We start from the raw sequence: 132,371 nt of genomic DNA, 5'->3' as shown, positions 1-132,371 counted from the left end.
CTTACCCGTCCAAGCATGCAAGGTAGGTAGATCATTTTCATTTTATTGGTGAAGAAATGGGGATTCAGAGACATCAAGTGATTTAAGTAGCTTGCCTGAGGCCACACAACTAGCTAAGTGGCGGAGTGTCCTGTCTGCAAGGATTGTAGACACTGGGCTCTCTGGATTTCCTGTTTTTAGAGCTGTAGGAACCCTCAGAGAACACGGTGAAAGCTACAGACACTCTTCCCATCCGCCTGCAAAGTTTGCACATACGTGAGTTTTTATATCATTTTAGAGGATTCACTGACCCCGTGCCTTGCAGTACAGCACCCTGCCACTTCCTGCCTCTGGGGAATGCCTTGACGGTTAAATGAAATGTTTGGGAAGCAATACTATAAATATATTATAATGTGTTCCTGTGGGTATGGCAGGGATATCTTCAGGGACACCCAGGTCACCTCCACTGCTCAAGGATACATATAATCCTGTTGGATGAACTCCTTTGGCTTAAGTCTGACATGGTCATCTCAGAGGCAGAGTGAGGCAATAGGCAGCTGGGAGTGCAGCCAAGGGCCTTGGCTCTTCGGAAGGGGTAGCCGGTTAGCGCTAGCTGACTGTGGTTCTGTGGGAGTTAGAGCTCTGGGTTGCTGTATCCCTCATTTTCCAAGAGAAGTCTGAAATTCAAAAGTTAATATCCGGGGCCGGCCCGATGGGACAGTGGTTAAATGCGCACATTCGCTTCTGAGGCCCGGGGTTTGCGGGTTCGGATCCTGGGTGCGGACATGGCACCGCTGGCAAGCCATGCTGTGGTAGGCGTCCCACATATAAAGTAGAGGAAGATAGGCATGGATGTTAGATCAGGGCCAGTCTTCCTAAGCAAAAACAGGAGGATTGGCAGCAGATGTTAGCTCAGGGCTAATCTTCCTCCAAAAAAAAAAGTTAGCATGCAATATTCTTTCTTTTTCCCTATCCTGTCCTACCCACTTTGCTGTGTAGATATATAGATGTTTTGTGTATGGATCAACATTTATTAACACTTAATTTTAAATTTTACCCATTTGTTTGTTCACCACTATTGTTTGCTTTCTTGATTTTTTTTTTCTTTTAGTGGTATGGCTGGAATATATTTTCAATTCGTTTTTTCAGAATAGATCTCTGGTCTGGGTGATATATACTGAGTACTTTGTGTTCTGAAGATATCTTTGTTTTTCTTTTAGATTTGAATGCTGGTTTTATTGTATAGAATTCTTAGTTCAAATTAATACTTTTTGAAGTAAAGTCTCATTCTTTAAAGAATAAACTGGGGTTTTTTTCTTTCTCTTTGGAAAATGTTTGGATTTTCTCTTTCTTGTCTTGAAATACTAATATGTTTAGGATTTTTTTTTTTTTTAAGATTTTATTTTTCCTTTTTCTCCCCAAAGCCCCTCTGGTACATAACTGTATATTTTTAGTTGTGGGTCCTTCTAATTGTGGCATATGGGATGCTGCCTCAGCATGGCCTGATGACCGTGCCATGTCTGGGCCCAGGATCCAAACCGGGGAAGCCCTAGGCCACTGAAGCCTAGTGCGCGAACCTACCCACTGGGCTATGGGGTCGGCCTTAGGATTAATTTTTAAGTTAATCCTATTCTACAGTTGGTGGATCCTTTCAACCAATAGCGATATATTTCTCTGGAAAGTTTTCTCCACTGTTTCTTTGATTGGTTCTTCCACTTCGTTCCTTTGTTTTCTTCATCTGGAACCTGTGTTGGATTGATATTGAACCACTGAATCCATCATCCATATGGGTTAACTTTTTAAAGAAACTTTCTGACTCCTTGTTCTTTGTGCTAAGTTCTGGGCATATCCTTTGGCTTAATATTCCAGCTCACTGATTTGATTTCCAACTGTCTTCCTTCTTTCCTTCACCCAAATTGTTTAATTTTTCCTTGGTGTTATTTTAAATTTCCAAGCTTTCTTTTCATAGTACCATCACCCCTTTTAAAAAATGGATCCTGGGGCCGGCCGGTGACATAATGGTTAAGTTCACATGCTCCGTTTCCCCCGCCCAGGGTTTGCTGGTTCAGAACCCAGGCATGAGCCTACACACTGCTTATCAAGCTATGCTGTGGCAGCATCTCACGTACAAAATAGAGGAAGATGGGCACCGATGTTAGCTCAGCAACAGTCTTCTCAAGCAAAAACAGGAGGATTGGCAGCAGGTGTTAGCTCAGGGCCAATCTTCCTCACCAAAAAATAAAAATAAGAAATTGATGCCATATCTTCTCAAAACAAAGTTTTCATTTGTTTCCTCCATTAAGTTTGGTTCCTTAAGCGTTAGTTCTTGGTTGTTGCTTTTAAGTTTTTCCCTTCACAGTGCTGGTTATCTTCACATTAGTGTTCATATGTCTGTTCATATTTCTGCTCCTGTTTATTGTTGAGAATCACATTTTGTCTTTCTGTGAAGTCAGATCTTGAAAACCTGTATCTGGTGATTGTGGAGGAGGGGGTGGGACATGTGGCTGCTCCGGTACTGACGTAGTTTTTCTTCCAGGTGGGTGGCTTGCGTCCCTTCTGAGCTTTCATTTTAGAGTGATGTTCAGAGCGGGATCCTAGGGAGAAACGTCAGAATAAACTGCTCCATTTTCTGTTTTCCTTGTGGTGATCAGGATTCACTTTAGGAGCTGCTGTGCTTTCATCACCAGCCCCCAGATTCCTTCTTGGGATCTCCCAACGCAAACTGTGAACTTTGTCTGGAAAATTGTTAGTACTGTTATCAGCTTATTATACAGGGACAGGCCGTTCCAAATGCTGCCCTTAATTAATGACCCTAAAAGAATTGCTGTAATTAATATCCCTGTTACTTCTAGGAAAAATAAAGTAACATGGACGGGATTTATACTCCCATCTTATACAGCTGGAAAACCAGCTAAAACATTTGGAAGAAAGGACTTCAGACTCTGGACCACAGGGAGAGGACAGTGATCTTGGCAAGAAGAGAAACAGACAAAGCGCCCTACAGTTGCTGCAGCTTACTGTCTGGAGGCTGTTTGTAGGCTACAGTGCAAAGGGGGGACCCAAACAGAGACCAGCAGTCTTGCTGAGTTGAGGAGAAAAATATTAGTGTTTGTGTTTATATTAGAGGAGGCCAATGTGGCTATAATTTGAGAGGCAGAGAACAGAAGGATCCCTTCTAGTCTTTGGCTGAGTACTGAGATGCATATGAATGCAAGGAAATGACTCAAGTTTGAGAAAAAGCCACCAGAAAGGAATAGGCAAAAAATTATGGGCACTAGCGTGGGGTTTGGAACAGTACCTGTTCCTGCCTGCCAGAGAGAAAAGATTTGGTAATATATAGAGCACGGGGTGGAGTCCTCAGGAAAGTATTGCCTTATTAGTGGAGATAAATTCTCCTAAGACTAAAGATTGTTTTGGACCTAACAGAGCTTGAATACAGACCTTGGGAGGATTCAACTGATTCCAAGTAAACGGTAGACAAAATAATACATGGAGGTTGCATGGGGCTTGGAATAGTTCCTGTCCCCACCAGCCAGAGTAGGAAGTGTGGATGAAATCAAAATTCAACATTATTTAAAAGAATGCAAAAAAAAAAAATCCCAGCAATTCTAACCTGTAATTTACGGTGTTTAACATCCAATCAAAATTATCAGGCATATATAAAAGCAGAAACATAACCCATAAACAGGAGAAAGGCCAGTTAATAGAAACAGACCCCACACTGCTAACATCCAGATAAGGACCTTCAAGAGAATAAAATTTAAGCATAATGAAGAGAGGTATGAAAGATATGAAAGGTATGAAAAAAAGAAAAAATGAAAGCTAGAATTTCTTTTTTTTTAGCTTCTGCTTTTTATTTATTCATTTTATTTTTCTTCTTCTTCTGCCCAAAGCCCCCCAGTACATAGTTGTATATTCTAGCTGTAGGTCCTTCTAGTTGTGGCATGTGGGCTGCCGCCTCAGCATGGCCTGATGAGCAGTGTCATGTCTGCCCCCAGGATCTGAAGCAGCAAAACCCTGGGCCGCTGAAGTGGAGCGCACAAACTTAACCACTTGGCCATGGGGCCAGCCACAAAAGCTAGAATTTCTGAGATAAAAAATATATACTCTATGGGATTAAAAGCAGAATAGACGCTACAAAGGAAAAGATTAGTGAATATGAAGACAGAGCAAAAGAAACTACCCAAAATGAAGCACAGAGAAGGATTAAACAGAAAAAGAAAAGAACAGAGCATCAGTGACCTGTGAGGCAATATTAATGGCCTAATACACCTGCAATTGGAGTTCCAGAAGTGAATGGGAAAAACAAGTTGAAAAATAATGGCCCCAAATTTTCCAGCTCTGTTGAAACTATAAACCCATTGAATCCAGAAACTCAAAGAACCCCAAGTAGAATAACCTTTAAGAAAGCCAAACAAAGGCATGTGATAAATTGCTGAAAACCAAGAATAAAGAGACTATTTTAAATGTTCAGGAAAAAAAGACCTTTTACATATAAAGGAACAAAGTTGAGGACAACAGAAAACTTTTTGTCAGGAATAATGCGAGTTAGAAGAGAGCAAGAGACTTCTGTAAAGTACTGCAGAAAAAAACTTGTCAACCTAGAATTCTTAACTGAGCTAAAACATATTTCAAAAAAGAAGTCAGGTAGAAACTTTTTAAATGCAGTGCTATCAGATCTGTGCAACAAGAAATATTAAAGGAAGCTCTTCAAGGAGAAGGAAAATGATACCAGGTGGAAATTTGGATCTACCCAAAGGAATATTACCAAAGATAAAGGGAGACAATAATAATAAAGGGATCAATTTATCATGAGACACAACAATCCTAGATGTATGTGCATCTAATAAGAGCCTCACAATAGACAAGACAAAAAAAGATAGAACTAAAAGGAAAAATAGAAAAATCTATGGTTATAGTTGAGGATTCCAACATTCCTCTCTCAGTAATTGATAGAAAAAGTAGACAGAAAAGCAATAAGAATGTAGAAGATTAGGCAATACTATCAATTCACCTGACAAAATTGACGTTTATAGAACACTCCAGCCAACAAAAGCAGGATGCATATTATTTTCAAATAGTCATAGAACATTCATCAAGGTAGTATATTCTGGGCCATAAAACAGAATTTTAATATAGTTAATACATTTATGATTAAAATTACACAAAGTATGTCCTCTGACCAAAACAGAAATAAACTATAATTAGTAAGAAAAGGTTATCTGGAAAATCCACAACTATTTAACAATTAAACAGCACAAAGATTAAATAACTTGTGGATCAAAAAAGAACTCAGAAGGGAAATTAGAAAATATTTTGAACTGAATTATGATCAGAAACGACATATGAAAATATGTGGGATACAGTTAAAGCAGTATTTAAAGGGAAATTTATTGCATTAAATGCTCATATTAGTAAAGAAGAAAAGTCACAAATCAATGATCTAAGCTTCTATCTTAAAAAAACTAGAAAAGAAGAGTAAATATACCCCAAAATAATACAGCAAATAAAATCCAGAAGGATTGAATTAGTACAGATAAGATAAAAAAAAAAAATCAGGGGCTGGCCCTGTGGCTGAACGGTTAAAGTTCTGTATGCTCTGCTTTGGCAGCCTGGGTTCACAGGTTCGAATCCTGGGTGCAGACCTGCTTCATTCGTCAGCCATGTGGTGGAGGCATCCCATATACAGAGCAGAGGAAGATTAGCCTCGATGTTGGCTCGATGTTGGCTAGGGGCTAATCTTCCTCAAGTGGAAAACATAAAGAGGAGGATTGGCAATGGATGTTAGCTCAGGGCAAATCCTCCTTGCACACACAAAAATTAAAAAAAAGAAAAATCAGTGAAATAGAACACATGCATGCGCATGTGCACACACACACACACACAAATAGAGCAAATCAACAAAACCAAAAGCTAGTTCTTTGATAAAATTGCTAAAATTGATAAACCGCTAGCCAGACTAATGAGAAAAAAGGAGAGAAGACACAAACACTATGGATGGGAATGTAAATTGGTGCAGCCACTGTGGAAAACAGTATGAGGTTCCCCAAAAAACTAAAAGTAAAACTCCCATATGATCCAGGAATTCCACTTCTGGGTATTTATCTGAAGAAAGTGAAAACACTAACTCAAAAAGATACATGCACTTCTATGTTCATTGCAGCATTATTTACGATAGAAAAGATATGGAAACAAGCTAAGTATCCACTGACAGATGAATGGATAAAGAAAATGTGGCGTGTATATATATTATTCAGCCGTAATATTATTACTCAGCCATAATGAAGGAAATCTTGCCATTTGCAACAACATGGATGGACCTTGAGGGCATTATGCTAAGTGAAATAAGTCAGACAGAGAAAGACAATTACTACATGATTTCATTTATATGTGGAATCTAAGAAAACGGAGCTCATTGATAAAGAGAACAGATTGGTGGTTGCCAGGGCCAGGGGGTGGGTGAAACGTGTGAAGGAGGTCAAAAGGTACAAACTTCCTGTTACAAAATAAACAAATCATGGATGTAATGTACAGCATAGTGACTATAGTTAATAATACTGTATTGCATATTTGAAAGTTGCTGAGAGAGTAAATCTTAAAAGTTCTCATCACAAGAAAAATTCTGTAACTATGTATGGTGACAGATGTTAACTAGACTAATTGTGGTTATTATTTTGCAATATATATAAATATCGAATAGTTGTATTGTACACCTGAAATATATGTCAATTATATCTCAATAAAGAAAGAGTAGAGGGGCTGGCCTGGTGGCGCAGCGGTTAAGTTTGCACGTTCTGCTTCAGCGGCCTGAGGTTTGCCGGTTCGGATCCTGGGTGCAGACATGGCACTGCTTGGCAAGCCATGCTGTGGTAGGCGTCCCACATATAAAGTAGAGGAAGATGGGCATGGATGTTAGCTCAGGGCCAGTCTTCCTCAGCAAAAAGAGGAGGATTGGCAGCAGTTCACTCAGGGCTAATCTTCCTCAAAAAAACCAAAAACCAAAAAAAGAATGGATAACTTAAATAGTCCTCTATCTATTAAGAAATTTAACAATTTAAAGTGAAAAACCTTCCCTCAAAGAAAATTCCAGGCCATCTCAGCTTCACTGCTTACCAAACATTTAAGAAACCATAGCAATTCTATGTAAATTCCTCCAGGAAATATAAGATGAGGGGCCATTTCTCAGCTTTTTAAAAAAGAGGTTGGCATTACCCTGATACTAAAGCAAAGATATTGAAGAAAACTGCAGACCAATATCCCTCATGAACATAGACACAAAAATCCTTTTAAAAAGTAGCAAATCTGACACCAGCAGTGTATATGAAGGACAATACATCATGACTGAGTGGAATTTATCCCAATATTACAAGGTTGGTTGTGGGAAGCATTCCCCCAATCTAGCTGCCATTGTATTGTGACAAGGTCTGGCAATGGAAGGAGAATCGTGCAAGGCACTTCTCCAGGGAACATAATCTTTAAGCAGAATCCTTTGTCCTCCTTTCTAAAGCCTATTACTGATTAACGTCTTCCCTCTGTCCTGGAAGCCTTGTAAAAACAGGCAGAACTAGCAATAAACATATCTCAAAGAACAAACAGCAGCCCCCAAGGATGAGGGGGTCTATATTCCGTTAATTTATATACTCGCTGTCCTCCTAACTTCTTTGAAGACCCTGAAACTATGTAACCTCTTCCTAAACAATTGATATGTATGCTGCACATCTGGTATGTAGATAACCACCTTTGATTATTACCTTTAGTCACGCACTGCCACTCATCTATTGTTCCCATGATGACAATAGTTAGACCACCTTGTGTAATTTTTCCCTATATAAGTGTACCCTGTCCCCGAAATAAATTGGACTTGCTTGCAACTGCATCGAGTCTCACGTCTAGCACTTACACTTTCGCCGATGCCGTCTCTCCCGCGGGAACCTGGATTCTGCCGAGGCTGGACCCCAGCAGTTGGTTTAACATTAAAAAAAACAAAAATCAATCAATGCAATTCTTCCTAATAATGGATTAAAAAAGAGAAACTATATGATCATTTTTATAGAGGCTGAAAAGGCATTTGACAAAATTCAACACTGATTCGTGATTTAAAAAAAAAAAACTCTTAGCAAAGTAGCAATAGAAAACACTCCCTCGGGAGAGAGGTGTCAAGATGGCAGCGTAGGCAGACTCTGAACTCACCTCCTCCCACGGACACAACAAATGTTCAACTACTCTGGGAACACTTACCCCTGAGAGAGAACTGACAACTGGATAAAAAGAACCTCTGGAACAAGGGACAGTCCTGACTGAGGTGGGAGAGGCAGAAATTCCTTTCTGGAGAGAAAAAGTCACCTTACCAAGATGCAGCACATCACAGCTGGCCAGGAGCAATCCTAAGGTACGCAGCCTTCCCTGGAGGAGTGAGGAACCTGAGTTGCGGTGTGTTACTGCTATAAGTATCCTTTGAACTCAGCACAACTGGTTTTGCTGGCTATTAACTATGGGGAATACCCCAGAAAAGACATTGGACATAAAGGGAAAAAAAGCCAGCTCTTAAAGGGCCTACCCACAAATTCACCCGTTTTGGAAAGCAACCTGAAATCACCAGAAAAAAAGGTGCATAGTCCTTTGGTGAAAAGAAAATCATCTGATAGGCTCCAGGTGCATCTCAGTGAGAGGTGAGACCTCTCCAGGGACTGAGACATTGATGGCAGCCATTATTGTGACCTAGTACATGCATGCTGACACAGATGCCAGAAGATGCCATTGGAGTTCTTACCCTGACCTGTTAGCCCAGGGTCTGCCTCATCCACTAGAGCACCCATTTAATCCAGCTCAGCAAGGGCAGGCAGCCCACCCTAGGAACTGGTCCCACCCAAAGCAAGCCCTCAGGCAACTTGTGGGCCTGCATAGGCTGGGTGCCTGGATCCTCTGCAGCCAGGCAAGTGGGCCGCCTTTGTGGGGAAGGGCATGCATAAGGAGCTGGTGGAGTGTGTGGGGCACTGGTGGAATGTGTGGGGCCTCTGCAGTGGAGCAACTGAGTCCACTTCAGGGGGTCAGGGTGCACACATGGGGCAGGACTGTGTTGACAGTGTGTGTGGCCCTGTGGGTGGCAGGGCTTTTCAGCTGCAGAAGACTTATGTTTCTCAAACAGCCACATAGGGCATTGGCCCCACCTTCCAAAGCCTGAAAGAATTGGGTGCTCCTGTGTCTGGGGCCAGCCCCACTCAGCTGCAATCCTGAGGGAGCTGAAAAGAACCTTGCAGGCTGGAGCCCTACAGCAATTGTAAGCCCCTGAGCCTGGCAACCAGCCACGCTAGAGGCCTACTCACTTGACAGAAAAACTGAAACAGGAATGTGCTATTAGACCTTGCAGCCAACTATGCTGGGGCTTCCCACACCTGATAAAGTGACTGACTGAAGGGTCCATTGCAGACACACACAACTGAGCATTACAACCAGCCAGTCAGTGGGACAACCTAGCCTCCCTCGCACCAGCAGCAAGAGCAACCCTGCCACAACAGAAGGACACATGTAGCCCATACAGGGGACACTCTTGCAATGTTTGGAACTGGTGACAAGGGAAGCACACTGCTGGGCTTCATAAGGTATCTCTCACATAAGGCCACCTCTCCAAGATCAGGAGACATAGCTGACCCACCTAATACATAGATTAAGGACAGAGAAAGAGGCAAAATGAGGAGGCAAAAGAATAGGTTCCAAGTAAGGGAACAGGGCAAAACTCCAGAAAAAGAAGTAAATGAAACAGAAAGAAACAATCTACCTGACAAAGAGTTCAAACAAGAAGTCATAAGGATGCTCACTGATATTGGGAGAAGAATGGATGAACTCAGTGAGAACTTCAACAAAGAGTTGGAAAATATAACAAAGAACCAATTGGAAATGAAAAATACAATACTGAAAATGAAAATTCACTAGAGGGACTCAATAGCAGAGTAGATGATATTGAATAATGGGTCAACGAGTTGGACAAAAGACTCGGGGAAATCACCCAAGCTGAACAGAAAAAAGAAAAATGCATTAAAAAGAATGAGAACAGTCTAAGGGACCTCTGGGACAACAACATCAAGCATACTAACACTTGTATTATAGGTGTCCCAGACGGAGAAGAGAAAGACAAGGGGGAAGAAAATCTATTTGAAGAAATAATAGCTGAAAACTTTCCTAACCTAAGGAAGGAAACAGACATCCAGCTACAGGAAGCACAGAGAACACCAAACAAGATAAACCCAATGAGGCCTACACCAAGATACATAATAATTAAAATGTCAAGAATTAAAGAGAGAATCCTAAAAGCCACAAGAGAAAGGCAACAAGTGACATACAAAGGAAACCCCATAAGGCTATCAGCTGACTTCTGAGCAGAAACTTTACAGGCTAGAAGGGAGTGGCATGATAAATTTAAAATGCTGAAAGGAAAAAAACCTACAGCCAAGAATATCTACCCAGCATGCGTATCATTCAGAATGGAAGGAGAGGTAAAGAGTTTCCCAGACAAGCAAAAATTAAAGGAGTTTATCACCAAGAAACCAGTTTTACAAGAAATGCTAAAGGGACTTACTTATTACAAACAAAAAACAACAAAATCACTGGCAAAGGCAAAAATACAGTAAAGGTAGCAGATCAACCACCTATGAAGATAATATGAAGGTCAAAGACAAAAGTACTAAAATTAACTATTTCCATGATAAGAGGGTAACAGATACACTCACACAAAGAGGTTAGATATGATATCAAAAATATAAAATGTAGGAGGAAGGGAGTGAAACAGTAGAGCTTTTAGAGAGAAGTCAAACTAAAGACACCATTGACTCAATATAGATTTCTATTACATAGGTTTTTATAAATGAACCTCGGGGTAATCACAAACCAGAAACCTACAATAAATACATAAAAAAATTAAGAGAAAGGAAGCCAAACATAATACTAAAGAAAGCCATCAAATCAAAAAGGAAGAGAGCAAGAGAAGAAGAAACAAACAGAGGCAAACTACTAAAACACCCAGAAAAAAAGTAACAAAATGGTAATAATTACATACTTATCAATAGCTACTTTAAATGTCAATGGACTAAATGCTCCAATCAAAAGGCATAGGGTGGCCAACTGGATAAAAAAACAAGACCCATATATATGCTGCATACAAGAGACACACTTCAAACCTAAAGACACTCACAGACTGAAAGTGAAGGGATGGAAAAAGATACTCCATGTAAATCTCAATGAAAAGAAAGCTGGGTAGCTATACTAATATCGACAAAACGGACTTTAAAACAAAAACTGTAACAAGAGACAAAGAAGGGCATGACATAATGATAAAGGGAACAGTCCAACAAGAGGATATAACACTTGTAAATATCTACGCGCCCAATATAGGAGCACCTAAATATATAAAGCAATTATTAACAGACATAAAAGGAGAAATACGCAGTAACACAATTAATAGTAGAGGACTTGAACACTCCACTTACACCAATGGATAGATCATCCAAACAGAAGATCAATAAGGAAACACTGACCTTAAATGACACATTAGATCAGATGGACTTAGTAGATATATACAGAACATTCCATACAAAAACCGCACATGGAACATTCTCCAGGATTGATCACATATTAGGCCACAAAACAAGTCTCACTAAATTTACAATATAATACCAAGCATTTTTTCTGACCACAAATGTATGAAAATAGAAATAACTACAGGAAGAAAATCAGAAAAGCCACAGATCTGTGGAGGTTAAACAAAAAGCTACTGAACAATGATTGGATCAATGGAGAAATCAAAAAATACCTGGAGACAAATGAAAATGAAAATATAACATGCCAAAATTGATGGGATACAGCAAAAGTGGTTCTAAGAGGGAAGTTTATAGCAATACAGGCCTACCTCAATAAATAAGAAAATCTGAAGTAAACAATTGAACAGTGCACCTAAAGGAACTGGAAAAAGAGGAACAAATAAAGCCCAAAATCAGTGGAAGGAAGGAAATAACAAAAATCAGAGCAGAAATAAATGAAATAGAGACTCAAAAACAATAGGAAAACAATCGGTGAAGCCAAGAGCTGGTTCTTTGAAAAGGTAAACAAAATTGACAAACCTTTAGCTAGACTCACCAAGAAAAATAGAAGGCTCAAATAAAATCACAAATCAAAGAGGAGAAATTACAATGGATGCCTCAGAAATACAAAAGATTATAAGAGAATACTATGAAAAGCTATATGCCAAAAATTGGATAATCTGGAAGAAATGGATAAATTCTTAGAATCATACAACCTTCCAAAACTGAATCAAGAAGAAATAGAGAATATGAATAGACCAATCACTAGGAAGGAGATGGAAACAGTAATCAAATACCTCCCAAAAAGTAAAAGTCAGGACCAATTGGCTTCCCTGGTAAGTTCTACCAAACATTCAAAGAAGACTTAACATCTATCCTTCTCAAACTCTTCCAAAAAATTGAAGAGGAGGGGAAGTTTCCTAACTCATTCTACAAAGCCAACATTATCCTGATACCAAAACCAGACAAGGACAACACAAAAAAAGAAAATTACATGCCAATACCACTGATGAACATTGAACCAACAATCCTCAAAAAAATACTAGCAAATCAAATACAATACATTAAAAAGATTATACACTTGATTAAGTGGGATCTATTTATTCCAGGGATGCAGGGATGGTTCAACATCTGATTTTAAGACTTTCTATAAAACTACACTCATCCGGTCAATGTGATATTGGCATAAAGATAGACATGTAGATCACTGACACAGAAGAGTCTTGAAATAGACCCACACATATATAGTCAACTGATTTTTGAAAAAGGTGCCAAGAAAATTCAATGGATAAAAGTCTTTTCAACAAATGGTGCTGGTACCATTGGATATTCATATGAAGAAACAAGCAAAACCACCACTCTTGGCCCTTACCTTATATCATACACAAAACCCATCTTGAAGTGGAACATAGAACTAAAAGTTAAGAGCTAAAATTCTAAAACTTCTAGAGAAAACATTGAAGAGAATCTTTGTGAACTTGGATAAGGAAAATTTTCTTAGAAACAAAAAGCATGAATCATAAAAGGAAAAAAAATGACAAATTAATCTTCATCAAGATTAGAAATGTTTTCAATAGACACCATTAAGGAAACAAAAAAGCAAGCTACAGGTTGGGAGAAAAATATTTGCAAAACATACATCTGATAAAGTACTTGCATCCAGCATACTGAATTACAATTCAATAAGAAGACAACTTGATACGAAAAAGTGAGTAAAAGATTTTAATAGACAGTCCACCAGAGAAGATATATGAATTTGAAATAAGCTTATGAGAAGACTTTTAACATTAGGGAAATGCACAGTAAAACCTCAGTGAGATACTACCACCACCACCAGAATAGCTACAATTAAAGTAACTGACAATACCAAGTCTTGGCAAGGATGTGAAGCAGCTGGAGCTCTCAGATATTGCAGGTGGAAGTATAAAATGGTACAGCTTCTTTGGAAAATAGGTTGACAGTTTCTTAGAAAGTTAAATATACTTGGACCATAGAACTCAGTACTCCTACTCCTAGGTAATCTTCCAAGAGAATTTAAAGCCTGTGTTCACACTAAAAACTTGTACTTGAATGTTCATAGCAGCTTTATTCTTGATAGCCCCAAACTGGAAACTCAAACGTCCATCAACTGATAAATGGACAAAACCAAATTGTGGTACACCCATACAATAGAATATTTATGAGCCATAAAAAGATGACTCTCAAAAGCATTGTGCTAAGTGAAGGACACTACATACAAGTGACTACGTACTGTATGATTCCGTTTATATGAAATTCTAGAAATGTAAAACTGTAGTGACAGAAAGCACTCAGTGGTTCCCAGAGTCAGGAGTGAATGGAGGGAACTTTTTGGAATGATGGGAAAAGTACCACATCATGATTTTGGTAGTGGTTTCATGACTGCATACATTTGTCAAAACTCATCTAATGGTACCCTTAAAATGGTGAATTTTATGGTATGTAAATTATACCTCAATAAAACAAAAAATGTTGCTTTGAGGCTCCCTTCTCCTCTTTATATTTGTTGATTTTGAGTTTGAATTCTCTGGAATTGCACTTAAAACTCTCAAGAATTGCACTTAAAACTCTCAAGAATTGCACTTAAAACTCTTCTATTTGCTTTGGACTGGGTTTCTTGTGGTTCCAGGAGTTCCTCAAAATTTCTGCTGGACTTATGCCACCCTTTCTAATTTTCTAGCGGTGGTAAGGATTATAGAAACAAACAACCCAGATCTTTGATCCCTTCAGGGGGCTTGGGATAGGAGACATGGAAGCATGCATTTAGTTTGCTAATTCCAAGGAATATCCTCTCAGTGTTTTAGGGGACCAAAGCTTTCCTTGAATATATTGCAATTATAAGTCAGTAAAAGGAATTTGATAGCCTTTAAAGGACACACCGCAATAATTGAATTTTCTATTAGGATCACTGTCACTCCTTTTGGCCAATTGCAAAGTTTTGCTTTTTGTCTCATCCCTATTTCCACTTAGGCTGGAGGCAATGTTTTTTACTTTGGACTCTCAAAGTCCTCCAGCTTGCTCATGTGAATATGACCTTTAAGATGTAAGTGAAGCTGAAATGAATCTCTGCTCCCTCTATGTGGGAAATCTAACATTCGTCCCAGTATCTCTGAAAGAACATAGTGGACTTATTTTTCTTCCACTCACCCGATTCAGTTTCTGTGTTTGAATTCTTTTATTTCCTCACTGCATTTAAACTCTTAGGTGTCAAATCCACCCCTCCCCATTTTTGTACCTTGTCAACAACCCTTCTGGACATTATCCTAATCCCTTTACTTCCCTAAATGCCATGAACACAATGCTGTTACCAGATTTGAAGGAAGGTTTGTAGTTAACAGGAGAGCTGAGCAAGCATCTTACAACCGAATATTGACTTTTTGTTTTTGAGGAAGATTAGCCCTGAACTAACTGCTGCCAATCCTCCTCTTTTTGCCGAGGAAGACCGGCCCTGAGCTAACATCCATGCCCATCTTCCTCTACTTTATATGTGGGACACCTACCACAGCATGGCTTGCCAAGCGGTGCCATGTCCGCACCTGGGATCCAAACCGGTGAACCCTGGGCCACCAAAGCGGAACGTGTAAACTTAACCCCTGTGCCACTGGGCCGACCCCTGACATCTGTTTCTCAAAGGTCTTCGGGCCATTCCTGCTAGGGGAATTTTCAAACATTGTTTAACTTAGTTTCCATTGTTTTACAAATTTTCTGGATACCTCCTTTTCCTTCCATTTCCTCTTTTTCTTAGGTCAGCACTCCCACCCCCTCATTCCTATTTTTTAATTCATGAATTGATGCATGTCTGTGAATTGGGGTGTTACAACTAGTGATTCTGTTTAATGGAGTTTTATCACATGGTTTACTAATTTTTGAAAAATAAAATTCCAGTTTTGAAACTGGAGTTTTGAATATTCTAAGATTTGATATGTTCTGATATGAAAACAACATAAGTGTCCATCAGCAAATGAATGGATAAAGAAAATGTAGTATATGTGCAGTGGAATATTACTCAACCATAAAAAGCAGCAAACTTTACCATTTGTGATAATATGGATGGCCCTTGAGGGCAGTATGCTGAGTGAAATAAGGCAGAGAAAGACAAATATAGTATGATCTCACTTATATGTGAAATAAAAAAAAAAAACACCAACCAAGCTCATAGATACAGAGAAAGAACAGATTGGTGTTTGCCAGAGGTGTGTGTGTATGGGGGTAAATGGGTAGTCAAAAGGTACAAATTTCCAGTTATAAAATAAACAAATCATGGGGATGTAATGTACAGCATAGTGACTATAGTTAATAACACTTTATTGTTTATTTGCAAGTTGCTGAGAGAATAGATCTTAAAAGTTGTCATCACAAGAAAAAAAATTCTGTAACTGTATGGTGATGGATATTAACTAGACTTACTGTTGTGGTCATTTTGCAATACATACAAATACCAAATCATTATACTGTACACCTGAAACTAACATAATGTTGTATGTCAATTATACCTCAATTAAAAAAGAATTTGGTATCTCTCCACAGTTAATAAGGTCTTACGGTAATTTTACATTTGATACAATATTATATGTTGCTACCATACCAAAAATGTTACTGTTTTTATATAAACTGTCACTCTGATGTAATAATGTAAGAGTTTCCTATTTTCTACTGATACAGCTATCAATAGTATGACGAGTATCGGTGAGGGTCCTAACTGGAAACAGATGGCATACTCAAATTAAGATAAATCAAGAATATTTACAAAGGAGCGGGCAGGATAGGGGAACCACAGTAACCAAAGTTATAAGCACCCCCATGACCGAAAAGATAAGGGATGGGAACTGTTATCAATCCCCAAAAGGAGAGAGGAGTCCATATTGAAAGGAGCTTTTGGTTGAAGGACATAGCCAGCCCAACCTCACAGGGAGGGTAGCAGGGAAATAAATACCTTGACCTTTCTTTCAGGTTTCCTCCAGTCTTCTGCTAGAGCTCCTCATTGGCTTAACTCAACAGGAATCCAGAGAGCGAGGGAACAGTGACGAGTACCAGTTGGCCTTCTAGCAGAGTGTGGATATGGAGGGGCAAAAGGATGATACTGGGCATGTGTTGCTTATTTTAATCAGAAGTATTCCTTTCTGTATCGACAATTTGAATGTTAATTAATTAGGACTCTGGCTGCTGGTGACAAAAACTCAACTTGATGTCATTTAAACAAAAAAAGGAGAAACTGGAAGGGCAGGGATTTTAGGGAAATTTAGCTGATTTTAGGGAAATAAATGCTGTTGGGGCACACACAGTCTTCCTCATCTCTGCATGTTGGTTTCTTTTGTAACAAAGTGGGGACCTGGTCTCCAGGAGCACTGGGGTGGCATCTTTAGTACAGTATAATTAGACAAGAGATGACAGTCATCTTCCAACTCCATAAAGAAAAGTCTTGGAGAAGAACTTTACTAAGAGATGTAAATGAATATTTGAATAAATGGAATGGGAATACTGATTTGAAAGATGTTAATTCTTACCAAATTAACTTATAAGCATAATGTAATCCTAACCAAAATCTCACTTGAACTTTTGGGAATATGAAAAATAAAGTCTAAACTTCATCAAGAATTTGCCAGAATACTAAGATTAAAAGAAGGGGAGAGGGAATAGCAAAAGCAACTTGCTTCTTAATTATTAAAATGCATCAAGTGATTAATAATTACAAGTTTTATGTTGATAGAAGAATGGCAAGTTAATTGGGACAAAACAGATGTGTGGATATGTGCATAATAAAGGAAAGAACCCAAACCAATGGGGTGGGAATGGATTAACCAATGAATGGTTCTGGGAAAATTAACTATAGAGGAAAAAAATCATGCTAGACTCTTAAGTCACATTTTATACCCAAATAACTCCAAATGACTTAAAGAGAAATACAAAAAAGAAAAGCATAAAATATAACAGATGAGATGAATATTTAATCTTGGGATGCAAATGACTTTTTAAGCATAAAAAAGATTGAGAACATACAAATATACAACTTAAATGTCAAAAACTTACAGGCAAAATTAAAAGACAAACAGCAAACTAGTGAAACATTCTTAAACTGAGGAACTATTACCATATTGTATAGAAATATTTAATAAATGTTTACTAAATAATGTTTGATTAAATGTTACTTTTCTGAAATCATTGGGAAAAAACAAAGCTAATAATTTTAGATAATATAATAGTAAAAGGTAATACTATTACCTTATTGAAAATAATAAATGCTTTTGATTGGCCATTCATAATTTAGTATAACTTTATTTTCATTATACTTATAATAGAAGTGTAAAACACACACAGAAATAAAGCTCACATATTTTTCATTTTTAGAAAATTAAATCCCTTATGGAAAGTGGTCATTTCATTTGATATCCTCCACACAGATTCTCTGTGAATAGCTTCACTCAAATCACTTAGGTTTCTCTGTACAATACATTAACTTGTAGTTGCTGGTATAATTTAAAAAAACCCAAAACTGTAAAAATGTCACTCACCTGACATGGAAAATTAACCACATAGACTGAGTTCATTAATGTTCTGAATTTAATAAAGAATTGATTTAACTCTGCTCAAGAGGTATAACTGAACACCTTTTTCCAATGGAAGAACAAATTCAGAACTTTGCTTTAAATACCAATTTTTTTAAAACCGATGAGAAAATATGAATAGTAGCTAAAAAGATAAATGGGTGCATTCAATGAGAATTTTTATTTCAATCCACAAAACAATATTATAGTACTTTATAAAAATATTAAATTTTAGGCTACCATTATTCATTAAAAAAGTATTTGTGCTAGAAGGTTGTTTTTGCAACTTTCTTTTTTGGTAAGGGTTAAGTTCCACATTACAATATTGAAGATGAAAAGCTGTTGGAAAAAATCTTGAAATGTACAAAGTTGTTTATTTTTCTTGGCAATTTAAAAAACATAACCATTTAATCTCAATAGCTATTAAGTTAGTCTTCCTTAGTATACAATTGATATTATAAGGAACTGCTCCATTCAGTTAAAACCTAATGAATAGCATAAACTTTTCCTGGCTTATTTTTCTGAACAGGATTAGTACATGAACATATAATTTTGTTATTCTTTTTTAAATGCTTAGAAAAATTCTAATGTCGCAGTTCACATGAAACCCTTTAACTCTGCTGTCTCAGGCTGTGCGTGAGGGTGAATGGCGACGCGGGCAGAGGCAGGCCCTCTGGAAGAGGGACTCAGCACTGAGCAGGCTACGCCAACACGAGGAGCCACCGCAGCTTTCAGTACCAGAGCTGCTGCCAACTTGCAGGACGTTCATCTGTCACATTTTAAAATGGTTTGAATTTCAACATAGATACCATGGCACAGAATTTTAAACTTAATGATTAAATTAAGTAAGTGATGGTAGTTAAAAATTATGATTCTAAAATATGGGGACCTGGAATATTGCTTTATTTAAAGTGTGACTATAACGAGAAAATTTTAAAACATAACTACTAGACTTTTATTTTGTCCGATTCAGTTCTTTTGCTAGATACTTACACCAGTAATGTTGTTATTCAAATGCATATTTTGGGATTTCTTTTTGAGTTAGTCATAAAAATTAGTCTTATTTTGTATGTTTCACTTCTGTACTTAAAATGGGCAAGAACTGCCCCCCCCTTCACACTGTTGTTATCCTGAATGTTTTCCTCCCCAAATCAGCTAAATTCTAAAAGGGAAAAAATGGTCACCATTAAGTATTATTTAAAAAGTGAATGTAGATTTAAATACAGATTCGAAAACTGGAGTTCTAAAAATGTTTTGCATAAAAGTTGTATCACTGGAATTAGTGGGAAGCCTTAACTTAGCTATTTTGAGACTATAACACTCACTTAGTGTTTATGTTAAGAAAGACTAGTTTTATAGTCATACCTTATAACTCTTAAAATCTCAGAAAATAGATAAGTGAGGAGCTTTGAGTGCCAGCAAAGCCATTTTGTCACTCCATAACAGCAACGTTAAACATAACACTCCATCCCTCTATCTGTAAAACTTTCACATTTTTTCTCATATTTCTTTTAAATACATTTTTCTCTCTGTTAGTCTATTTTCAGTAAGCAAAAGTGCATTCAAGTCCCTGATCTAGTGATATTTTATATTTGTGGCACCCATCACCATAAGTACATATTAGCAATATCTCACAGTACCAGTCTATTTTTAAAAAGGACTGTTTAAATGCTGTGTCTTATTTTTTCATGCTGTCTAAACATTAAAAGATTTCCCCTTGGATTGGATAGCACAATTTTAATTATATACTGTGTTTAAAAAAAAAATCAATGCAACCTTAAAAAAGATTAACTCACTTTCTAGTCACCTTCATTATTCTAAACTGAGCTTTTCAGAAAATGATTAAAGTGAAAAATTTCTTCTTCTACTTTCTAGTTCCATGAGTGTGAGTATTAACACAGAGATTATACTTTCAAATTCCACTGCTATCGTCCAACATTTAGTCAAGTTTTACATGCTGTTTATATTCCTTTTTTGCTGCTAAGAACCTGGCCCATTTCCATGCAATAGGAGGCATACATATTAACTGGTCAACATAGAAAAAACTTGAGAATAATGAATGCAAGAAATTTTTAAAAACTGGAATGGAATTGTTTGGTCCCATGAAGTTCCTTGATTTTAGATTTTATTATGGTATATCTGTTTTTATCTCCCAAGTTTTGTCTTTGATAAAGAATTTTCTCTTAATTCTGAGTTTGGGGAATAAAGGAAAGGAAGTGACTTATAAACAGTAGCCTTGTTGCTCTTCATTGTCATGCTATCTCTCACACTGTCATCAATATCTTGGCTATACTTTCTTTGGACCCTGAAATAAGCTGGAAAATTCATCATTGGTACATTAGAGTTTAACACTTGGAAAAAAAAAAAAAGTGGTTTTGTGCAACCATATCTGGAATTCCAGTTTACCATTAAAAAACATGCAGAGTGAAGATTTTCTTCTTTTGATTCCTGGATGTAAATGAGGAAGTCTACACAAGTTCTTTACATTTTGGCAGATTTGTGCATATAAAATAGGCTATTTGGATTATAAATTTTCTCCTGGCTGGTACTGTGGCTCTGTAGCAGTGAAGTAGTCTTCCAAGAAGGACTGGATATATTCAAATGTTGGTCTTTCATCAGGGTCCTTCTTCCAACAAAGATTCATCAAATCATGTAGGGATTCTGGACAGCCCTGAGGGCAAGGCATCCTATACCCTCGTTCCACCTGTTCCAGCACCTCACGGTTTACCATACCTAACACGCAGGATTCAAACAATAAAAAACAATGATGCCAAATACCATTAGCAAAACAGAACAAATCTCCTAGGCACTAACTGATTCAAAGTAGACTAAGTTTATTTAGTGATTCTTTCAACAAAGAAATAAATTTTAAATGTCAAAGTATACCAACAAGAGCTTAGAAAATGCTAACCTGTTTCAACATGTCTAATTTTTTTCATTCCACCTAAAATCTTGCTTTTAACACTAATACCTTCAAAAGCCAACCTCGTTTGATTAATGAGAATTTAGGGTGCTACTTTGAGGTACTGATACTTCCGATGTTAACAGTTAATAATGACGAAAGTTGGGCTAATGAGGAATAGTGGGAAGATAGTTTCTGAAAGAACTTTTAAATAGGAATTCAGAAGAAAGAGTCTAGTCCTGATTTTGCCAAATGTACTACGTATGTAACTTTGTATCAAATCACTTCTGTGAAATAGTGACCTTTTCTAATGTCACCTGTTTGACTTTCTTCAAGTTATTACACACTTCCTGTCTTGCATTCCTTTGTAATCCTCCCCACCCCCATCAGCAGCTCACTTGTGTTATCACAGGGCAGCATACACCCTCAATTACTTGGGGGCAGGAGTGCAGGTAGGAGGGGTGTGAGGAAGATGACCCAGGATATGTAAGTGTGCTTATTCTCTGAGAGAATAATAGAGATAAAAGGCCCCTTTGGAAAATGCCCTAAGGGAGAACAGGGAGGTGAATGTGGGGCACATTTCATGTGCTTGCCTATCCATCCACTGTCAAAATAAAGAGAGGGAGGGAGAGAGAGAAAGAGATAGGGAGGGGGGAGAGAGAGAGAGAGAAGGGAGAGAGGGAAGAAAAGAGAGACAAGAAAAAAAGGCCACCTTCCCCTCTTATGTTTTTGCTCCTAATAAACTCTAAAGTCACTGATGGGATAACCAAGAGCTCATGAAATGCAAGCTTACCTGGATATGGCACTCTGCCTTTTGTTACCAATTCTGTCTGTAGAATTCCAAATGACCATACATCAGACTTTATTGTAAATCGACCATATAGTGCAGCCTCAGGGGCTGTCCATTTGATTGGAAATTTTGCACCTAAAACAGTATTGACAATCTTGCTTGAGTAAATTTTTAAAAATCTATTTGTCTACACACAGAAATCAAAATATGATGTACACCTGTAACTTATATAATGTTATAAACCAGTGTTACCTCAATTTAAAAAAAAGGTACTTAAATATGCACGAGGCACACTGCAAACAGGACACTAAATCATTAGCTAGTATCATGAGTCACGTCTGCAGAAGGCCAGCCAAACCGACCCCAATAAGCACATTTAATTAGCCAATTCAGAACCTAGCCACAAAAATAAACTATTACAAGCAAATCTAATATTTTTTCTTTAATATTTATGGTATAATTTGCTTGTAATAAAAACTTCCTACATTTTTATTTTCATGAGTTTTGAAATTGTGTATACCTATCTACCACATCCAGAATCAGATATAGAACAGGTCCATCATCATGGAAAGTTCATAAATGTTTCTTTCCAGTTTCCAATCCTTCTCTGCAGCACCACCCCCTGAGGAAACCACTTTCTAATTTATATTACCATGGATTATTCTCCTTATTTTGGGGTTTCATACAAATAAAATGATAGATTATGAGTAAATACAGTTTGAATCTGATTTCTTTTACTCAATCTAATGCCTTTTTATGTGTGTGTGTGAGGAAGACTGTCACTGAGCTAACATCAGTGCCAGTGTTTTTCTATTTTATGTGGGATGCCATCACAGCGTGGCTTGACAAGCAGTGCTAGGTCCACACCCAGCATCCGAACCAGCGAACCCAGGCCTGCTGGAGCAGTGTGTGTGAACTTAACCACTATGCCACCAGGCCAGCCCCTCTAATGCTTTTTTATTTGCTGGTATTATGAATTTCTTTTTAAAGATTCCCTTTGTCAGACTGAGGAAGTATGCTCTTATTCCTAAATTAATGTTTTTCTTATAAACACATGTTGAATATTATCAAATGTTTTCTTTTTACTGAGATGATCATATACTTTTCTCCTCTATATTGTTAATGCAGCAAATTAATTTTCAAATGTAAAATCAGTTTTTCATTATTGAGAACTCTCATTTGATCATGAGGTATTATATTTTTTGTGTATCACTGGATACAATTTGCTAAAATTTTGTTAAGAAATTTTGCATGTATGGTGATGAGAAATTATTCTGTTATTTTACTTTTTATAATATTCTCATCTGCTTTCCATGTCAGATTATATTGGCCTTTAAAATTAGTTGGAAATTATTCCAATCAGTTGAATTTTCTAAGAGTCTGTATGAAATGTTTATTTTTTTATAAAGGCTTAATAAAATTCACCAGTGAAGCAAAAAATCCCCAAAATCTATTTGTGTAAATACGGCATGAGCAGGGCTAATCTTTTGTCACTATCATCAGTATCAAATTCTTCAAAAGTACAAGATACATGGGAAAATTTTCTTTAAAATTTAAAATCTGTATTAAAATAAATCACATTTCTTCCTGATAACATATTCAATAACATAAGAAAGATAAATGTTGGTGGAGACATAAACCATTCAAGAAAATAGAGGTAGAAACTCTAATAAGAATCAACCAAAAATGTGGATTACAGGACCTATAACTTGTAAGTCAGTCTAGCACCTAGTAGGTATAGCTAACTTGGTTGACGAGGGCATATTCTGTTGGGTTCTAATGTCTACTGGTTTTTGACCATAATCTCTTTGCTATTTTATCATATCTTTCTGGAAAATTTTACTGTACTATCATTTTTAGAAGCCTATATTAATGTACTCAAATATTTAATGTATGCGTTTTATGTACAAGGTATTATGCTAATCGTTATGGGGGACATAAAAACATAGCCTTTGTGAAGCTTATATACTTATAGTGGAAATAAGATTATAGGTGTCTTATATACTTGAAGTTATTTATATATGTATGTATATAGTGTCATAAAATAGTTCTTTAGATGTTCAAACAGAAGATCAGTTTTCACTAGCACAATCACAAAAAGTTTCATTAATAAAGTGCCAGCTAAGTTAAGCCTTAAAGAATGGTTAGAATTTTTATAAAGATTATAGAATAGGAAGATATTCTACCTGGAGAGAACTGCACACAGGTATGGAAGTTGAAAAGAAAGCACTGTGTTGAGGGCAGTTTCTCAACCTGGCACTACTGGCATTTTGGGCTGGAGAATTCTTTATTTCGTGCAGGGGCTAGTGTATGTTGTAGGATGTTTAGCAGTATGCCTGGCCTCTACCCACTAGAGGCCAGTAGCAGCCTCCTAGCCCTAACAACCAAAAATGTCTCAAGACATTGCAAATGAGCCCTGGGAGTACGCTATCAGCCCTGGTTGAGAACCTGTGGTTTAAGGCAACAGTTCCCAGTGGTTTGTGTACCAATGTGGTCACTGACAAAAAGAAGTCATACTCTAATGAAAAAAAGATCACATATCAATTCACAAAGCTAAAATTATTAATTTATAGTTATGTCTTCTGAGATTATGTCCTTCCGACTTGTGTAGTGTTTAAATGCTCTTTCTTTTATGAAATGATGGTAATAGTATATAGCTGAAAAAAATTTCTTTTTGGTTATCTACTCAATAAACCTTCACTAACCTTCACATTGGATTTACTAGATTGTATTGAAATACCTTGTCTACAGTTCAGTCTCAGACATTAGTTAGTGAGCTCCTTGACAGCAGAGATCATGCCCTCTTACAGCTGTGCCCTCGCACCTCGCACACAGAGGGACTCAAATGTCTGTTAAAGGTAAGCTGGGGCTAGAGAGTTGTAGAAGACGCTGAATGCCAAGGAATCTATTTTGTAGGTGTGGAGGGTCACTGAAGGTTCCATGCAGGATGGACAACCTATGTGGTGATTTCTATGGGACCTTACTCAATCTGCTTGTCAGAGTTACACTTTTTCTTCAAGGTCCTGCTCACAAGTCATCGCCTCTGTAAAGTCTTTCCTGTTCTTTTTGCTTTCCTATAGTATCTTCCATATATTCTTTTGACATTAATTACACAATAGCTTGCTTTATAGTTGTTTATATGTCATCTACCTTGCCCATTAAAATATAAGCTCTAATATTTACTGAGCATCTACTATGTTAATGTCAGGCACTATACATCTATTACTTCATTAAAGTTTCATAACAATCTTGAAAAGTATATAACACCATCTAGTCTTTTTTTTTTCTTTTAAAGATTTTATTTTTCCTTTTTCTCCCAAAGCCCCTCTGGTACATAGTTGTGTATTTTTAGTTGTGGGTCCTTCTACTTGTGGCATGTGGGACGCTGCCTCAGCATGGCTTGATGAGTGGTGCCATGTCTGTGCCTAGAATTTGAACAGGCGAAACCCTGGGCTGCTGAAGCAGAGTGCGCAAACTTAACCACTTGGCCACGGGGCTGGCCCACCATCTGGTCTTTATAAGTGAGGAGACTGAGGCTTAGTTAAAAAGGTTAGATAACCTGGTTGAAATTTCTCACCTAATAAGAGATGAAAATGAGATTCAAACACCCATACTCCTTCCACATGCATACATTATATATGTGTTCATGAAGTGTGTATTGAATGAGAGTTTAAAGAGAAAGATGCCAAAGAGAAGAATCAACCTGTTAAGTTCTGCATGCTCCCTTCTCTTACTCTTTATAGTGTCAATCTTCCAAATGTTTTTACCATAATTTTATATATTATAAAGAATTACTGTAAATCTGGTGTAGAAATGATTTCCAAAGCCTTTATAAAATTGTACGCTATTTCTTAATATATTAGCTTTGAATATACCTTTTCTGATCCTTAGTGTAGTTAAAATCTGGATGGTTCTGAAGTTTCTTACAAAAGGAATTTTAAAATGTTTATTTGTTGGCATGCCAAAAGAAGTATAAAGAGGAGTATACTGCTTGCTATATTTATAATGCAAAGAACACCCAGTTAAGTTCTTCCTTGGGAGAAATAATTATCAGAAAGCCATAGTATCATGTAATGTATGTAATTTTATGAATAAAATCAGTGTTTCTATGACTTCTGAGCAAAACCTAGAGGTATTATTATTCTGTAAAACCCTGTATATTCAAAAGAATGGTGAGAAAATCCATTGAACATTAGGTTACAAGCATTTATTAAAAAGTCATTTTACCTTGTCTTGCCGTATATTCATTGTCTTCAATTAACCTTGCTAAACCAAAATCTGCTATTTTGCACACAAGATTTTCTCCTACAAGAATATTAGCAGCCCGAAGATCTCGGTGAATATAGTTCATCCTTTCAATATATGCCATACCATCAGCAATCTTGGAAAGACAAAGGGAAGGAGGGAGAGGACAATTTTGGTTAATGCTAAGTAAGATGACTGAAAAATCATCTCTCGAAAGGAGATGATGGTAACGGCAAAATCTAGCAGATAATAGGAAAAATAGAAAATAATGTAATGGAGGAGGAGGAGAGGCAGGGAGGGAGAGAGGCAAGGAAGGAGAAAGAGGGGAGGGGGAGGGGATGAGGGGGGGAGAAGGAAAAGAAGGAGAAAAAACAACAGAGATGTATGTGGTCCATAAAGCCTAAAACATTTATCTGGCTTTTTACAAAAACAGTTTTCTGACCCCTACCATAGAGTATCTAAGAGCCTTGAACTCAAGAGCATGGACTAGGCTTGGCACATGCTAAGAGCATGGACTTGGTTTGGCATATGCTAAAGTCTCACATGTACAGTTTGTTGGTATAAAATTTCTCTAAACTGCCAGATTCCATGGACATCTGGAAGCTCACTGAGAGAGGAGTCTTAAAACCATCATGTCAACCAAAGCCAATTAAAGGCCCCTTGAACACCTACCACATATCTGAATAGAAACTTTTAATAGTTTTCACTTGTACTTAAAAACAAAAATCAGAAGAGCAAAAATGTCCCATTATAAACTGTATATTGCCATCTTAATTCTTGTTTTGAACTACATTACACACAAAATTCAGCATATACTTTAGATTTCCAATATTTTCTTTGGAATAGCAATCATTCATTGTCTTAAAATTTATCTGTTGAAATATAAATACATATAGATTGTATATTTGTGGATGCATATGCTTCTGAAAGGCCACATGATACAGGACAGCACTGTAGGGGGCATCGCATGCGTGGTTCTAATACTAATAAGTGATATGAATTTTAGATACCTCTGGTCCTCAGATACTACATTATCTGTAACATAAGATACAGACTGAATTATCACTAATGTTCCTTCCAGCTCTAAAATTCCATGACTTTACCACATAAACAAGAGGATTCTACTAAGATTATTTTACATTTTTAATGTACACTTTCAATTCAAATTGATACATGTATAGATACACAAGTACCTGAGCAGCCATATCAACCAGTTGTGGGAGCTTCAAATACTTTCCATCTCCCTCCTTCAGGAAATCTAATAAGCTCCCTATAAGAGACAGCAAGACATTCATGGAAAGTAAGCACATCTTAAATCAGGACTGAAACAAACATTCCCCCACCTCTAAACAAATCACCACATCACAATACAAAACTTCAGCTTTTCATTCTTTAATATTTTTTGCAGTTTTGGGATTTCTGAATAATTATTTTTAAGATTCTAGAAGAGGGTCCTAAACTGAAATTTTATCAACTTCTCCTAATAACGTATGAAAAAAGACAAAATGCAATATCTCACCAGATTATAGTCATTCCTTCCTTGGTTTGATACAGAGCAGCAGTCTCAATTTTGATTCAAAAAGGAGTACCAGATACTTATATATATATTTTTAAGTCAATCAGAATCAAGAGCTCAGACAACTGGGACTATACTGGGGGTACTTAAAACTAAATCTAGGTGGCTGAGTTGATGTGGAAATGTTAGTCCAACCAACTTCTCTCAATTTTAGCAGAAGATGCCATGGAACAGCAAAGTACTATGAAAATAACAGCAGAGAGAAAGGCTAGAAGGAAAAGTCTAGGTGCTATTCTTCTATTACTGGTTATAAGCTTACCATATACCTGAATTTAATCAAGACAAAATATCACACAAACCCAAATTAAGGGATATTTTATAAAACAACTGTACCATTCTCTTCAAAAATAACAATGTTATGAACGAAAAGAAAAGCTGAGGGGCTGCTCCAGATTAAAGGAGACCAAAGAGAAATGCAACTAACAGTTGCATTTTAGATAGTGGATTAGGGGGAAAACTACTATAATTAAGGACACATCATTGGGACAACTGGTGAAATGTAAATATGGACTGATATTAACTAACAGAATTGTATCCATATTACATTTCCTAATTTGATCATTGTAGTGTGGTTATGTAAGACACTGTTCTTGAGACAAACACTGAAGTATTTAGAAGTAAAAGGAACATATCTGAAATATACTCTCAAATGGTTCAGAGAAAACCCCTTATAGTTTATATATTGATAGCTACATCTAGTTAACAGTTGGCAAATCTGGCTGAAACATATTCAGGAATTCTTTATATTATTTTTGCAACTTTTCTATAAGTTTAAAAATATTTCAAAACAGAGTGACGTCAGCAACATGGCAGAGTGAGCAGTTTTCTTTGTGTCTCCCTCTTCGAAACTACAACTAACTGGACATTCATCAGTCAACAAAAGATATCCACACAGCATCTCAGGATGCCTGAGAGACCTGTGCTGCTATACATCGAAAGGTGGACGGACTTCTCCCTGGGAGGAGGTGAAGATAGGTGAAAACTCTCTGACCCCCGGAGAGCCTTGTACCTGCAATCAACTTTCTTCCAGTGGACACACTCATAGCATCGCCACGCACCAAGGGTGGGCGTGTGTGCACAGTGGCAGAGCGATGGTGGAAACAGGTGACTACAGCCCTATCTAAGCCCAGTGGGAAAATCCAAGGTCCCACAGCAGGCGAAGGGAAAGCCTCTACTTGGCACTAGCATAGAGGCCCCACCAAGCACTGAGAACAGGACAGGAGGATCCCGGGTGCAGTGGCAGCCCGCCAGCCACCTCTGACTCACAGACATTGGCAGTGTCCCAGAGGGGGCAAGGGTCACACAGTGAGTCCGTGTGAGTGTGTGGGGGCAGGGTGGAGCCCCAGTGGCCCTGCTCCATGGTCCAGGGGGAAATCCATGGTCCCACAGCAGCCACAGGGAAAGCGTCTGCACAGCGTTAGTGGAGATGCCCTGCCTGGCAATCACAAAGCTGGAAGGCCCTGAGGCAGAAGTAACGCAGCTGGGTGAGCTAACCCCAGACTGCAGTAGATACCCATAGCTCTGCTGTGGCCCATAGTGGACAAGTGAGATCTTGCAGGCCCTGATGGTGACACAGCTGCAAATCTAGGTGAACCTGCTCCGAGCCGCTGTGAAAGTGCATAACACCACTGCAGACCCTAAGGAGGGAGTGTGTCTAGGTGGTCTGCAACAGTAGGCACCAGCAACCTGAGGCCCCCTTGCAATTGTCCCCACAGCTGGCGAGAGACCCCACAGGACCACTGTGACTACAAGGAGGGGCCCAGGTCTGGTCAGCAACAGCTGACAGGGATCCTGGTCGGTGCAGTCTAAACAGCTGCTCCCCCCTACAAACACCAGTAGAAACAAGTGGAAGCAGTGACTAAACTCTCTCTCTATGTGGAGGCACAAATCCACGCCATCAAGCAGTATGAAAAAATATATTAAATCTCCAGAACAGAAGGAAAATGACAAGTACCCCTAAACAATCCCAAAGACAATGAAATCTATAACCTAAATGACAATGAATTCAAAACAGCCATCATTAAAAAACTCAATGAGTTAAAAGAGAATACAGATAGACAACTCAACGAGTTCAGGAACTATATCACAAAAGAGCTTGATACTATAAAGAAGAACCAATCAGAAATATTGGAGATGAAGAACACAATGGAGGAGATTAACAAAAATCTGGACTCTCTGAAGAGTAGGGTCGATAATATGGAGGACAGAATTGCAATTTGGAGGACAGGAATATAGAAATGCTGCGGACAGAGGAGGAGAGAGAACTAAGACTAAAAAGAAATGATGAAACTCCGAGAATTATCCGACTCAATTAGGAAATGCAACATAAAGATTATAGGTATCCCAGAGGGAGAAAAGAAGAAGAAGGGGGCAGAAAGGCTGTTCAAAGAAATAATGGCTAAGAACTGGGGAGAGAGATGGAACTCCATGTGACAGAAGCCAATAGATCTCCAAACTTTATCAATGTAAAAACACCAACCCCAAGGCATATAGTAGTGAAGCTTGCAAAAGCCAATGACAAGGAGAAAATACTAAGGGCAGAAAGGCAGAAGGAAATAACCTACAAAGGAACCCCAATAAGGCTGTCAGCAGATTTCTCAGCAGATACCTTACAGGCTAGAAGAGAGTGGAATGATATCTTCAAAACTCTGAAGGACAAAAACTTGCAGCCAGGAATACTCTATCCAGCAAAAATGTCCTTCAAATATGATGGAGAAACAAAAACTTTCCCAGATAAACAAAAGTTAAGGGAGTTCATTGCCACAAGACCTCCCCTACAAGAAATGTTCAGGAGGACCCTCATACCTGAAAAATCAAAAAAAGGAAAGGGGTTACAAAACCCAGAGCAAAGGAGATAAATAGAAAGACAAAATCAGAAAGTTGCAGCCCTCCATCATAACAAGCTAGCAAAAGTTAAGTATAACATTAAAGATAAAAGGAAGGAAACACCAAGAATAAATATAAACTTCTCATTTTAACCACAAACTCACAACACAAGAAGGAAGAGAAAAAAAAAAAAATCTGACAATAACAACCTAGAAGGGGAAGAGGAAAGGGATGGAACGTCTTAATCTAAGGAAATAAAAGGCTATCAGAAAATGGACTATCTCATCTATGAGATGTTTTATACAAACCACATGGTAACCACTAAACAAATAACAAAAATAAAGACACAAATTACAAATAAGAAGAAAGCCAATATGGAAATCTATCTACCTGAATTAGTAGTCCAAAAATCACTGGACGAGAAACAAAGGAAATGCAAGAGAACCAGAAAACAAGTGACAAAATGTCAGTGGTAGGCCCCCACATTTCAATAATCACTCTAAATGTAAATGGATTGAACTCTCCAATCAAAAGACACAGAGTAGCAGGATGGATTAAAGAACAAGACCCAACAATATGCTGCCTCCAGGAAACACACTTCAGCCCCAAAGACAAACATAGACTCAGAGTGAAGGGATGGAAGATGTTACTCTAAACTAATTTTGAACATAAGAAGGCCATACTTATATCAGACAAAGTAGACTTCAAAGCAAAACAGATAAAGAAAGACAAACAGGGGCAGTTTATAATGATAAAAGGGACACTCCACCAAGATGACATAACATAAATATATACACACTCAACACAGGAGCACCAAATTTGTAAAGCAACTATTAACAAAACTAAAAGGAGACATCAACAACAATACAATAATAGTAGGGGACCTCAACACCCCATTAACACCAATAGATAGATCATCCAGACAGAAAGTCAACAAGGAAATTATAGAATTAAATGAAAAATTAGACCAGACGGACTTAATAGATATATATATATATAGAACACTCCATCCAAAAATAGCAGGTTACACATTCTTCTCAAGCACGCATGGAACATTCTCAAGGACAGACCATATCTTGGGAAACAAAGCAAACCTCAATAAATTCAAGAGGGTTGAAATAATATCAAGCATCTTTTCTGATCATAATGCTATGAAACTAGAAATCAACTACAAGAATAAAGCTGGGAAAGGGGCAAAAATGTGGAGACTAAACAACATGCTACTGAACAAACAATGGATTATTGAAGAAATTAAATAGGAAATCAAATATTATCTGGAGACAAATGAAAATGAAAACACGCCATACAAACTCATTTGGGACGCAGCAAAAGCGGTCCTAAGAGGGAAATTCATTGCAATACAGGCTCACCTCAATAAACAAGAAAAATCTCAGATAAGCAATCTCAAATGACACCTAACAGAATTAGAAAAAGAAGAACAAACAAAGCCCAAAGTCAGTAGAAGGAGGGAAATAATAAAAGTGAGAGCAGAAATAAACGCTATTGAAACAAAAAAGACAGTAGAAAGGATCAAGGAAACAAAGAGTTGGTTCTTCGAAAAAATAAACAAAATTGACAAACCCTTAGCCAGACTCATTAAGAAAAAAGGGAGAAGACTCAAGTAAATAAAATTAGAAATGACAGAGGAGAAATCACAATGGATACCACAGAAATACAAAGGCTCATAAGAGAATACTATGAAAAACTATATGCCAACAAATTGGACAACCTAGAAGAAATGGACAAATTCTTAGACTCTTACAACCTCCTAAAACTGAAGCAGGAAGAAATAGAGAATCTGAATAGACCAATCACAAGTAAATAAATCGAAACAGTAATCAAAAACCTCCCCCAAAATAAAAGTCCAGGACCAGATGGCTTCTCTGGAGAATTCTACCATACATTCAAAGAAGATTCAATACCTATTCTTCTCAAACTACTCCAGAAAATTGAGGAAGAGGGAGGACTCCCTAAAACATTCTATGAAGCCAACATCACCCTGATCCCAAAACCTGACAAGGACAACACAAAGAAGGAAAACTACAGGCCAATATCACTGATCCTAAAGAAAATTTTGGCAAACCGAATACAGCAATACGTTAAAAAGATTATACACCATGATCAAGTGGGATTTACACCAGGGACACAGGGATGGTTCAACATCTGCAAGTCAATCAACGTGATACAGTACATTAACAAAATGAGAAACAAAAACCACATGATCATCTCAATAGATGCAGAGAAAGCATTCGACAAGATCCAACATCCATTTATGATAAAAACTCTCAATAAAATGGGTATAGAAGGAAAGACCTCAACATAATAAAAGCCATATATGACAAACCCACAGCCAACATCATACACTGAAAGCCATCCCTCTGAGAACAGGAACAACACAAAGGTGCCCACTCTCACCACTCTTATTCAATGTAGTACTGGAGGTTTTGGCCAGAGCAATTTGGCAGGAAAAAGAAATAAAAGGAATCCAAATAGGCAATGAAGAAGTGAAACTCTTGTTGTTTGCAGACGACATGATCTTATATATAGAAAACCCCAAAGAATCCACTGGAAAACTATTAGAAATAATCAACAGCTACAGCAAAGTTGCAGGGTATAAAATCAACATACATAAATGAGTAGCATTTCTATACTCTAACAATGAACTAACAGAAAAAGAACTCAAGAACTCAATCCCATTCACAATCGCAACAAAAAGAATAAAATACCTTGGGGTAAATTTAACCAAGGAAGTGAAAGACCTATACAACGAAAACTACAAGACTTTCCTGAAAGAAATTGATGATGACATAAAGAGATGGAAAGACATTCCATGCACATGGATTGGAAGAATAAACATGGTTAAAATGTCCATACTACCTAAAGCAATCTACGGATTCAATGCTATCCCCATGACATTCTTTACAGAAACAGAACAAAGAATCCTAAAACTCATGTGGGGCAACAAAAGACCCCGAATTGCTAAAGCAATCCTGAGAAAGAAGAACAAAGCTGGAAGGATCACAATCCCTGACTTCAAAGCATACTACAAAGCTACAATAATCAAAACAGCATGGTACTGGCACAAAAACAGGTGCACAGATCAATGGAACAGAATTGAAATCCCAGAAATAAAACCACACATCTATGGACAACTAATCTTCAACAAAGGAGCTGAGTGCCTACAATGGAGAAAAGAAAGTCTCTTCAACAAATGGTGCTGGGAAAACTGGAAAGCCACATGTAAAAGAATGAAAATGGACCATTCTTTTTCACCATTCACAAAAATAAACTCAAAATGGATCAAAGACCTAAAGATTAGACTTGAAACAATAAGTCTTCTAGAAGAGAATATAGGCAGCACACTCTTTGACATCACTATCAAAAGGATCTTTTTGGACTCTATAACTCCTCAGTTGAGGGAAACAACAGAAAGAATAAACAAATGGGACTTCATCAGACTAAAGAGTTTCTTCAAGGCAAGGGAAAACAGGATTGAAACAAAAAAACAACCCACTAGTTGGGAAAAAATATTCACAAGTTATTTATCCGACAAAGGGTTAATCTCCATAATATATAAAGAACTCACACAGCTCAACAACAAAAAATCAAACCACCTGATCAAAAAATGGGCACGGGACATGAATAGACATTTCTCCAAAGAAGATATACGGATGGCCAATAGACACATGAAAAGATGCTCATCATCACTAATCATCAGGGAAATGCAAATCAAAACTACTCTAAGATATCACCTTACACCTGTTAGAATGGCAAAAATATCCAAAACCAAGAGTGACAAATGTTGGAGAGGCTGTGGAGAAAAGGGAACCCTCTCATACACTGTTGGTGGGAATGCAAACTGGTGCAGCCACTATGGAAAACAGTACAGAGATTCCTCAAAAAGTTAAGAATACAAATACCTTATTGACCCAGCCATCCCACTACTGGGTATCTATCCTAAGAACCTGAAATCAGCAATTCCCAAAGATCCATGCACCCCTATGTTCATCGCAGCATTATTTACAATAGCCAAGATGTGGAAGCAACCTAAGTGCCCATCAACTGATGACTGGTTTAAGAAGATATGGTATATATATGCGATGGAATACTACTCAGCCATAAAAAAGGATAAAATCGTCCCATTCACAACAACATGGATGGATCTTGAGAGTATTATGCTAAGTGAAATAAACCAGATAGAGAAAGATGAACTCTGTTATGACTGCACTCATAGGTGGAAGTTAAACATAGAGACAAAGAGAATTGATTGGTGGTTACCAGGGGAAAGGGGATGTGGGGGGAGGGCACAAAGGATGAAGGGGTGCACCTACAACATGACTAACAATAATGTACAACTGAAATTTCACAAGGTTGTAAACTATCATAATCTTAATAAAAAGCTTAAAAATAAATAAATAAATAAAACTTGAGTTCCTCAGTCTCACTAAAAAAAGAAAAAAAGAAGTCATAGCATGTCAGAGAAGGGCCATGAGCAGCACAGGCTGCTCAGGAAGGGCAGCTGTAGCTTGGGGTCCCCTCACCTCACAGCCAGCTCCCCGCACCAGACCCTGTCCCTGTGTGAGGAAAGCTTTCCTCCACAGACTGCTCGCCAGAGCGGGCTGGGGCACTGTGACCTTCAGTCCCATGCACGACAAGCTGTAGTCTCCAAGCCTGAGGGTTTCTTTGTGTTGCCAGACTTCATCTTTGGTGACTGACTTCTTGTTTATATGAAGAAAAACAAGCCTTGGGCCTTCTGGTTAGGCAAATTGTAAAGACATATCCAACGTCAAATAAAAAGGTTTAAAACAGTAAAAAAAAAAAAAAAGAAAAAGAAAAAAAATTCAAAATAAAAGTAAAATCAAAACAAACAAAGCCCTTTCCATGTTGACAGGATTGTGAAGCAAGGGAGAGCTGCGACTTAGTCTCATTCATAGAGATTCAAAGTCAGAGAACATCTATACTTCTTTTGATCAGTCTATTCCAGGGGGAACATGTTACTGTGTGTGTCCATTTATCTGCCCATTCATTCCTATATTTGCTGAGCATCTACTACATGTGAACATTGTAAAACGTATAGAAGATACAAAGATATATAAGTCATGGCCCCTGGCCATGAAAAGATCTTGATCTAGTATAAAAGTATAGTATACAGATCTAGAAATTACAGAAGTAATACTTGCAAACAAATAAATATTGTACAATACATGTTATAAAAGTTATTGTAAAAACTACAGTGGAGGCACAATGGATATGGTTGACTCTATGGAGAAGTCAGAAAAGTCTTCACAGAGGAGATGCATCTTAAAGGAAGAAATGGAGGCAGACAGGGAATTCCAGGAAGATGGAGTAACAAGTACAAAGGCAGGAATGCATGAAACAGCACAGTAAGTTCAGGGAACTGAAAACAGTCCTTCCTCTGCAAGAACACAGGGCTCAAAGATGGGAACTGATGAGTGTTGAGGCTGAAGAAGGAAAGAGAGCATAGAAGACAATGCATGAACGGACTTCATATGAAGTTTTATGATGAGAAGCAATATGATCAGATTTATGTTGAAAAAGCAATTATTCCAATAGTAGTATGAAGAATAAAACTGGGCCAAAACTATACCAAAGGAATAAGTTTAAATTTCCTGCAACAGTCTAGGAAAGAGAAACTATTACATTAAAATCTAGCAACGACAGTGGGAATGGTGAGAAGGCAAAAATTTCCAGAGGGATTTGGTAAATGGGATCAACAGTACTCAATGGACTATTATTACATAAGGGGGTAGGGAAGTGAAGACTGCTGAGCCCCAACCCCAAGGTTTGCCTTTCTAAGGAGTTTCCAGGTAATGCTAATGCTGCTGCCATCCAAAGCCCTAGAGACTTGCACATGAGCAAAAGAAGGCAGGCACGAAAATATTCTCTGTGGCACGGTCTGTAACAGTGACAAACTAAAAGGTCACTGGGAAAGGAATGAATAAACGATGGTACATTCACATAGTATCTCATTCAACAGTTACAAGCATATGAATTAGATCTTCCCTTATTCCCTTATGAATAAATCTCAAGAACGTAATGCTGAATGAAAATAAAGCTAGTTAGATTTATGTATATTAAAAACATACAAATACTCTTAATAGGTAAATATATTAGCAAAAGTATACCAACATGAAAAACACAGATGGGAAAGTTAAGCACCAACTTCAAAACTGAGGTTACCTCTGAAGGGAAGTGGGCCCAAAAGAGCATGAAAGGAGGGCTGAAAGGAGAATGGGCTCAAGGAGGGGTAAAAACAAGAATTCAATTAGATCTTTAACGTTTTGTTTCCTTAGCAGAAAGATCTGCAGTAAATATGGCAAAATGTAAACATAAGTTAAATTCAGATGGCAGAGACGGGTGTTGTGGTACTCTTCATATGTTTAAAATATTACATAATTTTAAAAATACTCTATGAAAACTGTTGACATTAAATACATTTCAATAGCTTTAAGAAAAGAGCAAATGGCTGGTTAAGGAAGTGGAGACAGGGAGTATTACCTGTTCTTAAAAAATCTTGGCTGTGAAGGTAAGGAAAAAGGTAGAGCAGTAGGTGAAAAGCAGATGATGGGACCAAGGGAGGGTTTTCTTTTTAAATGCAAGGAAGGATCAAGAATGCAGTAAAGGAACTGTCCTTAAACAGAGGAAGGGACACTTCTTTTTCTTAGCCTGCAAGACAGACTGATGTCATATAAATACTCTACATGACAACGCAGCATATACAGAAAGGAGCAGAAGATAGTTCTTTGTTTCAGGATTGAGAAGCTAGATAAGGTGCCATGATCATTACACTAAGTAGAACATCATTCAGGGAAACAACAGATAATTGGTAAAACGGTGCAAAAGCTTCAGAGCATAGAAATCCAGGATTGGAATTTGTGTCATTTTGACAATTCCTTTTCTCTGATCTTTAACCAATCACAACAAATTTCACCCCCCTCTCCCACCAATGTTTCTTATATCCATCTATCACAGAACATTTTGGACCATATCAGCAGTCCTTAACCTTGCCTGGTTCAGGATTGAGAATCTGATAAAAACCATTCACTCTCGTCCTGGAAAAACATGGATAAGTATGCAAAAATTTACACATAACTTCAGAGGAAGTTCATGGACTCTCTGAAGCTCATTATGACCCTGGCAGAGAGTAGCCAGGTAAATATAGCCTATTTACCTTCCATACTTTCTACTACCCATGACTTTGTTCCCCATTTCCTCTGCAGAAATACCCATAGACTTCTCTTCACCCATCCATATCCTTCCTAATCTTAAAAGGCAGTTCAAGATTTGCCTTTTCTACTAATTTTTCTCAATTTATTCCAGTCTGTGTGATCTCTTCCTCAATTTCTATTATACTTCCTGAATGTATCAAACACCTAAAAATTCATTACGCTTTGGCCTATAGCTGTTTGTTTCTTTGTTTATAGTGAGCTGTTGTTTAATTTTATACTGAAAATTAACTCTTCAGAAGGTTAGGTCTTTTCTCCCTAAATTCAATCTAAGTTATTTGGGTGGGTTTATTTCTTGATAGATAGATAGATAGACAGATAGATAGATAGATAGAATAACTAGCAGAGTGCTTTGTCTATTAGAAGCATTCAATACATTTTGGTTGTTAATAATTTCTAGAGATGTCTGATTATACACATTTCAGAGAAGATAATGATGACTGGGATATTAATGGAAGGCTTCTAACACTTCACTTAAGTATAAAATGAAGGAGGTATAGTTGATGGACTGGTTAAGACATAGGGAAACCAAATTCTAGGTGAAGGAAATAACATGAACAAGATCATAGAAATAAGGGGCAACAAGAAGACCCATCTAGCCAGAAAAGTGTGTTTATGGAAGCACATGAAGCAAGGAGTTTGGACAGATTATAGAAGGCCAACTGCTGAGTAGCCGAATAGCAAGATGGGGGATTAAGAGTTTTAAAACTAGACAGGACTTCTGTGATTTTTTATTCTAAATCTCCCATCTAGAAATAATCCTAATCCAGCAATCTGACATCATCGACTTCTACCACGTTCCCTCAATTAATTCTTGAAATCAACATACAAAGCTAAATGGACAATTAACTTTACCTCCATTATATTCTTATGCTATCAGTATCTTGACTTAAACTTCCTTCCCATTGTCCGTCTTCTCCCTCCCCCTTCTAGTTCATCCAGTGTACTCTGAAATGGGATATCTGGCAGCTGTTTGTAGCAGAGATTCCTTCCAAAAAGTGCCACCTGCTTTGGGGCTTTAGGTATGTTTTGGCTATCAACTAATAGGCTATATAACTTCTTAGCTTTTGTTTTCTCAGTTCCTTTGGTGGCGGGGGAGGGAATTTCTTATAGCAAATGTATAGCTTGTAGTTGGCCCTGTCACCACTAGATGGAACTATATTGTTTGGCCAAGATGGACTACTGAAGAGGGATGACATCATCAGCGGCTTTAACCATGGATTAACGATTAGTGAGAAGTAAAAAAAAAAAAAAAAAAAAAAAGTAGATAAAATTCAAGATGGGTAAACAGCAGGCCTGTCAGCATATTTGGCAACTTACTGGTTCCTCTTCTAAAGCATCATTAGCAAAGGGAAAGAGTGAAGAGCAACAACCTTCCCTTCTCTTTATCCTGGCCTTAACCAACTGTGCTACTGAAGATTCCACTTGGGGTCTGGGATTTGGGAGAATGGAAAAACTTCAGTTGACAGTAGTAGAAAAAGAAGTTTCTAGAAGTCCTGACTATGGAGATTATGTTTATATTAAAATGAGGTAACATTAATTTCCTTAACTTTACCTGATTTCTTTGCTTTAGTACTAAAGATGTAGCTTTCTGATTGTATCATTTTACTTCAATTTGTATAAATACTTTTTTTCTTTTTCATGTTCCTAGTTATTCTATTTCCTTTAGTCACACCTACTTTCAAAGTAAATTCAGCCTGCCTAATATTTCTTTTAAACTTTGTAATATCCTTTGGAATAACTGCAGCTAATCATATTCCATTAAACACAGTGTCAGATTTTCTCTTTTCAAATGACTACATAAAAATCTTAAATTAGAAAACACTATATAATAAAAATCTATATGCATAAAAACAGATATTGTTAAAACAGAAGACTTGTTTAAATTTATCAACATGAATACCCTAAGAGATATTAATATACACATACCTTTTGACATAAATTCAGTGACAATGTAAATTGGCTCTTCAGAAACAACAGCATATAGTGGAACAAGTTTATCATGTCTCAATTTTTTCATTATCTGAGCCTCTTGAAGAAAAGCTTCTGGCATCATTGTACCTGGTTTTAGTGTTTTGATTGCTACTTTTGTGGTTCCATTCCATGTTCCTAGAGAAACAACACATTTAACTATTTTAATCTATATTTTAAGGGAATTTAGATCAAACTTCAATGAATAGCAATTACTTTAAATATTTAAACATATTTTATCATAAATTGTGGCATTTTAATCTATGGCTGAACAAGGACAAATAACAAAACTTCAGGCTTCTTACCCATCCATACTTCACCAAAACATCCTTGTCCCAGTTTAACCTCTAGTCGCAAAGATTCTCGAGGGATTTCCCAAGCATCTTTTGCTAGACCTTGAGTCTGGGGTTTCACAGTTGGACACACAGTTGTTAACTTATGGCATAAACCATCAGCATGTTCTAGATAAATGAATAAATTATACTGTAAAATTAATTATTTACAAAAACTAAGGTACAAATAGTGTTATCAATGTTTTTAAAAGTTTAAATTGTAGAAAAAAACAAAACAACGTTCTATCTCTGAGCACAAACACAAAAAGAGGGTTGTATATAAGAAGCAAAACATATTAGAAGTGAAACATTTTGTTAAATATATTTTAAAAGTTGTTATTTATTCAATACTTATGTCCCAGCTATTGTGCTAGTTCAGTACTTTATAAATATTTCATATAAATGAGGCTTGGAAAACTTAAGCAACTTTCTCAAGGTCACTCAGTAAGTGATGGAGATGGGATTCAAACCCTAGGTCTGGCTGCCTCCACAGTTTTGCTTTTGATCACTGTGCTTTAATTCTTCCCAAACAGAATGCTATCATTGTTAATTCTAATAAGCACTAATGTAAGAGGTACACTAAAAATCAAGGAAAAATTTCTACATTTAGGGGATGGATTTTAAATAAGGGGGACACAAAAACAAGGAAACCCAAATTCATAATGGCTTGACTTGTGAATTCTGCTTATCCAATTTTTCCCATTGTAAGTAAGACAAGTTCCCTCCCATCCTCAGTAAGTAACCACACAAACCAACATTCTAACAAGGGCAGTTACAACTGACGCCACTGCTTGGTAAGATGTTTGATCAATGTCAAGATTGGTGGTTGCCTTGAGGAAACTCAGCTAGCTGTCTTTGAAGAAGAAATTGCCAAGGAAACTTGCCCTCTCCTGGTATTAATCATTTAAAGATTTTCAGATGCACTCATGTATCAAATTGGCAATGAAAAATTTTGACACAGAAGACTCTAGTACTGAATACCTTTCAAAGGTCGTTGAAAGACAAGAATACCTATAGCTGCTATAGGTTAATTTTCCAGGAAAAGAAAAACGCATCTTCACAACAAATTTCATTGATTTATACTTTAAGAAGTCTTATGTGGTCCAGCCCATGCAGAGGAAGGTAATCCAAAAGGACATCTGATACAGCTTTTTATTTTAAGCGTTTAGTTATATCTATCTAATAAGTATCCCTAAATAAAATATTTGCTTTTATGCTTTTTAAAATTTATTTTCACAATCTATCTTGGTATTTGGCTGTTATAAAATGGAACTCTGATGTAAACACTATGCCAGTAAGATATAGACTCAAATGATGATAGTCTTATTTTAGCACATTATCCAAGAACCCAATTCAGGTAATAAGTATTACCTGTTCCTCTTTTTAAAACTAGAATTCAACAGACATCTACTGAGCACATACTGTGCTAATGTATTAGTAGCATGCTAATCCTTAAGAGACATAAAGACATGGATTCTTTCCTCATAAAATAGAACATGAGGAAATATGTGAAACATTCACATACCTGTGTAGTGTTTTACCAGTTTCTGCAGAGTATCAAATTGTGCTCTAGTTGTGATATAGTATCCACCGTTGTCAAGTTTCCTAATTTTGTAATGTTTCACATTGTCTCCCCTTACCTCATCCCAATCACGAATAGAGAGGGAGTAAGCACCTGGGGGGAAAATGAATACTTTTACTGTATCTTTCTCAAAATACTGCCCGAGGAAATTTTTATACTTATATTAACATAACAATATTCATACCTTTAGTAGTTTCACTCTCTCTTACTAAGAAAATACCTCGTTGATTCCCAGGATTCAGCAGTAATCTTTCAGCATCTTTTCTCCCCATTTTGCCAAAATACCATCTGGAAAAAAATGAACAGTGTTCTGAGTTAGAAAGGTGTAAGGGTCAGAAAAATTACACATAAGTATTAATAAGAATGGAGTGGGATAGGGAGGATGACAAAGAATAGCTATAGAATATAGCTTAAAAATATAGTAAAACACAATGAAAGATCTTTATTAAATACAAATATTACTGTCAGAATATACTGTCATAGTATTTCCATGGAGTGACTACTCCACATGTTTCTTAAACTCCACCCAGCATTCACAGGAACAGTAAATGGAGAAGGAAAGGCAACAATGACAGACAGAGCCTTTCAGTCAGTGACAGATAGGAATATTAAGACTATAGTAGGAGGAACAAAAGTGGTTCTCCAGCAAATGAAATCATCTGTATTCAGTAACAAGCAAGTAAACCATATGCAAATTATCAGGAACTCTAAATTAGTGTCGGCTTGATTTAATAGAGTTTTGTGAATAAAAATTACAGTTCTACTGTGAAGGAGTTCACAGAATAGTGGAGAAAAAAGACAAAAGAACAAAACAGAAAGTAATGAGGTGCCAAAGCAGAACAGAGCGTTATGGAGACGAATTCATCATTCACAAAAGCAAACAAACATTAACAGAGCACCTACTATGTGCAAGGCACTGTGTTAAGTGTTGTGATAGGAAAACGAAGTAGCACTTACAGATCCCAGATAGACTTGGATTGACCTAAAAATAGTATGTCACTGAAGGTGAATTTTAACTTTTTAAAAGTTGCAAGAATTGTAAGAAGTCCCACAGACCCTCCACCCAGGTTTCCCAACTGCTAACATTTTGCTGTCATATTTGCTCTCTTTCCCTCTCTCTGTGAGTTTTTCTGAACTGATTAAGAGTAAGTTGCAAACATGCTGAATCATTACCCCTAAATACTTCAGGGTGTCTTCCTAAAAGACAAGGATACTCTCCTACATAAACTCAGAGCAAGCACGTAAGTCAAAAAATTAACCCTGATATACTACTACTGACTGAGGGTAAATTTTTGAAGTGAGAGTCTTCAGATTATAAGAGTTAATATAATTTTTTTAAGTGAAAAAATAAAGGATAGAGACTAGATATAATGCAGTATTAACACAGATTCATTTATAATCCTACTCTAAGTGAATACTATGGCATTAATTATTAATTTTTAAGTAACATCTCCTATTAATATGATACATTAGCTGTATTAAGACTGGTATGTAATTGTGTGTGTGTAAAGTTGTGGCTAAATAGAATGTACATTAAAACATTTTTAAAATCAAAATAATTAATAAAATATGAAGTAGTGCCATACTCTTCTGCTTGAATGGAGTCTGCAGGGGCTACATAATTGCTAGGGATATAGCCATTCTTTCCTGTAGCAATTGATCTTGCTTCCCACCAGTCTCCTTCCCTGTAACACAGAAAACAGCAATTATCACAAGGTAGGCCATTGCTCAAGACGCCATCTACTGCAGTGCTGTCTTCTAGCTAAGGTAGACAAGAAGTATTACTGCCATTTTTAATTTCTGCATTCATCTGATCAAGAATTAAATTTAAAGAATAATATTAAAAAACAGGTTACATGAATTAAGGGAATAAAGCTAACACAAAAGCACAATTGCCTATTGCTGCTCCAAACCAAAAAAACCAATCACTTTAATTTTAGTTCTAAGATCTCTTTTTTACATAACTTTTTCAACCTAAGACAATAAACTATACTGAATAAAACAATTCAGAGGTAAATCTTTTAATTTACTCAGTTTCAACTGAATGTTTTCTTTTTTAAAAGCTTTACTGAGATATAATTTGCATACCATAAAATTCCCCCATTTAAGATGTACAATTTAGTGGGTTTTAATATATTCACAGAGTTGTGCAACCATTACCGCAATCAACTGTATAAGATTTTCAGCATCCCGAAAAGAAAGCCGGTACCCATTAATAGTCACTCCCCACTCCCCCTCCTCTCCCACCCTATCACTGTAAACCACTAAGCTACTTTGCTTCTATGGATATGCCTATTGTGGGCATTTCATAAAAATGGAATCATACGATACGTGGTCTTTTTGACTGGCTTCTTTCACTTAGCATAATTTTTGCAAGGTTCATTTATGTCATAGCATGTGTTAGTAGTTCATTCTTTGTTTTATTGCCAAACACTTTTCTTTTTAACAGTGCATAAAATTATAACATTCCTTTTTAGTCATTTTAGGAAAAAAAATCAGAATGCCCTAGAACTCCTGTAGCCAAAATATTAGCAACAGGCAATAACAATAAAAAATTTAATTCCTGGAATAAAGTATATTTATAAAAATGTTATCCATAAATATCGAAGTAAGATTAAAATCAATTCAAAATACGAGAACTATATGTAGTTTGGAATACATAAGCCTTGACTTTTCCAGAATTAATGCGAAAGGAGAGAATATTATCAATCTCTAATGAGGAAGATATATATAGATTCCACTAAAGATTAAATGCATGTTTTGCTTTATCAGAAATAAATATGGAAAATATTTTGTCTCAAGTGAAATTTTATAAATGCTTGAGGTGAATTTGCTGTCTAGAAAATGAAATGGAAAATCCTCTGGTAATTCAAATATTTACAAACTCATATACTTGTAGTTTCCTAGTATATATTAAGTACTTTCATATCCACAAATTGAAAACTTTGCATTTGATCCTGCTAGCCATTCATTGAGTCATTCAAACATTTACTGAATATCTTTTAAGTGACAGACTTTACAATAGGGTGTGCTGGAAACAGAGGTAAAAAGACAGTCCTTACCCTCAAGGAACTCAGACTAGGGCAGGATTTCTCAACCTCAGCACTACTGACACTTTGGGCTGGATAATTCTTTGTTATAGGGGGCTTCCTGTGCTTTGTAGGATGTTCAGCAATATCCCTGGCCTCTAGCCACTAGAAGACAGTAGCAGCCTGACTGTAACAACCACAAATGTCTCCAGACAAAGGTCCCCTGGGTGACTGTGCCCTAGATTGAGAGCCACTGGTCTAAAAGAATAAGTGATAAATTACAATTCAAAATTGCGTTGGCAGCTATGGTTGAGGTTTGCACAGAGTGCTATGTGAGCATGTAACAGAGATACCTAATCCAGCAGGAGGTAGGAACCGGGCCGGGTGGAAGAGGAAGAATGTCAGGAAAGTATTTCTTGAGAAAGGACTTAGTAATATACATTTTGAAGGATGAGTAGGGTTGGCCAGATAAAGGAAAAAACTTGCCACACTCCAGAAAAAAGAAATCATATGTGTGAAGGCATGGAGAGGGTGAGAAATCCCAGTGTAGTCAGAAAATTGCAAGTAATTCACTATGGCTAGGCAGTGGAGAGAGAAGGGGAAGAAGCTCAATGAATGACAACTACTACTACTGCTGTTTTCTTTTATGTTGACGGCTATTGAAGGATTTTAAAGCAGACACGATCATATTTTACGTTATGGAATAATAACCAGTAGCAAATGGGAACAGGAAGGAAGAAAATATGACTGGAAGCAAACAGACTATAAATACATATTGTGAGAAGTTATAAAGTGGTTGCTATGCCTGCTAATGGAATTATGGGAGCTATTTTCCATAACAAGCATTGAATTTTCTATTTCTATGGTGGGCCGCTAAATGACAAAAAGTCTAAGAGTCATATACGGAAAAAAACAACTTAATTTGGTCAGCTTGGAACTGCAGAGGTTCTTTACCTAGTCTTTTTCCTTTAAGAGAAAGAGATAAGATGTTTAAATCATCTGATTCTCTTTATAAAGATTTTTTCGTAAGTAATATACTTTCTTGAAAATACTCCCTCAATCTTCATTCTTACATCTCTACTGTTTATGGCAGAGCCACAGCGGCACAATTTGTAGAAGTAATAACTTCTGGCTACAGCAGTAGTATTATGCCAAGTGTCTAAGGAAACCAAATGCCTTGTCCAACCCAGTGGGCAGAGACCCATGCCCGCTCCCCTCATCTCTGAATCCTCAACTAGCTCAGTGGTTTCAGTGTAAAGACTAGGTTTCTGTTGGTATTTCTCCCTCACAAAATATTCACAACACTTACGTATTGTTGATTATTTGAAATCTTTCACCCTTCTTAAATGAAAGGTCTTCTGTAGTTCTAGCTTCATAATCATATAAGGCCACAAATATAGTAACGCCACCTGGAGGAAAAAAAGACCAAGGTAAATTACATGGGTAAATTAACAAAAGAGAAATAAAAAATATTGCCAGCAAACAAGCTTAAGCATAGTGTTTTCCCTAGTCTCCAGAATCTACTTTTAAAAGTTGGAGATTTGGGCAGCTGGAGTTTTCAAGTTAAGAGGATGCTCTCAAGACCTTCCATGAAACTACTGTACTCTACCAAATCTAAAATTCTATAGATTAATTTTGATTCATAGTAGCAATATCTCTGGCTCGAAAAGACGGTCAAAGTTCACATCAATTCTTTGGCAGAAAAAGCATAAATGAGTACTATAAACTACTGGCACTGATCGTTTCAATTTCTTATAAACAATGGGTGAACATTTCCATCCTTAAAATTAATTATTAAGAGTAATAACTAGTGTTTTAGTAGATTATTATATTTATATATTATATTTAACACAAAGATTAAAACGGCACATTTTTCTTAGAAATTAAATTTTATGGCTGATATGAATTATAAATTCGAAAGATAACTATGTCATATATAGCATTGTGTGCAAATGCTTAAGAGATTAGCACACTTAAACAAATTATTATCTGCAAACAAAAGAAAAAACAGAACAGATTATCTCATTTATCTGGCTTCTTCCCTGAGTTCCAGTCATATACTACCTACCTGCTTTTCATCTCTACTTCTGCTTTAGCTAACTAAAGTGTGTCTTTAAGTATCAACATTTACTTTAATCATTTTGGATTACCATCTTTCCCAAAGATATAATCCTGAAAATAATTTAAACCTTTGCTGATGACTGAGAAATTCCATCATGGTCATCTATTGCTGAAGTATTTAGAGTTAGGGGGTTGGAATTAAGATTGTAATTGATTTTTTTTTTTTTTAAGGAAGATTAGCCCTGAGCTAACATCTGCTGCCAATCCTCCTCTTTTTGCTGAGGAAGACTGGCCCTGAGCTAACATCTGTGCCCTTCTTCCTCTACTTTATATGTGGGACCCCTACCACAGCATGGCTTGCCAAGCAGTGCCATGTCCGCATCCGGGATCCAAACTGGTGAACCCTGGGCCACCGAAGTGGAATGTGCACATTTAACCACTGCGCCACCAGGCCGGCCCCATGTAATTGACTCTTTGATGTCCATAACTGCCCAAAAGAACAGTTGAATAGAATTAGCGTATGATTTCTCTGGCCACTATCATTGGTCTGGAGGGAAGCAGACTGGAGGACAAATTTACAGTCCATGCTAGTAGAAGAGATTCCTCTTTTCCTCCACTGGTTGTTAGCACAGATACACGTTGCTCAATTTGATGCTGGCAGCTGTTTTGCTAAGCCTAAGGATAAACTGGACACTCCAAGAGCTGCAGGAGAGAGATCAAAGAAACATGAGCCCTTGATGACATCAAGGAACTGCAGTAGCAAGGAATCCTGGAGCTCACCCTACCTCTTTAAGCCAGCTGTGTTTTGTTACCCAAGGGAAAAGCATCCTGATATGGGACCATTCACAAAAGAATCCTCTTTTTTAAAGTTTCTGACTACTTTTTGAGAGCACTTCTGGCTCCCTGACAGGTTGTCAGCTGTCACTTCTTGTTGCTCTCTGAAGGCATATCATAATGTAATAAATGGAGTTCTGGAACAGGACATTAAATCTGGGCTCTCTTGCTTTATTAGCTGCGACTCTGAAAGAAAAAGTCATTTAAACTCTGAGCCTCAGGATTTTTCTTTTGCTATGGATCTAAGAGAAAAACTGCATCATCATCATGACATTGTCATTTAATCAACATTTATTAAGCAACTACTGTAATACTTTAATAGTGGATACTACTTTACAATCCCAAGAAGTTGTAACATTCTGGAGGAAGGGAGGAGTATATGTTTTTAGTCTTTATATCCCCAGTGCCTGCCACACAGTATGTATTCAATAATTATTTGAAAACTGAATTAATGAAATAATTAATGGTGTAACTCAGTACATAATCACCATGTTAACACCAGATTTCTCAGAACAATATGCATGCATACAATAAGACTTTAATTTTCATGTTCGAGACTTTAATTTTCACATAAACTTATTTTAAAAGTCCCCTAGTAAGTTGTTTTTCTTACAGCAAGCAAACGTTATGTATGTAATGCACAAGGTCACATTCTCACATCGACAACAGAATTGTCCATTCAAATCTCACCTGTTAAACCAGCAGGATATGAACTTGGCACCACTGAGAATGAGGAAGACGCTCCCCCAAAAGGTGTCACCCCTGAGGATCCTCCAAATGGCGTCACGGAAAGATTGCTAAAATTAACAGATGTTCCCTTTGCTGAAGATGATGGTGCCACTGCAGTGTGTTCTGCTCCATAATGGCTGACACTTGTACTGACAGGTTCTGGAGTGTTTTCCGGTCGGTATTTAATGGCTGGACTTTTGTTCTCTTTACTTTTAATGCAGCCCATTATCAAATCTACAAAGGTGATAAGGCAAATATTTTGAGAAGCAGTTAACAAAAAGGATACTTCAAAAAGATTCAATTGAAAAGTTGACTTTAAATAAGGTATTTTTCTCCACCAAAAAAGTAACATTAACAACACCAAAAAAACCTAGACAGTTAAAAATGAAGTCTCTTCCTGGCTTCTTTCTTACTAGTGGAGTGATTTCACGTATGTTACTTAACTTCTCTGCACCTCAGTTACTTGAAAATGGAGAATGATAATATCACCTACTTCATAAGGTTTTCTATGAGGATCAATTTAAGTTTATTACAAGTTCTAGACAATATCTGGCACATTGTAGGTACTAGTAAATACTGGTTATATTCTTTCTATCTACACCAGTACTGTGTAATAGAAATATAACCTGAGCCACATAGATAATGTTAAATTTTCTAGTAGCCACATGAAAAAATAAAAATAAACAGGTAAAATTAATTTTAATAATATATTTTGGGGCCGGCCCCATGGCCACGTAAAGTTCACATCCTCTGCTTCGGCGGCCCAGGGTTTCACTGGTTCGGAACCTCTGCGGGGACATGGTACCGCTCATCAAGCCATGCTGAGGCAGCATCCCACATGCCACAACTAGAAGGACCCACAACGAAAAATACACAGCTATGTACTGGGGGGCTTTGGGGAGAAAAAGGAAAAATAAAATCTTTAAAAATATATATATATTTTTTATTTAACTCAATACATCTAAAATGTAATTATTTCAACACATCATCAATATAAAAATTTTTAATGAGTTGTTTTATTTATTTTTTTTGTACTAAGCCTTAGAAATGTGATGTGTACGTTAAACTTCCCGTACATCTCAATTTGGACCAGGCACAGTCCAAGTGCACAATAACTGCATGTGCTAGTGGCTATCATATAGGACAGTGTGGCTCTTTATCTTTTCCCTTCCTCATCAACACACACCCTTCAATGCTTGCCAAATTTGACCCCAATTTATCTTTCCAACTTTATCTCCTACTATTTCCTCATACTTATGCACACAAGAAAAATAAATGCCTGTTCTCCCAATACATATGCCCTCTGCCTTCTCATTTTTGTGGAGATTTTTCCTCCTAAAAGGGTCTCTGTTCATAATACTTTCCTCACAGCCCTACCAGGTAAAGTTTATCCATTCACTGATGGTCATCCCAGATGTTACTTTTCCATTCAGGCTTTCCCCATAGTTGGTAAAATACCTTTTACCTTAAAACCTCCAATGCACTTTTGGGGAGATTTCTGTGTGAGACTCTCACCTTCTTCCATTTTCTATCTTGTTTTTCTGCTTACTGGCCTAATTCCCACCCTACCCCCAAAGTACTGGTAATACATTTCTTAAGAGCAAGAGGTACTCATCTCTTACACACTTTACAGCCTGCCAACACGACTTACATAGAGTAGGTTTACCAATATTACAAAATCTGCATTATTTTATTTACTTTCTGTAGAAGCACTAATGGAGGTTTCATTAATTCACTTACTTTTAAAAGGTCATTCTCATTTTACAGTTTTTTCCTTTTTATATGGCATTTAAAAGGAAGTAAGTGAGTGATGAGTGCCTCATAAATTTGAAAGACTGAACATTTACAACCTCAGCTTTATATAAACTTTAAATGTAGCTATAAATATTAAAATAGAAACAGAGTCAGAAATCTCAGAGTTGGGAGGTTTTCACATCACTGTCTTAAATGGGTATATTCTAACAAAATGACAATTAAATACAAACCTCAAAACATGACTGGGATTGGAAATTTAAATATCTACTGAAAACACCATGAGAGAATTATAAGCTAAGTAAAGGCAATTGCTTCTAAAAGTGTTAGAAGTACATAAAGGTAAGTCATTTTTAAAGAATAATGTAGGGGCCGGCCCGGTGGCACAGCAGTTAAGTGCGCACGTTCTGCTTCGGTGGCCTGGGGTTCGCCAGTTGGATCCTGGGTGCGGACATAGCACCGCTTGACAAAAGCCATGCTGTGGTAGGCGGCCCACATATAAAGTAGAGGAAGATAGGCACGGATGTTAGCTCAGGGCCAGTCTTCCTCAGCAAAAAGAGGAGGACTGGCAGCAGATGTTAGCTCAGGGCTGAGCTTCCTCAAAAAAAAAAAGAATGTAAAAGTAGAAAACTTAAAGGAAAAGACTAATAGATATATGATTATTTAACTTCCATATAGGGGGCAGAGGTGGAGACAAAAAGTCATAAATGAAGCTAAAGATATGCAAAATAGGGAAAATATCCTTGTACTTGCCCATGCTTTTACTCACTTTCTCAACACACACATAAATGTACACATATAAAAACTGGTTCACATTCTTTGTTTTTTTTTTTTGGAGGAAGATTAGCCCTCAGCTAACTACTGCCAGTCCTCCTCTTTTTGCTGAGGAAGCCTGGCTCTGAGCTAACATCCATGCCCATCTTCCTCTAGTTTATACGTGGGACGCCTACCACAGCATGGCTGCCAAGCAGTGCCATGTCCGCACCCGGGATCCGAACCAGCGAACCCCGGGCCTCCGAGAAGCGGAACGTGTGAACTTAACCGCTGCGCCACCGGGCCGGCCCCTGGTTCACATTCTTAATATAGACAACACTTACACAAGGAAAAAAAAAGCCCCTCAGAAAAATAGGAAAGCCTAACAAGAGGCAATTCACAAATGAAACATGAAAGGCCAATTAGCATATGAAGATATGACCAACCTTCCCAGTCTTCTAATAAATGCAAATTTTAAAAGGTACCTTTTTGCTTATCAGATTGGCAAATGTTGACTCAATACTCAAGTTGAAGGGTGAATTTTAACCAACAATCAATATATATCTACCAGAAATATTAAATTGCAAAACTATTTAAAAATCCATACAAAGAATTTTTTAAATCACCTATACCAAAGTCTAAATATACATATAGTATTTTTGTGAGGAAGACTGGCCCTGAGCTAACATCTGTTGCCAATCTTCCTCTATTTTGTATGTGGGACACTGCCACACCATGGCTTGATGCGCAGTGTGTAGGTCCGCACCCAGGATCTGAACCCGTGAACCACAGGCCACCAAGTTGGAGTGTGCGAACTTAACCACTACACCACCACACCAGCCCCTCAAAGTCTAAATATTAAGAAAACATTATTAACAATTATATAAATTAGACCTTGAAAGAACAGCAGTTATATGATAGAGACAAAAATTATAGACGCCAGTAACTTTGCTAATTTATTTTAAATTTGATAACAGGCCAGTAGAAATATGTGAATTCATAACAGAGGTTACTATAACTACTCACCCACCCCCATTTCCATCCTCAGCTTCCTTAATTCCTCATTTTGACCTTTTTCTTCACCCAAGATCCTTGCTTAGATCTTTTCTCCCTGCAAGACATCACTTCTAATTTAATTCTTCTTCCTTCAAAAGCCACACCTTTTTCCCCCTCACCCTACCAGTTTTCCATTACTACTGTCTTCCAGCTTCTTTTTCTTAATCCAGAGTCTTTGTCCAACAAATCACATCCACCCACTGACCCTTTCCCATGGCTCCAGGAGAGAGCAACATTTCAGTCCAGCTCCCCTAGCGCCCCAGTATCAACACACAGGAGCCATCATTGCTGCCCATCTCCTTCAGAGACATCATTATAAATGTAGGATGAGATTTAAGTTTTTAAGTAAACTTCAGATGCAATATTAGTTAAACAGATTGTTATGGGTTGTCTGAGAAACATAACATCATCTAAAACATTTACTATATGGGAAAGCCTCTTTCAAGTTCCAAGCTACTAACTTACAGATATATATTTATTAACAACACATATTTTTTAGACACAATAAAGGGAGCTGGGGATGGCAAGAAATGGTCCCCTTTCTTTAAAAAAGGCCACAAGTAAGTGTAGGAAACACAGCATTGTAAAATATGAAAAATGCTACAGTGAAAAAAATGCCAGAGTGGAGGTATGTACAAAGCACCATGGGAACACAACAGAAGTTATGAGCTCTGCCTTGAGCGCTTGGGAAAGAAAATTTTGCAAAATTGGTGGCATCTAAGCTAGGTCTTGAAGAGTTGGAGATTTAGGGAAGAGGAAATTGGATATTCCAAGAAGAACGAAAAGTGTGCAGAATGGCTCAGATGCTTGAAAAAGCATGGTGTATTTGGGGCAAGAAAACTTCTCTGTGGCAGGAGTATAAGGGGGTGTTTTTGAGAATGGTAGGATAGATGGCCAGAGGTAAAGGAGAATTTATACAGAAACAGGATTATTTGGTATGTAATAACTTTTAGACTTTATCCAGGGGGTACTGGGGAGTTAAGATTTTTTAAAAGTTAAATAGCAGAAGATATGTGTTTTAGAATAATTATAGGATATGTATGAATTACAGACAGGAAAGAAAGAAATAATAGCGGCAATTAGTCAAGTTATAAAACTACTGCAATGACCCCATGTGAGAAAGGACAAAACCAGGAACACTGTGGGGCCAAAGATGAGGGAAAAAATGAGAGGTATATACTAAGTAGAGTAATCAAGTTTAGACGATCAGTTGGATGTGGGTAGAGGAGATATGAAGAAAAAGGAGTCATTTATTCACTCCCCAGTATTTACTGAACATTTTAAAAGTAGTTACTATATTCGAGTTAAGGGCTGGATGACTCCAAAGTTTCTAGTTTGAACTGAGTGGAAAGTAATGCCATAAGTGGGGCAGAGAAGAGAAACAGGTTTTTCTGGACCCATGTGTTCAGTTTCAGATGTTAGTTCTAGGTGCCTGTGGGGCATCATGTTGAGAAGTCTAACAGGGATTAATAATAAGTCCGCTCAGAAAAGGCAGAAACCAGAGAAAGATTACACAAAAATATTTTCACAGTTTAACCACACCTTTTAGAGATAATACTCACGCAAGGTACAGATTTGGAGGGCTGTGAAGAATTAATACAATGTTGCAGGACAGCTACACATAAGGGATAGACAGGTAAAGAAATTAGGAAGCAGCAACTAGAGTTGAGAGCACTTCCATAACTAAATACTTATTTTTATATATAATTTAAAATATAAAAATAAATATTTGTTCTATAAATAAAAACATGGTTGGAAAAGACAATCATCGACTTCAGGATGGTGGAATGGGCTGGGGAAGAGTTTCAACTATATCTGTGACTTTTTTTTTTCTTAAAAGAAATATGACACAAACAGAAAAATGTTAATATGTTAAATATGGGCACTAGATATAATTCTTTTTGCTTATTTGAAGTATTTTATAATTTAATACATTTTTAATAAGAAGTAGAATAGTATAGTGGGAATAACGAGACGGACTTTCAGGAAGAAAATGGCTAACAATGCTCAAGACCAAAATGAAGTCAAGTGACATTTAAACTGATTTTAAAAGGCTAGCTGATTAGTAATCAGGAGCTCAATGATGACTTTAGCAAGAGCATTTCTCAGCATCACAAAAATAAAAGCTAGATTGCAGAAAAGGGAATAATAAATTAATGACTAGGCCATGAAAATATGGAGAATTTTTGGAATACAACATTTTCATAAATTGGGAACATACACTTTTTATCAAGACATTTTCTATCATTTCTTTGACTGGTTCACTGATTCTCTCCTTCAGTCTTAGTGTAATCTAATACAGCAGACACTCAGTTACTCAAAAGCCATTCTCCCTTGCTTTGATAAAAGAACTGGAAATGGCACTGCTTGGCAAGCCATGCTGTGGTAGGCATCCCACATATAACGTGGAGGAAGATGGGCACGGATGTTAGCTCAGGGCCAGTCTTCCTCAGCAAAAAAAGGAAAATTGGCAGCAGTTAGCTCAGGGCTAATCTTCCTCAAAAAAAAAAAAAAAAGAACCCTAATTTTGTTTACCCTCCTCCCATTTGCCAAGTCTTTATCTGTCCAGCCTGAGGTAGTAAATAATGACTGATAATAAGCCATTCATATGGTCTTATTCCTTTTGTCAATTAACTGTGTGTAAGCCAAGAGCATGGGCTTCTAGGAAGTTTCCTCACTTATAAAAAAGGAATATAAGACAAAAATATTCCATTTTCCTTCTCTACATGCTATCCATCTCTGTTGCCTAAAGCCAGACTATAAAGCACTCATCTGAAGGGACACCAACATACTGAGAAAGGTAGGGCAGAAAGATGAAAGGAACCTGGGTCTTTGACGATGTTGCTCTGGTATTAATTATATAATCCTGTAACAACTCTAAAACACACTTTAGCTCCAGAAATCTTATATATAAAGCAACAAATATCTACTGTATAAGCCAGTTTTAGTTCAGGTCTCTGTTATTTGCAGCTGAAAGGATTTTAAATAATAAACTACTCAAATCACACAACAATGTTTAATATATTAAACCCATTTTCAGCATATCAGGATTCAATAGCTTAACAAAAATAGATCCAAAATTTCCCCCAAAGTCTTTACGGAAATCTGAGAAATCCTTAAAATCGTAAAACTCATAGCCTATAAAGGTAAAATCAAAATTTTAAGCAAACTATTTCATACTGATATTTGGTTGAGCATAATGTACATGAATATCTGTTGAAAAGCAAGGCTTTAACTCTTAACTTGAATATTACTGCTACTTTAACACTTTATGAGAAATATGAACTTATTTAAAGTTAAAATTATGGAATCTTCTTCTCTTAGACATTGTCAGAAATTCTTTCCTAAAACATTCTTTTTAAAAAAATCAACTTGGAAGGTATAATTTACATAAAATAAAATGCACCCATTTAAAGTCTACATTCTATGAGTTTTGGCAAATGTCTATAACTGCACAATCAATACTACAGTCACAATACAGAACATTTCCATCACCCCCAATGGGTTCTGTTGTACCCTTTTCCCACCAATCCCCAACCCCAGCACTAGGCAACCAGTGATCTGTTTTCTCTAACTAAAGATTTATCTTTTCTAGTGTTTCACATAAACAGAATCATACTACATGTAGTTCTTTTGTGTCTGGCTTTTTTTTTTGCTAAGTATTGTGTATCTGAGAAATTTCCATGTTATTGCATACATAGGTAGTTCATTAATTTTTATTGCTAAGTAGAATTCCATCTACAGATATATAATAGGTTGTTCATCTATTCACTTGTTGATGGGTATTTGAGTTATTCAATTTGGAGCTATTATAAATAAAGCAGCTATAAACATTCCTGTACAAGTTGTTGGGTGGGTAGATGTGTCTCCCCTTGTCATAAATATCTAGGAATGGAGGAAATGCTTGGTTATATAGAGTTAAGTATGCCTTTAGATAAGAAGCTGCTAAAGTGTTTTCATAGTGACTATACCACTTTGCATCCCCATTATCAATGAATGTGCATTCCAGTTGCTCCGCCCCCTCTTGACAACACCTCTAAGTCTTTCTTTGCCCTCTCAGAAACTTACCATATGTTTACTTAGGTTTGGATATGATCCAAATATTCTGTACAGCTCTTTTTCATTTTATTCTATCTAAATAGCTTTAACAATTAAAATGTATTGACGTCAAAAGGTAGCTGACAATATAAAATGTATATGGCTGAGTCAATGTCACACACATTTAAAACATGAGTATTATCAAAATCACTAGAACTGCAAATTAGCCATTGATTTCTAGTTCACTGATAGAAAAATAATGGTCAGGACCTAAGGTAACTGCCAAACATTTTTACTATCATTTAATTTGCCAAAAGCTAACAAGAGCACTTCAACCTAAGCCTGTCCTCTAAAGTCCAACGTTATTTCTATATTTAGATTAGATTCAATGGCAATCTAGGTAAGACTGCATAGTTACTAAAATACCATGATGATTCTCTCATATCTACAATGCTTCAATGTCAGCTTCTTACTCTTTTAAAATCCCATTAAAAAAGTTAAGGTTGGGCTGGCCCAGTGGCAAAGTTCGAATGTTCTGCTTCTCAGCGGCCTGGGGTTCGCCAGTTCAGATCCCGGGTGTGGATATGGCACTGCTTGGCAAATGCCATGCTGTAGTAGGCATCCCATGTATAAACTAGAGGAAGATGAGCATGGATGTTAGCTCAGGGCCAGTCTTCCTCAGCAAAAAGAGGAGGATTGGCAGTAGTTAGCTCAGGGCTAACCTTCCTCAAAAAAATAGTTAAGGCATAAATATATAAAATTCACCCTTATTAGTATACAGGTCTGCGAGTTTTGACAAATGCATAGTTGTGTAACCACCACCTCACGGAAGATAAAGAACAATTCCATCACCCCCTAAGATGCCTCCATGCACTTTTGTAGTCAACCTCTCTCCACAGCCCCAGGCAACTACTGATCTGTTTTCTGTTCTTATAGTTGCAACTTTTTCAGATACCATATAGTATATAGCTTTTTGATTCTGGTTTTTTTCACCTAGGATAATGCATCTGAGATCCACCCATGTTTCTGTAGGAATCAGTTCATTCCTTTTTATTGCTGAGCAATATTCCACTGTATGCATATACTGTATTTTGCTTATTCATTCCCTAGCTAAGGGATATTTGGGTTGTTTCAGTTTTTGAAAATCACAAATAGAGTCACAATGAACACAAACACATGTGACATAGGTTTGTTGGGGAACATAAGTTTTCAATTCACTTGAGTAAATACTTGGGAGTGGAACTGCTGGGTTGTATGGGAAGCATAACTTCCTAAGAAACTAAGACTTTTCCAAAGTGGCTTTAACATTTTGCATTCTCACCACCAAAATGAGTGTTCCAGTTTTTTCACATCTTTATCAACACTTATTATCAGGGGTTTTTTTAGGTGTGTAGTGCTATTGTTGTGGTTTTGATTTACATTTCCCTAATGACTAAGCACCTGATATTAAGCATCTTTTTACATGGTGACTTGCTACCCATATCTACTTTGGAGAAGTATCTGTTCAAATCAATTTTTTAATTGGGTTGACTTCTATTATATTCTGGAAACAAGAATATTTACTATAGTACTATTCTTTATATATTCTGGAATCAAGTTGTCAGATACACGTATTGTAATATTTTTGCCTAGTCTACAGGTCGCCTTTGCATTTTTATAATAGTAACCCTGGACATGATGTTTAATTTTGATGAAGTTCAATTAAGAACTTTAAATTTTATGGTTTGTGCTCTATGTATCCTATTTGAGAATTCTTCACCAGAGGAGTTTCTCCAATGTTTTCATCTATAAGTTTTAGCTCCTTACATCAGGCCTACTGAGCCATATGAAGCGAATTTTTGCACGTGCTGTGAAGTCAAGCCTGAGGTTCAATATTTTAAAACTGGATATACAGTTCTTCAACTACCATTTGTTGAAAAGACTATCCATTTCCCATTATGTTGGTACGTTTGTCAAAAACCAATTAATAATATATGTGTGGGCCTATTTCTATCCTCTCTATTAGTTCCATTATTTATGTCTATGTTTACGTCAATTATCACACCGTCTTCATTACTACAGCTTTACAGTAAGTCTTGAAATTAGATAGGCTAAGTCCTCCAGTTTTTTCATCTTTTTCAGAATTGCTCTGGATACTCTACAGCAGGGGTCAACAATTTTTTTCTGTAAAGGGCCAGAGAGTAAACATTTTAAGCTTGAGGACCAGTGGTCTCTGTCACAACTACTTGACTCTGCCATTTTAGTGCAAAAGCAGCCATAGACAATACACAAATACATAAGTGTGGCAGTGTTGCAATTAAACCATTTCCAAAAACAGGCACTGGGCCAGATTTGGCTTGCAAATTTCAGTTTGCCAAACCTCACAAATTTTAGAACCAAATTTACAAAATTGGTTCTACAAAAACGCCTGCTGGGATTTTGATGGGATGATAATGAATCTACGGATCAAACTGCAGAGCATTAACATCTTAAAAATATTGATCTCCTGATCCATGGATGTAGTGCTCCATTTATTTTGGACTTAAAAAATTTCCCTCAGTAATGTTTTGTAGTTTTCAGTGTATAGGTCTTATCTAATTTTTAATTTATCTCAGCATTTTTTTCCATGGTTCACCACCACAGCATGACTGACAAGTGGTACAGGTCCACACCTGGGATCCAAACTCTGTGAACCCAGGCCACCGAAGTTGAGTGTGCCAAACTTAACCACTATGCCATGGGGCCAGCCCCTTTATGTTTTTTCTTTTTTGATAGTACTATATGGTACTGCTTTATTTCTACTTCTAATTGTTCATTACTTATATAAATAATATATATTGATAATTATATATATATATTACTATACACACAGACACACTTGGTACTTATATATTGACCTTGTATCTTGTGACTTCGCTAAATTCACCTTAGTTCTAGTAGCTTTTTGGGTAGGTTCTGTAGGATTTTCTACATTTCAGATCATGTGTACAAATAAAGTTTTACTCTTTTCTTTCCAAGGTGTATGCCTTTTTCCCCCTTGCCTTACTGCACTGGCTAGCACCTCTAGTACAGTGCTGAACAGACTATTTGAGAGAACATCTCTACCTCATTCCTGATCTTAAGGGGAAAAGCATTCAGTCTACTGCCATTAAATGTATTAGCTACAAGACTTTTTGTAGCTGATCTTCATCAGGCTGAGGAATGTTCTACTTTAATTCTTTGTTAGCTGAGAGTTTTTATTGTAAATGAGTGTTAAATTTTGTCAAATACTTTTCCATATCTACTTTGATGATTGCACAGGTTTTCCCCTTTATTCAAGTGATATGGTGAAACACACTAAGTGATTTGTGAATGTTAACCCCACTTTGGCACCTCTGCATCTTGGAATAAAACTCATTTGGTCATGGTGTACTATCCTTTTTATATATTCCTGAAAACTAATATTTTGTTCAATATTTTTATGTCTATGGTCAAGAGGCATATTGCTCTTTAGTTTTCTTCTAACTTCTCTGTCTGCTTTTGGTATCAGGGTAATGCTGGCCTCATGAAATGAGTTGGGAAATGTTCCTTTCCTCTATTATTTTAAAGAGTTTAAAATTCGTATTACTTCTTCCTTAACGTTTGAAAGAATTCACCAGTGAAGCTTTCTGGGCCTGGAGTTTTCAATTACAAATTTAATATCTTTAACATACAAAGCTACTCATATTCTCAATTTTTCTTGTGTTACTTTGGTAACTTATATCTTTCAAGATTTGCCAAATTCATCCAAGTTGTTAAGTTTATATTAGCATAAAGTTGTTCATAATATTCCTTTCTTAATCTAGGGCAGCACCACGGCCCTTTGGGGGTTACTAATAAAAGTCCTGAGTGATCAACGACTTTTCCCTCTAGCTAATAAAAGCTCAAATGTCTCGCTAGTTTCACTCTATGTGTGTACATTCCAGAATTCAGCAGAAAAAAATCAGAGAGACTCCTATGCAGACTTTTAGCATTATTTTTCTACACAGCGCCCTTCTGCTGGAACTTTGCCCTGAAATTCCAGTTGCCTCAGCCTCCAAGAATTCTGATCTCTGTCTCCTCAACTTGTTGAGACTCCTGTCCTTTGCCCAATATCCCTGTCCCTGCTCTGCAATTCAGACTGTGCCTCCAGGCAGAAGCTGGGATGATTAGGTGACTGTACAGCTCACCTTGTTTGTTTCCCATCTTTCAGGGATCACAGCCCTGCACTGTTGTCCAATGTCTGAAGCCAGTTGTTACATATATTTTGTCCAGATTTTCAGTTTTTCATTTTCTGGGGGGTAGTGGGGATGGTAAATCCATCATGGCATCTTAAAAATTAATCCCTAGAAAAACATTTCATTCCTTGGTTTTAATATCATTAAAGTGCAGAGAGCATTAATTTCTAAATAAATTTATATTTCAGTTTATATAATAAAGGATTTATTCCTTAATAATAATCACTTTCAAATACATTAACATTTTAAGTGTTTTACTGTGATCGGTTAAAGTACTCTGTGGCATTTTTCTTTAATTTCAAAGAAGAAAAATAATTTTTTTCTAAGAAAAATAATTTTTAAAGTATCATTTCCTTATGTACCCTTTTGGTAAGGCTAAAATTTAGACTCAGCTTAATGTTAGTTAGGCCCTTTAAGACACAAGAAAGGGTTTTATTCTAAAGCTAAAAATGGTAATAGAGAAGAGGCAAGAATATCATAAAAATCAGAAACTACAGAACAATCTGATCATACAGATTAATCCCCAAAGGCTGGTGTTTAAGTTTGAATGCAGGTGTTGATACTAGGTAATTACTGCTTTATTGTTATGAGCTTACTGCTCCCCCATCATCATGTGTATTCAGCATCTTTATTTCCATACTCCTGATGCTTTAACCAACTACTTCACTCTCTACTGGAACAGCTGTTCCCTACGTCATAACTTCTACTTACTTGTAATTTTGACTCATTTGTGGTCTATTCCAGGTTCCCTCAATCTCCCATGGCCACTGCCTGGTTTGCCTATTTCTGAGTTTGCATTGGCATGAACAAGAAAGAGTAAAAAGCAAAAGAATATAAATTGCTATCTAATTGCCCTCACCTGATGACCAGTTACAGTTTGGCCATCGACTATAGGCCTAGAAGGTATCATGACTGTCTGTTTAGCACAGGCTTTTGCTTTAATAGCTAGTGTGATAGACATTTTTGCAAAATGTACTAAAAGTGAAAACCTTTCAAAATGAAACAAATTTCTGTGTTAGATTTTTCTTTAATGGAGATAAAGTCAGAGATCTAGATGATTAATGTTTAATGCTAATCTAACCCAATAAGTCATCTGTCATTACCAGAGGGTAGAGTCTAGTTAATACATGCGAAGTTTTAGCTTGATTCCACATCACACTTGAACTATTTTCTCATCTTCCCTGGATAATGGGCAAGAGCAGGTAGCATGGAACTAAAAAACATCAATAGATTTTGCTGATGGGGCAAGTTCTCAGGAGCAGAGAAGTAAAATGGCCCCCTTCCTATTTCTTATAAGGTTATCTTGTCATCCCCCAAAAGAATGTAACTCATTATACTTGAAAACCAGGGCCATTACATTTGCCTTTTATTTCAAAATTTTGTAGGAAATAAAGGACTAAAAAAGTAGTGACAACAACAAGAAATGCTACCAGGTATATAAGACGGTCAGGCATTCTCCTCTTTTCAAATCTCTGCCCTTACATAATCCCGTCCGTTTCAACTTTGCTGCCTCTTTTCTTTCCACATATCCGACTTATTTTAGCGAAATTTATTCCAACTTTCCTATGCTTCTCATACTCACTTAAAATATAATCTGAATTTTCTTGATTTCTGACCATGCTTATTACTTCCACTACATTAAAACTGCCCATTAAGGTTCCAATTAACTCCACACTGCTAAATCCAATAGTCAATTTTCAGTCCTCATCTTACTTGACCCGTCAGCCATATTCAACTCAAGGGATCACTCCCTTTCCTTACAATGCTTTTTCCACTTGGTTTCTAGGACACACGCTCTTAGTGTGTTTGCCCTCTCTCCACTTCTTTTTGGCTACTCCTTCTCAGTCTCCTCTGCTGGTTCCTCCTCATCTCTCTCACATCTAAACACAGAGTGCTGCAAGAACTCCTTCTCTACCTACACTCATTCTGCTGGTGATAGCACCCAGGTGTATAGCCTATCGTTAAATACCAGGTATACATTGATGATTACCAGATCTCTATCTTTACGGACTTCTGGTGGTCTCACTTGAACTCCAGATTAGTTTTTTAAATATCTACTCAACATCCCCACTTGGATATCTAAAAGCATCTCAAATTGAACATTTCTAAGACTCCTAGGCTTCCTGCACAAACCAGCTCCTGCAATCTTCCCTATCTCAGTAAATGTTAATGCCATTCTTCCAGTTGTTCAGGCCAAAAACTTTGAAGTTTTCCTTATCATCTCTTTATTTCACATCTTACATCCAATTCCTCAACAAATCCCTTGGTTCTATTTTCAAAATAAATCCAAAATCTGAAAACTTCTCTCCACCTCCACTGCTGCCCGAGTCCAAGTCAAACCATCTCTAATTCAACAATATTGAATTATTACAACATCCTAAATGGTCTCCCTGTACTTGCTTTTGCACCCATTACAGTCTTTTCTCAAAGTATCAGAGTTATCCTCTTAAAACACAAATCATTTCACATCACTCCTCTGCCATAATTCATCCAAGACTTCCCACTGCACTTATAGTAAAAGCCAAAGTTCTGACAATAGCCTTCAAGATCCTACTACATACCTCCATTACTTTTCTAACTTCACTTCCTACTACTGTAACCTTATTTGCCCCGGTTCTGCCACATGGCCTTCTTGCTTTCCTTCAGACAGACCAAGCACACTCCCATCTCAGGCCAGTGCACTTTCTTCTCTCTGCCTGGAAAGCTCTTCTGCCAGATACCTACACATGGCTCATCCCCTCAGCTTCTTGAGGTCTCTGTGCTATTATCACCTTCTCAATGAGACCATGTTTGACCACCCTCTATAAAGCAGCAATATAACATTCCCTAGAGCACTGCGTATTCCCTTTTAACTTGCTTTTCTTCTCTTGACAGCATTTAGCACAGCATAAAGAAGCATAAGGTTTGAGAGTGCAGACTTTTGTTTATTGGTTGTACAGCTTAGTGTTTAAGGGCACAGACTTTAGAGACAGAGTATCTGTGTTTAAAGTCTGAGTCCTGGGCTGCCCCAATGGCATAGTGGTTAAGTTTACATGCTCTGTTTTGGCAGCATGCGCTTCACAGGTTCAGATCCTGGGCACGGACCTACACTACTCGTCAAGCTATGCTGTGGTGGCGACCCACATACAAAATAGAGGAAGACTGGCAACAGATATTAGCTCAGGGCCAGTTTTCCTCACCTAAATAAATAAAGTCTGAGTCCTCCACTTTAGCTGTGTGAGCTTCAGTCAGTTTCCTCATCTGTAAAATGGGGATTATATAAGATTTATAGAGTAAGGGTTAAATGAGTTAATATATTTAGTGCACCCAAAACAGTGCCCAGCATATATTAATCACTAATATTTACTACCACAGTGATGATTTTGATGATGATAGCTCTCCTTTACAGAACGTTAAGAATGAGCACATTTTTTAAAAAATTTTTATTGAAGTATAACACATATGCAGAAAAGGAAACAAACATATCTCTCAATGAATTAGCACAAACCAGACACCAACGTAACTCATCACCCAGATCAAGAAACATCTACTGTCAGCAACCAATCTAGTGGAAATACACCTTGCAGTAGATTGCCAGGTCAGAGTACACACTGCTAAACAGTTTTCCAGGTGGCTGTACCAGTTTATACTCCAATCAGCAGAGTATGAGAGTTACCACTGCTTCCCATCTTTACCAGTACTTGGCATTTTCCATCTTTTAAAAGTTCTTTCTTCTGCTGGATGTGTATTTCATTGTGTATGCACATGTGTATCTCATGGTGATTTTAATTTTATGTTCCTAATTACTAATGAAGAGAGCACTTATATATACTTTTATTGGCCATTCTCTTTTGTGAATTTTGTTCAAGACACTTGTGTTCACTTCTCTATAGGGTTGCCTGTCTATTTCTTACTGATCTATAAGGCATTCTCTATATTTTCTAAATATCAGAGGAGTGGAATATTTATCCCTTTCACTCCTATATTCCTAGAAAAGAGCCTGGAATATAATAAGCGTCAATAAATATTTTGTAAAGGAATGAAGGCCTGCTTTGTTTTTCTTCAGATCCTAATCATCTCCATTTCTACAACTTTGCTTCACAATCTGGCAATTCATGGTGATTCTCAACCTCTAATTCATCCCAAGGAGGTGCTAACATGTTGACTGCCTAATCTTTGTAAAGTAGAACTGTCTATAACAGTCTCCAGTGTTATAGAAATCTTTCAAGGGCTTCCTTCTACCTACAGAATAAAATCCCAACTCCTTAACCTGGTATTCCAGGTTAACTTCCCAATTTACTTTCCCAATCACCTATTAACCTTCCAAAACACAGACCTGGGGTTGAGGAAGACAAAAAAAGCCAATTACCTGTTAACTACACGAATCAGGGGGCAGAAACTGTTTTTAGGCAGAGATAGCAGGATGTTCAAAAGCCCACAGATGAGAGAACAAAGTGGACTTTTAAAACCATAAATAGTTTGATGTTGAAGTACAATATAAAAGAATAAGCAGGTGAAGATGAGGCCAGAACAGACAGCAACAGGAACAGTGCCTGTGCCACAAAGATCTTACATTTTCTTTTACTTAACACAAATTGCTTTAGATATATGGGCAATCATTTAATTTTTGTTCAAAGAATAAATCACTGAATTGCAACTTGATTCTGACTAATTCTGTCCAACAACCTGCCTAACATTTGTTTCCTCACAAAGGGCCAAGCACAGCAAGAGTTTAGAAATACTTGTGGGAGTTTCAACTATTTCCTAACTTATCAATTCCATAAGTCAGATAAAAGTTTTTCAACTTTCTATCAGGTGATCATATATCAGAATTACCTATAGTGTATTAGAACCTGCTTTGTAACAGTTTGTTCAGCAAAGCTGGAATAAATCTGAAATAACTTTTTAATGCAGCTGGCTCAATCACTAGCAGTAACACTTTACGTTGTACAGTGTGTTAAAGTATTTTGTTTTAATAATATTTTACACTTTGACAGTGCTTTGTTTCTAAAGTACTCTTTTATTACTTAATTTGATCCCATAATAATCCTAACATGTTACCAGGAAAGAGTAGGGATAATGTCCACATCTTATGTTTAAAGAATCTGAAGGCTGGGGAGGTTAAGTCAGTTGCTCAAGGAGATGGGCTAAAAGTGAGCACAACTAGGGAACTGGGTCTTCTGCTTTCTGTGCTGTATTCTTTCTACTACCCACACAGCCTCTCAGGAAGCCTTGTGTATACCATTTTCTGTTCTTTGATAAATTATTAAATATTAGCCCTTTAGAAAATACCGCAAACATGCTAACATTATTGGCAGTTGGTTTCACTCCTCCACCTACAACACAAATCTAACTAAAAACAGCATCCTGCCCCTCTCTACCATGACCGAGTTGCCCTGTTATTAGTAATAGTGACTAAAATTCTCAGATGATTTAACATACTTTTGAACACTTAAAAAAACATTTAAATGAACATTATTTCTATAAACGAACTCTAGTAAGCTAACCAACTGTGACATTATTTACTGTGTCCAGCAGGGGGTTAAAAGCTCTAGTTTGGCATTTTGCCCAGATGGCTCCAATCTACAACTAAGTTTTAAATCTTCAAGAAATTCTAGAGAAATAAATTTATAGACTTAAATTCATAATATATGAAATGTTCTAGTTCCACAGGTAACAACACTCTACAGTCCATAAACATAGCCAATGATCTTTCTCTGACTTTCATTTTTAAATCCCCTTCCTTTAGTTTACAGCACAAAAGATAGGCAGGACCATAAAAGAATAGAAAACATAGACAGAGAGGAGGAAACAGCAGACTACAAAGGGCGTGCACTCTGTCTTGTAAAAGCAAACAAAGAACTTAATTTTCCAAGAGTCAAAGGAGAATAGAAAATGTGAGCAATGGAAAACTGAGCCTGCAGTGCTCGCTGATAGCAATTTTCTACCATCCTTTTTTTTTTTTTTGCATTTTAGATATACGAACAATAGACCTTAAAGAAAAAGTACGCCAACTCATTCTGAATTCCTGGTGGTTCCTCATGGTTTTTTCAACGAAATCTGGCATAGGATAAGCTGTGAGAAGGACCTAATGTAAGGCACACATAAAGAGTTGTAAAGAATACCTAAAATATACTGTTAGGAATTAAGTAATAAAAATCACTTACAAATTAATGTAAAGCCCCAAGATTTTACAAAGCTTATTAAATTCAACATAGAACAGATCTGAATTATAAAGATCCTAGGCAAAAGTTAACTATCTTTGGCCCCTTTAGGCAATTATTAGAAACAGTTTGCTAGTAGAAAGGCGCTTCTAAAATATTTGTTTAGGCATCATTCCCTCTGCAAATTCAGTCAACTCTTGAAAAAATAAGTTGATTTTATACCTATCTCAAGAGTTTTCATCCTCTCAAATTTTCACACCTTATCTACTGTTCTTTGTCAAGATTTTGACCTGCAAATTACAGTAAACAGATACTACTTTCAAGTCCTTATGTCATTTAAATGCTCCTCAGACACCATATGGATTCTTCTTTAGTTGGAGTTTTAAACCTTAAAAACACAATATGCAACTATGTCTATAATAATGTATATATAGCTTATCTGGTTTTTTTTAATCTCTTTAAAACTAAAGAGCATAAGATATTAGATATACAAACATTTTTTGAACATCAGTTTATAAAATTAACCCGAGCTCTTTCATTTTCCCCAAATTCTTGTGCTACTTACTTTATTTCCACCATGTTTTTGCTGTAACAATATTTAGAGTTTCAACGTACGTTTTAGTCAACAGATTCAAAACTTCAAAGTTTAACTGGTATATAAATCATATACACAACTGTAAACATAAATTAATGCAGCAGATCTGGGGAGAGAGAGCTTTTGGCAATAGAAGCGACAACCAAGGAATGGTCAGGTGTGTTTCAAAAACAAAATAAGTCACATGATGGGGAGGCAGGGTCGGAGACGCGTTTAGAGAATCAAGGAAAGAAGTAAATCAGTTCACTGTTACAGCTCTCAGAAACTAGAAACCTTTCTGACTTTGGATACCTTTGGTGCTGGTCTTGTATTTTGTTAAACTACCAGCCTTTTCTCAGGAACTAGCAGACGCAGTATGCTCGCCTCTCATATTCAAGCTAGTATTTCTAGTAACAGGCGTAAGAAAGAAGTTTTAAAAAATAAGTTTTGGGGGCCGGCCTTGTGGTCGAGTGGTTAAGTTTGCACACTCTGCTTCAGCAGCCCAGGGTTTGGATCATGGATGCAGACCTACACACAGCTCATCAAGCCATGCTGTGGCGGCATCCCACATAGAGGAACTAGAATGACTTACAACTAGGACATACAACTATGTACTGGGGCTTCTGGGAGAAAAAAAAGAGAAGATTTGCAACAGATGTTAGTTCAGGGCCAATCTTCCTCGCCAAAGAAAAGCATACCTTAAGGAGAAAAAGAAAAAGTTTTGGGGGCTGGCCCTGTGGCACAGTGGTTAAGTTCCACACATTCCACTTTGACAGCCAGGGTTCAGATCCTGGGCACAGACCTATACTACTTGTCAGCTATGCTGTGGCTGCAACCCACATACAAAATAGAGGAAGACTGGCACATACGTTAGATCAAGGCAAATCTTCCTCAGCAAAAAAATAAATAATAAGTTTTCACTGGTATCCAAGAATTTAATTGTAATTTGTGCAGATTATGTATGTTTAAAACCACTTTCTTTTTTCCAGTTATAAAAAACTTTATTTTGAAATAATTTTAGATGTACAGAAGTTATAATCACTTTCTTTTAAAACACTGACCTTTTTAGCTTATTCTGCTACCTACTATCCCTTCTCAAGCAAGACTTTATATACTTTTTTCAACAAGGACTATTCAGAAAGCAATTTTTCAATTTATCTTTTTTATTGAGCAAGATGTTATATTACTACATGAAGTAAATAGTTTATTTTGGTTTTGTTAGAGTTTAATACAAAGTTTTAAAATGTTTGGTTCAAAATTTTAATTGCCCAATATGTTAAAAGATATTTTAATTTTAATTTTTAACTTTCATTAAGAAAATTCTGTCCTGTCAGCAATAAATAAAAAAGTTATGGCTTGGGCATACACTGGGTCCTTAATAAATGTTTATTATTCAGTTTTCTTAGCTTTTGTTTCATTCAAAATCAATGCCAATATAATTCCCTAGATATTTACATGGTAAAAGCATGTGTGAAGTACCTTTAAATTGCCTTTAAATAGGCCTGTTTTTCCTTCTAAAAATAAAAGTCCACAGAATAATGGTAATTACACAGTAGAATGGCAAAGACAAGCAATGAATTTCTAGTACTTTGTTGGAAGAGAACATGATTTTACTTTTTAAATTACTGGAAAAAGTCTCTCAGATCTTCTAAAATATCAAAACTTATTAGACACCTACAAGCATTTTCTTCCAGAAATATAAAGGGTGAAGATAAAAGATTAGTTTTCGATTTGTCGAAATATCCCCTCTCCATAGGAGGCTCGCTTAGCTGGTGTAGCTGTCTACTGAGCATCCACCAAAACATCTTCCAGGACTCTCAAATTTACCACGTGCAAAATGAGACCTGTCATCTTTCCCATCAAAGTCCACTTTTCCTTCTCCATCACCCCTGTCTCAGTGAATGGTAACACACCCATCTATTCTCCTGCTTTACTCAAAAACCCGAGGGTCATTCTTAACTCATACTCCTCCCATGCACCATATATCCAGTCACCAAGACCTGGCTGTAACTAGCCTGTAATCTCCAAAATTCTTCCACTTCTCCCCCAACTAATTACTACTTCTGTTGGCTACTAATCATTTACTGTCGGGATTATTGCAAAACCTCCCTTAATTGATCTCCATGACTCCAGTGTTAACAGTTTCTCCAGTCTTTTCTGGCTAAAGTGTGAAGAATGTATTTTCTAAAAAGTAAATCTGATTAGGAGGCTTCATTGGCACAGCCCCCTCTTGCTTTCTATATAAAGTCCAAACTTCTTAGTATGAAATAGAAGGCAGTGCAAGATTTGCTTTATTTACCTCTTGGCTCATCTCTTTCCATTCATCACTTTGCATTCTATGTTTCCCGCATACTGAATTTCTTTTAAATCATCAAATGCACCATGCTCTTTTCATAAACGTTTGGCACATCCTACCTCCTCCCTTATGCTTGGTTTATGACTACTCAACCTTCAGGTCTGACCCTAAACCTTCAAGGAATCTTCCCCAACCTCTCATGCGCTCTTATAGTACATTTTATCCCCCCTCCCAATCTCCCCACGCCCAACACAGCATTTACCACACTGAATTGTCACTGCCTGTTTGTTTCTATCCTCCTCTGAACTGTAACCTTTGGGAGAGCAAAGTTTTTGTCTATGTTGTAGCCTGGCCTACTGTCTAACCCACAGCTAATGTCCAATAAATATTTTTAGAGTGAATGGAATAAGAAGTGACTGGCATTAGACCTACATTTCAACCCTGGTTCTGTCACTTATTAGCTACTGTGATGTGATCAAATTACTTAATAGCTCTTAACCACAAGTTTCCTCTTTTTTTGGGAGGGGGAAGGGGAATAATAATACCTATCTTGCAAGGTTATGAGAATTAACTGATATTGTATATAGAGTAGGCAGCACATACCCTAACAAGCGCAAGTATTTGCTTTGGTTAAGACTTCTGGCTGGACCGGCTCCGTGGCCAAGTGGTTAAGTTCGCGTATTCCACTGTGGCAGCCCAGGGTTTGGATCCTGGGTGCAGACATGGCACCGCTCATAAGGCCACGTTGAGGCGGCATCCCACATCCCACAACTAGAAGGACCTGCAACTAGGATATACAACTATGTATGGTGGGGTTTGGGGAGATAAAGCAGAAAAAAAAAAAAAAAAAAAAGACTCTTCTGACTAAGGAGAGAATCTGACTAGAGAGTATCTTAAGCAAAAAGGGGAATTTGTATAAAGGTTACAGGAGCGTGTCATGGAAGTCAACATCATTAGAAAAAACTAGAACTAGGAACCCAAGTCACAGAAAGTTAGTTTGTTCATTTTCTCTCTTTTTCCTGGTCTTTCTCTCTGTGCCCCCCTCCCCTTCTTCCCCATCTCCTCCTCCCCTCATGACCTCTTTATCCATACCTCTCTCCTCCATCCCCTTCACATGTTTGTCTCAGTCTCTCTCCATCTTTCACCTCTGCTACTCTGTTCATCTGATTTATTCTTCTCTCCTTTGGCAGAACGGCTTCTTCAGCTCTTTACTTCACATGGTATAACATGGCTGCCAATAATTCCAGAACCATTATCTTCATTTTAGAGGCAGATAGAGGGATTCTAAGTATCCACTCCATATTCCTAAAGGACTCTCATCAGCTGCCTGTCTCTAAGTCAGTCCTCTCCAGCGAAGAGGTGGGATCACTGCTGGAACACAGCAGATAGCACTTTAACTAGGAAATGGTGAGGACAGCCTTAGGCAATGAGGGAGCCTGGGCAATCAAAACACTTGGGGCTTACTACTCCATCCATTAAATAAAAGCTATTAATGTTTTAAGAGAATTATTTGACTTAAGTGAATTAGCTATAATAAGGATATATTAGTAATTTGTCAAGTGTTAAGTTACACTTTGATTTTAAATTTTATATGAACGGAAAACATGATATCGACATAAAACATGTAAAAAGGATCTCTATTTTTTACTTTCTGAGCTTCTGATCTCAATAGCTAATGATGCAAAAGAGACTACAAAGGTAATCTTTTTTTTTTAATAAAGGAAAAAGATTTAAGGATACTCCAGGAAAGTTTTAAATTACACAGCATACTTTAGCTAGAGACCCAAAGAGAAAGCTGGGAAAAGATCTCAAAAACACTTTACAAAACTTACACTAGCACACTCTAAATGCCTTCCTCATACCTTTTCCAAACTGAACAGAAAAAGAAACCCTAAGTGGAGAAAACACGTGGGAAAAACCATCACAACCTTTTACACCTCTCTAGCAATAAACATGGATGTAATGCTATAACAAAATTGAATCTGAAAGTTCAATTTAGTGGAATTGGAAAACTGAGGATAAAATAGTGAGAAGTGAGTGAGTTAATGTATCTGCTCTCCAGCCTCCACACAGATTTTTCTAAGCTTCTATATGTATCAACTGAAATTAATATTTATAATATACAATTAAAGCAAGTGATAAAATGGCAGTGTTAAGCCCTCAGATATCAATAATCACTCTAAATGTAAATGGATTGAATTCTCCAATCAAAAGACACGGAGTGGCTGGACAGATTAAAAAACAAGACCCAACAATATGCTGCCTCCAGGAAACCGATCACAGCTCTAAAGACAAAGACAGGCTCAGAGTGAAAGGATGGAAGACAATACTCCAAGCTAATGGGAAACAAAAGAAAGCAGATGTTGCCATACTTCAGTCAAACAAAGTAGACTTCAAGATAAAAAAGGCAATGAGAGATAAAGGGGGGCAGTATATTAATAAACAGGACACTCCACTAAGAGGACATAACACTTATAAATACACAGGCACTTAACACAGGAGCACCAAAGTACATAAAGCAACTATTAACAGACCTAATGGGAGAAGTTAACAGCAACACAATAATAATAGGGAACCTCAACACCCCACTTACATGAATGGATAAATCATCCAGACAGAAAGTCAACATGGAAACAGAGGAATTAAATGAAAATCTAGACCACATGGACTTGAGAGAGAGAGAGATACAGAAAACTCTATCCAAAACCAGCAGAATACAGAGTCTTCAAGTGCACATGGAACATTCTCAAAGATAGACCACATGTTGGGAAACAAAGCAAGCCTCAATAAATTTAAGAAGATTGAAATCATATCAAGCATCTTTTCCAACCATAATGCTACAAAACTAGAAATCTACTACAAGAAAAAAGCTGGGAAATTAACAAATATGTGGAGACTAAACAACACGCTACTGAACACCTTAATAAACAAGAAAAATCTCAAATAAGCCATCAAACTACACCTAACAGAATGACAAAAAGAAGAACAAAGCCCTAAGTCAGCAGAAGGAGGGAAATAATAAAAATTAGAGCAGAAATAAATGAAATAGAAACCAAGAAACAGTAGAAAGGATCAATGAAACTAAGAGCTGGATCTTTGAGAAGATAAACAAAATCGACAAACCCTTAGCTAGACTAAGAAAAGAGAGAGAAGGCTCACATAAATTAAATTATAAATGAAAGATGAGCAATTACAACAGATAGCACAGAAATACAAAGGATTATAAGAGAATACTATGAAAAACTACATGCTAACAAATTGGATAACCTAGAAGAAATGGATAAATTCTCCAAAACTGAATCAAGAAGAAATATCGAATTTGAATAGACCACTCACAAGTAAAGATATCAAAACAGTAACCAAAAACCTCCCAGGGGCTGGCCTCGTGGTGCAGCAGTTAGTTTGTGCACTCCACTTCAGCGGCCTGGAGTTTGCCGGTTCAGATCCTGGGTGCGGACCTATGCACCACTTATCAAGCCATGCAGTGGCAGGTGTCCTACATATAAAACAGGAGAAAATGGGCACAGATGTTAGCTCAGGGCCAATCTTCCTTAGCAAACAGAGGAAGACAAGTGGCAGATGTTAGCTCAGGGCTAATCTTCCTCAAAAAAAAAAAAAACCTCCCCAAAAATAAAAGTCCAGGACCAGATGGCTTCTCTGGAGAATTCTACCAAACAGTCAAGGAATATTTAATAGCTATCCTTCTCAAACTATTCAAAAAAATTGAAGAAGATGGAACACTTCCCAACTCATTCTACGAGGCCAACATCACCCTGATCCCAAAGCCAGGCAAGGACAACACAAAGAAGGAAAATTACAGGTCAATATCGCTGATGAACATAGATGCAAAAATCCTCAACAAGATATTGGCAAACCGAATACAGCAATACATTAAAAGGATCATACATCATGATCAAGTGGGATTTATATCAGTGAAGCAGGGATGGTTCAACATCCACAAATCAATCAATGTGATACACCACATTAACAAAATGAGGAATAAAAACCACAGGATTATCTCAATAGATACAGAGAAAGCATTTGACAAGATCCAACATCTATTTATGATAAAAACTCTCAATAAAATGGGTATTGAAGGAAAGCACCTCAACATAATAAAGGCCATATATGACAAACCCACAGCCAACATCCTACTCAGCGGGGAAAAACTGACAGTCATCCCGAGAACAGGAACAAGACAAGGGTGCCCACTCTCACCACTCTTATTCAACATAGTACTGGAGGTTTTGGCGAGAAAAATTAGGCAAGAAAAAGAAACAAAAGGCATCCAAATTGGCAAGGAAGAAGTGAAACTCTCGCTGTTTGCAGATGACATGATTCTATATATAGAAAACCCTAAAGAATCCACTGGAAAACTAACAGAAATAATCAACTGCAGCAAAGTTGCAGGGCACAAAATCAACTTACAAAAATCAGCTGCATTTCTATACTCTAATAACAAACCAATAGAGAACTCAAGAAAACAATCCCCTTTACAATTGCAACAAAAAGAATAAAATATCTAGGAATAAATATAACCAAGGAGGTGAAAGACCTATACAATGAAAACTGTAAGACATTATTGAAAGAAATCGATGATGACATAAAGAAATGGAATGATATTCCATGCACATGGAAGGGAAGAATAAACATAGTTAAAATGTCCATACTACCTAAAGCAATCTACAGATTCAATGCAATCCTAAGCAGAATCCCAATGACATTCTTCACAGAAACAGAACAAAGAATCCTAAAATTCATATGGAGCAACAACAGACCCCGAATAACTAAAGTAATCCTGAGGAAAAAGAACAAAGTTGGAGGCATCACAATCCCTGACTTCAAAATATACTACAAAGCTACAGTAATCCAAACAGCATGGTACTGGTACAAAAATAGACACATGGATCAGTGGAACAGAATTGAAAGCCCAGAAATAAAACCATACATCTGTGGACAGCTAATCTTCGACCAAGGAGCCAAGAACATGCAATGGAGAAAGGAAACTCTCTTCAATACAGGGGGGTGGGGGCCGGTCCCCTGGCTGAGTGCTTAAGTTCACGCAGTCCACTTGCGCAGTCCTGGGTGCAGACCTACACACCACTCATCAAGCTATGCTGTGCTGGTGTCCCACAGAGAGGAGCCAGAATGACCTACAACTAGGATATACAACTATGTACTGGGGTTTGGGGAGGGGAAAAAAGAAAAAAAAGAGGAAGATTTGCAACAGATGTTAGCTCATGGCCAATCTTCCTCACCAAAAAGCATACTTTAAATAAATAAATAAATAAATAAATAAACGGTGGTGGTGAGAAAACTGGACAGCCATATGCAAAAGAATGAAAGTAGACCATTATCTTTCACCATATACAAAAATTAACTCAAAACAGATTAAAGACTTGAAGGTAACATCCAAAACCATAAAAATCCTAGAAGAAAAAATAAGCAGTACATTCTCTGAATTGGTCTTAGAAGCATCTTTTTGAAGACCATATCTACTCAGGCAAGGGAAACAAAAGAAAAAAATAAACAAATAGAACTTCATCAGACTAAAGAACTTCTGCAAGGCAAAGTAAACCAGGAACAAAATGAAAAAAAAAAAACCCAATCAACTGGGAGAAAATATTCGCAAATCATATATCCAACAAGGGCTAATCTCCAAAATATATAAAGAACTCATTCAACTCAACATCAAAAAATCAAAACCTGATCAAAAAATGGGCAGAGGATATGAACAGACTTTTTTCCAAAGAAGATATACAGATTGCCAATAGGCACATGAAAAGAAGTTTGATATCACTAATTATTAGGGAAATGAAAATCAAAATTACAAAGAGATATCAGATATCACCTCACACCCATCAGAATGGCTATAATTACCAAGACAAAAAATAACAAATGTTGGAGAGGATGTGGAGAAAAGGGTACCCTTATACACTGCTGGTAGGAATGCAAACTCGTGCATCCACTATGGAAAACAGTATGGAGATTTCTCAGTAAATTAAAAACAGAAATACCATATGACCCAGCTATTCCACCACTGGGTACTTATCCAAAGAACTTGAAATCAACAATTCAAATAGACTTATGCATCTCTTTGTTCACTGCAGCATTATTCACAATAGGCAAGACGTGGAAGCAACCCAAGTGTCCATCGACAGATGAATGGATAAAGATGATGTGGTGTATATACATGTACAATGGACTACTACTCAGACATAAAAAAAGGACAAAATCGGCCCATTTGCAACAATATAGATGGACCTTGAGGGTATTATGTTAAGCAAAATAAGCCAGACAAAGACAAACGCTGTATGATTTCACTCTTATGTGGAAGATAAACACATGGACAAAGAGAACAGATTAGTGGCTACCAGAGGGGAACAGGGTTGGGGGGTGGGCATAAGGGGTAAAGGGGCACGTATATATGGTGACTGACAAATAATATTGTACAAGTGAAATTTCACAATGTTATAAACTATTACGACCTCAGTAGAATTTTAGAAAGTCATCATTAATAAATCCTCATTATCATGAATTATGTATTTGTGAATTAGCCTGCTTGCTAAGATTTAGCTGTAACCCCCAAATCAATGCTCGTGACGCTTCCGTGGTATTTGCAGACACGTGCCGAGCTGTGCCAGATCCACACATTCCCAATTTTGGTCAAACAAAGCTCTTATACTGTAAACAAGTGTCCTTTCCACAGTCTATTAGTGCCTTTTTTTTCATTTTTATGCTTTTCGTTGGTGATGTCACTGTTTAAAATGGTCTCCAGGTGTTAGTGATGAAATGTTGTCTAGTGTTCCCAAGCCAAGAAGGCTGTGGCGTGCCTTACAGAGAAAATGTATGTTAGATAAGCTTCATTTAGGCATGAGATATAGTGCTGTTTGTGAGTTCAATGTTAATGAATCAACAATATAGTAATGGTGTCTTTAAACAGAAGCACACACAGAACAAGATTATGTATTGATCAGTTGATGAAAATGTTGTAACCAGAGGATCACAAGAACCTAACCTTGTATTTCCCCTAGGAGCGATGGTTTAGTATCCACTAATTCAAGATTCATGGTGGCTTTCTAGACTATAACTACTGCAAATAATGAGAAATGACTGTATATGAATATCTCAATGGGAAAGATTTCGAGTCAAAAGTTCTGCTTTTTGAAAGCTGGGATACTCTCAAATTTCCCTCTAATAATGGATTTTAAAAGAAAAAATCTAAAATGCTGTACTTTTTTTTTTTTAAGATTTTTTAATTTTTTCCTTTTTCTCCCCAAAGCCCCCCCCCGCCCCCCGCCCCGGTACATGGTTGTATATTCTTCGTTGTGGGTCATTCTAGTTGTGGCATGTGGGACGCTGCCTCAGCGTGGTTTGATGAGCAGTGCCACGTCCGCGCCCAGGATTCGAACCAACGAAACACTGGGCCGCCTGCAGCGGAGCGTGTGAACTTAACCACTCGGCCACGGGGCCAGCCCCTAAAATGCTGTACTTTTAAAAATGTTTTTAAAAGTATAGCTTTTTGTTCCATTTTAAAATTCTATCTTTAAATTAATTAAAGCCCCCTGACAATTCTATACCACTTTTGCATTTTTAAGTGAATTAAAAGTCTAATGAATTGTTACTTTATATTGTTTTGCCCCAAAGTGGAAAGTACTGAATTTGCTAACCATGTATTTAGATATCAATCACTAAAACAAAAGTCAATAATGTGAGCAAATTGAGAACAGGCAGTTACGACAGTTATTTTTTGTATGTCTAATATTGCGCACATTCACTACATTTCAAAACGTTTTGATGAATAAATGAATGAGTAAAGGAAGCAAGTAAACACAAGGTAATACACCAAGAAGTAGTCTGATTAAGCATGTAGGATAAATTAATGAATTTAATTATAATCTAGTAAAAAATACATTTCTTTTAATTAGATGACAACAATAACTACAAAAACAACAGCTAACACTTACAGAACAGTTACTGTTATAGCCACTGTGCTTAGCACTTGAAATGGATCTCATTTAATTCTCAAAACACCCTAAGAAAATAAATACTGTTACTCTTCTTATTTACAAATGCAGAACCTGATAACAGAGGGAGGTAACTTGTCCAAGGTCATAGAGCAAGACCTCAGAGCTCCAGTGGTTTACCACTGTGTCAAACTGAACATCTTTAAAAGCTCCAAGTTGTATAAATGTGTCTCTATTTTCAATTTTTCCACAGTATCTGCATTATATTAGCCTGAGGTATTTATTAAAAATGAAGATTCCTGGCTCTCAGTCCAGGTTTATTGAATTAGAATTTCTGGAGGCAGAACTGAGGAGCCTACATTTTAAGAGATCCCAGGTGATGAGTACTCACTGTGATGTTGAAAGCCATCACTTTTAAGTATATGATCAATACTTATTCATTTATTCCCATGCTTGAAGTACACCTATTTACTACAACCCAGAAACTATCTTGCCTTCTCTGTCTTCTCTATGTCTCTGTTCAAGTTATCAGCTCCCTCTGAAATGTCCATTTTATTTATCCTTCAAAACCTACTCAAATCCCACCCGGACCAGGCCTTTCCTGAATGTGCGTTTCTATCTTCTCTTGATCTGCCATTGAACTTTAAACCTCCAATACAATATTTCTCTCAAGTTGTCTAAAGAAGTTGTATACTTAATTGATAAACAGGAGAGGGCAGACTTTCCTTTCTGGCTCCTAAAAAGCTTAATTAACATGGGGCAAGTTACATGTTACCTGCTTGGAGTAGCTGTAAATCTTTTTTTTAAAGTTTGTTGGAATTGAATTAAAGATCCTGTTTGCCATCAATGTTTAAGACTTGACTCAAAAGATAAATATTACTCAACAAATTAATATTTGAATCTGGCTTCTTTAACGGAAGGGAGTGGAGATATAAAGACTGTAAAATATAATAAAAAATTACCAGAGTAAAAATAAACCTAATCCATAGTAACATATATCAGATTAATTTACTAGTTATCTACATCTCCTTTAAGCTGTGAAGACTTGGTAATTGCTTATGACTTCAACAACTGCTCTAGCCTCAAAATGTCAGTACGGTGGGTGACAAGAAAACAGCAGCTACATGAGAAATGCAAAATGCATGCTGACCATTTCCAGACATTTCTGACACCATCTTAACAATTCAGGGGGGCAACAACAATTGCTAATGTTTTCTGCATTACTTATTTAGTAATTGCTATTACTCCCACTTAGAAATACATAGGAACCTTAGAGAACTTGAATAAGTGAAAATTTATGGGAAGACAGGATTTGGTACATATCAAATTTTTATACAGTTGAGCTCCAAGGAGTGTTATCTATGTCATAAAATCAAACATATCTACATACTGTATTTTCTGAAGAACTTCATCCATTTACATTTTGAATCTCCAAAGAGTATGAATTTGCCTGCTTTGGCTTTTGGAGTAAAAGATTAATGTGTAAATAGTGTGAACAGCTTCATTCTAGTCCAATGAAGCAGTCACATTAAAAGGAGATGAAGTTTTTCAGGTTCTCTTGGGTATTTTTGCTGAGGAAGATTGGCCCTGAGCTAACATCCGTGCCCATCTTTCTCTATTTTATATGTGGGATGCCCCCACAGCATGGCTTGGTAAGTGGTGCATAGATCTGCCTGGGATCTGAACTGACAAACTCCAGGCTGCCGAAGTGGAGTGCCCAAACTTAACCACTGCACCACAGGGCTGGCCCCACGAAGTTTTTAATTGGAAAAAAAAAAAAAAATGGAAGTTTTCTTTCTTTCTACCTTCATATTACAAGAGGAGCCTTTGACTCTGGGCTATAAATGATCACTTATACTCAGTCTCTAGTTCCTTAGCATGATGTAAGAATTAAAGCCAGAACCTCGGTACAATATTTCTGAATTGTTCCTTACTTCTGTGTTATACTATTTCAATTCTGAAATCATTTTTTAAAACATGTTATATTGTGTATATATGTCCACATTTAAAAAGTCATTTAAAAATTAAAAGAACACATTTTATTTTTAAGGTTTATCATATAAAGGAGTGGAAGTTTCCAACTAGAGCCACAAATATTCTGTGGAAAACTGTATTAGAATTCAACAGTTGAAGAATTTTTATAATCCCGATACTATTTTGTGCTCTTAGCAGAATATAACAGCAGTACTGGCAGTATTTGTTTGCTCAGAGCAATTACACAAAAAAGTTTGTTGAACTGAATTGTATCAACATTTGTTGCATTACTATGGCCCACACTTTATAATATTATTTGTTTGGGAAATAGATATTTAAAACTCCATGAAGCAATTTATCTATACATGCAGAAATTACTTGTGACTGGAAACAATTTTCTTAGGTTGTTTTATTGAGTACTGACAACAGAATATATGATACAAAACCTAAAGAAATGGTACACAAGAGTGTTTTTTCAAGTTTCCCGAAATAAGATAAACATGTAAAGCTTTTCATTATCCAATACTCTTGTGTCAACAAGGAAACACAAACTGAAATTATAAAATAAAAATAACTTTCTAACTTATCTACGTATCTCTCATATATATCTAACATATCTACATATCTTTCTAACATAGCTACAGCTATTCAGAGCTATACAGAGCTACTGTATTCAGAGCAAAATTCACAGCCTACAAACCTATTACTAAAAAGGAATACAAACAAATGAATTAAATATGCAGAACCAAACTAAAATGGACCACTTATGTCAAAAGAGGTGCATAAAGGAAACTTAACCTAACCTTACAGGAATCTACAGCTTTTCTCAGAAATCAGTAGAGGACACCAGCCAATCCCCAAATGTCAAATCTGTTCAAGCCATATCTGAATTTCCTTGTTCCCCTAACACAGCTACCCTGATCCAGATAGGGAAGAAGACCACTGGGCAACCAATCAGCTGAAAACGCCAAATAACTCCCAAATTTACCCATAAAAATCCCTCAGGCTGTGAGCAACTCATTGCTCCCGTGGCTTTGCATTTCCCGGCTTGCAGGTCAAAAGCCTTGCAATAAACTCATCTTTCTGCTTTGTTTTATTCAACATGCAGATTGCTTTTTGACAAGTATTTAAAATTTAGGAAAAAACAAAAACCAAAGAAACCCAAAAAGAGGATTTTTAGTTGTAAATCATACTGAGATTTTTTCTGTTGTTTCTAATTCATTAATTTTTCTTTTAATTTTTCTTTCATTATAATTGAAGAAATTCCCATATGATTTACAAATAAAAAATCAATGAAACAGATAAATCACTAGATTTAATCTTAAGAAATGAAAAGGGAGAGTACACAGTATTAGGTGTGAGAAGAGTGCTTGAGTCACAGAGGATTTAAGAAAACTATATATGGGAGCTGTGTATAACTCTCTGCTAACAAAGTTTTAACAACTAGATGAAAAGGATGAGTATACTTTGGCGAATGGAAATTACTAAAGTTAACTCAGTTAAAAGACAGAAGACCTAAATAAATCAATAAGCATGAAAATAGTTTAAACATTGTCAAAAGAATTCATCAAAAAAGCATAAGTATTATATATTTCACAGTAAATTATATGACACTTGTCAAGAATAAATTAGTCCTATGCTCTTCAATCTCTTCCAAAGCATACAGGAAAATCTTTCCTTCTTACTTTTTGCCGTCAGCCAAATCCCGACTGAGTTGCTTCGGGGTCTCTATGGAGTCAAGAAGTTGTGGAAACAAGGGAAAGATCTAGTGAAGAAGTTCTGAGTCAGGTAAATCTCTCTTCTGACCCTCAAGAAGCCTCTCTTGGATACTAGCAAATACCAGCATTATCCAGTCACTAGCAAATTACAGAGTTTTTCTGGGGAAGTAACTGCACTAAAAATCCCTAATACAGGGGCTGGCCCCGAGGCTGAGTGGTTACGGCCGTGCGCTCCGCTTGGGCGGCTCAGGGTTTCGCTGGTTCAGATCCTGGGCATGGACATGGCACCACTCATCAAGCCATGCTGAGGTAGCATCCCACATGCCACAAGTAGAAGGACCTACAACTAAAAAAATATACAACTATGTACCAGGGGGTTTGGGGGAGAAACAAGGAAAAAATAAATCTTGAAAAAAATTAAAAAATCCCTAATATATGATGATCACCAAGGATCACCAGCAGCATCCTCTCCTTGCCCACCACCAGATATCTGATCACTGACTATAATATTGCAGGGGTTTTTTTAGATTTAGAGAATTTTTATTGAGAGTCTAGGATAGTCTTAAAAATGCAGTGCAAATAATAAAATAATGAGAAACTTTCAGCTTTTTAATCTCAAAATATATCTAATTTGTCTTATCCTAAGAGAGCAGTCCAGGCCACTTGCCTTTTAGGAATTGCAATTTTCCTGGTTGTAATATTGTTTCTATAGACATTCTGGGCTATCAAGAGACCTCTTTTCCAACCATTACCTAGTTTACTCAAAAATTCTATATTCATTCACTCAAAAAATATTTGAGGGGCCAGCCCAGTGGCAAAGCAGTTAAGTGTGCATGGTCCGCTTTTGGCGGCCCAGGGTTCGCTGGTTCGAATCCTGGGTGCGGACATGGCACCGCTTAACAAGCCATGCTGTGGCAGGCATCCCACATACAAAGTAGAGGAAGAAGGGCATGGATGTTAGCTCAGGGCCAGCCTTCCTCAGCAAAATGAGGAGGATTGGCAGCAGATGTTAGTTCAGGGTTAATCCTCAAAAAAAAAATTTTTTGAGAGCCTAACAAATGGAAATAGAGCAGTAAACAAAACAAAGTCCCAGACCTTGTGCAGTCTGCACTCTTACTGGGAATAGTAAGATAATGTGAGGCACTTACCATATGCCAAGCACTATTCTAAGTACTCTCACACATATTAATCCATTTAATCCTTACAACAACCTTATGAGGTAAGGGCTACTTTTACTCTTCCTTTACAGATGAGGAAACTGAGGCATAGAGATTATATAACTTGTCCAAGATCACAAACACCCCCAGGCAGCCTGGCTCTAGAGCAGCGCTATGCAACAGATATGTAATATGAGCCACATATCTAACTTTAAATTTTCTAGTAGCCACATTTAAAAAAGGTAAAAAATAAACAAGTGACATTAATTTCAATAATATCTTATTTAAGCTAATAAATCCAAAATATTATCATTTCAATATGTGATCAATATAAAAAGTTGAATTATTTTACATTTTTTAAATCATACTTAGTCTTCAAAGTCTAGTGTATATTTTACACTTACAGTACATCTCAATTTAGACTAGCCACATTTTAAGTACTCAACTGCCTTATGTGGCCAGGAGCTACTGTGACACTGTGGTTAAAAATACATATTTGGTCTTTGTCCCTATTCCTAGCACAGAGCTCCTAAAACCCTTGCAATTATAAAATATAGAGAGAAATAAGTAGTTTTTTAATATACTAAAAACAGCCAGTTGTAAAATATAATTCAAAAACAAATCATTCAAAACCATACACATTTGATAAAAGGAACCAGAACTCCTTAAATAAGTGGCAGATTCCAAAGCTAGAGGCAAGGTAAATACAAGATCAGCCTGTGACATGTTACACCAAAAAAATAAAGTAGTACTCAAAAAATGATGGGGATATATCAAAAGTACACAGGAACCATCTTGAAGAGACTCTTGCTGGCCAAAAATAGTATAAATTCGAGCGCCAATATTAAGAGTGACATAAATGGATTATAACCTGTTGACAAAAAAAGAATCCAAGGTCATTCTGATAATAAATGAGGGAGAAAGGAAGGTTTTCTCTTACAGAATCTCAACTAATAAACATAGAAGGAATTATAGAGTTGGAAAAGTATTATTTTACAACCATCATTGCAATAATCAATTCAGGCAAGACTCATTGATGGAGGCTAAAACTATTTCCCACATATTACTTATTAATTAAAAAGAGAAAAATGCTAACTTTACAGCGGAGAAACCTGACAGATATCACTTTACCTAAGCAGAGTTAATACTGCCAATAATGGGACAGACTAACGCAGTGTGCCTCCTAACGGGCTGTACCAGGAAGGACACAACATCCCTCATGTACTATTCTTGCCGTAAATTGATAATCTGAATTTAATCATGAGGAAACATCAGACAAATCCTCATTGAGGTATGCCATACAAAAGAAGCAGTCTGATTTTTCAAAAATATTAACATCATGAAAGACAAAGGCAGAAGAACTGTTCATATTAAAGGAGACTAAACAGACAAGACAACTAAATGCAGTAGATTGGATTCTGGATTTTTGTTACAAAGGACACCATTAGGACAATTGGGAAAAAATCGATTATGGACTGCTGCATTAGTTTCTTAAGAACTCCTGTTTAAAAAAAAAAAAAAAACGGTTTAACACAACAGAAATTTATTCTCTCACAGTTCTGGAGGCTAGAAGTCCAAAACCAAGGTGTCAGCAGGGCCATGCTCACTCTCAATCTCTGAAGAGAATCCTTCTTTGCCTCCTCCTAGCTTCTGATTGTGGCTGGCAATCCTTGGGGTTCCTTGGCTCGCAACTGCATCACTTCCATCTCTGCCTCTGTTGTCACACGGCATTCTCCTTGGGTGTTTCTATCTGCAAGTGGCATGTTCCTCTTCCTCTAAGGATACCAGTCACATTTGATTAGGTGAGTTAAGGCCCACCTTAACTCGGTATGACTTCATCTTAACTTGATTACATCTGCAAAGAACCTATTTCCAAATAACATCACATTCACAGGCACTGGGGTTAGGACTTAAAACAGCTTCTGGGGGAAAACAATCCAACCCACGAGAACTACATATTAGATAACTGCATTACAGTGATGTTAAATTTCCTGAATTCGATAATTGTACTATGGTTATGTGAGAAAATGTCTTTGGTTTTAAGAAATACACACTGAAGTATTTAAGGGTAATGAGACATGATGTTTGCAGCTAACTTTCAAGTGGTGGTGGAAGGGGGAATACCCACATACATATACACAAGGAGGGACTAATAAGAGCAAATGTGGTTAAATGTGAACTGGTAAATGTGAGTAAGGGGGATCTAGGAGCTTTTTGCACTCTTGTAATTCTTTCTATTCTTGCAACTTTTCTGTAACTCTGAAATTATTTCCAAATAAGTTTTTTTAAAACCACGGATGAAATAATACCTACGAGAAACAAGAAAAAATGTTCAGAGTCTCTATTAAGAAGAAAAGCTCTGTGGGCTATAAAGAACCTCAATAAACAGAAACATATCACTTATTTTTAAATGGTAAGATCCATTATTATAAAGATGTCCATTCTTCCTAAATAAAGTAATTAACATTTTCTAAATCATAATCACAATGAAGTTCTTATGGAAAAATAAATACATAACAACAGCCAAGAAATTTTCAAAAAAGAAAAATGAAGAGATTTGTCCTTTTAGTAATCACAACCTCACAGTTAAGAGTATAGTCTCTGGAGTTAGAGTTGGTTACAGTCCTAGCTTGTAACTCGAATAAATTAATTTCTCAAAGCCTACTTTTTCATCTGTAAAAATAAAGATATTAACAATACCTAACTCAGCGCTCATTCTGGCAGTATACTAAAATTGGGACAATACAGAGAAGTTTTAGCATGGTCAAGGATGCAAGGATGACAAATTCATGACGCGTTCCATATATTACCAAAAAAAAGAAAATGTTTTCATTAAATAAAATGACTACATGTCAGAACATTGAAGCCAGATTTTCAAAAGAAAAAGAACACCTAACTCATAGGGTTTTGTGAGAAATGAATTAGTTAAAATATATTAAAGCATTTATTGCTGTGACTGGCACGCAGGCAATACTCAATACACACTAGCGGCTGCTCTTGCTCCTGTTATCATGGTCATGATTATCATCACCAAGCTATGCGGTTTTGGCATAGGAATAAACAATCCAGAAGAGAAAGGGCACCCAGAAACAGGCCTGAGAGTAAAAGAATTTCTAAATGCTAAAGGTAGCATTTTGTATCAGAAGAAAAAGGATAGATTTAATAAATAGCACTAATGAGCTTTATCATCTGAAAAAAAAAGAACTGAATTCTTATGTCGCAACATCTATAAATATAAATTCCAGGGTAAAAAGCTAAATTATTTGCGATATAAAACAAAACAAAAACGTATAAATAGAATTTTAAAAATGATTGTCAGCTGTGGAAAGTATTCTTAAAACACAAAATCCAGAGGTTATAAAAGGAAAAATTTTTCAGATAAAAGGAAAATATTAGACGGGATAAAGACAAGCAGATATGGAAAAAATGTTTGCAACATAAAGACAAAGGATTAACACCCATACTATATGAAGAATCCCTAAAAATCTATAAGGAAAAGACAACCCAATAGTACAACTGGCAAAGGTTATGAGCAAGTAGTTCACCACACGGAAAAATGCACGATAGACTTCAATTGAAAAAGCAAATTAAAATAACTTTAAGGTATCTTTAGTCACATAATAACTAAAAATAAAACAATGTTCCTAGATGTTATGGGATAAATAAGCATGCTTCTATATTCCAGTTCAATCTTCCTCAAATAAAAAAAAAAAATGTGGAAATACATAAAAAGAGCTTTGAACTTGCTAATATCCCTAGCTCCGAATACCATCAAAAAGAAAAAGCAATGTCTACTGTGCCATTAGAAGACTTTATCAGGACCTGGCCTGGTGGCGCAGCAGTTAAGTTTGCACATTCTGCTTCAGTGGCCTGGGTGTGGACATGGCATCGTAAGTCATGCTGTGGTAGGCGTCCCACATTAAAAAAAAAAAAAAAGCAGAGGAAGATGGGCACAGATGTTAGCTCAGGGCCAGTCTTCCTCAGCAAAAAGAGGACGATTGGCAGCAGATGTTAGCTCAGGGCTAATCTTCCTCAAAAAAAATAAATAAATAAAGACAATCGCAAAAAGGAAAAATAAAACAGACAAAAAATGAAAAAGTAGAAAAGGAATCAGATTCTTACTGTCAGAAGGAAACTAAGCTTATTGGGTCCAACCACTCACCCACAGGAAAAACATCACTGACAGACTATCCAGCTTTCGCATTTAATCAAACTCCAAAGATAGGTGGTTCAGGGATTCAACAGAGCACTGCTGGACAACCGTTAAAAATTACTTCTTCATAACCTTCCAATTGTTATAAATGGCAACTGTTTAATAAGCTGTTAGAGAATGTTGTCAGGACACAAGGCCACGTTCAGCATCTGTATTTATTAAAATTCAGCTTTGAAGGCATCATTTATTCAATTCTCTTTTTTTGAGATGTCTGTCCCCTGATTTTTCTACAACTAGTGGGGTCCTGGGAATATCAGAAATGTCTTTCAGAATCTTCAGACACAATTCTTCTGGACCTAGAAGCCTGAAATCAGGCGAAACTAGAGGCCCTTTTACTATCTATCATCTACTTTCTTACTCTTTTTTTCTAGCTTTTCTAACTTAAAGAGCATCCTGTTGTTACAGAAGTTAGGAGATTAAAAAGAGGATATGCTAGGTGTTCCCTGTTACCTATTATTTCAACTTTCCTAAGTTGTGGATCTGTGGCTTCCTTCTTACATCTGGCTGTGAATTTAGCTCTAAGAATCGTCTGTGTTATCATTGGTTTTTCTTTCTTCTAAGCACTGATCATTCTAAAAATCCTATTCATCCTCTGACAATATCCTAAGAGATTCCTGACTCTCTCTTTTACTTGGCCTTTTTAATGAGTTCCTCCTTCTGACTTAGTAAGTTCTATTCATCAAAAAAAAAAAAAAAGAAAATTCAAAAACAAAAACTAAGCCCCAGTAAGAGTGGCTATGGGGGTGTAGTGGGGAAGGGGAGGTGTGAGGTGAGATGTGGGGAAGGGGGAAGGCTTTAGCTCCACCATAATTTCCACCCGCCATATCCCCACCATATCCTTGATATGGCTAATTACTGTCTTTCCTCAATCATTAAAAGTGCTATGCAAATGCAGATACAATCCTTATTCTACTCCGACCCCCTCCCCTACTAGAGCACTTCCCAAGCTTTTCATATAAAAAAGTTTGGGCCATTTTTAGACTTTTCATTCCTTTAGGTGATATATTGCCCCTAGAATCTTAAAACCATAGACTCTTAGTTTTCTAACATTTCTTAAAGTCTAGGGCATACATTTCCTTAAAGTCCAGAATTACCTTTCTTATTACTTTTAATATATGGTCCCTATCTCCAAAGGCTCTTTCTAGAATTTGCACATCACTAACTTTTTTCTGTTGGTCCTAATTAAGTTCAAAATAGCAAACACCTTTACAGCTTCCTGTACCACCTAAAGCATGAAATTAAATTTTTCCAGATGCTTTGCTTATAAAAAACAAATTTCCAAAAGGTGTTGGGATATTTACATTTTCCATCACAACTTGTTTGCTTCTATATTAACTGCTGCCTGAATTAAGAAGATACCATCTATACTACAACTAGAAAGACCCACAACTACAATATACAACTATATACTGGGTGGATTGGGGGAGAAAAAGCAGAAAGAAAGAAAAAAAAAAGACTGGCAACAGTTGTTAGCTCAGGTGCCAATCTTTAAAAAAAAAAATAAGAAGAAGATACCATCTATGTCCACACCTTTCAAATAAATATTCTAACCATGTTTATACAACCAAATAGTGTATTTCCATATAGGTGTCTAACTTGTTTAACTACTAGACTACTTCCTGCCCCTTTGTGTGTCAGAGACAGCTACCTTTCCACCAAAAATTCACTCTCCCTTTCTATGGTGTGAAATTCTCACCGAAGGGTAGCTGCCCTGACAAGGACTATTTTTCCCAGCTCTACTCAAAACCAGATACATGCATATGACTCACTTACATCAATGTAATGTACGGGTAACCGACTGTGCCAGAGTTTTTAAGAAGCATGGTTGCTAGAAATATATTCAGAGACTAAGATATATAGAAAAGGAACCCCCTTATTGTAAATGGGTAACTACCCTTACGGATAGTTAAGCACCTTTCCTATTACTGTTTAACATTCACAAGTCACTGCCAAATCAAACCTCAGTTTCTCCATAAGACTCAAGTAGAATGTTTATTTGAATTCATCCCAAGCATTAATGCCAGTAATTTAGCACCAGGCCTGCCACTCCAAGAAGTCTTGAGTAAAAAACATCTGTGGTTACTGTATGAGTTTTAGTGAGGAGCTAGCTATTTGCTGACATTTCTTTCTCCCAAGCTCATGGCAGGCAAACATTGCCAGCTATTGCTGCACTTCCCTACATTTAAAAATATCCAGGGGCCGGCCCGGTGGCATAGTGGTTAAGTTTGCACCCTCCACCTCGGCAGCCCAGTGTTCACAGACCCAGATCCCAGGTATGGACCTAGCACCACTTATCAAGCCAAGCTTTGGAGGCATCCCACATAAAATAGAGGAATAGTGGCAGAGATGTTAGCTCAACGACAACCTTCCTCAAGCACAAAGAGGAAGACTGGAAACACATGTTAGCTCAGGACAAATCTTCCTCATCAAAAAAATAAATAAATAAAAATTTTTTAAACATTTAATAAGTGCCTACTACGTGTTACTGTTCCAGATGCTTGGGATAAGTTCTATAACCAAAACAAAGATCCCTACCCTCATGGAGCTTACATTCTAGCGGCAGCCATTCCAATCATTCAAAATTGGCACAACAGTTTAAAACCTATCTGCCAACACTTATGTAGACTTAATAAACACGGGCAACGATGGAACTGGTGGAGCAATGTGTGAAGGAGCTGCACTGTAGATACTGTATGTGGGATAATAATGCTACAAAATGAAACTAGTATTTCCACTAGAAGACAACGCTCCGGCTTATTAGAGAGGATAAAGGGTACATTCTTAGATACAAAAGAAATAAAAGGAAGCCAAAGAAGAAAAGGCCTGCAAGGTGGTGAAGGAAATCACTGTCAATGGAACTTGACACAGTGGCAAAAGAGTAGCAAACAAAATTTCCATTTGGAGCTTTAGATGAGACTTCATCCAGAGAGTGAGGAACTCATGTAACAATAAGATTTACAGGAATAAGCCAGTATGGAAGAATCCCACTGTTTCCTCCAGAAGGAAGTGAAGCTTTGAATGGTTGGTGAGTCTGTATGAAAGTGTAGGAAATTGCCATCCCACTGAGAGGCAAATGCTGCTCTCTTTCTTCAGCACGTGTCTGAAATGTCATGGAAGACCATCTAGACAATGCAGACCTTCCATCTGTTTCTACTAACTCATCTAGGAATAAGTGATAGAATTAGTAGAAATGAAGGCAATATTGTACAGTAGAAGTTTGATCTAGCTTTTGAGTCAGAAGACAGATTTGAGCACAAACTATACACACACACACACACACAAAGAGACAGAGAGGGCCTGATTATACATATAGACTATATACACACTTTACAAACCCAAACTTACAAAAGGACAGCATTTGCTACAGTTTAGTTAGTGTAATAACCCATCTTTTTCAGCTCATATAATACCTGACCTTGACACCTATTATGAAATATGCACCACAAAGTACTTCCATTAGAAAGAAAAGAGAGTGGTTGGGAATTCTCAGCCCCAAGACAAATGTAGTTTAAGGGAGAAGGAAAAAGATAAGAAAATCCCCCTTTCCATCATTGCTCCTTATCCCTAAGGAAGTTGTCTTATAGGGAACAGGACTGCTGTCAGTTAGCCTTATATTCAAATTTAGTTCCACCCAATCACTAGTCATGCGACCTTAGCAAATTACATATACTTTCTGATCCTCAGTTTCTTTATATGTAATAAATACCTACCACATTCACGATTTTTCTGGGTATTTTGGAAAGGTATTTCAAAGATTTAAGTTAAATGTGATAATGCACATGGATGTAAAGCATAGCATCTGTTACAGAACAAGATTCCTTCCTTCCTTCCTCAACGCCCAAGAAGAGTAAATGAGTAGGAAACAGAAAAAAAGGATGCAAATGGAAAAATTATGAACTCCACATTACATCCACTCTTCCTTTCCCCAAGCCCTCTTTTACTTTCCTCATTTTTGCTCATCATCCCCAATCTTTTAAAGTTTTCCCATTCCTCACACTCTCTTGTGGGGTTAGAGTAGGAGGTACACTTCACAGTGCCTAGCAAGCAGGTGGGAGAACCTCGGGAAGCTTCTGTACTTAAATTCAGCTTAACACCAAGGCCTCACTGGGAGAGTCCTGGCGTCCGAATATGGAACTCAGAGTGGTTTTTAAATAGTGAGGACCTGGGAAGGTGGAGAGGGAGGGCGACTGGCAAGGCAATGGGTTCATCTACTGTGTAATCAGAACATTTACTCAGCCAAATATTTCATTTGTTCAAAGAGTTCAGCAGGTTAAAACAAAAACAAAACCCACGAAACTTAATTTAGAACACATTTACCACTGAAACATTGTTATACCTGTTTGTTAGGTTTTTACAGGTAAACTCTAACCAGAAAGGCTGACCTCACAGAAAAGACTTTTTCTGGGAAAAGATTCTGATTTTCAAAGAACTTACAAACTTTGGGAACACAATCTGCTTATAATCTTAGTTTCTTTCTTTTTTCCCCCAAAATCTATTTTGCAAACCTTAAAAAGCTAACCATTTTCAATTTTCCATGCTTCATTTTGATCTGAATATTAAAGAAAAATATCCAAAACAATTACTCTGACCTTTTGTCAATTAAAAAAATTAAATATGTTTTAATGTTGGTGAGTATTTTCCTGATACAATGTGGCAAAGCTGTCATCCCAATAGTCATGATTACCTGTAAACTGACATCACAACTATCTGCTTCAATGAATAAGTCATTATTTTTCTGCATTACATTACTGTAAAATAAATCTGAAATGCTTTTTTAAACTTTGCTTTCAAATGTGTCTTCTTATAGTAAAATTTCTACACAGGTGTTGCAGAGCCTGTGAACGTGAGTCACAAATATCTATAATGAACTAACATATAGAAAAACAGTAAATCAAGTTTTCCTGCCTAGAGAAGTGAATCAGTTTACTTGAGGCTAAATCTATCTAGTGCAAAGGGATTTATTAGAGTTTCAAAGGTATCACACAATAATACCATCAAAAACATAGAAGTATTGTAATGGATTATCATACTAAAAACATCTCAAATTCATAAGAGCTTCATATTCATAGCCAGGTCCACCCAACTGTGAATTCCTAGATGGCAGCAGTCATGCTGCAATCATTTTTATAACATCAAAACTTGCACAGTGTTTGTCATACGGCAGGTTTAATCAATGTCCACTAATGAATGGAGTAACACTGCATTTGCTTGAGAAAGTCCAGGACCAAGCCCACAGGTCAGTTTTCTACTATAAGCTTTACTCACCTGGTATCTAATTTTATTTCAAATTCTAGACTCTGAAACATTTCCTTAAAACTTTATCAGTGTAAAAATTTCAACTGTGGTAAAACTACACATTTATATAAGGCTGAAAGGATATGAGAAGCCATCTAGTCTAACTACCTCCTGCTTCAAATAGTGAAACTGAGGCCTAGGGAGTTGACTGAGTTGACCAAAGCCACACAGCTCTTCACTGTCAGGAGTGGAATTCATATCCAGATGGTCTTCTCTCTTTTAGTCCTCTCCTTATTACAACATATTGCCTTCTCTGCTCCTTTTCAAATGCCTGACTGCTATTACTTCAAAAGTGTTCTTATCTGGAACATACTAACTGCATCAGAACAAAAGTTAGAAATCAATAAACTTGCCGCAGAACAATTATAAGTATTAACTTATGCAGCAAAGGCCACCAACTTTCTCCACCTCACCCCAATTTCTACTTAATGCTAAGAAACTGAAAGTTACATTTAAAAATTAAAGAAGTAACTAACATTCATAATTAATTTACGAAAACCTAGTCTACATATTGCTAGGAATAGAGGCTGAAACCGACAATCTTTAAGTTCCAGTGGTCAGTTCTTTCCTCCTAGTACTTCGTATCTCCACCCCGACCTCCAATAACCCAGCAGAAATATCCCAAAGAACTGTGCATTTTTTAACTCACATTATGTCCTTGGAGGATAAGAACATTAAGTCATAATTTTAATATTGATGGTCACTACTAAGGTGATAGGATACCTAATGTCCTGCTAAGTAGGTGCCACTGTGACAATGTGTACTGATTAACGTTCAAGCACATAATCTTCTGAACCTCTTCCTTCCTTCTGGTTATACAAGTTTGAGTGCTGCTTCTCTCAATACTCTCTATCCCCTATCCCAAATTACCCAAACCCTGAACCACCAAGTTCCAAAGCCAGGATTAGCAAAAGGAATTGTCTCTGTAGATTTTCCGACAGTAGTGGTAAAGGAGAAGACAAGATGCTGCTGCTCTTTGCTTGGCATGTTTATAAACTGAGTAACACTTCAAGAAGCAGCAAAATTTACCTATGGCATCTTCCAGTCTGGGGCTTGCCATATACAGCTGACGTCGCATCTGCGTTTGTTGATGTCCATCTTCTCAAACTCCAATAAGAAAGAACAACAGGAAAAAGAATCTAGGGTTCTTACTTGCAAAACTCAGGGAGCCACAGAGACATGTCATGTCTAGCTAGATCTAGAGATAATCTCTCTTGAAGGTGTTCCACTTCCTGGGAGAAAGTAGGAAGCCCAAAGAACCTGCAAATAAACTCTCCTGCCACCCCGCAAACAACAGGAACAGCAGCAGCACTTCTGAGAGACACAGCTCACAGCAGCACGTAGTATACGGCACATGCTTCCGGGAACCTGCAGTCATATATATATAATTAAACAAGGGAAACTGAAAGACACTGCTATCCCAGGCTGAGGGAGGGAATTGAGGCACACAGAGGCTTATATACTCAGTCGGGTACATTATCCTGTAGTCTGAAATTACCAGATCCTCTCTCTCTTTCCTGGAGAGAACTTCAAGATCTTAAAAGAGTAACACAAAGTAAACCCAATCCAGACCAGGATCTGTTACCATCAAGTCTGCTAGTTCCAAGACAACAGTAGTGCTGCTGCAGCCAACGATTCCTTGGCATACAGACACGTTAAAATGGTACTGGCAGCAGCACCAGCTCTTCTCTTTCACCCTCCGCTGTTACTATAGCTCCTATTGCTAAATCTGCCTCTGAGTTTAGACAGGAGCTGGATGGTTCATAATCACCCAGCAGCTGCAGCTGAGCAATACTCAGCCTAATTGTGGCGCTGGAGCAGCTGAGAGGAAGAAAAGAGATAATATATACCCTACCGTAGCCACACACAAACTGCCGCACACACTACCAACAAGATACCAAGATACTTGAATAGGAACAGATGATTTCCTTTAAAGAAATGCAGTTGCACCTCGCTGGAGGAACTTGTATTTGTATCACAGACGTGTTTAAATGTGAACTGAAGGTGACCTAAGCCATGAGGAGTTCTGAACAATGGAAGATCTTAACTAAAACTTCCTGTAAATATTCACACAACAAAGCCAGAGCCACAAACCTCACCTTATAACATGACTGAAAGTTCCTGTGATGTGAGAATTTGGCAGAGATGCGATCTCTTCTTCAACCCTACATTACAACAATGCGGAGCGACATCAACAACTGAAACAGCAAGCCATTATATAAAGCAAGTAAAGTAGCACAGTGCAATGAGTCTCAGCATTTTTGAAACTCCAACACCATGCTGTCATTTGCTTTCTTTTGAAACAAAACATACTCTTCCTTTAGGTGCCATATGGCACATCTTCATAAGGCTTAAGCAAAGGAAAACTTATTGTATGGTAAGAATTTCATGACATCCTTAAGAATATCAAGACTAAGGCTGAAATTACTGATCTAAAGAATTACTGTTCCAGAATGTAAAACTGGATTAAAGACTTATTACCTTGATGCCATAGTTAAGTTTTGAGTTTTAACTGTTATGTTACATAATTTTCTGAAAAATAGGGTATATTTTATACTTGATGAGAGAACAGTATCCATTAGTTTAACATATTTTACTTACCTATTTGTCACAAAATACAAGTCTAAAAGGATTTTTAAAGTTATTGAAACCTGAAGTCTTCCCTCAAAATATCAACATAATTAACATATATTATTCATATGTTAAAGTAGTTATATACACTAGCTGGTATGACAATTATGATTTAATAAGTCTAATCCTGTTTGCAAAGGACAGCCCTGGCAGTGTTCTAAAGTCAGTTACCACATGTTAAGTTCTTTATCTAAAACACTTTATAAAGTACATTATAAACAGGCCTCTTTAAAAAAAGAGAAAAAAAGTTTTATGTAAACTAAAACACAGATACAGAAAAGCACACAGAACAAATACACGACAACGAATTATACTAAGGCCAACACCCTTCCAACCACCACCAGGTTAAAAGAACTTTGCCACAACTTCAGAAGCAGGGTCTCAATCACAACTTCCTCCCTCCTCCCATATCTTTACTTTTATATAAATTATTTCCTTGCAGGATTTTTTTTTAAATATAATTTTATCATCCAAGTTTGCATTCCTAGACACCAGAGCTTAGTACTGCTCTTTTAAAATTTTTGATATTAGGCTTTCTTTTTTTTTTTTTTTTTACTATAATGACAACAGGAACTAATAAATGATCCCTACACTCACTAGATTAAGAACTAAATACATTTACAAAGAAAAATTACTCACATTAATAAATTATTTACAGCCTAACAAGATGCAAATTTGAACTTTGTATAAACAAGTCTTACACCACCCACTGGTAATATTTCACTTATACTGGGTCATTGCTATTTTTTTAGAATATTTATTCTTTTAACATTACATGGAGATTTATTTGCATAGACATTGATATTTCAGCTTAAGAAATTCCTGAATTAAAAAAAGAAAACTTAAACCATGTATTAATATTACACTTTAGCCATAAGTCAAATTCCACCTATCCCAGGAAGATAGGTCAAAGCTGTAATTTCACTTTCGGTTGAACAGAAAGGAGTCAATTTTGTGGTTTATGAAGTCAGCAAAAACATACTGCAAAACTAAAGCTATTATAACATTATGGTGGTTACAGCCGACTACATATTTTAAGAGTCCTTTTATGTTTTCTCCTGGAAATATGGCTTTGAACAGTCTTGTATTCAGATTCAGATCAAAGGCAGTTGTTTTTTTCAAATTTAGGACCCTATGAATTGTCAACCAGCATTCAAAATCTCCACTAAGGTTTAGCTAACGTCCAAAAATCAAAATACAATTCCCTTTTCTTAAATCTAACTATGACAGGAGTCTCATATATTAGCAAAAACAAAACAAAATACCTATATGGCTTAGTGAAATAAAACTTTCTTACAAAATAATATGTGAAAATCATATATGATGCATACAAGATCCTTGACTTCTAATACAAGACACTTCTTCCTTACCTGCCCATTCAAAATGCTTCCTGTCCACTGTGTGCCAAACATTGCGCTAGTTAAGGTATCAGATTTTGCCTTAAATGCATACAGTCACATGTACACATTTAGTGATATTTTCCTTAGTGTGTAGTTTAACTAGACATTTAACAGGATGGTTTAAACACACTTAGAATTATCAGGATACCTTTGGCACTGTAATCCTATAGTTACAATGCACGAGTATACCACAATCATATGCGTGTATATGTGAAATCATCTATGTGAAAACACACACCAGAGGAACATATATGTACGTAATAAAGGGAATGAACGTAAAGCTGTGATTCCACTAGACTTCTCACTCCTTCACTTTAATAATTTATAAATTGTTAGACCGTATGTTATTCCGTATCTGTTTCAATTAATTACAGAGAAAATAATTCAACCAAATCCGAACTAGGTTGTGTCCCGCTCACAAGAAAACAAAAATTAAAGCAGTCCCTACATCGGACTCGATTTTCGAAGAGCTTCTTAAACGTTGCCCCATGCCCAGTAAAGCCGAAGCTGGAAGCAATTATCAAGAAGAAAAACACACTTTAAAACAAAATTTTCTGTAACACATGCGGACAGAGAACCGAACCAAATGGGAGGCGGGGTGAAATAATACTGTAAAAGTGGATGCTGAATGGCATTTTTCCCAACCCCCAACCCAAAACAAAGGAAAACTTTAACATGTTGCGGTTTTCAATCAAACCAAGCGAAGCGAGAGGCTCCCCCACTCGCCCCCACACCCCCGCGCGCGCTCTCCCGGCACAGTTGCCGCTCGGCGTCAACCAGGACACAGACCCCCCCAAACTCGGGGCCAGCGAGGGGCCGCAGCCCTCGCCCCTAACTTCGGCCGGGCCAGCCAAAATGAACCTCGCCTCCACCTCGCCGGGTGGCCCACACGACCTTAAAGAAGCGGGTGGGGGTGTCCCAAAGCTCCCACGACCTTAGGTCGGACCCGGGCGGGACCGGGCAGGACTGGACGGGGCGGAGACCGAGTCAGGGGGCGAGCAGGTAGCGCCGGGAAGGAGACACGCCCGCCGGGCGAGCCGGGCGCGGGGGGAGAAGTTTCTTCCCAACTTCCCGACTCCGAGCCGCCGGGGCCGGGAGTGGCGGCGCCTCCGAGCGCGGGAGGGCGGGCGGGCGCCGGGGCCTAGTGCAGCCCGGGCCGGGGTCGGCCGCGTCCGCGCGCGAGGCCCCGCCGGGTCCTTACCTGCCCTCCAGCCGCGCTCGCACGAGCCCCTCGGGCGGCGGCGGGGAGGGGTGGCGGGGAGGGGGCGGCGGGCGGAGGCGAGGCCCGCGGGCCCTCTCCCTCCTCCACCTCCACGTCCCGGGCGCCTGGCAGCAGCGACGACGGCACGGCCGGCCCCGAACTCGCTACTTCAGGAGGAGGGAATTCCCGGGCTCCCCCACCCCTCGGCCTCGCTCTCCACCTCTCTCCGCGCGGCGCCCGCCCCTTCGCCCGGCTCCGCCCCTCCGCTCCCCGGCGGGGGCGGGCGCGGGGGCGGAGCGGGGGCTGCGGCTACCTGCGCGCCGCCCGCCCGCTCACCGGAACTCGCGCCGCGCCCGCCCCCGGCTCGAGCGCCCCCGCCTTCCGGCGCCGACGCGCGCCTCCGAGGGTTGCGGGCCGTCCCGCCGCGAGCTCCGTCGGCTCCGAGTCCGAGTCACTTATCCCGGCCCAACATGGCGGCGGGGTCTGGGGCGGCTTCCCGAGGCGGCGCCGGCTGAGGGGGCGTGAGGAGGAGGCGCTTCTCCCCGCGGAGAGCAGGCCCGCGGCGCCCCTCCGCACGCGCGGACCCTGGGCCGCTGACTCGGCTGCCGCGGAGGTGGAGTCGGGGTCGCGGATGTCGCCCTCGCTCTGTCCCGCCGAGGGCTCGGGGCTTTGTCTTTGGGGGGAGAGGACAGGGTTGAGTGTTTTGGGTTGGCTGAGTGCGTCTCAGGACCATGCTGGCGCACCCTTTGTCGTCGATGGTGAAATCTTAGGCCAGCCGCGAGAGCCGGGGGGCGTCCCTAACGCCCTCCTCACCGTCCGGATCGCCGTCCCCACTCTCGCGTCTGGCCTCCTTCCGAGTCAGGGATCCTGTCCCAGCCCGAGGAGCTTCCTGTTGACTGTAGGTCGAACCAGCCTTGCCGGGAGGGGGATCCGAAGCCGAGTGCTATTGGCGACTCTCCCAGTCCTGGTGGCTTTGGCTGCTCTTGGGACAGCGTATTCTGATATGATCCTGGCCCCGTCCCAGGGAGGGAACTGGGATGGGTGTTATCCTGTTTGACAGCTGTGGAAACTGAGGCTGCGACCCTCTAGCAAGTGGAGCAGCCACAACTAGAGTCCCTGCCTATCTGAATCCAAGCACCTTTCCTGTTCGCCTTGTGGCCAGTCGCTGGAGGAGGGAGAGGATCCCCAAGGAACTGGGATGGAGATGAGGGTTGGGCTCGGAATGGGCTGAACGTTGAGGCTGTTTGCTGAAATCACTTCTGCCCTGTCAGACTCTTAGATTAACTTCCTCTCTGTGTTTCCTCTTTGGTGGGGTTATCAGAACTTAATGTGGAACTGTTGGTTTCCTTTGTCTGTGGTTTCTAATTCAATCATCTTCGACAAATATGAAATAGCACAATCATGTGTCAGTATTCTGGTATTCTAGGAACTCAGGATAAGTTTGAATTTTGAAACATGATTTTCTTCAGCTCACTAAGTGAACCAAAGGTAGGCATAGGCATTCACGTGAACAGAAGGTACACATAGCATGGAACGGTGCTTTCTTGGATTTACTCAAACTTCATTTGCCATTGATTGTCTTGGGCATTAAAATCTTAATGTAGATTTATATTCAGCTTTTTTTTTAAAACTAGAAAACAAAGTCCTTGAGCTGCTTCTTTTCTAAACTTCTAAATAAAATGGAGATGGTATTTTTGTTGTCCTAAGGCTCAAAAAAAATCAGTTCTAAAATACTAGTTTACCCCAGTTCAAGGGGTGAAGTGGCTTTGAAGATGTTCTGTATGAACCTCTAAAGGTGGGAGAGGGTGTCAAAAAGCTCTCCTACATGTTATAGGTTATGTTGTTGTTGAATTTTCTTCTCTTCACCCTCATTTTGGTTCTTTTTATTACCTCAGTCCGTGTTTTCTTTTTTGAAATATTCGTTGTACAATGCCGAGTTTCCATCTTTAAATAACCTGGAGACTTTTAATCTTAGACTCACTTATTTCCAGGGATATTTAAAACATCGAAAAGCAGAACAAAAAACCAAAAAACAAAAGGAAGACAGACTCTCTGAAGTGTCCTTGAGTTTGGCATAATAGAAGTTGCTTTTAAGTGAAAACCTGTTCATTTTCAAAATGGACAAAGGAAGCAGCTGCCCCCCTGTCCTTCCACACAGCATAGAGTTCTGTCGTATGTGTTAGGGAGTGATAAGTGGCCTAAGTCTTGGAATGCCTGGGAGAGTCTGCTGGACGAAAAAGCTAAGAGAAAGCTTGAAACAAACAAAACGAATGAAATATGTTAAGTCCCTACAAAAGCGAAATGAAGTTTACTAAGGCTGACAATTATTTGACTGACTGAAAATTAAGAGATTTGGGGTTTAGCTGGGGCATGCTCTCTCTCACCCTGGAATGTGTGATTTTGCCAGGAAATGTTTGTGTTTAAGGTAAACCTCTCCTACCTGCTGTCAGTAATCGGCTGCTGCAGCTGCCTCGGTCACTGAGGCTGTGATGGTGGTTTTCTCTTCCTGGTGACTAGAAAGCCTACAGTCCTCCACAGGGTGCGTCTTCTGGTCTCTCCTCTCTAATAATCGTCCCCGCTTACCACACCCTCAAAATGCCTTCCACTGGACTTGTGCTAACCACTCAAAGCCTGGATCTCCTCACATCCACCCAGTACCTGAAGTTCTCCTCACCACCTTAGCCTTGCCTCCTCACCTGCCCCTCCTCCTAGGACCAATTAGGACCCCTCTCAGCAAAGATTTGGAAAATCAGGCAAAAGGAAAATATTCACCCTCAAATGTTAGGCTCATTGTGCCAAGCTTAGTGGAGAGGTGCGATAATGCATCAATTTCACAGTGCTCCTGCTTCCTTCATTGCCTCAAGGACTGGTGCTTGTATATTACAATTTTTATTTCCCCTCAATCGGGCAACATCTGTGTGAGAGAACCAATTCATCGGATGTGTAAGGACACATCCTACAATGAATAGGTGTAACAAATGGCATTCTTACATGAGCATCAGCAAATCCAGCCCGTTATTTTGCTCTGTTTTGTTGCTCTCTCCAGCTTCTAACTTCTTGGCTACCTGGTCCACAATCTTAGAATTCCACCCTGTGCCTGGTGTGCCTCTCCAGCTCCAAGACTATTTTTTGGAAGTCTAGTCTTTGCTGTTGGAATCTGCTTTGAGGTCATCTCTTGGTTTATTTCTCTGACTTCAGTTCTTTCTACTTCTCCCACAGTTTTGTCCCAGGCCTGTTGCATCTTGCAGAGTCTCTAGTTTCAGCTCTGGCTCCTCCTGGTACCCATTCTGCCAGTGCCTAGTTAGGGACCTTACCTATAACTTCAAACTTTCATACTCTCAACTTGGTTTCTTGCTCTGTCCTGCGACAGCACTTTCTAAGCTGGATGGCGCTTGGCATCTTCTTACTTGCCACCCACCTGGCAGAATATAGCATGCAGTGGACACCATTTGAGGATGTCTGTTTAACCCAAGTTCCTCTTCTCTGAGAACCAGTCCTCTACCAATAGCTAGAGTGTAGCCCTGTGATCTGAGTACCGCTACTCCCAGGCTCCAGCTTGGAATTTTGAGGGAGTGACACAAAGGTGACTCAGAGATTATTCATGGTGGCTGTGGTGGAGTTGAGAGTCCAGTGGCAGAAGATGAGTGTCCAGGAGTAGCAGAGTGCAGTAGCAGTAGGCAACAAGTGTCCCGTGCTGATGGTGCCTGCATCCTAAGCAGACCGTCCCTATGGCATGACCTGGACTCTGCCCTGCCTTCCTTAGTTCCTACCTGAGCCTGCTCCACCTTCTTGTCCATTCTCTGTACTTTCAAAATTAAATTCTCTTTCTGCTTAAGTAGAGACCTTCTCTGTTCTTTGCAAATAAGAAACACTGCTTAGTCTCTGCTGCTTACTTGTACTGCTGATGGTAAACTCAAGTGCTATGAGGGCAGCATCTCCTGCCTCGTGTACATGGTGGGGGTTGGCATCGGGTGAGAGAGCTGGTTTTCAGAGAAAGGATAAAGCAGATACACAGTGAGAAGCAGGGATGAGATTCTAGGACCCCAACACTGACTCTAGTTGCCCTGAGCCACATGGAAGACCCCAGTCCTAGAATAGAGCCGGAAGTTAGTCCCTCCTCCTGCCTGCCCAGCGCAGTCATGCTTTTAGATCACAACGTAGCACACACTCTTTTTCCCAGCGTGCTAACTCCATCCTCAAAATCCTTCTCAACACAATGATTCAGGCAGCAAACACCTGAACCTGGTGTTAGATGTTGAAACCCGTTTGATATATCTCTCCCCTACAGGCTTGTAATTTCCTCCCAAGATCGATATTTGTAATTCCTGTGGCCATTACCAAGTGTTGGCCTTTACTTTTCTGATACATTAGTCTGATGTGTGCTTATAATATGTCAATGTCTCTGACATTGAGTTTAAACATGACTAAAATTGCTACCAGATTGCTACTTCCTGGAAATCTTTACAAATGGGTTATGAAAAGTAGAACATAACTTTGCTTGAAGGCAAGAAGTTAAACTTAGAATGTTTACCTACATCCGACTTTAGAAAAGAAACTATAAATCAGGCATGCTCTTATCTCTTAAGTTACCTGACACCAGATCATGAAATATAAAGGGTTGGTATTAGGGAACTTTATATTATTAGATATTTTGCAAGCTAACATTGTGGTTGGGGTTTTAAAGAATGTTTTTAGAATAAATCTATGGTTTTGAAACCCTGTTTTAAGATCCTTTTCAAAGCTAAACTTTCTTTTTCTATTTTCGGTAGTATAGATCATTATTTTTCACTCTTGTGTCTGAGCAAATTAAAATATGACCCGATCTTATTATGTGATATAAACCATAATTTGTGAACTTTAGCAAAGTGTATTTATGCCTCTTTGACTTAGATGAATGGGGCTTTTGAGTACTTGAAATAGCTACTTAATTTTTCTTCTTTCTAAGGGAATAATACCCAACAAATATTTAACATAAGATCTATGCTTTGACAAAATGCTTTAGGTCATGTGAGTGAATTAATGAGCCTGGCAATACAGATACTAGAACTGATAACAACAACAATGGCTATCTTTTCTTGAGCCCTCACCATAAGCCAGGTGCTTTACCTGCTTCATCCACTGAATCCCCATAATCCCCCTGGAGGTTGGTAGTATTATCCTTGTTTACAGCTTGGATTCCTCAGGCTTGGAAAGGTTATGTAACACACAACTAATAAGACTAAATGTTCCAAAACCTTTTCTGCTGAAAGTCATTGTGATTACAGAAAAGAAATTATTTTTAAATGTTATTTCTTTTTTGTAGTTATTGCTGAGGAAGATTCGCCCTGAGCTAATATCCATGCCAGTCTTCCTCTATTTTTTACTATGTGGGCCATCAGCACAGCATGGCTGCTAACAGAGGAGTGTAGGTCCATGCTCAGGAACCAAACCCAGGCTGCCAAAGCAGAGTGTGCTTAACTTAACCGCTAGGCCAGCAGAGCTAGCCCTAAATGTTATTTCAATGGCCATTTAAAACAGCATTTATTTCTCCTAGTTCTGGAATAATTAAAATTGGCAAATTGTCTTTATAATTAAGAGTGTATAAAAAAGAAATGTGGAATGCTAAGAATTCATAGAAAATTTTTCTTTCTTTTTACCTTTCTTTCTTCCTTCCTTCCTTTCTTTTTTTTCTTTCTTTCTTTTTTCAGGAAGATTAGCCCTGAGCTAACATCTGCCGCCAAACCTCCTCTTTTTGCTGAGGAAGACTGGCCCTGAGCTAACATCCATGCCCATCTTCCTCTACTTTATATGTGGGACATGTAACACAGCATGGCTTGCCAAATGGTGCCATGTCTGCACCCGGGATCCAAACTGGCAAACCTGGGCTGCCGAAGTGGAACATGCAAACTTAACCACTGCGCCACTGGGCCAGCCCCTAGAAAATTTTTTATTTTATAGTTTTAGATGCATAAGAAAGGGTTGGGAGCAAACCTAAAAAGATATATAAGACTAGCCTAAAAACAAGGAATTCAATTTAGAAAAACAGCACGCATTAAATATAACTTTCTGGTGCTTAGCATTTGGCATCTATTAAGTCTATCTTCAAATGACACCTCCTCCAAACATGGTCTCAGACAAGGAACCAGATATCTGAGAAACGACTCTATGTATAGCATAAATAATTACCTCACCAAATACTAAATATCTAAGTTAAGTCAATGTTAAGGTTTAAATTTTAATCTGCCAAGGCTAGATAATTGAAGGTAAGCCTTCCATGGTAACCATAACTCAGTGGTTAGATTCAGTAAACAGTTAATAATAACCCAACACTAGGTAAGGTTTAATATTTTAAAAATCAGCTTATTCCTTCATAAAACATTTATAGAATATCTCCTGATAAGTTCTGTATATTTTAGTTTATATTAAAAGAAATCTTAAGACTTAATTAACTTGGAGAAATGGAAATTAATGGCAGGAGACTTTCTTTGTATTGAAATCCAAGGAACATAAATATCAATAGGTTTTCAAAGATTTTATTGGGAGTTTTTTTTTAGAGAAAAAGGAATTAATAGCCCACCAAATTTAGTGTTAAAATACATAGTTTTCTTTTGGAAAACTTCATTAGAGACTTAAAAAAATCCAATTTGTCTTTTAAAAAATTTTTTGTTTTAACTAAAAGAAATATCCACTATTTTTTGAAAAAAATATATCTTTTAGGGGTCAGCCGGGTGGCACAGTGGTTAAGTTGTTGAGTTCGCACGTTCTGCTTCCGTAGCCTGGGGTTTGCCGGTTCGGATCCCGGATGCAGACATACAAACTGCTTATCAAGGCATGCCATGGCAGGCATCCCACAAGTAAAACAGAGGAAGATGGGCACGGATGTTAGCTCAGGGCCAATCTTCCTCAGCAAAAAGAGGAGGATTGGTGGCAGATGTTAGCTCAGGGCTAATCTTTCTCAAAAAAAAAAAGTCTTTTAGCTTTATTGTCATCACCATAATTTTCATTTATTTATACTGGACTAATCTACAATCATTTCAAATTATTTGAGCCCTGAGTTCTGGTAATTAATTTGGATGGGCTTATGTCCTTCTGAACACGTGAAACCATGTTTACTAAAGAATCAACAACCATGCACTGAAGAATCAAAGAGTACACAATGACTCACACTTTGAGGATGCTATTTAAATAATCTAAATATGACTAACTTTAAAGTAGAGATTTTTCTTTTGGAGACCTGATAATTTGGGCATTAAATAGAAAATTGGCACTCATGCTCATTTTACACAAAATTAATTCCAACAAGTTAAAATAGAAGCAAAGCCAGAGACCAAGGAATGGATGTTTTGAAAACCAAGGACTGGAAAATTTGGTTTATATGATGGTGAGGCACTTTTAAAATTTATTTGAACTCCTGTTCAGGAAAATATTTAGATTCTCCTTAGACCTCTTAAGGACCAATTGTCTAGTTGTGGATTTTATTTGAAAAACTTGAAACAGAAAAAAAAATTCCTCCTCTTGTAAAAGGTTCCAGGTCTCACATGTTCTCTGTAAAAATCACTCATTTCCTTTGAGATGATGAGCTATACATTCAAAGAACAAAGCTTTCCTGAGTCTGTTTAGAGTGCATAGGATCCGTTCCTGAGTGTTTCTCATGCACCCTCAAGAACCTGGTAGATTTTTTTTTTAAAAAACCAAAGAATACAGAAATTTATATAAAATCTTGAGATGGTTAACAGTGCAGAATTATGCAAAGTCTTAGCAAGTGTTTGATAAATTTGGTCACTTAGACAAATATATTTATTAAACTTTACTTACCTTAAGATAATCAGTTTGAAAATCCACATAAAGCTATGAGAGTGGAAAGATCTCTGGACTTGGAGTAAATATTACTTCCGGTCCTATGGGTAGTGGGTATGGGGTTTCTTTTTGGTGACAATATTCTGGAATTAGATAGCGGTAATGGTTGCACAACTTTGTGAATATACTAAAATCCACTGAATTAATTGTATACTTTAGAGGGTAAATTTTATGGCATGTAAATGATGTCTTGATTAAAAGAAAATCTGGTTCCGGAATTTTGTGCCCTTATGTAGCAATGTAATCTTTTATTCCCCAGCTTTACTGAGATAGAATTGACATGTAGCATTGTGTAAGTTTAAGGTATACAACGTGATGATTTGATACACATATAAATTGTGAAGATTATCACAATAAGGTTAGCACATCCATCACTGTTTATGCTACACAGAATAGATCAAAGGAATAAGTACAAAGCACATAAATATAAGGAAACCAAGACTATTGTGTGATTTCCAATGGAAAGAGTAGGATACTGGAACAACTGACTACCCATTTGGAAAAAGAAAAATTTCTCTTGAAGATTTTGTGCAAATTTGCCATTCATATTTCTAATTGTGTGAATTGTCTTTTACCAACTTTGCATGTAGGTGTGATTGATTATCTTTTCTTCATAAATATATATGTCTTCTTTATATTTTAAAAATCTGAATTCTTTATTTTTCATAAACAATGGCAACATTTCCCCAAAGTTTTCATGTGCCATTTAACTTTCTTTTCTTTTAATACAGAGAAATTGAAAATATTTTAGTCAATTTATCAATCTCTTTGCTTTCTTTTAAATTAGCATTCTTAAAATTTCCTTTCCAATCCTAAAATTTTTTACATATTTTTCTAGTATTTTTTTGATTTTCTTTCACATTAAAAGAATTTAATACATTTGAATATGTTTGATGTTGTAAGATATGAAGCAGTGATCTAATTTTCTGTTTTTTCCAAATGGATAGTCAGGTTTCCCAGCATTCTACTCTTTCCATTGGAAATTACATTTATTTCCATTTTTTGCCTAACTGCTCTGACTAGGACTTCCAGTACCATGTTGAATAGGAATTGTGAGAGTGGGCACTTTTGTCTCATTCCTGATTCTAGAGAGAAAGCTTGCAGCTTTTCAGCATTGAGTATGATGTTAGCTGTGGGTTTGTCATTTATGGCCTTTATTCTGTTGAGGTGTGTTCCTTCTATACTCAGTTTGTTTTGAGAGCTTTTACATGGAAGGGTGTTGAATTCTATCAAATGCTTTCTCTGCATCTGTTGAGAGGATCATCTAATTTTTATCCTTCATTCTATTAAGGTTGTTATCATGTTTTCTAGCTATATAATCTTGTTTCCCAAGTTCTTAACACTTCAGTTTTCTCCAGTGTAAAGTGAGGGAATTTTATTAGATCAATGTTTTTCACACTGTGGGCTGCCATTCCTCAGGGAGTGGCAAAGTCAATAGTGGATGGCAACCAGCGTCTTTGAAAGAGTGAAACAAGGAAACATGAGAGTGCACTGCATATAATGGGGTTTTTTTTTTGCTAAACTCTTGTTTCCCTTATACATGTGTCCATACTAAATCATGACGTAAAATATTTTTTTTTCACTGTGGGTTACCATAAAAAAGTTTAAAACCCACAATATTAGCTGATTTGTAATGTCCCTCCTTCCATAAAATTCTGTCAATTTACAGTATTCAATTTGGCAGTAGCAAAATCTCCATTTGATCGTGTAATACTTGCAGGTAACATTCTTTGAATACTTAGTGTGTGTCGGAGGCTGTTCTGAACTCTATATATTAACTCAATTGTCATTGCAAACTGAAGTAGTACAATTATATAATCCTTCCCATTTTATAGGCAAAGAAAGTGAGGCAAAGAGAAGTTAATAACTAAGACAAAAGCGTATAACTAGAAGTGATAGAGCTGGAAATTGAATCCACATAGTTTAATTTTAGAGCCAGCTCCCTTAACTACCATATCATTCTATCTAGAATTCTGGCAATAAATTTTTTAAAGTTTTAAATTGACCTACAACCTTGTAGTCCTCCTCCATTTAATATTATAAAATTATGTATTTTTGGTGGTGAATATTTGTTAAAAAGAAAGTTTCCTTGGTATTAAATAAACCACATTTGAGAAAGCATTGAAAGGGGTGAGGGAGGTCTCTTCAGACCATCAACTATCTTCCCAGGGCCCTCTGTAGATCTCAAGGTTTTGACTGAATAGCAGAAACTTTACACTTAAAAAAAAAAAGATCTCTGTGCAATAAAGAATCTTCCCTTAAGAAAAAATAAAAACTCCTATAATTCCTTTGTTTCATTCTATTAGTGTAAAGATTTCTTCAACTTTACTTCCTTGCATTTGGCCACACAAATGTCTAGTGTTTTCCCTCAGATCAGAATTGCTCGAATTAGCTTCCAAGGAAGGCAAATGATAGTAAGATACATGAGAAATGAGAAACAGAATTCAGATGCATGGCTGAAGTCAGTGCAATGAAAACAACAAGTGCCACATTCTCTGTCTCCCTATCTTTTTTCTTTTTGATGCTAGCTGTGTTCTGTGCACACACACACTCACTCTTCTATTAGTTCAACAAACACGAAAATTATTTTGACATGGTCCCTGCTTCTCAAGGCGCTTCCAGTCTCTTGGCAATAAAAACTGGAAACTATCATTTGTCAAGTGTTTGTCCTTTAATAGGCATTTGCCCTGATTTATACGCTAACTCATTTAAATTAGTCTTCACCACAATATGTGAGGTTATTCCCCTTTTCTAAAACTGAAACTCAGTTAAAATAATTTGGTATTAAAAGATCCAGATTGAGTTAAGCCCCAGATTCTCTGAGCCAAGCCTGGTAGTTTTTCCTGCTAAATGGCTTTGAAATGTTGCTGTCTCCCCAAACGCACCCTCATACACAGTATACACGAGTTTAATGTGTTTTCTGTTGTGGCGATTATTTGAAATAAATGTAATATATCTACCCAAATGTTTCCATTCTTTAGCTTCCATCTGCCCTGGGATGTATATTTTACTATTAAAGAATATTTAGAAGATTTAGTTTACCCACAGGGACTTTTAATCTTTTACCTTTGTTCAGCTCAAATCTTGAATATTTCCTTTTTATTTACAGTCACGTATATATTTTTCACATTTCCTTTTTAATGCTTCACTGTAAATTGTTAAATTTAAATCCTACTGCGAATGCCTAATGGACCAAGAACAATTTAGCTATTCAGATAGAATTTTGCAAATTCATCGTGGAACTTAAGGAGGAAAGGAGACCCTGGCTGAGCTGTTTTTTTTAAAACTATAATCCTATCCTTGGAGCAATGCTTGAGATAATGATCCCCACAAAGAATGTAAGTGATGTAAAGAAAAAGCATTTGTACGAAATAAAATGAGGGGTGAACTTCTAACCTGTAGGAGCTATTTTGGAAAAATCAGATTATAAACTTCTTCAAGGCATAGGAAGGACACATTTAACAGAGATTTTAGCCAAGTAGGAATAATGCAGAATCAGGGTGAAGAGTTTAGTGTGATTAGCTACATGCAAGTTTTCTGGCCATTTATTTTCTGAGGCAGGTACTGTTTACTTCACAATTACTGAGTGCCAGGGAAATTACTAGTACTTTACAGCATCATAACTCATTGAACCCCTCAAAATAATCCTATAAATTTGGATATTAATGAAGTTAAAAATCTCCTGAGAGTCAGAAATATTCTTTTGTGATGAATATCTTTTCAATTTATACCAAATAAAAAGATAGAGAATAAAATTCTAATTTATGAATTTTCAAGATGAGGGAACTGAGACTTCGCAAGACTAATGTGCCCAAGCCTGTGCAGTTAGAGCTGGTGGCATCAGAATTTTAGTCTGAGTCTAATTCATAATCACTTCTCACCACTGCTTCCAAATTAAAAAGATGCTCCCAGCCCTGCCCTTTTTCTTAGAGAGCCCAGTTCCTTAACCACATTCCAATAAATTTCAACTGCAAATTGTATATGGCTTAGGCATTTTTCAAAAGCTAGAATTTAATTATTATTTTTTTAAATATATATTTTTTATTTTTCCTTTTTTCTCCCCAAAGCCCCCTGGTACATTGTTGTATATTTTTAGTTGTGGGTCCTTCTAGATGTGGCACGGGGAATGCTGCCTCAGCATGGCCTGATGAGCGGTGCCATCTTGGCACCCAGGATCCGAACTGATGAAACCCTGGGCCGCCAAAGCGGAGCGCGCGAACTCAACCACTAGGCCATGGGGCCGGCCCCGAAAATCATTATTGTTACTCAAGAAATGCTTACTGTACTTAATGAAAGAACTATAAGAATATATCCTGCTTTTAGAAGCTTAACAACTAAAATATTATATGCAAAGAGGCATAATAGCTCATAGTTGACACATGCTAATGAAGAGCATAAAAAATAAAATCTTTGGGAATTTAGAGTAGAGGAAGATCTTAGGCTGAGGCAGTTGAAAAGGGCTTTGAAAAGGTAGTGGGACATAGTCGGGAAAGACAGTTCCATAAAGGCATTCCTCTAAGGGAAGATGATGGCTTAGGCAGCACTTCAAAGCCCCAAATGTGCATGACGATGGATGGAGTGCTAACGAAGCCAGAAATGGAGGGTTTGGGCGGGAGATAAAGGTGCCTGAGACTCAACACTTACAACTCTTGAATTTGAGCATGAATTTTTCTATCAAATGTCTCCAACTCTCATTCTTCGGAACTTTTCAAGGGTGAGGCCTTTATCTTATCTACCCTGATATCTTCAGTGCTTGACACAATACTTTCAGTGGCTGACACAGAAAAGACATTCTGCAAATATTTGTTGAATGAATGAATGAGTCTCAGATTAAGTGAATACTCAAGGTCAAACAACTAGAAAGTGAGAGAGTTATGACTAGAGGAATCCATTTGTTTTACCCGATTCAGACATGAATTGTGAAATGTTACAGAATCATTATTTTTCCAATCTCCTTTGCTTTTTGGAAATTTTCTTGGGTGGACCTTAAGAAGCTTGTATTAGTCAAGGTTCTCCAGAGAAATGGAACCAATAGGATGTGTGCGTGTGTGTGTACCTATTGAGAGAGACAGAGAGAGAGACTGATTGACGACTTATAAGGAATTGTCTCATGCAATTATGGAGGCTGATGAGTCCTGAGATCTGCAGGGTAAGCCAGCAAACTGGAGACCCAGAAAAGCCAATGGTGAAGTTCCAGTCTGAGTCTGAAGGCCTGACAAGGAGGAAGAACCCATGTTTTCAGGTCTAGTTTGAAGACAGGAAAAAGCCAATGTCCAGTTTGAAGTCAGTCAAGCAGCAGGGTCTCCCTTACTTGGGGGAGGGTCACCCTTTTTGTTCTATTCAGGCCTTCAACTGATTGGATTAAGCCCACCCACATTAGAGAGGGCAATGTGCTTTACCCAGTCTACCCATTGAAATGTTAATCTCATGGAGAAACGTCCTCACAGACACACCCAGAATAATGTTTGACCAAATATCTTGGCAGCCTATGGCCTCGGCTTTTTTTTTGATTTGCATTTCCCCAATGATTAGTGATGTTGAGCATCTTCACATGTGCCTATTGGCCATCTGTATATTTTCTTTGGAAAAATGTTCATATCGTCTGCCCATTTTTTGATTGGGTTGTTTTTTTTTTTTGTAGTTCATTTGTGTGAGTTCTTTTTTTTCCAATTTTATTTATTTTTTTAAATTGCAGTAACATTGGGTTATAACATTATATAGCTTTTGGATGTACATCATAATATATTTGGAATTCTGTGTAGATTGCATCATATTCACCACCCAAAAACTAATTATAGTCCATCCTCTCACATGTGAGCCTAATCACCCCTTTTGCCCTCCCCCCTCCCCCATGGTAACCACCAATCCATTCTCCGATGCTATGTGTTTGTTTGTTGTTGTTTTTATCTTCTACTTTGAGTGAGATCATACGGTATTTGACTTTCTCCCTCTGACGTATTTCACTCAGCATAATACCCTCAAGGTCCATCCATGTTGTCACAAATGGCCAGATTTCATCATTTCTTATGACTGAGTAGTAGTCCATTGTGTATGAATACCACATCTTCTTTATCCATTTGTCCCTTGATGGGCACCTAGGTTGCTTCCAAGTCTTGGCTATTGTATATAATGCTGCAATGAACATAGAGGTGCGGGTATCTTTATGCTTTTGCGTTTTCAAGTTCTTTGGATAAATACCCAGCAGTGGGATAGCTGGATCATATGGTAGATCTATTCTTAATTTTCTGAGGAATCTCCATACTGCTTTCCATAGTGGCTGTACCAGTTTGCACTCCCACCAGCCGTGTATGAGGGTTTGCATCTCTCCACATCCTCTCCAACATTTGTTGTTTCCTGTCTTGTTAATTATAGCCATTCTGAACCGAGTGAGGTGATACCTCATTGTAGTTTTGATTTGCATTTCCCTGATAGCTAATTATATTGAGCATCTTTTCATAGGCCCAGGCATGTTGATGCATAAAATTAGCCATCACAAAGCTTTATCATTCACAAGTAATGTGGTCACTTGAATAGCCCAAATCTATTCCACTGAAACGTCACGGTCTATATATTTAGCTCTAAATGTGCATTTACACAAGTCCCTTTGGTTGAGGTAGTACAGTATGGTGGTGAGGAGCACCTCTGTTTGGGTTCGAATTCCAGCTACCACGTGTGTGACCTTGACAAGTTACTTCTCTTAGTGTCAGTTTCTCTATCCATAAATTGGGAATAGTAATTGATCGTCCACCAGAGAGCTGTTGTTATGAGAATTAAATGAAACAAGAGCATAAAGCACTTAGTACAGCGCGTGACTTATCATAGGCATCAGTAAGTGATGGCTACTATTTAATAAGAAATATTAATAAAAATTTAATGAATGTGGCATACCACTACTACTTCTTTGATTCTATCACCTATATATTCTTTTAAAATGTTGTTGTTTTTAATTTTAAACACTTCAGTGAAATAATGACACTCTTCCAGCGCAAGTACCATTCATTTATATTTCTGTCCTTAATTCCTAGTATAATGCCTGATACATAGTAAACACAGATAAAAATTTTAAGAATACTTAATATTGTATCAGGAAAAATATATGGTTTAGGATATTAGAATTCTGTAACCCTAAACACATACAAATTTTGAGAATAATATTTCTTATGTACAAATGTTAACTTGAAATGAAGCATCTGGAGAAGTTATAATAGCAGAAGGCAGATTTTCATTTAATAGTTGTCAATTCTGTTGCCTTATTAACCTGCAAGTCTAAAACAGTTTCCATAAACAACTAAAGATGACATGAACTTTTAGTTGACTCAATCAATAAAGTATGTAATTTCTTTGCATCACAACATCTTTAAATCTCACATAATAATGGCCGGCCTGGTGGTGCAGTGGTTAAGTGAGCATGTTCTGCTTTGGTGACCCTGGGTTCACCGGTTCGGATCCTGGGTGTCAACATGGCACTGCTTGGCAAGCCATGCTGTGGTAGGCATCCCACATATAAAGTGGAGGAAGATGGGCATGGATGTTATTTCAGGGCCAGTCTTCCTCAGCGAAAAAGAGGATGATTGGCAGCAGAAGTTAGCTCAGGGCTAATCTTCCTCAAAAAAAAAAAAAACAAAAAAAACCTCAGATAATAATACCTTACATAGAATTATACATTCTACTTTTCAAATTATTTGAATATACTACCACATTTGATTTTTGCAACAATCTTGAAGAATGAGTAAGTGGATGTCATGACCCCAATTTTACAGGTAAGAAAACTGAGGAATGAAAGTCCAAACTAGCATGCCAAAAAACAAACATCAAATTAATGACTGAGCTAGAAACTTTTAGTGTGCTTTCTAATACCCCATCTTCATTAGAATAACTTCCAAATTCCTAAATAAAAAATATCAGCATGGTCTTCTGTTAAGAAGATTTTCCTTCAATATATGTGATTATTAGGCAGTATTTATTCCATGTTAAAATCTCTAAATTTTATATTAATAGGAATGCAAAGTGGACCTTCTATATATCATAACACCAGGAGATAATAGTCACAGTAACTAATTTTATACTCTTGAGTATTATTTAAGGTAGTTTGGTTCATTAAATAATATCACAAACTCTAGATGATAGCTTTTCTTAAAGTTAGAGTCTTGGGTTTGATGCTGCGTTTTTCTGTTACTATAACATATTTTCCATGTTGACAGGAAAGCGTTTACTCTATTGTCTTAAACACTCAAAAATTTTTTTTAAAAATAGAAGTGTGATATGCAGTGGAAATAAGAATAGTTTTTGTAATTTGTCATAGGAGTCATATCCTTAACACCAATTTAAGACTCAAATCTTTATTGAAGTTATAATTTTGACAAGATGATGCAATCCTTAGAATTACCCCAATCCTGCCATTCTGATGGTGGAATTACTCGGTATCATTGCCTAATTTTCTCCTGCTATTTCATCCCCTCAGTCTCCAAAGGAGAATAAATTCCAGTTGGTTTCCAAAAGCCTCCACTCAAATGGCTTTCTGGTAGTTTCGAGTGGCAGGATCAGGTCTTTCTCTTCTTTTATACCCCCTCTTACAGTACCGAGAACAACGCCGTGCATGTGGAAGGCACTTAAACGTTCTAGACAAATGGAAATAGAAATGAAATGGGTTTGGAAGAGACCTGGGAAAGTCTAGGATAGAAGAATTGGAAGACTCTTTGTTAAAAGTGAAGATGAATAGATCCCTCAACACGGGGACATCAGAAGTGACAATCCTGTGTAGCAATGGGTGAGAAAAAGCAGAAAATAAGGGGAAAATAGAGCAGGCACAGAGGCAGTCCGAGGAAATAAAGGCAAGCTTTGACCATGAGACTAAAGACGAGGGGGAGTTAGGGGAGGGAATGACGTCATCGGAACAACAGAGGAAGACAGTTTTGGCAGCAGCTTTTGAATAGACTTTGAAGAAAAAAAATTAGAGAGAGGGGAAAAAGGAAACGGGAAAGGGAAGCCTGCTCAGAACTCAGCACGACATTTGGAGTGGGTGGGAGCTTCCTGTCACAGCTTGATGTTTGGAACATCTGGTCGCCTCTTATAATAACGAGACCTTAAAAGCTTGAGCTTTCTCAAGTGACCAGGTTAGAACACGTATGGATGCCACGGCCTAACAGTTATTGCCGGGAAGGAAGAAAAAAATACAGATGGAAAACAAACTCTTCTTTTACATGGAGGGCACTCTCACTAGTTTCCCAATGTAAGTGCTCATATTTGTAAATTGTATATGCGTGCCATGCTTTGGGAACTTATCGGTTTTACATTTAAAGTGTTGTAAATTCTCTTTTAATTCACTGGTCTCAACTAGGGAAATGTAGCTAACAGATTTACAAAGAAAACAGTTGTTTCCAAAGCTAACAATTTTTACTGCTCATGTTTCTGTTGCATTAATTTTTACAAGATTCCGTACCTCGCTTCAGTTACAGTATTGGCCAGCATTTTCCACAACACAATTGCGCCCTCTAGCGTTTCTTAGTATTTAATGATGCCCACTTTAGAGTTGTAAAAAGTGGCTCTTCCAAGGAGCAGGGAAACTAACGTTTGCCACTTTATTCTCCGAAGGCTGCCCGCTCTATTAGTCAGTGTAAGTGTGGCTTCGTTATGTTAACAAATAACCCTCCCAATCTCCGTGGCTTAAAAAATAAAAGTTTATTTCTCACAGAAGGTCTAATGCAGGCTGGCCAGGCTTGTCTACAAGCAGCATCTGGAGGATCCAGTCTGCCTGTATCTTGTGATCTCTATCATCTTCTCACCTGCCAAAGTCACCAGGACAGGCAAATAGAGAGATGGAGGAGGCACACTGGCTTTTAACTGCTTCATTCTGGAAGCGACTCATGTTACTTCCTCCCGGCCAGGACGAGTCACGTGGCCCCAGCCCGATGGCAAGGGAACCTGGAAGAAGAGAACAAGCACATGGATGTTCTGGAGCACTAACTGCCTCTGTTAAGTCTTCCACAAGAGCAGCTGGGAAGGAACATATCGGACATTCTAGCTTTATTATTTGGGGAAATATTTTTGATTTGAAATTTTCCAGTAGAAGAGTATTCAATCAAAAAGAGAATAACAACAGCAATTTAATATTTATAATTCTTCATTTTTCATTATGACACTCAAAATAAAATATCCCATTTGTATAATGGCAGAAATGTAGGGACAAACTTTTGTATTAGAATTTCTGTTCTGATTGACTTTTTTTTTTTTTGGTGAGGAAGATTGGCCTCAAGCTAACATCTATTGCCTATCTTCCTCTTTTTGCTTGAGGAAGATTGTCATTGAGCTAACATCTGTGCCAATTTTCCTCTATTTTGTACATGGGATGCTGCCACAGCATGGCTTGATGAGTGGTGCATAGGTCTGAACCTGGGATCCAAACCTGCGAACCCTGGGCTACCAAAGCAGAGTGTGCCACCAGACTGGCCCCTGATTGACTATTGTATAAAATAAAATGTCCCTTATTTCCCTATTCTTTGAGAGAGCTATCAGCCTCCTCCTGCAACTATTCCTTAGACGTAAGTTTATAATTTTATTTTCAATTCCTTCTTTCCAACTTTAATTTGGATATGTTTGAAAGCTGTTCTTACTAATATTGCATTTTGGAGAAGTATATTGTATTTATTTATGAAATTTGCAAATTTTGTCTATTATTAGGGAAATATATTTAAAGAAACTTTATAGTTATCTATTAAGTATTGAGCTTAATGGCTCTTTTTTTGGATTTTTTTTATTGTCGTAAAATATACATAATATAAAATTTACCATTTTAGCTATGTTTAAGTGTATAGTTCAGAAGCATTAAGTACATTCACGTTGTTGGGCAATCATCGCCGCTATCTACCTTCAGAACTTTTCATCTTCCTGAACTAAAACTCTGCCCCCATTAAACACTAGGTCCCCGTTCCCTCCTGCCTCCGGTCTCTAGTAGCCATCATTCTATTTTCTGTCTGTGAATTTGACTATTTTGGTACCTCAGGGAAGTGAATCCTACAATATTTGTCCTTCTGTGTCCGGCTCATTCCCCTTAGTATAACGTTTTCAAGGTTCATCCACGTTGTGGTGTATATCAGAATTTCAGTCCTTTTATTAAAGGCTGAATAATATTCCAGTGTATTTTTACACCACATTTGGTTTATCCATTCATAACGGCTCATCTTTGACCACATCATATTAATTTTGTTTAGTCAGTAAATCATTAATGCATATTTTGAGATTCTCTATAATCTATAGCACATCTTGATTAGAGAGACAGCAAAGTTTTCAACCCGCGGTTGTCTGTGTCCTCTTGGTCTATGTATCTGATGTATCTTGCTATTTCTACCTTTCAGTAGGCCTTCCGGCAAAGCTCCGCTTTTCAAAGGAAGTTTTCTTCACTGCACCTAATGGTGCTCTGGAGCTAATCCACCGTAGTATTTGGCCTCCAGTACGACATGTTACATCATTAAGTTTTTCCCTTCTACCTTGATATTTAAGAGACTGACTTTTCGAAGTTATCTTAATTGTGCAGATGCTATAGAGTGATGGGCACTTCATCATTAGCTTCACCACGTTTCCAAAGGTCTTTGTCTAATTCTATTATTATAATTCTATTGCTAAGAATATTATTAACTCTCGTACAATAATAATAGCTACTGGGCACCACTCTACGTTTTTGAAACACACGATACATGGTGATGCTAGTTTTTGAAATACAGGAGGAAAAGCAGAGTAGAAAGAGGGAAGATGGTAAGTCGAGTTTTGCGCATGTTGGGTTTGAGGTGCCTGACGGAAGCAGGTGTCCAGTGGGAAATGTGAATTCGCATCAGAACTCAGGAGCGCCAACGGGGCTGGGGGTAGATTTAGAAATCAGTAATATGTAGGGAAGAGCTGAGGATGTGGAACAAATGAGACTTCTAAGGGAGGGAGAGAGTGCAGAGTGTCCACTAGCCCAGCGCCAGAGCTGAGCCTGAGGGGCGAGAGGAGCCAGCCAGGCAGGAAGGCCTGGAGGTGGGGAAATAGTGATGGCGTGGAGCCCGCACGGTCCCTGGTAACCCCTGCTTACTTTCTGCTTGCCTGCATCTGACCGTCTGGGTACCTCAGGTAAGCAGGATCACACATATTTACCTTTTCGGTCGGGCTTCTTAGGAGCAGTGGTTCTTACCCTGGCTGTGCAGCCAGGTCACTTGAGGAGCTTTGAAAAACTACGAACGTCTGGTCCCCAGAGCCAGAGATATGAGTCATAGGGTCAGAGAGAGGAGTCAAACACCCGCTTTGAAGAACCCAAGTGAGAAGCCGGGCTGTGGAAGTGGAAGACCGAGGAGGACAGCTTCACCGAAGCTAAGGGGGCGAGGCCGCAGGGGAGGGGATGGCCAACAGGGAAAAAGGTGCCTCCCAGAGGTTTAGAAGGGAGGGGACTAAGGAGCAGCCCCTGGGGTTGGCACGCTAGGTGTTATCAGAAGCTTCGATGGAGCAGTTTCAGCAGAGGGATAAGGCAACAGTAATTGGTGGAGCAAGCGCCCTTGGACCCTGAGGGAAATTGGGATCAAAATTATGGCTAGAAGGGGGAAGGATTGATTCAAGAATGGGTGGAGAGGCGGCAAATGATGAGCTAGAGCGCATGGAAATGGAGGGCCTGGATGCCTGGTGGCTTGCACTTTCTAAGCGAAGCTGCAGGCACCCTCCGGCGGGGCCGCAGCACTGGGGTGAGAACACGGGCGTTGGAGCCAGACTCCGAGGCTCAACTCCGGCTCTGCCGTCTCCCCGCTGTGATCTCTGTGCCGCAGATTTCTCATCTGTAAAACGGGCATGTTAAACACTGTTCTCTGCCCTGTAGGACAGGTGTGAAGGTGAAAGTGAGTTAGTACAGGTAATGTTCTGAGGGCAGCACCTGGCACGCAGCGGGAACTCCGGTTGGGGTACAGCCATGGGGGCGAGGGCTGGGCCGCCTCCCAAGGGAACGGAAAAGAGCCAAGTGGAGCTGCAAAGGGGTGCTGAGCAGTGTCGGCCCAGCCACGGCTGGAAACCGCTCGTTTACTGTAGCAGAACTAGTATTGTTACTGTTCGATTCCCTTGGCGGAATGCAGCTGCGGGAGGAAGCGAAGGGAGGGCAGCAGCGAGGGAGGAGATTGAGCCCCGGGGTCCAGAGCCGAGAGGGCGCCGCGACGGGGGAAGTGGGTCACCTCTGGCCCGCGCGCGGGGCCCATAACCCGGGAGGTCAGGGAGTTCCTGGGGTGTCTAACTCTGGCCAAGTCCAGGAGGCAGTTTAGAGGCTGTGTAGGAAGTGAAAATGCAGCAGGGGAGCAAGTTATGGTTCGAGAGAGAAATTCTACAGGACGAGCACGTTTGAGGGCTGCTGATTCAGTTCATTCCTCCCCATCAATCATTTTTCAACTCATCCGGCGAGCCTGGTGGTTCTTCAAAGATGCTCAGGGACAATACTTTACAAATCAGAGCGGCTCCATTTTCTTTGTCTAGACCAGAGAGGCGGGAGGGTGTGCAGGGGCGGAAGAGTATATATGCTTTGTCAAATCTCTTTGGAAAAAAGGTGTTTCTGTTGTTGCTTGCTGGCTTGTTTGTTTTGGTTTGGAAACCACTGCCCTTTGGCGGAATGCATTTGGGATTGACAGAGTGGAGACGTGGACTTTGATCCTGCCTTCACCAAAGTTGCCGTATGGTTTGGGCCGGGTCACTCACCTTCTTTGGGCCTCAGTTTACTTAATTGTAAAGCGAGCGGGCTGCACTAGATGATCCTTTCTGCTCCGAGCCGCCTCCTTCGGGTTCGCCGAGGGCTGGGGTTCGGCAGCACCGCCGGGCAGCGCCTGTGGAGGTTTGCGGGCGCCACCTTGTGGTAGAAATGGATGGTGCTGTTACAGGGCTCGGCGAGACTGAAGAGGACCCAGGGACCCAGGCAGCTTTCCACATGGGCTTTCATTTAAGAGAGAAAAATCTCTCCAGGGACAGGAGGTCCTATCCAGGGCAAGGATGCTTTTTTGTTAGAATAAATTGAAAATGAGCTGGACATGGCACAGTAGCCAAACCTCATCATGGCACCCAGAATAACTCATCGACACACGTGAATAATTTATGGCACGCTCGCTCTGTTGGAGAGAGAAGGCCAATGACGTTCGCCAAAACTTATCTGGAATCTGCTTACTTCAATTCGATTTTTCTTTATTGGAACAGTGACCTTGAAAATGACTCCTCTTCACATTCAGGCCTATCTCACCAGTCTCCCCATCCAGTTGTGAAACTGTGCTGTGTGTGTGCTATGTGTGTCAGGGCCCTTGTTGAGCTGAGATGAAGTCAGGGTCACTCTACCAAGAGGCACAACAGTCTCTGTTGTCACTGAAAGATTTTTTAAAATGAATGATTAGTAATATTGGCGAGCCAGGCGGACGATTCAGAAAGGTTATTGGAACAAAAGCTTCTGGGAATGACGTTGGATTATGAGTTTCCTACCCCTGGGCAGAGAGGGCGTCGGCAACAAAGGCTGTCAGGAAACAAACACGATAATATGAAAATAGAGCGGAAGTTGGAGGGAGGTTTTCTGTCACTGTGCTAATCCTTGAACCCTCCAGGAACGAGATCCATGCCTCTAGTTTTGGTCTGCACATACTCACTCACTAGCGTTAACCCCACTTTTTAAACATGTTTCCAGCAAAGCTTCAGACTAAGATTTTACCCTACAAAGAGCTAGCTTTAAGACTTGCTTGGAAGAGCTCCTGTTCCTTTATATTTATGGTCATTGTATTTCCTCTCTGAAGAAATGTGTGGATTAAAAGCGGTAGTGTCCAAAGGCCAGCCTGGTGGTGCAGTGGTTAAGTTCACATGTTCCCCTTCAGTGGCCTGGGTTTGCCTGTTCGGATCCCGGGTGCGGACAGGGCACCGCTTTGGCAAGCCATGCTGTGGTAGTCGTCCCACATATAAAGTAGAGGACGATGGGCACGGATGTTAGCTCAGGGCCAGTCTTCCTCAGCAAAAAGAGGAGGATTCACAGCAGATGTTAGCTCAGGGCTAATCTTCCTCGAGAAAAAAAAAAAGCTATAGTATTCAAAATTTATTGTAGGCTGATATCAAACCAATCGCCTACTTTTATAATTCTATAGATCAGTCCTATAATCCTTCCTTACAACTCCTTGCCCCTCAGTCTCAGATCTAACTTCTCAGGCAAATACACCATGGGAATTGAAAACTCTCTACACCCATCCTTAAAAGTTTACAATGTTTATACTCATTCATATTTCCTTCCATCTCACAACCAAACCCTCCACTCATGTTCTGGATCCTACGACCTGTCATAAGGCAGGAGTCCCCTCTGCGCCAAACATCATCCTCTTCTACATTTCCCACTTCTCCGCCTGAGCACACAGTCACGTGTAAGTGATTTGCATCTTTCAACAAAGAAGCAAACCTGAACCTATTCTCCACTTCTGTGTCTGTCTTGGGGCTCCGCTTCCTGTCCGAGCAGAGCAGGGTATGTTCTCTATCTCCATTCCCACGTCTCATGAGAACTCCTCAAATGATAGTAATAAGGCTTCCAGCTCAACCGCGCTCCTGAAACTCCGCTAAGGTAGAGCTGCCAGATCCAGTGGAGGCTCGTCCTTACCCTCTCTGTGGCATTTCACACCACTGCCAGCCTTCGCCTGTTAACTCTCTCCTCAGCTGGCTTCAGTGACACCACTCTACCAGACTCTTCTCCTTCCTCTTCAGAAATTCCTTCTCAGTTTCTTAAGGCTCATGTGTGTGTGTGTGTGTGTGTGTGTGTGTGTGTGTTTGTGATGCTTGCCCTTTACTGAGCCTCTGCTCAGTGTCAGGCGCTGTAATGGTTTGCCTACATTGTCTCTTTTAATCCTCAGAATAACTTTATGAGGTGGGTGCATTTGATCCCCATTTTATACAGGATCCCAAGACTCAGGGAGGGTCAATAATTCCCTGAGTAACAGATTGAAACCCAGGGTCACCTGTGTTCAGAAGTTAAGCTCTTACCCTCTGATGTTCTGGTGCCTCCTTTTCAGACTTCTTCAAGTTTGACCCACCAAAGGCTCTGTCCGTACTCTCTGACTTCCCCCGGGGAGTCTCATCCCCACCCTGGGATTCAATGGCTGTTTTTATGCTGATACATGGGAAGTCATGGTCTGCACTGTCTGTCAACATAGATAACTGCTCTGGGCATCTCTAAATCCATGTCCCGATAGCCACCCAATTGCAACTTGTTCAAAGTCTTTTTTTCTAATTGTGGAAGGAACACAACGTGAGATTTACCCTCAACAAATTTTTAAGTGTACGATATGTCAAAGTCTTATCAAAGCCCACAGATACTGGAGGATGGGCACCTTACCAGCCCCACTTCATCCAGCTCTTCCGCTCACCCACGGCCCTCCGGCCACACCAACCTACTTTCTGTTCTTCAAGTGTGTCCAGTTCATTTCTGCTTCAAGGCCATTGCGTGAGCTGTTCTCTTTTACTGCTGTGCTCTCACCACGGCTTATTTCACAGTTGGCTCCTTCTGATACTTCGTGTCTCAGCTTAATTGCCAGCTCCTCAGAGCAATTTTTCTGACCATCCTATCTATAGAAATCTTCCTCTCTTCAGTTTTCCTTGATCACATAATCCTTTGTGTTTACAAAGAACAATTTTAGAACACCAAAACAAGCCAAACAAAATCCTAGGGCCAAAGTTTTAGATTTTTCCTTATTCATTCATCTGAAAAGGTAAGTGGTGGTGGTGGTGGCAGGGATAGCCAGGACGACCTTAGTTAACCTCAAGAACATGTGATTTCTCCTGGTCCATATTTCTGGTTAGCCCAATTTGACCTGCTTTAACATACACATGCCTTTGAGTGCTGTGCATTGATTCAGAACCCTCAGATCTCTGGAACAAATTTGATGACCTCCTGAACCTCATTAGCTTGCTGAATAATTTTAGGAAATAATTTCAGGATGGGCGCTAGAGTTGTCCAAGCTTCAACCACAGGAAGCCTGGTGTGGAAAGGCTGCTTTCCTAGGGACCATTTCTCCGGAACACTTGCCTGAACCAAATGGAAACCATCTGGCCAACTGAATTGATTGTCATGAGCTTATAACACCATATATTTTCATGTAGATTTAAAGGGCTAGGTTTTTCAAAAAAAAAGTCAGCACTTTAGTAGTCAGCTATTCTTTACTTATTTCAGTTTGAGGTAGATATTTTAGAACAAATTAAATGTGACCATTTTCCTTTTAAAATCTATTCTGCCCCTGAATGTTGTTGCTTTTCAAAAGTGCATCTGACCATCCTTAACTCAAACAGTAAGATAATGATGATAAAAAGGAAAAAGTAGACATTTTTTTCCAATCCCATGAGTAACTTTCCATCCAAAGTGTTTTTGGCAGAGGTTTCCATTTTAAATAGTCACACATTTTAGGCAACCTGGAAGCAGCCTAGATTACCTGATGTAATAACATTAATAACTATCAGTTATTAAGCACAGAACATATGCCCTGCTAAATGTATGTGCCTAAGCACTTTACATGCACTGTATTTCATTTAATCTCTACATTGTAAGTACAGTGTAGTTATCATTCTTATTTTACAGAAAAAGAAACTAAAGGCCAGAGGAACTAAGTAGGTTGGCCAAGGCCTCCCAGGTGGTAAGTAGCAAGGGGGGATTGGAGTTAAGGTCTACCTGATGCCAGAATACATCCTCTGCATGCTCTTACCTAAGGTCAAACACAAACTTCTTAAGTTCTAGTCCTTTTAAAAACAACATACTATTCTGGAAGATTTGGCTTATAATGAGATGATTTGGGATAAGTTGTCAGGGATAACACAGTTTTCAGATTTAGATGACTATTACCCACGGCCAGGCCTATCCAAGACCTGTTTAGAAACACAGCCTTTTTGTTCTCTTTGGAGTCCTTCTATTCCTTTGGTTGTCCCTCTGCATTTGGTAGATTCCAGGGTACTTTTCAGCTTGAATTCAGAAAACTCATCAACTTAAAAGTACCAATCAATTAAAACAAAATAGAATACAAAGCCCACCGAAAGAGTTCTCTAATAGCCAGAATTGTTTCAGTTCTAGTTTGTACTAGTCTGGACTCCTCAGTTATCATGACAGATAACCAACCAAATCAGCATACAGAAAAACGATGACTTAAGGCTCATGTAGGTGGGAAGAATTCTGGGCTGACTCCCAGAATTAAAGGTATCGCTGCAGGAAGTGGGGGTTTGAGCCCTGGAACTGGGGTGCAATGCCACAAGGCCTCTCCTCATTGATGTCTGTCTTCCATTTCTGCTTGGTTCTGTCTTTAGATAGGCTCTCTCCACAGGATGAGAAAGGGGGTCACCAGAAGCTTCAGTTGCACTTTCAGCTTAACAACCCCAGGGACAGATCCTGACATGCCTCATGCAGTCTCCTTCCCATCAGTGTGTGCAGGTGCAAAGGTTAGCCAGGCTTGTGGAACATGCTGTCCCTGGGGCCAGGGCTGGGGCTGAGCACAGTTACCTGACAAATGAGAATGGAGCAAAATATGCTGGGCAGCCAAAAGCAGGAGTGACCTCAGCTCATTGTATGCCTATGTGTATACTCCATTCCTAGCTAAATTGCTGATCAGATATAATTCCTTCAGAATGGAATCTAAGGATGGTCTACCTTTGTACCAGTCAGATGAGATTACACGATGCTACAATATAAACAACTCCAAGATCTCGGTGGCTCACAACATTAAAGATTTATTTCTCCTTCATGTTATATGTTGAGGAGGTTCAGCTCTATGTCTCGTTCTATTCTGTTTCACTGCCGACTGGATGTACCACCATGTGTTTCTGACATGTGCCACCCAGAGTTAGGGTAATAATCCACCAGTTAAGGGCTCGGCTCTTCACAAGACTGTCCTTACTTCAGACCCTGGACACACTTCAGGGGTCCTGAGGTGACTTACACTTTTGACTGGCTATAAATTCAGGGTTTTTCACAACTTCCTCAGGTTTGATAATTTGTTAGAATGACTCACAGAACACAAAAAAGTGCTATACTTATCATTACAGCTCTCCTAAGAGTACACAGAGGGTGGGATCTGGGAGGGAATGCAAAGCCCTCCCCTTGTGGAGTCAGTTCTTATCACTCTCCAGGAAAGCTCCACAGAGCTTCAGTGTCCAGTGTTTTTCTTGGGGTTTCATTCTGTAGTCATGATTGATTAAATCTTCCATATGTGATTCAACTCGATCTCCACACCTCCCCTGCTCCCCAGAGGTCAGGCTGGCCCAAAGTTCCAACCCTCTAATCACATGGCTGACCTTTCTGGTAACCACACCCCATCCTGAGGTTATCTAGGGACCCACCACAGCCATGGCATTAGCATAACAAAGACACTGTTGTTACTCAGGAAATTTCAAGTGTTTTAGAAGCTCCTTGCCAGGAACCTTGAACGAAAATCAGACAAATTCTTTATTCACCACACCTTCATTCTAGGACTGAGGCTGAAAGAAGACCTGCCTTCTGGGACAGCAAGAAAGAAAGAACAAAAGAGAGAAAGGACAACAGTGGAAACTCCTGTTGACTCTTGATGCTTTGGTTTGAAATTGGAGTAATTTACGTCTATCATGTTTCTTTGGCTCCCATAAGTCATGTGGCTGAGTCAGGCATCACTGAGGTGGGGAGATATTATCCTCCCAGAGTGAGGGGCAGCAAATATTTTGAACAGACAATACAGTATAGCATAACTTCCTTTATGGAAAGGTAAATCTCTATCACTGAATTGAAATTTTGTTGGTTTGATAAATCTTTTCAAAACTCTGCCAGTTTTCTGAGGGTAGGAAAGCAGAACTTATACTAAGGGCCTACAATATGACAATTGCTTTAAATATACTGTGTTATATAATTATACTGATTATATAAGGTGTATATTATTATAACCATTTTACCGATATAGTAACTGAGTCTCAAAGGTAACTTATGACATAATTATTGATTGCATCAGATGCAAATCCAGATCTGTTAGACTCTAAAACCTCTTTCTCAGAGCTTGTTAGATGAAGAATCTCAGGCCACCCCACCCCCCTCCACCTCCTGAGTCAGAATCTGCATTTTAACAAGGTTCCCAGGTGATTAGTATGCACATTAATATTTGGAATTAGATTAGATAGAGATTTGGGAAGCTATCTGAGTTTTTTTCACCCTTCCCTACACCCCAAACCTGTTAAAATAACCTAGGAAACAACATGTTTAGTTGCTAACACATCAATACTTCACAAACATGGTCTCATTTAAGCCACATAACAACCCCATAGTGTCAGTACTATCATCCCCGCTTTACAGGTAAGGAAACTGTCTTGGGGAGATCAGAGTGCTAATGTAGGAATTGGAAAAGATAGAAATAATTCCTCTCAGGTGAAATTTATGTTCAAAATGGTATAAAATATTGTCCTTTTAACTTTCAACTAATATTTAATAATCAAATAAAGTTGATAATGGTGATGTGGATTAAGGCTGCCCCAGCTAGAGAAGTCCAAGGTGACCTGGCCTACATGCCAAACTATACGACCTGGTGGATTTTCATGGTATGAATTAGGGCTGCTCCAGGGAGAGAAGCCCAGGTCATCCTCACCTACATGCCGATCAGCCCCCTTCACTTGCTACTGTAGGGCAGGTTGGCCTGAGTTCCTGCCGGACCCACAGGCTAAGTGACAAAAGTCCCCTAGGAAGGGGGCCCAGGCCAGGGGAAAGTGACAGACCTTTACACGGTATTTTGTCATTTGCTCTGGCCTCATTGTTTTGGAGTGGCCCTTCCCTGCGCGGCAAAAGTTCCACCCGCCCTTGGATTTGCAGGTGAAACGGCCAGTATGTATGAGGAAAGCAGTCGGAAGCTCCTCTCCACCCTCTGGTCTAAGCCTTTCTCCAGTTCAGCTTTTATCAGAATTTATGTTCAGGGCTTGCTCAGCTGTCGACAAGGAGCCGCTGTCTTTCCTTCTCACTGTGCCTACTCATCATTCAGTCTGCAGAAAGGAGCTGGAGAGAGGGGGTCTGAAGAGAAGGGGGCCGGAGGGAGGGGGTCTGGAGAGCAGGGGGCTGAAGGAGGGAGCTGGAGAGGGGCTGCTGAATCCTAAGTGTGTTCCGCGGCAGCAGTAACTGCCATCTATGGAGTGCTTACCCTGTGCTGAGCACTTTATTTACATTATTTTCTTTCCTCCTCAAAACAACTCTGAGAGATGGGTATTATCCTTTCCAAAGACAGAGAAGCAGAAACTAGGAGACGTAACTTGTGCAGGTCTACTTGATTAGTAGAGTTGGAACTAAAATAGTTTTCTGAATGCCAGAGACTACGCATTAAACATTTTAAAAGACAGCGCAGTTTCTTCCACATTTTGTGATGCAGATTTATCAACAAAGCACTGTTTTGTGAGTTTATGGGTAGATCAAAAGCTGTTTTTTGAGAAAAAATAATGTGGCTCTGGTAGCTTCCCTGAGAGAGTAGGATGTTCCGTCTCTGGCAGGAATATAAATCACGTTCCTAAATTTTCCCAACACTTTCAACCGTGCCATCTGCATGTCTGAGATCGAAAACATATGTATTTTCCTCCACTCAACAACACAGAAGACTGGCATTTTAGTCATTTGTCACTACGAATTGATTGCAGTTCAGCATTTGCCAGAAGTTTGCTCGTAATAAGTGATGAGAGAGAGAGAGAGAGAGAGAGAGAGAGGGGAAGAATGTGAAAAAAGATTCGTGGGGATTATATTTCTCTCTTCTTCCAGGGTCTCTAAATTGTTTGGCTGTATTATATCAGATGATCAGAAAATAATGTTCTTGACCATATACATATATGTATGTGTGTGTGATCATAGTTCCCTTAGAAATATTGTTATAAAAGGAATAAAACAAGACTGCTAAACTAATCTGGCATTTTGCTGATTTCTAGGGCTGCTTCAATTGAACTTGCAGGAATGACAGGTGTCCCTTTCTTTCCTCACTGTTTAGGGGCTGTCTCATAAAATTGGATGTTTGATGGATGAAGACTTTCTTTTCAGATAGAGAAGGCGGGTTCTTCAGTCAAGGTATACCAATATGGGGCTTTCCTCCTCATTAGAGTGATTATCCGCTCCATTATTCAATGTGCTCATATAAGCCTCCCTGTGAGAATTCCTGCTGGAGTCCGTTCACCTCAGTGGAGGGATGTATGTACCTTACTCTTTCTGGAACAGAGACCTCTTACTAGACGTCTTTGCTTCATTGTTTTGGTTACGAGAAAACTCATGGCCGAATGAGTGCTCAATTGCACTGCTTAATTCTTTCCAGACGCTAAGTACACGTATTGTTCTTTAAAATATTACATTTAAAATTTTCATTATCACCTTGTGTTTTAATATTTTCTAAGTTATCTAAAACACCCCCTCACACTTTATCTTTTTGGCAATAGGCATAGAATTGCTCGACGGATTACTTGCTAACTGCCAATGGTGAAAATTCCTTTAGAAAATGAGAGATCTTTCACCACCCCACCACACTGATCGATTTAAAAATTACTAATAGTAGGATAATCAGACTTGGTGTGCCTCCTGATATATGCAATAGGATGTACATATTACCACTTGTCAAAGGGTTAACCCGAGTGTAATCAAATCTTCAGGTCTTACTTGCAGTTCCTGGAAATACAGGGGCTACAGAAACAAGTTAAACAACATCATAAAGAAACAAAGTCAGATTTAGAATGTGGGAGATTGTAAAATACAACTGGCTAGGCTTCTTAAAAAACTAAATTTCAGGGGCTGGCCCCGTGGCCGAGTGGTTAAGTTCGCGCGCTCTGCTGCAGGCAGCCCAGTGTTTCGTTGGTTCGATTCCTGGGCGCGGACATGGCACTGCTCATCAGACCACGCTGAGGCAGCGTCCCACATGCCACAACTAGAAGGACCCACAACGAAGAATATACAACTATGTACGGGGGGCTTTGGGGAGAAAAAGGAAAAAATAAAATCTTTAAAAAAAAAAAAAAAAAACTAAATTTCATGAAAGTAATTGGGGAGCTGGAGTCTTTTCTGGATTAAAAGAGATGGGAGGATGTACAGAAACTAGATGAACAGTCATTACCAGTGGGCGTGTAAAATAGGGCAGACACTTTGGAAAACAGTTAAGAAGTGAAATGTAAATTTACTACGTGATCCAGTAATTCCACTCCTAGGTATCCACCCAAGAGAAAATATATACTGACACAAGGACTTGTATATGAATGTTCATAGCAACATTATTTACAATGGCCTCAAAATGGAAACAATCCAAATGTCCCTCAACTGGTGAATGGATAAACAAAATGTCATCTGTCCATACAATGGAATATTGCTGAGCCATAAAAGGGAACAAATTATTATTGATATGTGCTACAACAGGGATGAACCTCAAAAACATTATGCTAAGTAAAAAGCCAGATGCAAGAGATCACATATTGTGTGATTCCATTGATATGAAATGTCTCGAAAAGGCAAATCTATAGAGACGGTAAGTAGATTAGCGGTTGTCAGGGGCTGAGGGTCGAGAGATTTACTACAAATGGTCATGAGGGATCTTTTTGGGGTGAAAAAAATGTTCTAAAACTGGATTATGGTGATATTTACACAACCTTGTATACTGATTAAAAATCATTGATTCGTGCACTTAAAATGATTGAATTTTATAGTATGTAAATTACATGTCAATAAAACTGATTAAAAAAATATGGCAGAAGTGATATTGTGTGAGCATACACGTCAAGAGGCCATGAAGCTTTCACGTTCTCCCTCCTGAAACCTGCTCTGAAACTGTCGTAGGGGAGAACCGAGTGCCCAGCCAACAGCCAGCACCAACCACTGCACCTGGGACTGAGTCCATCTTGCCGTTCCAGCTCTGTTGACCTCCCAGGGGACTGCAGCCACAGGACTGAGCCCAGGTGAGCCCAGCAGAGGAAAAGCCCAGCTGATCCACGAATCATGAGGCGTAATCAATTGTTTTACAATACTAAAATTTATATGTAATCAAATAAAAATATATGTTGGTGAAGTGATATCGCAAAAGGTTAACAATTGTATTTAAATGGTGGATATATGATTATTGTGCTGTTTCTATTTTCTGTGTGTTTGAAAAATTTAAAATGAAAAGTTAAAATAGGCGCATATGAGAAATCATACCTGAAAGGGAAGTAGGCATTTGGGGTGGCTATAAATCCTTCCCTAAGTTTGTGTCTGCGCTTCCACCCACATGATTCGTGGACATTTGAGATAGGTCTTGAGTGAGTAGCTGCTAAAGGAGGAAAAGATAGGATTCTAATCAGAGGAAGGAGCAGATGCAGAGAGGTGGACACAGGGCAGGGCTTGGTTCATTTGGGGCTTACTCACTTATTTATTCAACAAAATTATTAACATCTACTGTGTGCTTGGCACTGATAAAGGTACTGGGATTCAGCAGTGAACAAATCTGACAAAATTCCTGCCCAATTGGAGCTTACGTTCTGGGAAAGGAAGAAAAATAACAATAAATAAACAAGTAAATCGTGTATATGGAATATCAGATAATCAGGAGTGGATCCAGGCTTTGTGAGGCCTGGAGCTTATACAAATTTGGAACATCCATTAAGAAAATAGAAACAAAATTATCTTTCTTGGTGAATTTCACAAAAGCACATGACCGTGTGAATATATTACTAGGGGAAGGGGCCCATACAAGTGAAGGGTTCTGATTCTGGTGTTTTTTGGTAAATCTGCTCAAGTGTTTTCATTTGGATTTCTACAGAAGAAGAAGCAGGATTTGAGTGTAAGTGGTTGATATGGGAAATAATTCCAGCAAATACTGTTGGGGATGGGAATGTGAGACAGAGAAGAAAAATAAGTCAATGAATATGGTTACTCCTACCTGGGGAACTAGGGAACACTGTGAAACATGAAGCTCAGTCTTACCTCGCTTGAAGAGGAGACTAGGGTTTCTACTATCTCCTGTCAGTCACTGACTGAAGCTTGAACCCAGGGCATTATTTCTGGGGCGCTTCTGGCCTGCAGTGGTGCAGAGTGGGTGCCAGCAGTTGGAAGATGAACGGGCATGCACTGAAGTGTTAAGAGGGAGAAGATGCGGCCTGCATCAAAGGCATCGCTACAGTCTACCACCTGCACCATTCTGATCCATTCGTGCCCTGCATCAGGTCCATGGCGTACTGTCATCAATTCTCCTAGACTGGCCAGACAAAATTCCTAAAAAATAGACTTACAACAGGATAGTTGGGAACTCATGCTACAGCTTCCTCCGCTGCAGTTGGTCCCCACACTGTGACTAATATTTACCATCTCCCTCATCTGCGACGCAGTCTCGATCCCCTCACCCTTGGCTCGTCGTTCTGCTGGTCTAGGGTGTTTGCCCAGTGGGATACTCAAACCCTTTCTTGGAGGGGTCTGAGCCCTTAATTGCTATATTCTTGCCAGGCATGTTTGCTGTGCGTGGAAATGACAAGTGGTGGCCTGATGAATCCCTAAGTTCCAGACATATTCTCCCCTGCCTCAATTATGTAGCAGCAATTTTATTTCCTCATGATGTCTGGCTCAGTTACCACCACCAGTATGGTAACTTCACTCTGCTTTCTGATCTACTAGTGTGAGAATCCCCAAATGGTAGTTAGAGCTTTAGGTTCAGCGGAAGTCTGTTTTTTTTTTTTTAATTTTGGATAATTTTATATTTTATTTTATTTTATTAAAAAATTTTTTTAAATTGCAGTAACATTGGGTTGTAACGTTATATAGCTTTTGGATGTACATCATAATATATTTTGAATTCTGTGTAGATTACATCATGTTCACCACCCAAAAACTAATTATAGTCCATCCGCTCACATGTGAGCCTCATCACCCCTTTTGTCCTCCACGCTTCCCCCATGATAACCACCAATCCCTTCTCCGTTGCTACGTGCTTGTTTGTCGTGTTTTAATCTCTTTTTCTCTTGCTCTCTCCCCTTGTGGTTTGATGGCTATCTTTAGTAATGTGTTTGATTTCTTTTGTCTTACTTTTTTGCTTGCTTATTATGTTTCTGATTTGTGATTACCATGAGGATCCTATTTAATATTCTATGTATATAACAGTCTATATCGAGTTGATAGACTCTTTAGCTTGCCCTCTTTCTAAAAGCTCTACTTTTTCACTCCCCTCCTCCCACATTTTATGTTTTTCAAATTATATAGTCTCTTATTTAGTGTTTGTCCATCCATTACCCTCTTATCATTGAGATAGGTGATTTTAGTACATTTGTCTTTTAACCTTCATATCTTCTTCACAGGTAGTTGATCTGCTACCTTTACTATATTTTTACCTTTACAAGTGATTTTATTGCCTGTTTTTTTGATGTTGTTTTGTGTTTTTGATAACAATTAAATTTTTTAAAACCTTTATTTGTGGTCATTGCTTTCTCACTTAAATAAGTCCCTTCAGCATTTCTTGCAGAACTGGTTTCTTGGTGATAAAATCCTTTAATTTTTGCTTGTCTGGGAAGCTCTTTATCTCTCCTTCCATTCTGAATGACAGCCTTGATGGATAGAGTATTCTTGCCTGTAGGTTTTTTCCTTTTAGCACTTTAAATACCTCTTGCCGTTATCTTCTCACCTGTAGGGTTTTGGCTGAGAAGTCCACTGATAGCCTGATGGGCTTCCCTTTATATGTCACTTGTGGCCTTTCTCTTGCTGCTTTTAGGATTCTCTCTTTGTCTTTAATTTTAGACATTTTAATTATAATATGTCTTGGTGTGGGCCTCTTTGGGTTTATCTTGTTTGGAGCTCTCTGTGCTTCCTGAACTTGGATGTCTGTTTCCTTCCCCAGATTAGGAAAATTTTCATCCCTACTATTTCTTCAAATAAATTTTCTGCCCCTTTGTCTCTCTCTTGTCCTTCTGGGACACCTATAATCCGAATGTTAGCATGCTTGATATTGTCCCAGAGTTCCCTTAGACTGTTCTCATTCTGTTTAATTCTTTTTTCTGTTCAGCTTGGGTGATTTCCTCTAGTCTTTCGTTCAGCTCGCTGATCCGTTCTTCTGCATCAGCGGAACTCTTGCCTGGTTCCTTAGTAGAAGTTCACCATCTCAGGGAACCAGGACCTTTGGTCAAGGAGAGCCTAAAATTGCAGGAACAGACACTACTCCACTCTTTGGTTCCAAGACCAGATAAAAGGAGTTTCTTTAAAATGAAGAAAACGGAGGCTTAGACCTCTGTGAATGCCAGAAGAAAACTGATCAATGCCAACACTGCTTGTAGAGAAAAGTGTGCAATTAGAGAATTTTATGCCTGGCTTGATTGTTTGGGAAGATTAGAGAAGATGTTATCATATGTACAAAAGCCTTGATAAAATACTTGTATTGAAAAGAAATTACTTGGACATATAACCCAGTTCATTGAGATAAATGAAAATTTAAAATTTAAGAATTGAGAGATCATGGCATAGAGGACTGGCAATGAACATTAAAACCAGTTAAAATCAGAGTTAGACTACAAAACCAAATGCAAACTTTATTGAAAACATTGAAGAACACCTAAATCAATGGAGAGATAGGTCACATTTAGGGACAGAAAAACCATGGATTTATCCGGCTTAATTACTGACTCTTTTGTTGTGGACACTTAATTTGTTTTCCTTTTTCTCCCTGTTACAAGTAAGACTTAAATGACTATTCTTGTACATTTTTTTATGCACGTGGGCCAGAGTTTCTCCATTAGATGTACCTTAAAGTAGAATTTCTGATTCAAAAGACATTCTTATTTTTAGTTTTACCCAATGTTCCTGAATCACTCTCCAAAGTGATTGTATGAATTATACTCCCACCAGCAGAACATGAAAGTCCTTGTTGCTTCATATTCTTGCCGTAGTTAGGATTTTATCAGTGTTGAAATTTGCATGAGTCCTAACAGGCCAGGCACCATTGGTAGTTTTATTGGCTATTTGACACTCC

The 132,371-nt window shown here is 38.3% G+C and overlaps 1 protein-coding gene across 5 annotated transcripts; it reads right to left on the bottom strand.

Moving 5' to 3' along the window:
- Positions 1-17,490: 17,490 nt before the first annotated feature.
- YES1 (YES proto-oncogene 1, Src family tyrosine kinase) lies at positions 17,491-96,825 on the bottom strand. Of its 5 annotated transcripts, XM_046671643.1 has the most exons (13): positions 96,616-96,825; positions 83,483-83,650; positions 48,195-48,467; positions 45,919-46,018; positions 43,167-43,265; positions 41,765-41,868; positions 41,524-41,673; positions 39,972-40,127; positions 39,625-39,804; positions 27,240-27,316; positions 26,029-26,182; positions 21,805-21,936; positions 17,491-20,842 (listed from the first exon to the last, which is right to left on the bottom strand). In XM_046671643.1, the coding sequence occupies exons 2-13, from the start codon at positions 83,604-83,606 to the stop codon at positions 20,634-20,636; spliced, it is 1,758 nt and encodes a 585-aa protein (XP_046527599.1). In that variant the 5' UTR covers positions 83,607-83,650; positions 96,616-96,825; the 3' UTR covers positions 17,491-20,633. The 5 variants fall into 5 exon arrangements, with proteins under 5 accessions (XP_046527599.1, XP_046527605.1, XP_046527600.1 ...); XM_046671649.1 differs by lacking the exon at positions 83,483-83,650 and having other exon boundaries at positions 96,616-96,824; XM_046671644.1 differs by lacking the exon at positions 96,616-96,825 and having other exon boundaries at positions 83,431-83,491.
- Between the last annotated feature and the right edge of the window lie 35,546 nt (positions 96,826-132,371).

Source organism: Equus quagga, chromosome 9 (assembly GCF_021613505.1).
Source record: "Equus quagga isolate Etosha38 chromosome 9, UCLA_HA_Equagga_1.0, whole genome shotgun sequence".
In the NCBI taxonomy this organism is placed as follows: Eukaryota; Metazoa; Chordata; class Mammalia; order Perissodactyla; family Equidae; genus Equus; species Equus quagga.
This window is presented reverse-complemented; position numbering and strand designations above follow the sequence as displayed.

Excerpts from the sequence above, each read along its gene's own strand:
- YES1 (XM_046671643.1), bottom strand. The coding sequence starts at position 83,606 with ATGCCGTGTGACAACAGAGGCAGAGATGGAAGTGATGCAGTTGCGAGC. Across the intron at positions 26,183-27,239 it reads TGGTTGATATGGCTGCTCAG|ATTGCTGATGGTATGGCATA; the intron begins GTACTTGTGTAT and ends TGTCTTTCCAAG. Across the intron at positions 20,843-21,804 it reads AGGCAGAGTGCCATATCCAG|GTATGGTAAACCGTGAGGTG; the intron begins GTAAGCTTGCAT and ends CCTGCGTGTTAG.